Source organism: Pogona vitticeps, chromosome 4 (assembly GCF_051106095.1).
Source record: "Pogona vitticeps strain Pit_001003342236 chromosome 4, PviZW2.1, whole genome shotgun sequence".
Classification (NCBI taxonomy): Eukaryota; Metazoa; Chordata; class Lepidosauria; order Squamata; family Agamidae; genus Pogona; species Pogona vitticeps.
In genome coordinates this window covers 58,716,365-58,860,543 of record NC_135786.1, presented here as the reverse complement: position 1 = coordinate 58,860,543, position 144,179 = coordinate 58,716,365, and the positions used below count along the sequence as shown (strand labels likewise).

At 40.4% G+C, this 144,179-nt stretch overlaps 5 protein-coding genes and 1 long non-coding RNA gene across 9 annotated transcripts; 3 read left to right on the top strand and 3 right to left on the bottom strand.

The window, feature by feature from the left end:
• The first annotated feature begins 692 nt into the window (after window positions 1-692).
• On the top strand, window positions 693-32,062 carry LOC110087983 (adhesion G protein-coupled receptor E3). Of its 4 annotated transcripts, XM_020810004.3 has the most exons (17): window positions 693-1,587; window positions 2,723-2,782; window positions 3,794-3,835; window positions 8,230-8,409; window positions 9,142-9,170; window positions 11,285-11,380; window positions 13,009-13,171; window positions 18,170-18,289; window positions 21,651-21,841; window positions 22,205-22,375; window positions 23,033-23,227; window positions 25,283-25,518; window positions 26,038-26,104; window positions 27,303-27,394; window positions 28,592-28,760; window positions 29,771-29,869; window positions 30,624-32,062. In XM_020810004.3, the coding sequence occupies exons 1-17, from the start codon at window positions 1,491-1,493 to the stop codon at window positions 30,678-30,680; spliced, it is 2,064 nt and encodes a 687-aa protein (XP_020665663.3). In that variant the 5' UTR covers window positions 693-1,490; the 3' UTR covers window positions 30,681-32,062. The 4 variants fall into 4 exon arrangements, with proteins under 4 accessions (XP_020665663.3, XP_020665665.3, XP_020665666.3 ...); XM_020810006.3 differs by lacking the exon at window positions 11,285-11,380; XM_020810007.3 differs by lacking the exon at window positions 23,033-23,227 and having other exon boundaries at window positions 30,624-31,444.
• Window positions 32,063-49,343: 17,281 nt separating this feature from the next.
• Window positions 49,344-61,274, bottom strand: PROK1 (prokineticin 1). Its single transcript, XM_020810012.3, has 3 exons — window positions 59,644-61,274; window positions 51,890-52,015; window positions 49,344-50,972 (listed from the first exon to the last, which is right to left on the bottom strand). Exons 1-3 carry the CDS (start codon window positions 59,713-59,715, stop codon window positions 50,853-50,855), a joined length of 318 nt encoding a protein of 105 aa, XP_020665671.1. The 5' UTR covers window positions 59,716-61,274; the 3' UTR covers window positions 49,344-50,852.
• Window positions 61,274-78,722, top strand: LAMTOR5 (late endosomal/lysosomal adaptor, MAPK and MTOR activator 5). Its single transcript, XM_020810014.3, has 4 exons — window positions 61,274-74,632; window positions 74,764-74,825; window positions 76,757-76,874; window positions 78,402-78,722. The coding sequence occupies exons 1-4, from the start codon at window positions 74,598-74,600 to the stop codon at window positions 78,460-78,462; spliced, it is 276 nt and encodes a 91-aa protein (XP_020665673.1). The 5' UTR covers window positions 61,274-74,597; the 3' UTR covers window positions 78,463-78,722.
• LOC144589020 (uncharacterized) lies at window positions 77,747-89,192 on the bottom strand. Its single transcript, XR_013544857.1, has 2 exons — window positions 89,054-89,192; window positions 77,747-79,019 (listed from the first exon to the last, which is right to left on the bottom strand). It is a non-coding gene; the product is annotated as an uncharacterized LOC144589020 (long non-coding RNA).
• SLC16A4 (solute carrier family 16 member 4) lies at window positions 81,032-100,446 on the top strand. The gene is made up of 8 exons (XM_020809983.3): window positions 81,032-81,662; window positions 85,379-85,511; window positions 86,340-86,483; window positions 87,641-87,802; window positions 89,078-89,638; window positions 92,131-92,342; window positions 93,689-93,782; window positions 98,382-100,446. The coding sequence occupies exons 1-8, from the start codon at window positions 81,540-81,542 to the stop codon at window positions 98,525-98,527; spliced, it is 1,575 nt and encodes a 524-aa protein (XP_020665642.3). The 5' UTR covers window positions 81,032-81,539; the 3' UTR covers window positions 98,528-100,446.
• A 15,842-nt stretch (window positions 100,447-116,288) lies between these two features.
• On the bottom strand, window positions 116,289-123,822 carry RBM15 (RNA binding motif protein 15). Its single transcript, XM_072997492.2, has one exon. The coding sequence runs from the start codon at window positions 123,268-123,270 to the stop codon at window positions 120,421-120,423; it is 2,850 nt and encodes a 949-aa protein (XP_072853593.1). The 5' UTR covers window positions 123,271-123,822; the 3' UTR covers window positions 116,289-120,420.
• Window positions 123,823-144,179: the final 20,357 nt, after the last annotated feature.

Sequence of the window (144,179 nt, the reverse complement as noted above, 5' to 3'; positions counted from 1 at the left end):
TAAGTAAAGCTGGAGATTGATTTTAAATGATCTCCATGAGTGCTTCCAAATGGAGGAATCCAAGTGTTATCAAAGACATTGTATAATTATTCCGACTTTCCCTCCTTAACTTAGTTCTTCACTAAGCAGAAAAAAAGGAGTGGAAAAACATCAGAGGGTTGCAAGTGGGAGCTTTTGTTTTCTGCCTCCCACCCCATAAAGTTCTGTGAATTAGATGATTACACAATAAAAAGTTGGTGTTGCTGCTACGTGTCACCAAATTGCCTTCAAAGATAGTTCAGTCTTGATTTGCATTAGGGCTCACTTGTTCATTTTTCTGGCAGTCCAGGGTATCTCTGATCTCTAACAGAAGCCAGACAGTGTAATATTATTATTAGTTGCCTGCACGCACACATGTATACTGTCGTTCATCCTCTGATCCCAAAATGCATGGCTCTCTTTGCACTACAGTACTTTGTCCTTGTAGCAATCCTGTGAAGTAGGTTAAGTTGTGAAAGTGTGACTGACAATATCACTCAGTGAGCACCATGTCATGGCTAAGTGGATAATTGAATCCAGGCACCCCAAAGTCCTAGTTAAATGCTCTAATCGTTACACTCCACTGGCTCATAAGTTTTCCCTCAACGGTACTATCATTGGGTAGGAGAAACTCACATTTCTCTTCCTGACTATATTCACCTGTCACAACATGGAAGCATTGTGTTGAAGTGTGGCCCAGCTGAAATGGGCCTAAGTGCTGACTTCCACATCCTGATCTGTCTCGCTTGTAGCAGGAAGAGTGACTAAATAAATTGGTCCATGGTATATGTATTGTGAAGTATCAAGCTAGCAGAAGCTGTCTGTCTGGCTTGCCTCTCCCCTGGAAAGCCAAAGATATAGTCCAGAGATTATTATATGATTATTTCACTGGTTTGCCAGGTAACAAACCATCCAGACAATTGACTTTGTGCTTGTTTAGCTACCCCTATTGTAAATAAGCAGTGGGAATGGTTAACTGAATAACCAAGCAGCAGGATCTTGGCTTATTGTGATATCCAGATGTGTCCTGTGTGTTCGGCTGCCTTTCCTTCTCAAAACTGCAGGATAGGTGACATTTGCATCTGAAATGTCAAGGCAGAGAGTTGAGAACGCTACATTGCTTTTTTGTACAGCATATGCTTTGCAAGCACAATAGTGTAATTTTTGTGCCCAGAATATGCTTTGAATGTGTGACCTACGTTCCATGCCTGACATCTTTTGAGGAAGTAATGCGACAGAGCCATTGTCCATGGCTTTGGAAAGCCATTTGTCTTATACAGAGCAGAGCAAGAGTGATCGTAGTCAGAAACAATGCAAGTCATTTCATATTCTTAGAGGCAGTCTGAATAACAAGACTGTAGTCTTCTGGTAAATGTTTCCTCCTTCCTTTATTTTTAGGAAGTACAGCATAAGCAAATTACATGTTCAAAGAAGCTGCTAACAGCACTTTGTAGTTCCTTTATGCTTCAACCATGAATCATCATTATAAAGTGACATGTATACTAGCTCAGTACAAACAGACCATGGAGACTATCATGAGGACTAATATGCTCACTTTCCTTATTCTGGGTGAGTAAGATATGTCTTGAGTAACAAATTAAAGATATATGAGGGATAATAATAGTTCAGTGTAGTGTATATATTGCATCTGGCAGACCTGGGGCTGAATTTTTGGTATCTCTGATTTAAAAAAACTGCCAGCTAACGGGAAAGACATCTGCATCACAACCTGGAAAGTATCTGCTATTCAGAGTAGAATTATATGGGTAGATTGACAAATTATCTGATCCAGTTTAAGATAATTTCCCATCTACCATGGAGTGAGCAACACATGGGAAAGTGCCCCAATCCAAGAGGGTACTATAAGGAGCAATGATGGCAGCACCAAATGATAGACAGTGGTGTACTGTAGTTTAGTGTTTAGCAATCTGCTGGTGAAGATTTGAAGTGGAATAATGCTTCTATGTTTTGAATATGTATGTTCCTACTAGCACTTACCCTGGCATTGAAAATGAATACAATGTTTTATCCACTCTGTGCTTTGAGATGGACAAGACAGGTGCATCATTCTGATATCCAAAAATACCCATACCTTCAGGTACCCTTGCCAGATTCCCAAGGAGTCATAATAGGGGCACTGCATGAATTATTCAGACAGATCTGGCATGTAGGAACCATCAATGCCCTCTGTCTGGAATATTTCCTTTAATTTCCTATGTATATATGAAACTTGTGTGATTTACCTTAATGTAGTATATAAAACCTTTTAGGTCATATTAGATTTTCCTCACTGACAAACTACTCAAAAGATCATGTTGAAACTTAAGCACACCTTCTTTTTAAAGAAGTGGCAGACTCATAATTTTGTAATTAAGATTACAAATATTATGAATAATAATTAAGAAGTAAAAGAAGACAATGGAAGCTCTGTGCCTATGCCAGGACAATCAGATGATCAAGAGTCCTGCAATATCCTCTATATTACAGAAAATGTTTTCAGGGAAAAAAAAGTGGGTCTCTCTGGCATTTTAAAAATTGTGCTTGGTTTTTTTTAAAAGAAGCACCTGCTACTTACGGCACCCTTTTGCTTGACTCGCATGTGCTGTCTCAGCAATATATATTTTAAAAAATAATAATAATAAAAGGATTGGTCTCACAGAAAACAGCTCAGTTTAACATCACTTTATATTCTTATTTATCCTAGGTATAATTAAATCTTGCCTCCCAGCTTCGCCTACTTCTTCCACAGATCGTAGAGGATCAGGTAGGAATTGTTTCTCAGTCTCTTTTAGTGGATGTCTATTTTCCATTGTGCTGTCAGTGTTCCACATTTGTCCATTTGAATTATTCAAAAGAAAGGTGTGTGGAAAGAAAATCAGTTGCATCTGTCCTGCATAGAGCAACCTTCAATTCAGTGAGACCTATGTTCCAGTCTTAATGAGGCAGTCCTTTGAAAGTAATAGGACCTTTCCTTGTAGGAATATGTAGGTCTGTAGCCCTGGACTGCAAGCCTATGCAGTGGCATAGTGTGGGTGGCCAGCACCCGGGGCAGGGCAAATATTGTGGGGCACGAGGCATGTACCAGCTCTGTGAGGCAATGTGGGGCAGGGGGCAGGAGAAGCCCCCAGGATGCTGCCATGAAGCAGTTGCGGAGCTGCTGGAGGTCCACTGTGGTGGCAGTGGTGGGCCTGGCACTCCAGCAGCTCGGACGTGGCCTGCTAGGAGGGGAAAGAGGAGTGCAAGGAGAGGCTGTGGGATCACGCCAGGTAGGCTGGCCCGCATGAACCTAAGAATTTTTTTAGCCTCTGCACAGTACAACAGTACTTTGTACCCCCTTAAAATTTTGACCCCAAGGGAAATGCCCCCGTGCGCCCCCCCAAGCTACACCATTGAGCCTATGCACAGTTACATGTGTCTGTGTATGTTAGTGTTTGGGGCATGCGCAAAACCTATTAAATGGTTTTTTAAATTAAGATTACAAATATTATGAATAATAATTAAGAAATAAAGGAAGGCAATGGAAAATCTGTGCTGTGCCAGGACAATCAGATTATTTAAAGAGTCTCACAATACCCTCTGTATTGGAGGAAATCTTTTTCAGCAAAAGAGAAAGTAGGTCTCTCTGGCATTTTCAAAATTGTGCACTGTCTTTGTAAAGAAGATCCTGCTACCCTTTTGCTTGACTCCCAATAATCTCTTTAATAAAATAATAAAGGAAATTATATCACAGAAAATATTTCCATTTAACATCATTTTATGTTCTTATTTGTTCTAGGTGTACGTATATATTGCCTCCCAACCGTGTCTCCTTCTGCAGGTAGAATTATTTCCCATTCTCTTTTAGTGGATGTCTATTTTTCACTGTGCTGTCACCCTTCCACATTTGTCCGTTTAATTTATTAAAAAGAAAGGTGTATGGAAGGAAAACTAGTTGCATCTGCCCTGCATAGAGCAAATGTCAACTCAATGAGACTAACATTTAAGTCTTAATGATGTTTACTCGGAAGCAGCTCTTTGAGTTTGATAGGACATTTCCTTGTAGGAATATGTAGGTCTGTAGCTCTGGGCTGGAAACCTGTGTGCATTTCAGAGGCAGTGGTGTTAGGGGCAGGAGCAAAACCTAAGATTTACTTTCCAGTAAATAAGCATAGGATTATGCCAAAACAATTCAAACAGGGTGGTGGTGGTTTCAAAGGATGGATGCTTTTGTGCCACACAGCCCTGATTTATTAATGCACTCAGGTGCACTGGCTGACATCCTCTGTACAACTACATGGTAGTAATGCTAATAATGTCATCAGTTCACAAGCTACAACTGGATTGGATTTGAAGCTTCAAAGCTACAATTGGATTGGATTTGAAGCTTCACAGCCCCCATCTCAGAGGCTCCCTAGGGATCCTTTTAGACCTGGGGAGGTCTTTGGGAGCCTTGGTATGGTGGGAAAACCTTTTTGCTAGCAGACTGCCACTGCTGAGATCAGGACATCCATGATGATCTGGCAGCGACATGTGGATATTTAATGCACCCCCCCAATCGGGACCCAAGGCTCCTACAGACTTCCACAGCTCAAAAGGAAGTCTCAGAACCTGGGTAGGCGGGAGTGTGAACCTTTAAATTAGATTTAATCTAAGCGTAGCATTAACAGGCTAATTACATCATCACCATTTACGTATGCCCACATAGTTAAGCAAACAGATTCCAGCCGTTGTGTTGTAGTGGTATGTGCTATTTATGCAACTTTTGCCAACATACCACGATGCAAGTTTGCTTTCCACCAGAAAAAAATTCTGTAGATATTCTGGAATTAAAATACTTTATAATGCTTTAATAACTACAAACAAACAAACAAAACCCTACAAACCAATAGAATGAAAATCAAGCTCTGGTTTCATTAGGACTCAAATGCTCAGTTAAGCTGCCAGGTTTTAACTTGGTGTTGAAATTAGGGGAATGCTAGTCAAGCCTCCCAGGGAAGCACAGCCAGAGGGCTAGAGCTGAGAGAGACCTCCTCCCTGTCTCCACACGGGAGAACTGCTGGCAATTGTGGAACCCACAGAATGTCCCCTGGTGGGTCTTAATGATCAGGGAGAAATGTATAAGCAGAGGCTCTTGTTCTGAGTCCCAAGCTTTCCTTGGGATTTAGACACAAGCTGTTTAGGGCTTTGAAAGTCATCATCAACACTTTGAACTTGAAATGGAAGCACGTTGGCATCCAGTGTCATATGGGTCATGCAGTTTTTTCCTACCAGGTGTCTGTTGTTGTTTCTGTATGCTTTAAATTCACTTTCAAATCAGGGTGATCCTAATAGGGTTTCTGAGGTATGTGAGATATTCAAGGAGTGCAGTAGTTTATCATTGCTACCCCTCCACGAGTTTCTATGGCCTAATGATATTTGAACCCAGCCCTCCTGAGTCCTAATCTGAATCACTGTACCACACTAGGTCTTGACAGTAGCCTAGCTGGTCCATGTTGCACTAGCTATGGCCTTCTTGTCTTCCTTAAGAGGAATCCTAGAATCCTAGAATAATGGAGTCAGGAGGGGTCTATAAAGCTATCAGGTCCTACTCCCTGGTCTATGCAGGAATCCAAAGCCAAATGTATCTGACACATGGTTGTCTAATTTTCTCTTGAATGCCTCCAGCCTTGGAGACCTCACCACCCACCCAAGATAATTGGTTCAGTTGTTGAACTGTTCTTACAGTTTGGATCCCCCCCTTCAACTGAAATCTGGCTTCCTGTAACTTGAGCCCATTATTATATGTATTGCACTCTGGGATGATCAAGAACAAATCCTGCTCCTCCTCTATACGACGATCTTTCAATTACTTGAGGAGTGCTATCATATCTCACACTAGTTTTTCTTTTTCAGGGCTAAACATGCCCAGTTCCATCAATCTCTCCTCATAGGGCTTGGTTTCTAGTCCCCTGATCATCCTTGTTATGCTCTTCTGAACTTGTTCCAGTTTGTCAGCATGCTTCTTATAATACAGTGTCCAGAACTGGACACAATATAGTGGTGCCCCGCATAGCAACAATAATCCGTTCCAGAAAAATTGTCGCTATATGATTCGTCGCTATGCAGGGGAAAAAGCCCATAGGAATGCATTAAAACCCGTTTAATGCACTCCTATGGGCAAAAAACTCACCATTATGTGAAAATCCTCCATACGGCCACCATTTTCGCTACCCGGTAAGCAAGGAATGGGCACGAAAACACAGCGGGCGGCCATTTTTTTACCCGGCAGCCATTTTGGAATCACCGATCAGCTGTTCTAAAAACATCGCTATGCGAAAACCGATAAGCGAAACAGCTTACCGATCATTGCAAAGCGATGTTTTACCATTAAAAACATCGCAATGCGATCGCTTTTGTGATCGCAAAAACGTAATCGCTATGCGGATTCGTCGTTCAACGAGGCGCCCATTAAGTGAGGCACCACTGTATTCAAGATGACGCCTAGCCAGTGCCAAACAGAGAGGAACTAGTACTTCACAGGATTTGGAGGCTGTATTTCTGTTAATGCAGCTAAAATAGTATTTGCCTTTTTTGCAGCTACATCTGTAGGCAGCATTCCAGATACAGTAAAATGAAAGGTACTGGTAGTATGTAGTCAGATTGTCCCTGCCAAAGAATGACAATAACTTCCAGGCCAAGCAATGCTGGCCCCAAATACTTTGAACCAGCAAGTCAATCTGAGCCTCCGGTGACAGAGATGGATCATGAAGTACCTTCAGATATACCCTGTTCCTTTGGTGGAGGACAACCCACCTGGAACAGATTGCCTAACCAATTGTTATATGTTTGAACCCCTGGACCTCTGAGTCTCCATCCTGTCAGGGTCCACTTTCAATTAACTATCCTACCCCATTACAGCCTCTAAACATTAATCCAACACCACCAGAAGACAACAAGAATCCAAAAACTGGTTCTAGATTCTGCTGCAAATTCATATGTCAGCTCTGCCCTCATGTCCATTCTGAAAACACCATTTGAAGACCTGTGACTACCATTCACAACATCAGGGGTTCAATTTACTTGTTCATTTTCCAGTGTGATCTACTATCTTATGTCAGCAGTGTCTTTCTCCAGTCTGCATAGGGCAAACTGATCCATCTCTTTGCAAATGAATACAATAAATGAATACTATCTAACATCAGAAATGTACAGTATTTTTAAAAAACAAGTAGAAGAACACGGTAATCTCCCAAGACATGCTGTCTCTGATTGTAAAGTAGCTGTTGTGGAGCAAAGAAACTTCAGTGAGAGATTAGAAAGACTGCTGAAGAACACTCAGTAAAGTCTTTGTTTCTTGACTTAGGCTGTGCTCAAACCCTGCAAGATTCCTCACCTCTAGAGGTCTCTTCTTTACCTCAGGGTCTCCACAATATGCACAAATGTTTCAGTGCAAAATTCATATCCTTTCCCTGTGAGATGCAATATGCAGATATAGATGAATTGATTGATTAATGAGACAGAGATAATCCAGCCAGTATCTTGCATTCTTAAAAGCCTATAAAAGAAAACAGCAAATACTGTGGAATTCTTTTTTGAGTGGCACTGCACTCAACTGTTATACGTTCGCTTAAAATCCCTCTTACCTCTTTGTGAGACACCACAGCTATGTCTTATTCTTGAATTTCCATGTATGTGGCCGTGTGTTTTGTGTGTTGTTCATATACTCCTATTATTGTAATAAAACTATATTAAAATGTTTTTTTTAAAAAAAAATCAGTGGCACACACTGGTGTGTGGAATGACTCAAGTCATCCATGATTCTGAATGATATAAATGTATCAAGCTGTGTCCCCTTCAACTGCTGCTCATGGGGGTGGGGGGAAAGGAATCACTGCCCCTGTGTCCCACGTCATTAGTCTCTGTCTGTTGTCACTGTTTCTCAAAAGTTATGATGCATTCAGGAGGAATAAAGCCAAGAGTTAAAAACAAAACAAAAACAGGTGGTTTGAAATGTTGCACTGTTGATTCATTTCTGTTCATTTTCCAAAAAGCCTCTGTAGTGTTTAGTATTGATGTGAAACAAAATAAAAGAACACATGTTGTTCAAGTATATTTTTGGGTCACCTATTTCTTTCTAACCCCTCACTTCCTTTACTAAATGGTTTTGGATGAAGATCTTCACAGCAGTACTGTTGTTTAACTTTTCTTGGACTCAATTCTTGTCATGGAAATATTTTTCTAATTTTTTTCTAGGTTTTTCCGACAGTCATCCAAACAGTAATGATAATGGCATTATTAATGGTGTCGGTAATACTGGTATAGACTGTGGACATAATGCTATGCGTTACAATGAATCCACCTGTGTCTGTAAACCAGGATATAAATTAGAATCAGTGGATGTGACCTCAAGAGGCACTCAATGCAATTGTCAGAGTAAGTGTTTTCATTCTCCACTCCTTTAAACTTTCTCTTTTGAACTAAATTATAAACAGTAAAAATGTGATTTTTCAGCCATTCCTAATATTGTGATTAATGCTGACATTCCATGCCTGCTATGATGTGTCATGTGTGAAAAACTGCTTGGTTTTTAGCCATAATCTGCCAAGTCGGTTTTGACTTGGCAACTATTTCCAGGTTTTTCTAGATAGAGAATACTCAGAAGTGGTTTGCCATTCCCTTTTTCTGGAGGGTGGACTGTGTAGCTTTACCCAGGGCCACAGCAACTGACTCTTTTCCTACAAGTCTCAGATGAGAATCAGAGTCCTGACTCCTGGCCATTAGCTCTGGAGCCAAGTACAGTACTCAAATCACTGAGCTATCCAGCCAGAGCAGTAGGACTTACTTCTCAGTAAACCAGCATAGGATTGTGCTACATAACCTCACTCCCCCAGCTTTGAGCTAATAAAGTGATAATGCCCATGATATGGTAAAACCAAAGACCTGTAAGGACAAAGCAACAACACTTATTGATTGTCAGTGTTATCTCCCTGTTCGACTGTATTTGTAGTCCTTACAATAAATTGATTTTCCCAGTAACGTTATGTTACTATGCATTATCCCTGTTTATCTTGAATGGCAAATTACATTTGCAAAGCATCTTCTCTTGTTGAGAATAAAAACTGGTAGAACTGGCACTATAATTTACCATTACATTTTTCTTCACAGATATTTCCCACTCCTGCCCAGAAGAATCAGTAAGTGTGGTGTGCAATGTGTGAAATTAGTGGATTTTTTTAAATCAAGGCGAATATAATGCTGAAGCTTTGAATCAAAGTCTAGGGCATAGAAAAGAGCCGAATAAGGCACAGAAAAGAGCTGATACTGTGTTTCCCTGAAAATAAGACAGAGCCTTATATTAATTTTTGCTCCAAAAAACACATTATGGCTTATTTTCAGGTTTTTTTTTTCATATACAACAACCCAGATTTATTCAAATACAGTCATGTCATCTGCTGGTTGCTGCACAATGGTGGAGGGTGGGGTTTCACTTAACTGGGGATTATTTTGAGAGTAGGGCTTATATTACAAGCACGCTGAAACATTATATTAGGGCTTATTTTCAGTTTAGGTCTTATTTTCAGGAAAACAGGGTATGATACCTGCAACTGGGCTAACTGATAACTTACAGAAACACAGCAATCATTTGAGACCATCAGCAATGCTATTAGATCAAGATTTTCCGTCCTCTTGAATTCATCTAGGTCTAGGACATCCATTATTTTCAGTCCCCTGACTACAGCAATTATGTCTTCTTCCGCTTTTCTTTGTGCTAGGCACGCTTAATATAAGACCCATGCACCAGGCCTCAGAAAGAATGCTGAGTTGTGCATCAACATTGATATGCTGAAAACCCTGGTGCTTGCTAACACTGATTACTACTACACATTCCTCTCACAAAGCAATGGGACTAGGACGGTTTCTTTTTGAACACAATTCATATACAGTGGTGCCTCGCATAACGTTTTTAATTGGTTCCAAAAAAAAAACCTTATGCGAAAAAAACTTTATGCGAAACACCATTTCCCATAGGAATGCATTGGAAACCGGTTAATCCGTTCCAATAGGCACGGATTGGCATCCTTAAGCGAAAAAACCCATAGGAAACATTGTTAAACGATACAATGTTTCCTCCATTGGAATGTATTGAAGCCGACTCAATACATTTCAATGGCTTTGCGAAGTCAATTTTTGCAAATTTAAGTGTGTCATAAAAGGGTCAAAAATGGTTTTAAATGCTTGAATTAGCTTCTGCACCCTCTAAAACAGATGCAAAAGTTAATTTGGCTTTGATCTGACTTTTCGTTAATTTATGGTGAATTTTTTCCCCCCAACTTTTGACAGCTGTCAAAATCTGACAACTCCATTGTTTCCTATGGGGGAGAAAGAAATTCACAAAAAATTAACGAAAAGTCAGATCAACGCCAAATTAAGTATGCACACATTTTAGAAGGTGCACTAATGATTCCAAGCATTTAAAACCGTTTTTCAACATGTTAAGACACTTTTTTAATTGAAAAAATGAACATCGTTAAGTGAAGCAGGGGACCTAAAACCAAAAACGTTAAGCGAAGCATGGTCCCAAAATCGCTATGTGAAAATCGCTCATAGGGAAAAACGTTATACGAAGCACAATCTGACTCTGAAAAAATAAATGTTAAGCGAAAAAAACATTAAACGAAGCAAACGTTATGCGAGGCACCACTGTATTTTAAATGGCAACAGGCAATTCTTTCCACTCATCTCAAAACCCTCAAATGACAATGAAATGATCTGACTACAGTATTGGTTGACTTTCTCTGTTTCTCCTATCATACCAATTTTGAGGAAAAATAGAAACCAAGGGAAAGGGAGGCAAGAGAATTGCTTCACTCAGGCTCCTCTCTGGGTCAGACTAGGTGTTAAGGGAAATGCATATCACCTGCATTTAAAATGTCCCCCCTCCAGCAACAAGGTTTCTTTAGGATACCTGCCTCAGCAGCCAGGCTTGAAAAGTAACCTCACATTTATCTTGCAATGACCTATAGAATAATGGAGTACTGTACGTCTTAAGTGCAAGATTTGTAGAGGTCAAAAAGCATAACAAGCAAGCATCTTTCATGACTCACTGTCAAGTCATAGGGAATGCAAAATTTCCCTCATGTCTCCTTTTATTCTTAGTCTAACACTTTAGCAACTGCATCACCAGTTTACTAGCTCATCCATGTGACATATCAGATTTCCGAGTCACCTATCTGGTGCAACTATTCTTTTTCCTCTTATCAGCTGATATTTCTTAATAACACAAAATTCCTTTCATCTGTTCATTTAGGATATTCGTATTCACAACAGTTCCTGGTGCTTGGCTGTGAAAACCGCCTTGAAACATAGCTGTGAAATGAACAGTTCAACAACAAGTTGTTTAGAGGTGGGGACTTCCTGAGAATTTCAAAGGTTTGACCACAGCTTCTCTTTCCGGACCAGCCACTGTGGTTTCCTAATACCATGCTGTGAAGGGTTTTTTAATTTTTATTTTGAGGTGATGCAGGGGTTGAAATGAAATGAGGGCAGTGATTTTAAGAAGCCATTTACCTATATGAGGTTTCTGAAGCTATTCTGGACTTCAGAGAGAAGTGGGTTATAATGAGTTGTGTTATTTGTTCTTTCTGCCTCAGTATTGTTCAGTTTAATTGGCCAAACCTGTCCAGGGTTTCAGGCAGAGAATTTTGCCATGCCTGATCCTTTAATTGGAAAGGGAGCAGAATGACCCAAGTACTGTCCCCAGAGTAGATGTTCTACCACAGAGCTGTTTCGTTTAGTGTTTACATGCTATAAGGACCTAAGGTGAATAAAACACAATGAGGATAGACAGGCAGGGCAGAGGTAGGAAATGTAACCTTCTTTGGACTACAGTTCTCAGAATACTCTTGTCAATACTCAGTACTGGAGTACTTCGGAGGTTATAGTCTGGGAGGTTATTTGGTGCACTCCACACACACACCCAGTCATGTTTCTCATCTCTGCCAGTAAGTGTATCTTCTTTATGAAAATTAGATAGAATAGTTTTTAAGATGGCTCTGGTGTGATACTTACCAGTACAGGAGTGGAAGGGAAATGCTGTATTTTTCAAAAACCATAAGGAGACTTTATGTATAGATAGTGGGATGAGGAAATGTGCTGAAGTGTCTGTAGGTTATTAAAGAAATATTTTAGCATGTTATTTTATTAGCCTTTTCTTTGCCTTATATATATTTCTGTTCCTTCTGTTAAGTGTAATCACAATCAGAATTAAGTACAGTGGACCCTTGACTTACAGACGGCTTGACTTACAGACTTTTTGAGTTACAGACTTCTCTGGCCGCAAAATTTAGGTTTGACTTGCAGACTGAGATTTGACTTACAGACCAGAAAAAAACCAAAATGGAACAAAAACGGCCTGTTACAGAATTAATCAGTTTTCAATGCACTGTAGGTCAATGGAGACTTGACTTACAGACTTTTTGACTTGAGAACCGCCTTCCAATACGGATTAAGTTCTCAAGTCAAGACCCCACTGTATATGAGAACACAGAAAGGAAATCAAAGACCAAGTAAAACAGAACTAATAAGAAGAATCTGGGAAGAACTAGATTTGCTGGAGTTTATTGAATGATTTGGAAAACTGCTCGATTTTTTTCACAATTTCAAACCAGCCATGCAGTATTCAGGGAAAATAGAATGCTATGAATTGTGTAAAAGAATTCTGATAGAAATGTAAGCAATAAGAAATTATTTATAGTTTTTCTAAGTGGAATTGGAAGTTGATTTCATGACTGTACCTTTTTGTTGGTAGCCTTTTTCGATTGAAATCTAGGCATGTATTTTTCGGAGTTCTGAGGTAAACTATTCATAGCTGTATATACAGAAAGAGGAACATACAACACAGTAATACAGACCAACTTACAGTCTACTTTCTATTTTGTACATACGCTGTGGATTCCATAATTAATGCCTTTACACTTAACAAAAAATCAAGTGAGATCTTAAATTGTTTTTTGCTTTCTTTGCTTGTTGCAGAATACAACAATTGTTTTCAAGAATTTCGTGCAGAATATCACAGCAAAAGAAGACCTTGTATCCAGTGTGACCTTTTTTCTGAAAGAAATCGGCTCCTCTGCAGGAACAAAGGCTCTTGACTTTCCAGAGAAACAGCCTGAGACTGCAATTTCTCCCTTACTAGGTAAAGGAAATATAGGCCTTCAGTCTATCATTTGAGACAGGCAGATCGGCAGACAGAGAGGAAAAAGGTGCCTAGTATATTTCAATTACTTTCCTGCTTTTGTCATACCTATATCTCTTGTGATGGATTTGCATGTGACATATTACACTTCAACAAAAATCTATGTCTGTAAATCTATGGCCTGTAAATTAGATGCAGATAGTCAGGCGCTGTGGGCTAAACTGCAGAAGCCTGTGCTGCAGGGTCAGAAGACCAGCAGTCGTAAGATCGAATCCACACGACGGAGTGAGCTCCCATTGCTTTGTCCCAGCTCCTCGCCAACCTAGCAGTTCGAAAGCATGTAAATGTGAGTAGATAAATAGGTACCATCTCAGTGGGAAGGTAAAACTGCGTTCCCTAGTCATGCTGGCCATGTGACAACGGAAAACTGTCTTCAGACAGGCGCTGTATGGCTTGAAAACCGGGATGAGCACCACCCCCTAGAGTCAGACACGACTGGACTGAAAATGTCAAGGGGAACCTTTACCTTTACCTTTTTAGTCAGAGTTCTCTTGATGCTCTCTTAATGTACATTATACAGGAAAATTTTTGATCTCATCACTCATGCCTCTGCCAAGGCAATAAGGTAGTATTAATTTAGAATGAAGACACCATGGAGAAAGACGGGTGAAGTTGGTTTCCAAAGCACTTTAGGGAAATTATCCCCTGACATTAGATCTTCAAACAGAAGTTTGTTTCAAAAATAGATACTGTACAACAACCTACAATTTAGCCACCTCAACTTTACTGGTTGACTAAGTAGATGGTGAGAGCACAAGTGGCAGAAAGCTCCTATAAAATCTAACTGTCCAGACATTGGAATTTGGAGCAGTCTGCTTTGTCTTTAAGAGGTTCTTATCTTCAGTGTGATCAGTTTCATCTCACACTTGAGCAATCCTTCCGTTCACATGAGAGGTGTTCACATGAGAGGTGTTTATTTTCCCACGAGAAGGGTCCGCATCAGTCTTTGGATTGTTGATTTAGTTGCAAGCAGGTTTACATGGTTTGTATGTGTGTAAATTTACCTGGTTTACCCACAAGTTCAGAGGCAGTAGCAACAGCACTGGAGGACAGTGGTGGTGTGAGGGGAAAACATAGGGGTGGAGGTTGGGGACGTGAAAGGCAGGTAACCCTCCTTCCCCCCCTTTTTTTCCTCCTCAGCTGGGGCTCTGCTTGGGCTCTGCTGCATTGTGGGGGCAGAGCCCTTGGAGTCAATTATTCTCATTCTCCACCTTTTGCCTCTGCGATTGTTCTGCAGTGACTTTCCTCTTTTTTATTTTTATTTGTTTTTGCTAAATAAAATAAGTGGCTTATCAAAAGAGCAATGCATCAATCTAGCATGGTATTAGAATTTTGCTGTTAAGGGGTTTTCTCCATCCTCCTTTCTAACATCACAACCCGCCTAATACATCACAGGGTTGTCACCTCTGATAATACCCACAGCTCCATTTGAGTGCAACTAGTCATCCACACAGGCTACACAACAGGATAATTAGAAGCATGCCAAATTATGCTAAAAAACAAAACCCAGAAGTCCCTAGCCCTGTACCAGAAAGGAGGAGGACAGCTCTTTAAGGAGCAGGGTGGGTTGATCTAAGTAGAAACACATATGGATGCTTTAATTTGGTTCACACCAAACCATACCCAAACAGGTCCTGAGTCTGAGGATGGACAAGAGGCAAAACAAAAGTGTTCTTTTCTTCTGTGCTGTATCTGTTGACATTCTAACAAGAAAATGTATTTCTGGCTATGTAAAGCTTTGTTACCTTGAAGGCTCAGTTAAAGCCAGAATGGTAGGGCATGAATCTGAAATATAAAAGGAAATTCTTTAAAAAAAAAAGAGAGAGAGAATGTCATTTTAGCTGCAGGCCTTTACAACTGAATGCAAGGCACTTTGCAAATAAAATTGCTCCTACCCAATTCTATATTTCTCCTGAAGCTGGATCATTACAGGTCTGTTTTTTGCATAGGTGCAGATGTAGTCATGAAATTCCAGTATCTCCATCTCTCACAAAGAGGAACTTAATTTGCTGTACAACCAGTCAGGCACTCAACCCTCTAATTTAGCTGCAAGACTCTATAATAGGCAAACTGGCTCTCTGAATGCATCTACAAAAGGGACTATATTAATGATGGGTGGCATGATGTATATAGGCAGTGTCTTGTGTCTTCCAAATGTCTCACAAACTGAAAATTCCATCTTCTGTCAGCCTGAGGCAGACTGCAGCTGTCTGCAAGCCTTCTGAGAAAGTGCTGCTAGACTGGAGCAGTGGTGATCAGAGAAAAATATGTTCTCCCATTTACCCTGAGTTAGCTCAATAATGAATTTTAACCTGTGTTCAGCTGAACCTGGCACAAATCTTTGGGTGGAGGGGCACAGATTGTCTCCATGTTCCTTGTTTCCTCTCTTGTTTCATTGCTTCCAGTTCAAGTATATACCAAGGGCTCCCCGGGTTTTTGCTTATGGGAAAGCATAGTCAAGCATGAATTTGTCAATTTCCTGGGTCATTTGTGCATCTCACAGCATAACAAGGGCTTCAACAAGAGCTTTAAGACATAAGATATAAGACATAAGAAATTTATTTGTCATTGCGCTCACAAGTGGGTGCAACGAAATGAGGTGCTCTTCCCCAAGGTAAAACTGGACAACACTACAAAAAAAAGTTAAAATATACACAACTTTCACCATCCAAATATAGATACCCCGTTTTCTCTCAGCAATTAAAATTCCACCAAAAACCTATGGCCCCGCATTTAAACTCAATACTGCGCTTGGGTAAAAACTGTTCTTGAATCTGCTTGTCCTTGCTTTCAATACCCTGAATCTCCTTCCTGATGGTAATAGTTTAAAGAGCTGATATCCCGGATGAGAGGAGTCTTTCAGTATGTTAGATATCTTCCTCTTACATCTGTTCTTATACAATTCTTCCAAAGAGAGGAGTGAACAGCCAATGATGTTTTGGGCCGTCTTAATCACCCTTTGAATTGCCTTTTTCTCTGCCACTGTGCAGCTCGTGAACCATACACAGAGACCGTATAATCAGGAAAATCCTCCAGAACCCTCCATTATCCAGTGGAATCCATTAGTCTCTATTAAGAACCAGGGATGTTAGTAAGTCTTCAAGATCAAATTGTAGTGATCACTAAATGAAAAGGCTAATGGTTTAGGTGATCACCAAACAAAGACAGCAATTAACTTTAGAGAGAAGTCAATGAGGAGTCTACACGAAGATGTCCACCAGCGGAGCCCCAGGATGATGCCTGAGAACTCCCTTTTATTAACCTTAATAAGCTTACAGATTGTTGACGGAATTCAGATAGGGTACTGGTTATCTAGTGGTCACTTAGGATTGGCCAGAGAAAGCCTTTGAAGCTATGCTCTGACTCTAATGGAAAAAGGAAGAATGGGCAGTCGCCTCCTCCTCAGGAGCTGCTGCCTCACGCTAGGAGAGTGTGCTCTCACTATAATAGCAACGAAGCTGGAAACCTTGAAGAGAAGCATTCCCACACAAGTCGAGTGTGAGTTTTCAGGACCAAGTTCCAAATCCAAGAGTGATTTTTGGGGCTTGAGTCCTGAGTCTGAAGTCTGCGTCTTTAGAGTTTTCGGCCCCACCTCCCAGGCTCAGGACTTGGACTGCGCATGCACTACTCAGCTGATAGGCTGGCACATGCACAGAGAATAGGCAAGTCGGAATACCTGCCCTCAGAATACGGCGGGCCAGATTGTCACAATGAAAGGCCCTCAGACTCCCTCCATGTTGGACTGTTCTCCCATTTCAGGGGGCCTGCCTGTGCCCATGGAGTCAGTAGGTCCTTGGCTCCTAGAAGGGAAGCTGGGCCTGCTTGCTTTGAAGATGGTGGCAGCAGTGGCAGGTAGACCAATGTCAGCGGTAGGGGAGGGCTCATAGGGATTCGACAATGCAACTCACACAAATGGGTCTGAGTCATAAGTTGAGTTGTGGGTCCCCCAGAAACCCCCAAGTCGAATACGAGTCAAGTCACTGATGCAACTTGAGCTGGATTTAAGAGGCCCCATTTAAGAGGATTTAAGAGGCCCCAATTGTGACTGCTCATGTACCTTTGCAGAAGGGACAAGTCCTCAAGAGTCTTAAACGTCTATAGGAAGTAATCCAAGCATGATAAGGGGTTAGATGTTAATATCCATCCCACTTTCAGCTCCCCCTCATCTTGCCCAGTCAAAAGACCAGATCTAGCATTTATCTTGCTATATATGTTGGACCAGTGGCATGTTGGGACACTTGTATCATTGTTATAGCAGTCATTTTCTGAGTCCCCAAGAGGTTTTTTTTTCTTATCCACTGGTGTTTGTACAATCTAACACTTCAGTGGAACAACCAGCTGCCACATGCTGTCATTACCTAAAGGATGCCACAATGTGTTCACATTCTTTGGGGAGGCTCCTTCTTTGTCCACCACCAAGATCTGATGATTTGGTATTGAGGATGAGATTGCCTAGAATAATGATCTGGAGAATTCTCAAAACCAGATTGGCTGGGTAATATGTCAACTTACCAGTGTACCTAAAAGAAGATACAGACATTGAGGGTTGGCACTTAATGCCTAGCAAATGACAAAGGGTTTCTATAGCAAGTCCATCTCCACTCAAACTTGGATAATACCAGCCTTGCTCCCTTCTCATTCACAACTAAAACATGATGAACCAAACTGCTACTTGTTAAGGTAATGAGGGTTTCAACTGATATTTTCAGCAAGGATATATAAGAATTGTATCTTCTTGTTAGCTCTGATACAACAGAACATAAAAAGAGAATGTGAATAGCAAATAAACAGAATTTCACAAAGCTCTTATATTTACTGTTTAGGATATAATCTTGGAGATTCTCTCATCATTTGAAATGTAGGGGAAATAAGACACCTCTTGAACAGAAGTGCTGCATGTGCATTCAAGAACTCAAACTCATTCTTTCTTCTTTCTAGCAATCCAGACAAATATAATCAGCCAAAAAATTATTTCACAAAATGAAATATTCAAGCTAGAAGCTCAAGGAGACCAAATGTCCATTTTCCCCAGTGCAGTGGTTGACAGGACAACTAAAGGTACACTTTCTTTATAGTTTGATTCCCCTCCCCCCAAATAAAATGTTATTACATATTCTCAATAAAATATGAGATCCAAGGCTGCCTTCCCCAGAACAGACTGAATTAATTCCTACTGAAGACAGGAACACTTCTCCTATGCCTGCATGTTCAACAGGTGCTGTAGCCTTACTCTGTACTTTTTAAGTTGTCACCTATTACATTTTGTTGAATGTATTTTTTCCTTTTTGTTTTTCCCTGATAAAGTATGTGTTAACTCATGGTACAGTATTTTTGCTCTGCATCTGGTGTTACAGTGTAAACTGTTTTAAATTGTTGTCAGTTATTTTAAATATTTAAAATCTCTTAACATTGTTTAGTGTTTTGAATTGCCTGCTACCCAGCCTGACATCTCTTGGATAGAGCAAGAGGTAACTATTTTAATTAATTAATTGTTAAAAATCCTGATTTGGGATGTCTCATCTATCCCCATTCTACTCCACAGTCCTTTGTAAAACAGTAACTTTGAGAGTGTGATTTAATATTTGGAACTACTCCCCCATTTCTTTTTCTCATGCTATACAATATATCTTTTACTCTTGGCAAATGCCTGCTTTCTGTTAATTTTACATGTGGCATTTATGGAACTGTTTAAGATTTATGGGAACTTCTCACAGCTCTTCTGATTCTTGGCTGTTGGTGCATTAGTTTGAGGCAGGACATTTTATAGCAGTAACCCAGAAGGAGCATCTATGTTCCAGGAAATGTGGTAGAGCAAAGGTCATCTTGAGCATAAGTGGCACCCATTAGATCATAAATGGCACCTGAACCAATCCTGGAACTAAGGGAAACTCATGTTGTGCATAGGATCCCATAGTGGTGAATCTGTACTTCCCAAATTAGCTGATCAATGCTCAGCCATTGCAGTTGTCTACATACCCTTGTCCCTTGCCTTTGGTTAGCAGACCAGCAGTGACCCTTAGAATGTGGATCAGTTTATATGTTATTGTGACATGCATTAAATCCATTCTATCCTATTTGTGCAACAATCTTCACATTTTAGAAAACTATATGAAAATTTGTATTTTGAAAAATTGTTAAAATCTCTGTTCTCTTAAAATGTGCATTAAAATATTTTGAATGAAGTGGAAGAGGCTGTGGAATAAGATTTGGGAAACCTGGGTTCAAATCCCTGCTCAGCCACAAAGCTCAGTGGATATCCTTGGGTCAGTCACAGTTTCAGCCTCATCTGCCTCAAAGGTTTCTTGTGAGGGGAGAGTGGGGGAAAGAGACCTGTGTATGTTCCCTTGAGCTCCCTGGAGGACAGGCAGGATATAAGTGTAACAAACAGCAAAAATTTAGTCCAAGATTGCCTACAGGTGCAAGGAGAGAAGATGATCAATTGTGTAGTTGTAGTTGTAATTGTTGCTATGTGCCATCAAGTCACTTCCGATTTATGGCAATTCTATGAATGAACCATCTCCAAAATGTCCTGTCCTCAACAGCCCTGCTCAGCTCTTGTAAATTCAAGACTGTAGCTTCCTTTAGTGAGTCGATGCCTCTCAAATTTTGTCTTCCACTTTTCCTGCTGCCTTCAACTTTTCCTAGCATTATTGTTTTTCCAGTGAATCCTGCCTTCTCATGATGTACACAAAGTAGGACACCCTCAGTTTCAACATTTTTGCCTCCAGAAAAAGTTCAAGCTGGATTTGACCTAGGACCCGTTCTTTCATCTTTCTGGCAATCCAGGATATCTGCAAAGCTGTCCTTCAGCATCCCCATTTCAAATATAAAGTGATCACTTTGCAAGTTGTTGGAATGTTGTAGACATAATATATCTTGACTTCAGCAAAGTGTTTGACAAAGTATCTCAAGACATTCTTAGGTGAGGGCTGGATAGCATAAGTGTGAGGTAGATACACGGTTATAGGGTTGTGCTCAGAGAGTGCTTATCAATGGCTCCTTCTTAAACTGGGAGGAGGTTACAAGTGGGGTACCTCAAGGTTCAACCCTCCGCCTGGTGCTCTTCAACATTTTTATTAATGACTTGGTTAAGGGAATGCAGGGAAAACTTAATAAATTTGTAGATGACACAAAATTGGATAGAGCAGCTAAAACCTTGGAAGACAGGAACAAATTTCAAAAAGATCATAACAAGCTTGAGCAATGGGCTGAAAACAACAGAACGAAATTTAACAGGAATAAGTGCAAAGTTATACACATAGGAGGAAAAACCAAAGGCACAGTTAAAAGATGGCTCAGTTAAACTATGAGCAGGAAGGATTTTAGAATTGTTGTAGATCACAAACTGAATATGAGCCGCTGCGAAAAAGGCCAGTGCTATTTAAGGCTTCATTAACAGAAATGTAGCCTCCAAATCTTGAGACATTCTAGTCCCCCTCAACACTGGTTAGGTCTCATCTAGAGTATGTGACCAGTTCTGGACACAACACTTCAAGAAAGATGAAGACAAATTGGAAGAAGTTCAGAGGAGGGTAACAAGGATGGTCAGGGGGCTGGAAACTAAGCCCTATGAAGAAAATCTGAAAGAACTGGGCATGTTTAGCCTTTAGAAAAGAAGACTGAGGGGAACTTATGATAGCACTTTTCAAGTACTTGAAAAGCTCTCATACAGAGGAGGGGCAGGATCTGTTCTTGATCATCCCAGAGTGAAGGAAATGTAATAATGGGCTCAACTTACAGGAAGCCATATTTCAGCTGACTCTTAGGAAAAACGTCCTGTTATGGAACCAGATACTTTGAGTAGTGGTGATGATTAAACCAAGTTATACATACTTTTAAACTATTTCAATTTTAAAATTGTCAACATTAAAGCTGTGTCGTTCTTCACTGGTCATGATTTTTGCCTTAATGTTCAGTTGCAGTCCTGCTTTGGTACTTTCTTCTTTCTTTTTAATCAGAAGTTATTCCATTTCATTGCTGTTTTTCTGCCAGTTATGTTGCATCATCTGTGTATCTTAAATTATTGATTTTTCTCCCACCAATTTTCACTTCTCCTTCTTCTGAATCTAGTCTAGCTTTCTATATGATATGTTATGCATGTAGGTTGAATGATAGGGAAATAAAGTGCACCCTTGTTTGACACCTTTGCCTATAGGAAACCATTCTGTCTCTCCATATTCTGTCCTAACAGTAGCTTCGTGGGATCCTGTTATCAGTCATTTATTTATTTCTTTAATTTATATGCCTCCCCCACACTACCCAAAGGTCTCTGGGTGGTTTACAACATACTTTTATGTAAATACTTTTACTGTATTTAAATACAGTAAAAAGATAAAACAATTAAAATTAAATTAAAAACACAGGACTCCTTAGTGTACTTTCCTGGGCCACTCACTGATCTTCTTCTTATCTCTTTCAGGACCTGTTGGTGTGGCTTTTATATCATTTAGTGGGCTGCAATCACTTCAGGGAGGGAGACTTTTGCAGGAATGGATAAACAATGAAACAGTAGAAAGCATCCATGTGAATTCCAGGGTGGTAAGCGCTTCCACCAGCAGCTTGATAAGGAATGTATCCAGTCCTGTCAACCTCACTTTTCAACATCTTAAGGTGTGTAAACGAATTCTATAGAGATTATTTAGGAAATATGTTTTTCATATACATTTTGTGAGTATATATTTAGATGTGACAGAGAATCCAAATGTGAAGGAAAATTAAAAACTTCATTAATGTTCTCAGTAGAATTTCCTGTTTTGATCTGAACGTTGCCTTCTGCCCATCAGAAGCCATAGCAGATGGAGGCTAATGGGAAGTGTAGTTATATACAGACACTGTTTATTTCACTCATCTTACATTAATTTTGAATTAATTTATCATAACTTCACAAAGTAATCCTTATTAGAGATAAACAGACAAAACAGAAACACTAGAACTTTACATTCAATTTCCTTCTTGAATCCTCCTCTCATACAGGATAAAGTTCCCCAGCAAAAATTTGTCTGTGTCCACTGGAACTCTTCAAGCAAGGAACAGCCCTGGTCAACTGAGGGCTGCCAGGAGCTCGGTTCTAATAAAACTCACTCACAGTTTAGTTTTCGGTACTTGCCCAACTTTGCCTTGCTGATGGCCACCACTCCTAAACAGGTATATAAAGTATGTTAGATAATGTATCTGATCCCTCTTGCAGGAAATGGTAAATCACTTACTTCACAACTTTGTCCTGCAATATCCATGCAGTTATAACAGATTGCTGTGCTTTTATTATGATTATGATTATGATTATGATTACTACTACTACTATCTTAACAGAGGTGTTTTCAATTGTTCTTGACATAATTTGGTTAATAATATGACTAATTTGATTACATAGCTAGTATGTGTGATTATAACTTCTGCTTAGTACTCACTGACTTTTGATTTACACTTTCAATTATATTGTAAATATAAATCAAATCAATAAATATAAAATAAAGTAATTCATAATTGAGGTTAGTCATGGAGAAACAGCAAAATGTTTCAGCAAAATGTTCAAAAATTTATTTCCCATCATAGCATTTATTTCCCATCATAGTAGTGATAAAGCCAATGAACTAAATAAAGCCGCCTAGAGTGGTTGAAATGACTAGATAGGCGGGGTATAAATAAATAAATAAATAAATAAATAAATAAATAAATAAATAAATAAATAGATGTAGAGTAGCTAAAGATGTGTTCTTTATATGCAAATCAACTCTGCTAAATAGTAGGTGACACAATCAAAAGGCCTTTTTTGGTTCTGAAAATTGCTGTCCTATGTTACAGGGAGATTCAATCCTCTTTGTGATTTCCAACATCGGATTGAGCATCTCACTGATATGCCTGTTCCTGTCTATCGTCACATTTCTCCTCTGCCGCTCCATCCAGAACCACAGCACATTCATCCACCTACAGCTGTGCCTCTGTCTCTTCTTTGCTGACCTCCTGTTTATAATAGGGATAGACAAAACATACAGCAAGGTAAATAATAAGGTGTATGCTACTTTGCCCATGAGAGAGTTCAGGTCCAATTATGTTTCCTAAATTCAATTTTCTTTAGGATTAGACTTGAGGTACAACTAGAAAGGCTGTTGTCCTTCTGTTTGTGCTGTGCTATTCACTGTCCATTTTGATATACTGATATACTGTATATTTTGTCAACTGCATGATGTCTTTTCCTGTCAGTATCTGGAACATTCAGTATGGTTTTCGTTTTCATTTTGGTAAGGCTTCCATATGCATTTTTTTAGCCTCCTTCTTTGGTGTTGTATGACTGCATATATCAGTGCGTAGAGAGGCGTGGGTGGGTGTGCCTTGAGTACATCAACTGCAACATATACAGTGGGGTGGGCTTTATTCCCTTTCTCCTGCCACTGGCTTATACCCAAAGTGTGACAACCCTTGTGTTTCTAAATTTTAAGTATGTTTCTCCTAGTTTAGAAGTATGTCAGCTCTTCCAGCCTGTTGCATGTAATCTTCTCCTGGCAAGTGGTGCAGCTCTAGCCTCAGAATTTTTCTGGCCTGTGTGTTGTTGTTTTTTCCCTAAAACAAACAAACAAACAAACAAAACAAAACAAACCAGGCAAACTGAATAAAAGTTTGTCAGAAAGGGGAAGTGTGAAGGCTCCTGCTTTTCTTTCTCCCCCCACCCTCCCTATTACAGCATTCTCAAGACATGTGTGTGTGTGGGGGGGGGGTTGATGCAAACAAATAAGAGAGGAACAAAATATTAAAAGGGGAATGAAGATGGTTGCTGGGCTTCAATGCTGCTCCACTCACAGCTGAAGAATGGGTGGAAACAAGCTATAAAGGAGTGAAAGGGGCAGGGAAAAGGGCGGTGATACTGCCAGAGGAGAAGGGGAGCAGGTGAAGCAGAGGAGAAATGTTCCTATCTTCAGCCCTTCTTGTGGAGAATTCCCACGCTGCTTCCTGGAGTAAATAAACATTCCCATTGAACCATGTCAGTGAATATAACAGGTACAAACTATACAGGGACTGTGCATTAACCTAGGACAAATCTACCTGTCTGGTCATGTCTTTGGTCCTTAACTATCATCATACGAGCCCTATTCAGCCATTAAAAGCATGGAGAATACTTGTGTGAAAATGGGAAAGTTCTAGTCCTGAACTTCTAGCCTGTCATCCCTTTCATCCTCCTACACACGGAAGGTAATGAGTCTGAAGAGGAGCAGCCTTTGTTGTCTATTGGGATGTCCCACATGAGGCAGGATAATCATGACAGTCATGATTCTAACTCATATGGGAAGATTTCACAAATAGAAGAGCTATTCCTCTTCAGACGCATCACTCTTCATTCGTGAGAAAGTGAAGATGCTGAAGATGGTGGAAGGCAGGGTTTCAATGCCTCCCTCTCTGTGTATATATGTGATACATTTTTTTTTTGCTACAGATTTTGTCTGGAAGTTCAGGTTTTTGTTTTTTTTCCTTTTTCCCTTTCTTTTCTCTCTTTTTGCCCTTTCACCCTTTTAAATGGGAACAATAGACAACAAGTTAAAGTATCAACAGACCTTGAGGAGAAAAAAAAGACAAAAAGATTGTGGCACCTTGAAAACTAACTGGTACATATTTTAATATGAGATTTTTGTGGGCAAGTCCACTTCCTCAGACATAGGAGTCTTCCTGTATCTGAGGAAACCAACTTTTCCACAAAAGCTCACATTAAAACATAGCAGTTCGTCTTTGAGGTGACACAATGTTTTTGTTTTATTTTTATCTTTCTTTTGGTTTTGCCTCATAAAACAGACTTTGAGCTTTCCAGAGGAATCAGAGCAGAAAAACCTTTAGATTTAGAAACTATGTAAACTGTACTGTAACTCCAAGTAAGTCAGACGCAGTTGCTTCTGCTCTTTCAGTACTTTGGTTAGAAAGTTGAACTGTTCCATGGCACTGCCTTCTGGGAGAGAATATAGCTGCCAATCACAGACTATTTCTGGTTCTTATTTAAAGCCAGCCATGCAAAAATGAGGCAGAGAATCACATATTCACAAAAGGATGACTTTTATTTTTCTGATACAGATCCTGTGCTCCATTATTGCTGGAATGCTACATTATCTCTTTCTCGCCTGTTTTGTGTGGATGTTCTTGGAAGGTGTGAACCTCTACCTCACCATCAGGAATCTGAAAGTTGCACATTACAATGGTGCCAGCAAGTGTACAAAGACATCCATGTACCTTTGTGGCTATGGGGTGCCTGCTGTGATAGTAGCTATTTCTGCAGGAATTGTTCCTGAGGGCTATGGGACTCATATACAGTAAGTACTGGTTTCAGTAGAGGTTTTAAGAAAGAGAGGGAGGGAGAGAACCCCAAACCCTTCAAAGCCTATTGTTTAAACAATCTGGAGCAGAGCTTGGAAATGTTTCTTTTTTATAGCACAGAATGATATGAGAAGCCTAAAATTCAGTCTGCCAGTCCCAAGCTTTCACGTGCTTAAAAAGGACAGCTCATTAGATAACCATAAGCCACTGTCCAACTCTATGGAGTTCTATCAAGGACAAGGAGAGGCCAGAAATATTTTTCTGCTCCAGGCCTAGAATTTGGCCTTTTACCAAGGCATGAATGTCATGGTTCCTTCCCAAAATACATCCATGCTGTGAGATTCTCTTCATCTTTCACTTCAATCCATCCACATTCTGAATTGAGATATGGAAAAATAATCACAGGTCCATGTTAGTGTATATCAATTCATGTGATATACACAGGAAAAACAGGTATGTGCTTCTAGTGTTTGTAGTTCTTCTTGAAGATGTTAATGGTATTTCTTCCTCCCTAGTTGCTGGCTTAATCATGAAGCAGGTTTTGTCTGGAGCTTCATGGGACCTGTTTGTGCCATAATTGTGGTGAGTGAAGTTGTCCTACATTTTGTACAAACAGGAGGGTGCAAAGATTTTATACTTCTTTTCACACACCGTACCCTGGAGTATATATGAATCTTACTAAAATTGTTGGATTACAGTTTTTATACTTGTCTTCTTTCAGATGATGAGTCTTTTCCAATTACTGTGTTAGAGCATTAGAACAACCATTGTAAGAAAGGAAAAAGCAGCCACTTTCTCTCCACAGGAGAAATTCTCAAGCTCCAGCTCCTCCTAGGATCACATTACATGTTGAGAGATATGCAATAACTCATCACAAAACGAAAGAAACCAAGGCTAGTTTGCAACATGAAGAGTGAGGCAACCTTATACTAGGATAAACAGGGATCTTCTACCTTTTAATAGAGCACCACTTCTAATTAGCATGTTAACTATATTATCTAGTTTGAGCTGCTGTGACAAAGGTGAGTGAAATGTAGCACTGCATCTGGATGTGGCCCCAATATGTTTTTTGAAGTAAAAATCCTTCAACAGATCCTCCATTCACTAGCAAAACAAAAGAGAAAATTGCTGCTCCTGGAAGCCAATAATCTCCAGGGTGCCTTGCCCTATTTAACAACAAGTAACATATTTTTGAAAACCAGAAGTGGACTTCTAGCTGGTTTTCTTGGTTTTTAAATACTGTACATATTTGCCTTTTTGATGGTCTCTGTGACTCTTGGGTATCCCTGAGGCAGAGGACTGGCTCACAGACTCATCAACATTGCCCAGTCCTGTATTGTAGGATCAAACTAGACAATACAGTAAGCATATTATTAGGAATTGTTTAGGGATTGGACATCAGAGAGATAAAAACATATTAGATTTGCAAGTCTGGTTCCTCAGGCATGCAGATATGAAGGAATGGCATGCCTGGAGGGAAAACTTTGTAACAGTCAGAGATATACATTTCTTGTACATCTAGCTCAGTACTGTCAACTCTGACTGGCCGCATTTCTCCAAATTTTCAGACAGGTTTCATTCTTAAGCCTGCTTGGAGATCCCTGGTGGTCTCCCTTCCAAGCATTAACAAGCACTGACCTTGCTTAGCTTCTGAAGGCAGATGAAATGGATGTGCTCAAGTTGAATCAAGCTAATGACTAAGGAATCTGAGTCCTCAATTCTCACTGGAACAATTTTTTTACTCTTTCCTCAAATTATGTTTTTTTTTTTTCCTTATCAGGTCAACTCAGTATTATTCTGCCTAATTCTGAAAAATCTGCATACGAAACTTGCATCTCTAAATTCAGAGGTAACAACCATCAGAAATATCAGGTAAAACCAACAATGAAATGGGGTGTGCAAAAATCTGGGTGCCCATTGGTGATTTAACAATGGGGCTTAGTTGGCTGAGACCAATGTGGATGACACTTTAAACCTTCTTCCAATGCTACGACTTAGCTCCAGAAGATATTTGCTGCTGCCTTGCTTTGAAGCCCTTTTTAGACAACTGAGTGATAGTGCTAAAGGCTACAACCCTAATTATCACAGAAATGGCTTTGATGTTTCACACTTAATATATATGGACAAGCTCCCTAAATTGAATAGTCTCTTAAACATTGCATAGTCTTACAGACTATGAACTTTGGTGTTCGTAAATGTGCTATTATCCATATGAAAAGAGGAAGATTCAAAGAGGGAGTAACTGTGAGCTTATTAATGGATAGTTTATTCCATGCTTTAAGGAGCAGAAAATCTACAAGTATCTAGGTATCCACAAAAGCCTTAGTATAAACCACAGGTAATTGAAGTCATCATTCAGGAACAAATACCTTGAACGAGTGGAGGTGGTGCCCAGAACATAATGCAAAAGAAAATAACTGCTGCTATTAACAGCTTGGTAACTCCAATGTTAATATATTCTTTTGGACTTGTGGACTATATGTACTGTGATGTTGAGGATTTAATTAGAAGGACCAGAGTCCTCCTGTAGGAATACTTTTGCCACCATCCAAAGGTGTATACTGAGTGCCTTTATTTGCCACAGAGCATGGGTGGGTGTGGGCTTGTTGACCTTGAGTATCTCTATATGGGGCAAATAGTCAAACTTCAAAATTGCTTCCATTGGAACACAGTTCCACGTCATCAGATGATAAAGTATTATAAAGTATGACAACTTGCAAGTGAGAGACAACCTACATTACTGAAAATCCAACAGGACATGGATGCATGGCTTGAGAAATCATTACATGGATAGCACCCTAGTTGCCTCCTGATGATAATGTTTATAAGCAACAATTAAACCTCCCTTTGCCAGTGTCAAAAGAGTCTATCTGAACCATTCCCCACTAATGTGTGTATCTTTCTTGTATCCTTTCTTTTCTTAAAAAAAACCTTCTGATCTCTTTCCATGAAACATGGGCAACAGCATATAATTTCGAGGACATTCCTTGCAAAGAATAGTCTCATACTGGGCCAGATGTAATCTCCCCAGCATTTCTCTTTCCATGCCATTATGTTTCTTTGTTGTAGGTCACTGCTATTTAAGGCCATAGCCCATGTATTCATCCTGGGTGTGACTTGGTTCATAGGCCTCTTCCAGTTTGGATCACAGGCTAAGGTTATGGCATACCTGTTCACCATCACCAACAGTTTGCAGGGAATCTTCATCTTCCTGGTGCACTGCTTGCTCAACCAAAAGGTAATATATGGAATGGGAGAGGGCAAAACAAAATATTATTATAATGGGGGTTTCTGTTGTGTGTGTTCTGTGCTGTCAAGTCAGAACCAAATATAATGAACCCAATAGAGTTTTCAAGATAAATGAGATATTTAAATAGTGATTTTACCAGGCCCCCCAGCCCAATGAATTTCCATGACCAAGCAAGGATTTGAGCCTAGATCTCTTAAGTCCTACACCATGCTGGATGCCCAATGTTAAATGTTACAAACTAAAATCTAGAGAAGTATACATTTTCAAAGATGGCTTCCCATGTTTTTAGGGATCTGTGATTGAGAAATTCCATGCACTCTCATCCCTCTAATTTTGCTATGCTCTTGCCAACACATCCTGATCATATTTTAATTGTTTTATCTTTTTATTATATTTTAATTGTATTTTAATTGTTATAAGCCACCCAAAGACCTTTGGGTAGAGTGGGCAACTAGATAGATAGATAGATAGATAGATAGATAGATAGATAGATAGATAGATAGATAGATAGATAGATAGATAGATAGATAGATAGATAGATAGATAGATAGATAGATAGATAGATAGATAGATAGATAGATAGATAGATAGATAGATAGATAGATAGATAGATAGATAGATAGATAGATAGATAGATAGATAGATATTGTTGCTTGGACATCTAATTTCACAGACACAAATGACTGCTTCAGTCACCTCTCTACAACATTAACACACTTTCAGCTCTAGTTAGGCACAATCTCTAAAGTCGTCTTCTAGCCCAAGATGAAGAAGGTAATTTTAAGACTGAACAATGGAGAGTAAGGAGAAGAGAAATGGATGGAACCTAGGTCAAAAGCATGTCAAATAATGGAAGGAGGGGCAATATAATGGAGAATAGTTACTCTAACATTATGCTCCTCAGAAGCATCAGGCAAAGAGGGAACTTTGCAAGGGAACAGTTACAGCAGCACAGTGGAGATAGTTCTTACTGGTGGTTTTGTACTTTCGATCTTCAGGTGAGAGAAACATACTGGCAATGGATTTGTTGCAGCAAATATATTAAGCCTCCTGTTTCTGAGATGACTTTGTCTACTCTTCCCATCAGCAGTCCCAAGGTAAGACAGATGCATGATGCAAATATGTTGTCAAATTGGTAACTGCCTGTGCCTGTACCTGGTGCTCATTTTAGGGGTCAAAATTGCTCTTAGAGCACATTTGATCCTCATATGCCATGTGTCTACAAGATGTAGACAAGAGAAGATAGCTGGGCTGTCACATGTTTAACATTTGTGCGGCCAGAAAGAATGATTCTGGTGCACTACATTGTAGCCATATTATTCTTTCTGGTGACTTCTTTCCACCTTTTCAGTTCTGCAATGAAGTACTGAGCCAGGAGTGCAAGAAGCTCCTATAGGAGACAGCACTCAGTATAAAGACACTCAGCTAAATTCCCCCTTTGTGTCATAGATCTTCAAGATACAGTGGGGTCTTGACTTGAGAACTTAATCCTTATTGGAAGGCGGTTCTCAAGTCAAAAATTCTGTAAGTCAAGTCTCCATTGACCTACAGTGCATTGAAAACCGATTAATCCCGTAACAGGCCATTTTTGTTCCATTTTGGTTTTTTTCTGGTCTGTAAATCAAATCTCAGTCTGCAAGTCAAACCTAAATTTTGCGGCCAGAGAAGTCTGTAACTCAAAAAGTCTGTAAGTCAAGCCGTCTGTAAGTCAAGGGTCCACTGTATTTCTTTGCAATTTATTTTTTAAAGGTGGATGAGGCAACAGACTCTTTCACTTTGAATTGTGTACCATGTTGTTTACAAACCTGTATCATGATTTGTTGCAAGCATTATTATTTTTCCTTTTTGCAGGAAAGTGAACAAAGCACTTCTTCAGTACAGCAACAAAAGGTAGCATGGAAAGAATGATGCAGATCTAAAATCTATCTGCATTGATTTGTTTTCTTCCCACCATCTGAAAATGTAGCAGAATGAACTGGAGAGACTTCAGGAATTTTTTTATAAGCTGGCAGATCTTTTTCTAGTTGCCTCTGAAGTAACACTGCTTGGCATCCAATGCTGCAAGTGATGCTGATTTTCAGACATTCCTTATTCCCATCCTAAATGCTCCTCTTTAACTTAAAAACAATGCAGATGAATTCTCCAAAGTTCCCATTGCAGAAAATTGTTCCAGGGAACATCTCTTCAATGCAATGCAAAATGGCACATTCTGTCCTCCTTTTGAACTCCTTCTCTCTGCAATATGAACAGAGATCAAACTATATTGCACCAAAGGGCTGTGTAAATCAGCCCTTAAATGATGATACATTTCACTTTGCACTTGGGAACAGAGGGAGACATACAATTTTCCCATCAGGGAAAGAAAGCATAGCAGGAGGAGTGGGAGTAGTCCTGTTCTCTATTCCTGCCCACTGCTTGGAGCAAATACTAGTTTAGGAGCCTTTTCCAACCTAGTGCCCTCCAGATATAACAGGCTACTAATCCCATCATCCCCATGCAGCATGCTGCTGAGAAAACCAGGCTTATTGTATACCACACTAGTGGGGTGGTGTATACCTTTAAGAAATAAGTAAATACAAATAATTTGTAATACAGTTATATTCTGAAACACTACCCCAGCTTTGCTCAGATAAATAATAAGTTTTTGCATACGAATACTGTATAGGCAAACAGCTTAGCTTTGGGACAGTTTCTTATTCTATCACTTGCATACCAATAAGACCAAAGGCATCGGAATATTGTCTTTCAGGTATTACTTTTAAAGAATATAATCAAAGTTCAGTTATTAGCTCTAAAACATTGCCATGAAACTGAAATGTTGATTAACTAAGGAATACTTGCCATCGGTTCAGAAGCATAATTATTTCAAACCACTTTTGTAGTGCAATCCAACCTGATTGTTTCCCCTGTCAAAAATGCTGTACTTTTCTCTTAGGAACAGATCCTGTAGGATCTACAGGGGTTTAGAGAGGTTTTGGAAGCCACTATGGCAATCTCCTTGTGACACATAAAGACAACAAAAAGGAGAATGATCAAATGTTAATGGCTGTATATTTTATCATCCAAGAGATCTGTTTTCATAAAAACACACAGAGTACCATTCAAACACAAAAAGGTGGAATAGCATTCCCTGAAAAAAGACGCAAAGGGAAAAAAGAATGTAAAAAATCCTAGAAACATCAATAAGGCTAAAAAATAAACCAGCTAGTTTCCCAGAGCTATTGAATATCTCCCAATGTTGCCTCTTTGGCAACAGCTTTCTGGAAGGTGTATTCTTTCTTTTCCCTGTATGCGTTTCCCACAAGCAGACACCAATGAAAATGGAGTGTGTACAGCATTGCCAGTGTAGTGTGGACTTACAGAATGCATTTTCTGATAAGATTCCAATGTAAAGTGTACTGCTTATATACCACCCCATAATGCTTAAAGTATTGTCTGGGCAGTTTACGACTTCATTATTCAGGCTGCATATTACCTCCACCCCCACCAAGCTGGTGCTCAATTTAACAACCTCAGAAGGATGGAAGGCTGAATCAACTTCAAGCTGGCTATCTGAGCCTATCAGGATAAAACTCAGGCCATGAGCAGTACTGTAGCTTACCCACTGTGCCACAAGACTCCTCCTGACACTGTATGCTTTTAGGCATTTGGTTAAAGTTTGGCTGTTAAGTGAAGGCTAGCTTGTGTATTAAGTGTTACAGCTGAGATTTTTTTCTTTTTTGTGTTACATTTGTGTGTTTTTTCTTTTGAACACTGCATGACAAACTGTTCTTGCTATTTAATGAAACTTTAGATTGTTATGCCACTAATGTTGCATTACTGAGATTGTTGGATTGCATGGTTGTGTTGTATAGATTGAAGTATTATTTAATCTGAATTATTTTTGATATGCATTTAAATAAAAAAATACATAAACAAATAAATACTTCACTTAGCCTCAGGCTGTCCTAGAATGGCTAACACTTCTGACAGAGGAGACACAGTGGGCTGTTTCTGGCAGTGTGCCTATGCATTAAGTGTAGGCTTGGTGCAATTGATTTGTTCATGTCATCCTGCCCTTCTCGTTATTGCTACGTATTTGATTAATAAATCCCTTAAATAGATTTTATAGGATTATCAAAAAGTATCACCATGCTTGGGCCATCTCTGACAGAGGTACCTGAATCTGGTGATGCTAAGAAGCTGCTAGTACTGCATATTAGCTTTTATTTGTGCTTTGTGTATTTGACTTTCCTCAGCATTCATGACTATGTTGGGCTGGTATAATACCAGCACAGAACAAATCTGAATGGTGTTGTACTTTTAAAATAGACAATGTACATTAATATTTATGATATTGTTGCATCTGGAATAATTCCCTCTCTTCTTTAGGGCAGAAGTGAAACAGTTGACTCTCCAGATGTTTTGGACCACAGTTATCATTATTTCTCATCATGCATTATGATTGTTTGGACTTCTGGAACTAAAAGTCTAAAACATCTGGAAAGGTTCCCTATCTCTGCCTTAGAGTAAGACTCTGACCTCAAGATTGCATCCACCACCATTCCTTATTAGAGATGGGCATGAACTGGGAAAATGGTAGTTTGTGATGGTTCATGGTTCGTCACTATTCATGAATCATGGACCACAAACTTTCACAAATTCTGATGAAATAAACTGTTTCATGGTTCATGTGATCCAGGACTTCTGGAAGAAGTTGAACAGCCCTTGTGCGAGTTAGAGATGCCCAACTTGCAGTGAGTCTTCAGATGGCTTTCTCTCCCCTCCCCACAAAACATGGTGAATATTGGATTTGGGACCACGGAATTATAGCCTCCCCAAAAGCAGGTCCCCTCAAGAAAGCTTTTTAGCAGCTGGCTTGGGGAAAATTAAGTGATTGGTTCATGGAAGGAAACCTGAGACAGGGTATTGCTCATCATGAGGTGGACTGGGGAGGGAACTAAAAAGGGGGCTGGATGGATGGACTAGCTAGTCAAGCATCCTCTTTGCATGCCAGTTGCTGCAAATATAAAACCAGGAGCCACACCCTCAGCTGAGATGCAGAAGCTCTGGCTCTTATAACCAGCTACTCTCAGAGAGAGGACTTGGAGCTCCATGGTTAGTTGCCTGATCTGACAATCAATCCTACACAAAGTTTTCTCTAGGTCCACCCCAGCATTGCCTACGGAATTGATTGGGTAGTGCCAGATTGTCTGGCTAGGGACAACACACTCAAAGTGTAGGAATCAGCAATGCTGGTAATAGTTTAGTGTTCTGTTTGATTCTGGGCAAGTGTCTTTCCCTGAAGCACCCCAAAACAAAGCCAATTTGTGTGTGGGGTGGTGGTTGCCTTGTGGTTCTTTTGGTGCCCATCTCTGTTCCTTACCATTGGGTATGCTAATTAAGGCTCAGGAAAGAGGCAATCCATTAACATCTTTAGAGCCACATGTTCCTTACCACCTGTATTTGAGCTATATACTAGGTAGTATTTATTTATTTAAAATATTTTTATCCTGCATTTCTCCTGAAAAAGAACCCAAGGTGGCTTAAATAATTAAAAAGACAATATGCAGAATCTAAAAACATTAGGTATACAAATATTTTAAAAGAATTAAACAGGTATTACATTAAAATGGTAATAAAATCAATACTAAAACACATTTAAAACAGTAAGTCTATACTTCATTGTCTTTAAAATGCACTTAAAGGGCTACATTTGAGATATTAGGAGGAGAACACTGGGAGTGAGATTTTGCAGCCCTCTCTATGTTGTGTCACTCTGGAAAAAGGAACTAAAGGGAGAAAAACATTACTGTCTTTCCCCATCTGCTTTCTGTAAAAGAGACCAGGAAACACTTGCAACAATCAACATTTGCATAGATTGGCTGTGGTCCAGATGACACAACGTACCAGAGAACTGTGAGGAATCTGGCTTACCATTACAATCAGTGGGCCATGCTTGTGCGTGCTGTTTTTAGCGCCACTTCCAGCAGGAGGAGCCAAACAAATGTTTTGTCCAACATGTTGTCTGCAAGGGAGTGCAGCTTCCTCTGGTTTGTTTTTCTCCAAGTTCAAAAACACCAGAGAAAGAAATTAAAAGAAATTCAAGAAACTCCCTTCTCTGGTTTTCTTCTAATTGATAATACAAGGTTTCCTTGCTTCTCTGGCCTGTCGTCGACCAAGTCTATCCATAGTTTGCTCTCAGACTGGTGCCCTTCATGACCAGAGCATGGGTGTTTCCCCTTGCTGATCTGTGCCTAAGCAGGACCTTTTTGGTCCAGTGGCTGGGCTACTCTTTTTGGGGGTTGGGCTAGAACTAGTCCTCTGGGGATGAAAAGATTGCTTTAAGGGAGGTTGCTCCCAATGACCCTTTCCAGAGCAGTCAGACACAATCCTTTCTTGTTTCGTGATCACACCCGAAGTACTCAGTCTACATGTATGCCTTCTCAAAGAGAGTTGTTCAGGGGAAAGAACACCTTCAAAATATCAGTAAAACAAGTAAAGTCTCTCTCTCTCTCTCATTCTGAGAATTCTGTGTACATGAAAGAATATTCTGAAAACTCATAGTACACACAGCAGTGCAAGAGACTTGTGCACTGATGGCTCATGACTGGGGCAGGGGGTATCCCACCATGTGGGTCTGAGGCACCCCTCTGTCCTGTTCCATCAGCCACTCACAGACTTGTGGGAAATTCTTACTCCACATTACTACATAAAAACTGTAGGGTTTCTACGTGATATGTTACTGGCTAAGGTCCTGTATGCTAGAGATGAGTCGTTATGCAGACTTTACCAATCTGATGCCTTCCAGGTATTTTAAAGTACCAGTGATGTTTTTGGATTGACCATTGGTCACGTGGGCACTAGAGATGAAGTCCAAAACATTGAACTGAGGAAGGCTACGTGTTATTGATCATTCTGCATAGGATTTCCTGAATGGCAGTTTCACAAGCTGAGAAAAAACTGCCTCAACCACCTCTCTCCAACATTAAGTATGGGCTATCTCTAGCATCTGTTTCTGGTCTATGAGCCAAAAATCTATGAAAATGGACACCATCATCTATTTTGTACCTTCTGCTTTATAGCCCCCTTAGAGCTATTTCCTTCCACATGTGCACCATTGATCCAAACCAAACCTTTCCACTCATTACCACTGTCCTCACTTTCTTTGTACCTAACTTTGAAGCAAGAATGTGCAACAGTAGCCTCCCACCATGCTGATCATCTCTAGCCGGCATTGTCAATAGTGACAGGTTCTGAAGTCCTGTTACTGTAACTCACCTCTGCTTTAAATACTCTCAGCAGTTCTGTCACTCCAGGTTGGCATGCTGTGTTTCTTCATGATTCTGATTATTTGTGCCTATATTCAATATCATGAAGAAACATGATGCTTGTAATTGTACTCCAGGAGGAAGCTGAGATGAAATCTAACCCTAAACATCTGAAATGTGAGCCTCTATTGAAGACTGGAATGTGGTGCATGGGCACCAAGGTAACAAAGTTATTTCTGGACTTTTTCCAGCTACAACAGGAGGACAATGGCAAAAAATGAAGGAGATGTTATCTTACTGTACTGCTGTGGTGTTTCTCATTGCATCTCTCTTCAACCTGAAAATTATTGGCAAATAATTTGGTTTTATTGTACAGTGGGGTCTCTACTTAAGAACGTCCCTACTTAAGAACAATCCAACTTAAGAACAGCTCCATTTGCTAAATTTTGCTTCTACTTGAGAACAGAAATCCAAGATAAGAACAGGAAAAAAACCTTTCCTGCTCTTTTTTTAACCTTAGGTCATCTTAGATTAAAAAAAAAATTCTCCCCCTAGTGGCAGAGTACGTGTGTTTGTGTGTTTAGTCGTTTAGTCGTGTCCGACTCTTCGTGACCCCATGGACCAGAGCACGCCAGGCCCTCCTGTCTTCTACTGCCTCCCGGAATTGTGTCAGGTTCATGTTGGTTGCTTCGCAGACACTGTCCAGCCATCTCATCCTCGGTCGTCCCCTTCTCCTCTTGCCATCACACCTTCCTAACATCAAGGTTTTTTCCAAGGACTCTTTTCTTCTCATGAGATGGCCAAAGTACTGGAGCCTCAGCTTCAGAATCTGTCCTTCAAGTGAGCATTCAGGGTTGATTTCCTTTAGAACTGATAGGTTTGTTCTCCTTGCAGTCCAGGGGATTCTCAAGAGTCTCCTCCAGCACCACAATTCAAAGGCATCAATTCTTCGGCAGTCAGCTTTCTTTATGGTCCAGCTCTCACTTCCATACATCACGACAGGAAAAACCATAGCTTTGACTATTCGGACTTTTGTTGGCAAGGTGATGTCTCTGCTTTTCAAGATGCTGTCAAGATTTGTCATCGCTTTCCTCCCAAGAAGAAGGCGCCTTTTAATTTCAGGGCTGCTGTCTCCATCTGCAGTGATCATGGAGCCCAGGAAGATAAAATTTGACACTGCCTCCATATCTTCCCCTTCTATTTCCCAGGAGGTGATGGGACCAGTGGCCATGATCTTAGTTTTTTTGATGTTGAGTTTCAGACCGTTTTTTGCACTCTCCTCTTTCACTCTCATTACAAGGTTCTTTAATTCCTCCTCACTTTCTGCCATCAGAGTGGTATCATCTGCGTATCGGAGGTTGTTGATATTTCTTCCGGCAATCTTAATTCCGGCTTGGGTTTCTTCCAGTCCAGCCTTCCGCATGATGTATTCTGCATATAAGTTAAACAAGCTGGGGGACAATATACAGCCTTGCCGTACTCCTTTCCCAATTTTGAACCACTCAGTTGTTCCATGACCAGTTCTAACTGTTGCTTCCTGTCCCACATATAGGTTTCTCAGGAGACAGATAAAGTGGTCAGGCACTCCCATTTCTTTAAGAACTTGCCATAGTTTGCTGTGGTCCACACAGTCAAAGGCTTTCGCATAGTCAATGAAGCAGAAGTAGATATTTTTCTGGAACTCTCTGGCTTTCTCCATAATCCAGCGCAAGTTAGCAATTTGGTCTCGAGTTCCTCTGCCTCTTCGGAATCCAGCTTGTACTTCTGGGAGTTCTCGGTCCACATACTGCTGAAGCCTACCTTGTAGGATTTTGAGCATAACCTTGCTAGCGTGCGAAATGAGTGCAATTGTACGGTAGTTGGAGCATTCTTTGGCACTGCCTTTCTTTGGGATTGGGATGTAGACTGATCTTTTCCAATCCTCTGGCCACTGTTGAGTTTTCCAAACTTGCTGGCATATTGAATGTAGCACCTTAACAGCATCATCTTTCAAGATTTTAAATAGTTCAACTGGAATGCCATCACCTCCACTGGCCTTGTTGTTAGCCAGGTTTTCTAAGGCCCACTTGACTTCGCTCTCCAGGATGTCTGGCTCAAGGTCAGCAACTACATTGTCTGGGTTGTCCGGGATATCCAAATCTTTCTGATATAATTCCTCTGTGTATTCTTGCCACCTCTTCTTGACGTCTTCTGCTTCTGTTAGGTCCCTTCCATTTTTGTCTTTTATCATGTTCATCTTTGCGCAAAATGTTCCTCTAATATGTCCAATTTTCCTGAACAGATCTCTGGTCTTTCCTTTTCTGTTATCTTCCTCTATTTCTTTGCATTGTTCATTTAAGAAGGCCCTCTTGTCTCTCCTTGCTATTCTTTGGAAGTCTGCATTCAAGTTTCTGTAACTTTCCCTATCTCCCTTGCATTTTGCTTCCCTTCTGCTCTCTGCTATTTCTAAGGCCTCGTTGGACAGCCACTTTGCTTTCTTGCATTTCCTTTTCTTTGGGATGGTTTTCGTTGCTGCCTCCTGGACAATGTTACGAGCCTCTATCCAAAGTTCTTCAGGCACTCTGTCCACCAAATCTAGTTTCTTAAATCTGTTCTTTACTTCCACTGTGTATTCATAAGGGATTTGGTTTAGATTATACCTGAGTGGCCCAGTGGTTTTTCCTACTCTCTTCAGTCTAAGCTTGAATTTTGCTATGAGAAGCTGATGATCAGAACCGCAGTCAGCTCCAGGTCTTGTTTTTGCTGACTGTATAGAGCTTCTCCATCTTTGGCTGCAGAGAATATAATCAATCTGATTTCGATATTGCCCATCTGGTGATTTCCATGTATAGAGTCGCCTCTTGTGTTGTTGGAAAAGAGTGTTTGTGATGACCAGCTTATTCTCTTGACAAAACTCTATTAGCCTTTGTCCTGCTTCGTTCTGAACTCCAAGGCCAAACTTCCCTGTTGTTCCTTTTATCTCTTGGCTCCCTACTTTAGCATTCCAGTCCCCTAGAATGAGAAGAACATCTTTCTTTGGTGTCAGTTCTAGAAGGTGTTGTAAATCTTCATAGAATTGTTCAATTTCAGTCTCCTCAGCAATGCTGGTTGGTGCATAAACTTGGATTATTGTGATGTTGAATGGTCTGCCTTGGATTTGTATTGACATCATTCTATCATTTTTGAGATTGTATCCCATTACAGCTTTTCCCACTCTTTTGTTGACTATGAGGGCTACTCCATTCCTTCTACGGGATTCTTGCCCACAATAGTAGATATGATAATCATCTGAGCTGAATTCGCCCATTCCTGTCCATTTTAGTTCACTGATGCCCAGGATGTCGATGTTTATTCTTGCCATCTCCTGTTTGACCACCTCCAGCTTCCCAAAGTTCATAGATCTTACATTCCAGGTTCCTATGCAGTATTTTTCTTTGCAGCATTGGATTTTCCTTTCACTTCCAGGCACGTCCACAGCTGAGCGTCCTTTCGGCTTTGGCCCAACCACTTCATTAGCTCTGGAGCTACTTGTACTTGTCCTCCACTCTTCCTCAGTAGCATGTTGGACGCCTTCCGACCTGAGGGGCCCATCTTCCAGCGTCATATCTTTTAGCCTTTTGTTTCTGATCATGGGGCGTTCTTGGCAAAGATACTGGAGTGGCTTGCCATTTCCTACTCCAGGTGGATTGCGTTTAGTCGGAACTCTCCACTATGTCCTGTCCGTCTTGGGTGTCCCTGCACGGCATAGCCCATAGCTTCTCTGAGTTACTCAAGCCCCTTCGCCACGACAAGGCAGCAATCCATGAAGGAGAGTACGTATTAACCAGCGTTGCATTAGTTCCTATGGGAACTAATGCTTCAATGTACGAATGCACCTCTACATAACAAAAAAGCAGCCAGAACGGATTAATTGGTTTTCAGTCCATTCCTATGGGAAATTTTGCTTCAACTTAAGAACACCATTCCAAAACGGATTAAGTTCTTAAGTAGAGGTTCCACTGCATAGCACTCAGCAGCCAAATTCATATAATGTTCACATAACTTGCTGTCAGCTAACTGACATGGTGGCAAGTTGCATCTTGATCACATGACTGAAAATTAAGATTCATCTTTACCACCAAAAGTCATCGTATTACTAGTTGTTCCTCTGTAACATGAATATTCCGCATCCTATTGGCAGGCTATTAATTCAATATAAGTTGAACTGCACAATAAAAAAGAGAGTCTGTCATTTTCCTATGCTCCTATACAGATTTTCCTATTAAAAGATCATTGATAGCATGAGTTTATATCCATATTATTTGTCTGATAATTAATAAAACAAGTACGCTTCCCTTCTGTCAGCCACTCCTGAGAAGGTGTAACATGAAATCCTCCTATCTTTTAAAAATCTCTTTTTAAAAGATTTTTTTGCACTTTAACTTTGATTTTGATGCATATGATAAGATAGATAGATAGCTAGATAGATTGATTGAATGAATGAATGAATGAATGAATGAATGAATGAATGAATGAATGAATGAATGAATTTTCATACCATCCATCTCATAGCAAATTGCTGCTTAATAGGGTTTTTTTCTTTCAAAAAGGTAAACCAACTTCCCCCGCCCTTTCCTTGCATTGCCCTTTCCTTACATTGACTGGAAAGGGAAATGTTCAAATGCATATATAATGAATAAACAACAGAATCTAAAAACCCAGTGCACTAAAAACCAGGATGGCTGAAGATCTTTTGCTGTCTGAGGTAAGGGACAAGTTTGAAGAATGTTCTGATATCAATCACAAAAAAGAACCAACCCAAGGCATCCCGTGGAGTTGGATAATGCCTTCCTGGAGCAGATGGCCACACATTCAAAAGGGAGAGATGCAGTAGTAATCAACTATCCTGATATATGTTGGCAGTCAAACTCTGCCAAGAACATAAGGTCCAGCAAATTCCTCATTTGCTTTGCAGACAATTTCATGGTCCAGAAGGTGGAAGAGGCAACAAGGGGATAAATTATTTTAGATCTGATCTTAACCAACAAGGATGACCTTGTTAATGGGGTTGAATTGGTGGGATCCTTAGGTGGGAATGACCATGCTCTCTTGGAATTTGTTATACAGTGAGAAGAGGAAGCCAAGTACAGCCAGACACACATTCCAGACTTTAAGAAGGCCAATTTCAGTAAACTTGGGGAATTACTGGCTGTAATTCCATGGACAAAGATACTGAAAGAGAAGGGAGTTCAGGATGAATAGGAATTTCTTAAAAGGGAAATACTAAAGGCACAATCTAAAATTGTTTCAATAAGAGGGGGAAATGGAAAATGTCTAAAGAAACCAGAATGAGTGACTAAAGAACTTTCAACTGAACTAAGTATTAAAAAAAATATTCAAGAAATGGAAAAATGGAGAAAACACCAAAGAGGAATACAAGCAAATAGCTAGATATGTGGGGGAAGGTAAGAAAAGCAAAACTGCAGAATGAACTCAGGCTTGCCAGACAGATTAAAAACAATAAAAAGGTTTTTTTTTTCAGTTATGCCTGCAGCAAAAGGAAAAACAAGGAAATGATAGGGTCGCTGCGTGGAGAAGATGGCCAACTACTAACAGAAGACAGGGAAAAAGGCTGAACTTCTCAACACCTTCTTTGCCTCAGTTTTCTCCAAAAAGGAAAATAGTGCTCAACCTGAGGGGCAAAGAGCAGGTGATGTAGTGGGGGGAATGGAGCACAGAATAGGTAGAGAAGTAGTACAGGAATACCTGGCTACTCTAAATGAATTCAAGTCTCCAGAGCCAGATGAATTACATCCAAAGATATTAAAAGAATTGCCAGAAGTAATTTCAGAACCTTGCAGGGGCATGGTTATAGCAGAGCTACATTAAAATTTCCTCCTCTCTCTTTCTGCTGATTCCTTGTTTTCTTTTTAGCTTTGGTCTTCTTGCTACCCTAGTGCTAGATTAGGGAGCCAAGAAAAGGAAGGAAGGAAGTAAATGGAAAGAGGAAGGAGAAGGGGAAGGAGAGATGAGACTAGACCCAGACACCAAATGTGCAGAGAAAAGGACACATTATCTCATCGGTTCTTGTGAGAATAAAAATAGGAAATAGTGCCATATATATTGCCTTGAACCTCTTAAAGGAAAGGTAAGATATAAATGTAACAATCAAGGAATGTAGGTTGCACCAACCACTTGCCTAATTCAACATCCCAAACCATGTTTTTGGAACAATATTGTGATATTTCTTCTGTCTTGCGAAGAGATGCTTTAGACCAGGCCAGAGTGAAATTTCATGCATGAGAAAATAGGCTCTCTGCACCAGTAATTCCCAGTCTTGGTGCCCAGAATGTTCTTGAACTACAGCTCCCAGAATCCTTGGCCAGCACAGCATAGACAGTGGTCCAGACATCAAGGAGCTGTAGTCCAAGGACTTGCTGACTGGTAAGTATGCATTGGATTGGAGCCTTAATCATTGTGAAGTGCAAAGACCATTGAGCAGAAAATAAAATGAAATATGAAATAAGTGACCCACACTCTGCATGCCCTTGGTGTGGTTTGGCCGATACTGTGTTTCCAAAGCCAATATACCATTCTTATCTCCATTCCTTGCCATTTAATCTTTGAGCACAACCACAGAGGAACTTGGAGGGCTTATTTAAATCAATATGCATATTTAATTCTGGAACAATCTCCCCCAAACAGATACATTTGAGGATATGTTGGAGGTAACATTTTCTCATAAAGTTTGTCTTAAAAAGTCCTGGACTGACCTTTGTATGGCATCCTGATTTCTACCCAGGTTGATGCTCTGCTTCACAGGCTTTCAATGACTGAAATTCTGTTGTGCAGCTTCACAAATGGTGTAACTTTTAGACATTAATTGTTCAATATCCGACACATAAACACATAAAGTCTATGGAGATTTCTTAACTTCAATATACAGTACTAAAAGTCACACTGTTAACATAACTGTGCAATAAGATTTCAACTAGCATGTGCAGCAATGCAAACTCAACCCAGTTGTTTTCTGGCTGTAATGGGTTAGGAATAGGAAGAAGTGTTTTTTTGCTGGCAGAATTTATTTTATTCCAGAGGAAATGCTCCTGTTCCAGGAGAACCCTCTTCTGCCAGCTGGACCCAGAGATCTGCCCCCAGTGGTATCTGCCTGAGGAAGAGCCAAAATAGATCTGGAAAAGGAGAGAGTGAAGGATGAGCCAGATTATACAGTCACACTTCTCCAACTCACAGACACTCCCACAATGTTGGTGCAATGTTAACTACCAAGGCCAGCATAGCTTCAGCTGATGTAGTGTCAACTCAGCAGGCCCTCAGCCATCTTGAATAGGTAAGATCGCAATCAATATTAATACTTGATTAACATGGCCTTCAGGATGGTGTAGATGTGGTGGCTGAAATCCTTTACCTAAGCAAGTATAACTTAATTTTATATCTCTGATAAATAACACGAAGGCAGAAGTGCTTTCCACAAAGCACTACTGCTGGCACATTGCACAATGGTCACAGTGAGAAATGTGTAAGTGATTGTGCAATCATATAACACAATACCTCCATGTAATGCCCAGCAAATTTATGCAGGTGTAATTTTACATTATACTTGCACAAATAGGAATTTGGCCAAACAGGAATTTATCAGCCCAGAGTTGTCCCCTACCCACCTACAGTCCATAGTTCTTCTCCACCAGGGAGTCTTCTACTTTTTATAAATACAAATCCTTTCAAACCAGTTCAAGCATGTGATTGCTTCAATCAATGTAGAAAGGGAGGATGAGCTGCATTTTGCATGTGTACACCCACAGGCAAACAATCACAAAGCATTTTCCCCCTCATGTCTTGCCTTATGAGGGAGGAGGAGCACCACACCACCCACACACCCACCCACCCACACACACAAGCCAGCACCAACACGCACTCTCCCCAGCAAATTTTCTTTCCCAGAACTGTTTTTAAAAAGCTCCTCTGGAGCAACACTCCTGTTTATTTTATTTTTTTAATGAGTTAAGAACTGACATCAAAGGTTTACCTTGAGCAGAGTTTTGACTGCAGTACTTCAGTTTAACCACTGTACCACAAAGTTCCTAACTGTATAGTTACAAGTTACAACATCAGTCAGTTTTGTTTGTTTGTTGCTTTTTTTGACATTGAAAATTGCCTACTTCTCCAGTATAATGTATAGAGGGAGGTTCATTCCACAATTCTCTAATTGTTCTCCTAAGTGATTAAGGACTGTGCAGTTTTCATGCAATATTTGTGCCATGTATTTTATGCATACATATCACATTTTCTTCAGTAATGTGTTCCTACAGAAAATGAGATTAGGTGAAAAACAGATTGATTCCCCAGTCAGCACCCTCATTGCTATACGCAATATACAGTATTTGCACAAGCTCCATTAGCCCATATTCAACATTGCTGGTGATGTTTGTTTGTGGTCTTTATATGGGATCTTTGCGTTATTTATATAAGAAGCCCAATGTTCTTTGGGCAGTTTCCAAAGCGTAAAATATTAAAGCATAAAAAAAACCTGACAAATTATAGAGTCAAATTTCTTGCTGGCAAGAGAGAAAATAAAACCAAATTATATAAGACTAGTTTTGAAACAAAAAGATTTAAAATGGTCTTGGGAAGTAGTATAAGTACATCTATCAAATCAGATTTTGACAGGTGCCCCACCCCTTTCAGGCAGGACAAAGTGGAGAGATTAACACTCTTTAAAAGCACTGAAAGGGCCCCCAAAATCACCACTGCGGCGTTTCAGCAACCACTGTATAGTTTCAGTTCCAGGTGGCCTATGGCCACCCCTTTTCTAGCCAGACCCCTTCAACTGCTCCCCATTGGCCTACAGGGCCACAGGGGCGACACATCACTTCAGGAGTCAATCCTCAGGTTGCGCTCTGGTCACGGGGGACCGCAGCATCTATACGTCCCCTCCTATACGTCCACGGTAACCTCACCAACCCCTTATGTCATCCCTAAAGCCTCGCCCACCAGGGGAGGGCCCTGGGTCCATTTTTGACCTTTTGTCCCACCTCAAAGGGGCGTGGCACCTGTCAAAATTTGATTTGATGGATGCTAGGTACTTCTACTACTTTGGGACCATAGTTTAAAAGACTTAGGAGGGTTTTTAAAAGTCTTCATCTCTCACACTAAGAAGGGATGTCCTGTGGGATGTCTGCAGTGAGGATCTATACAGTTTTCTGTTTTGATTCGGTAATTTCATGGCTATTAAAAAATATCATTATTAGCTCCTGTTTGAGGCAGAACCGAAATGAAGTTGAGGCAACTGGAGGTCTGACACATTGTGTGAAAATTCAGAAGGTATACAAAACCCTGTCTGGGCATCTATTTGTCTGTGGATTATCTTGCATTTACAAACTTCACATTTTTCTTATTTTCCAGCAAACTATGTAGCTGGCTGCCACTTTGCAACTGTGACGTTTGCCCCTCCTGGCCCCTGTTTGTCTCCCCAAAACAGAGAGCTCACGAAGGCCAACCAAACACCTTTTCACAGGCTGCCACCAGTTGATCACTAAATCAACATACTTTACTTAGGAAAGACGAAGGTCCATTCATCACTGTCTTTTGAATAAAACAGGTTTATTGATTACAGATGTTTCTATAATAATTCATAAGTATCTTCTTCAGGTTCATCAAGTATCAATAAGAATCTTCTATATTATCTTACAGGTTACTATTCACTCCTCAGACTAATCACTCCTCAGATTCTCTCTCTCTCTCTCTAACTCTGACTGAACTTTACTCTTTCTCCCGCTTCTAACTCTCTGACTCCGCCTTTTAATCTCTCTCTCAGCTCCGCCTCTCCACCACATCAGCATAAAACATGAATAATGCATAACCTATTCAGCCTAATAAGGGTGAACGCCTCAGCAACCCTTTTGGGAATTATGATTCCCAGTCTGGGGAACACTGTCTTATATGGAAGAAGATTCTTCCCTAAACCTATTAGAACGTTGTGTGGCAAGTACTCTCTTTTGCACACATGTGCCAAGCTTAGTGACCTGGCCAAAAACATGGTGAAACTTGGCAAGCATCTGGACCATTTCTTCTGTTTCTCCCTTTTTTGTGCAGCAGAGGAGTTCTCCGCCCCAAAATCAGGACATCACAGATGGTGCTGACAGCAAGGCTGATCAGCATAGTTGCTGCAGTTCGCATCTGGCAAGAATTATGTCAGCCCAGATGGAATCTTTTTCTTCCTCGCAACAGAGAAGCAGCAGGAGGAGGAGCAGATGTGCCAAATGAGGGTGTTACAGAGATGGCAAATGCCAGCTCATAGGCCACCTCTCTGCTATTTGCAGGCAATTAGTCTACACATATTGCAGCACCCTCTTTTGTATTATGGGGTCCAGCCCTTCTCACAGTTCTCTTGCTTGCTTGCTTTTCAAGTTATCTCTTCAGATAGTTCCCCATCACCCAATAATCAAGGTCTTAAGCTTTGGCCTAGAGCACTTCCAGAATTTTCCAGCTGGCACAGCAGTCATTCTGGCTGGACCATTGTGGGCATTGTAGTTCTAAAAGTAATTTTACCAAGCTGAGGTTATGACAGCACCTCTTACTACACCCCTATTCTTTGAGCAGCATAATCCAGAATTTTTTGTTTTCTGAACTCTTTTTGAACTCTCTGTGTCAAGCACACATGCATGCTTGCATGAATGCACAAACATGCTCATGACTAATCACCTATTTCAAGACTCTTTGTAACAGAAACAAGACTATGCATCATTACCGTTCATTCTGGCTTCACTGGATTCTTGCAGCTGGCCTTCCCCGACCCCATGACTTCCTGCCTGTTCAAAGGGCAAGCAAGCATGAAGCCTGTCTCTCTTCATCTCACTATGAAATGACAAGGGAAGCAGAAACAATAGCCTTAATCATCATTCATTTCAAAGAGATCTATCTGAATCACCATTCTGTACATTTATGGGTAGGGAATGGATGACAAACAATGAGCAATTATAAGAAAGAACGAAGATGTCCAAAATGGGCAATATATTAAGAATCTACCTGCCTGCCAACAGATCCTTGGATCAAGACTGCCAAGATATAATCACAGAAAGAAACAAATTTCAGTGTGCTGGAAATGGGAATGTAGGAAACTGTCTCATACCACTGATCCACCTAGTTTACATTGGCTGATGGAAGCTTTCCAGGATTCCAGATAAGACGCTCTTTCAGCCTTTCCTTGAATCTGGGGACTGAACTTGGCACCTTCTGTAGGTGTACTATATGCAGACTCAAGTAAAGTTGGTTACACTGGTATCTCGGACTTGACTCGGGGGGGGGTGTCCAATGACTTGGACTTGACTCAGAACCCACCCACACCTCCCATTTTTTCTGCGGGGAAAAATCTTGTTTTTAATACAGACTTGGGGCTTGGGGCTTTGTATCAAAAACTCAAAGTCAGACTTGAGACTTGGATCCAAAGACTTGCCATCATCCCTGATCAACGTACCCTCTAATTTTCAGCCCCGCTGAGTGGGACTCTGCCTCTTGTGCATGCAACTCCACCTCTGTGTATGTGCGTGACTCTGCCCCCCCCCCGTGCGCTGGATTCCATCACCACCAGAACCTAATGTGATCACTATCTGGAGGAGGAAGACAGCTGCGTGGAGGGAAGCAGAGTTGTGCGCACGCGCAGGCACGTGCCCAGCTTAGCGGGAATCTCGTCCCTGACTTTATGACTGTTCAGAGAGGTTTAACCCTTCACCAGGTTTATGTTAATGGATTGAATCTGGTACCTATATTCTTTGCTTATTCTAAGGGTGATGCTTAGGAATAGGATGTCCTAGAATAGGAGATTCCTATGATATTCCTATATCAAGTGTATTCACACAGATGTTAATAATGTTGTACACTTTACAAGGCCAGTAAGATGTCCCTGAAAGAAAAACAAATTTAGTCATTGATGCCAAGAAATTTTACTTGTAGATAAAGTCTGTCTCTGCATTTGCTACAAGAAAAAACAAATGGAAGGATTATAATGTTGTATCTGACAAGTCAAGGAGGATGGTATATTGGTGCAACTGCAATACTGAAAATAAAGAAAGGTGCATCACACTTGCGTGATTCCCATTTATGTAGGGAGCAACAGAGGTACAGAACACTAGTTAGGTTTTGTTTGAATGCTCCCTCTACCCCACAATATGGTCAATATTCTCGAGTTTGAGTTCAGTTTCTTCAATGTCTTCAATTTTCTCTCAGGGTCAAACTATGTGCTACAGTTGGCACATCGTTAGAAACTGATAACATGTTATCTTTCTAGTGGTGGTATTCTTTCAGCACTTTGTGCCTGATCAAACATAAGGACATAAAGGCTGTGCTTACTTTCCAGAGAAATGAAAGTAAAAGCGTGGTTATACATGGGGGAAACTATATTAAAATTACATTTAGCATGTTTGAAATCAGTTTTTTAAAAGGTGACTACATGATGCACATGGAAGTGTGGATTTATTTGCCTAGAAATCATGTTTGTTATTGTTGTTGTTGTTGTTGTTGGAAAGCAAGGCGTTTTATTTGGCTGCATGAAGGTAATTGATTGTGAAATTAACTCATTTTGAATTGTTTTGGCATATATGAATGCCTCCATTGGTGTAAATTTTGTCTGTGGGATTTTGCACTCACTGGTGTGGCTTCTCTCTCACCACCCAGCTAGCAGTTCCTTGCTCCCTTTCCTTCTCCATCCTCTGCGTGCATCTGTCTTCCTCTTTCACAAGCCTAGAAGTGCTGATCCAGTCAATGTCTTTGGTCAGTTGAAGGCAGCCAGTGTCAGTAGGCAGACGCAGGACAAAGCCTCAAACACGATTCTAAATACCCATGTAGCCCCATTGACTATATATAACAGAGTTTAAAAACAGATTAAAAGTTTTCCCAAGAGGACACACAGAAACCATGTGACTACCACATGACCTTAAACCAATTTCCGAATTCCAGTGCCTCCTTTGATTCATTTTCATAGTGTAACCATGCCCTAACCCTAATTTGCAATGTAAGGAACTGAAGAAAGCTCACATTAGGACAAACAGGCATCTTTTTTTCTTTCAGAGGAGCTCTACTTTAAAAAAACGTTGGCCTCTAGAGGGCACAAAGTGCCTTTTCATTTTTCTAATACTGTACAGTAATATCTATTTTTGTAAGGAAAATGTTCTGGCGGTAGAGATGGTAGAAATGAACCTCTGGTAAAGCAGGATTTTAAAACTATAGAGAAATGGCACAACTCATTAATCAGTGGTAGGTTTAGTATGAGTGTACGTGCCCAGAGACGTTTTCCATCTTTCAGTCATGCCTCTAGCCAAAAACATTTCAATAACAATTACATAAAAAGGTGGAAGTTCCATACATACGTGATTTTATGCTAAAGTACAGAAAAATAATCCATATTACATTTTGACACACACATAACAGTAGAAGACCCATGGCTGCACAATACAAAGGAACATTCCATATTATGGTATAGTATATATTAAGCCCCAATAATATCTGGCTTCTACCCACACTCAAAGCAATGTTCTTGATGCTGTATTATAGATATGTGTATCTGAAGTTGTTAGCTTGCTGTGGATCCACACTTTATCAAAGCTTCCATCTGAAACCGTATCAAGAGGAGCTGTTCTTCTTTCCATCAGGGGCTGGCCAAATAAAATGATGATGAGTTGGCTTTTGGGTCAGCCGCAAAGCCAGTTCTACTTCTCTCCAGTTCTGCTTCTCCCCAGAGAAATGTTAACAAAACTTCAAGCATTTAAAAAAAATTAAAGCACCTACTCTTTTGTTTTAAGATGCAAAACAAACATTTAGACCAGAATCTTATTATGTGACACAATCATGTAACAGCAGTCACGGAAGCAAGAAAAAACAAGCCTAGTCCACTTATCCTGTTCTGCACCAGAGTGGCACTTGGCAACAACATGGGCCGAAGTGTCCCCAGCACAGGCTACCAACGTCACCCTATGCCTGCTCACCTATCTCTCCACACTGTTCCTTGGCTGAGTCACTCGCTATCTGTACAATGCCAAAGCAGTTGCTTCTGCACTTTCACTGCCACCTTGTGACCTTCTACAGTAATGGCACTGGGTCCTCGCATGCAGGCAGGAATGTCCAATATGCCTCAGCAGCAAGCATTTGAGCCACAGCTGGGAAACACCTTGCTCTGGCTAGTGCCATACACTTCATGCTGTGGTTGGGCTTTTCTGATCAAAATTTCACATGTAAAAAGATGCTTCATAATTTCTTCCAGGTAGGAAGAAACAGCTCACACAGGACAGTTTTGTGCATTGGGGATGACCAGGCACCATACTTTCCACTTCTAGTTTCTATACTAGGTTACGTGATCTGCATAAATATACCATGGGAAAACACACTACCCAGTATCCCTTTCAATATATAGCTATGCATGGAGTTCTAACTACCATGGCGATCTGAGAAGCACCTCATCAGATGGCTGTGGCAGCTTCCACAGTTAAACTTTTGCACATATAAACATTGAGCAGGATACTGACAAGTATATTTTATATATTTTAATGTATAAATTATTTTGCATATGTTAGGAAATTGCGGTGGATGGTGCACTTAGGAAGACAGTGTTAGACCAACGTTAACTTCAATGGTGTAACTTTCTGTGGTGAATTGCCATCAGCTAAGCAGCTTCAGCTCTGACCTCTTGCCCTAATTTGTTTGTTCCAGTATATTCTGGCTGTGGCCATTGAACCACATTTAAGTCAATGGACAATGCTTATGTAAATGGATACTGAATTGTCCTTTTAGGACACTGAAGATAACTAATTAATGTATATGGCAGGGATTTTTCAATAAGGACCACCATGAAACACTTTCATTTGCATTAAAAGTCCATGCTCTTGAAGTCTAATGAGCATCTATATCGGCCATCAATGAATCTGGAGCACACATAATTTGGCAAACATGGACAGGTGTGATGTTGTCGCTTTCCAAAGAAGGGGACCTTCAAGACACAAGAGAAAACAGAGAACATGAATAATATGTTATCAGTGGAAACAAAATAAAGAAAAGAGCACAGAAAACTAGCACATACGTTTAAAAGGCCATGTCCTGGCATGAATCATAGAATAATGTCGTTGAAAGATCCAACTCCCTGCTCAATCCAGGAATTGAAGTAGATCTGTCTAATTTTCTCTTGAATGCCTCCAGCATTGGAGCACCTCCCAAGGCAATTGGTTCCATTGCCATACTGTTCTAAAAGTTGGGAAGCTTTTCTTGGTATTCAGTCAAAATCTGGCTCCCTCTAACTTGAGCCCATTATTATATTTCACTGTATAATCCTAGTCAGGCATTCAGTGGATATGCTTGGTAATCAGAGATGCTTCTTTTAAACTTCAACTCCCAATATGCGTCCCATAGGCTGAGATATTTTGAGGAGTGTACAAAGTTGTAACTAGCAATTTTGGTACCTGGGACAAGTCATCCCCAACTCCCACCCACTCTGCCCTGACACACGGAGCCCCACAAGAAAAAGGAGGAACTGGAGGAGAATGTGGTGCTCCCTAAAAAGGAAGATAAAGGTTAAGCTCCACCCCCACCCCAAAGGAAATCTTTTAAATGTTGGTACCTTGGAGCAAAGCCCCCCCTGACTCAACATTAGTTTCTGCCCAGAGATAACGGTCTAAAACAGCTATTTTCCCCATCTCTGCTTGTTGTCTAAAATGCAAGAAATGACAGCAAGGAATGAGCATGATCCTGCCCCTGCCAGTTAATATAATGCAACTTCAGAAATAGTGTTTAACAAAAAAAAAACCCAAACCAAGAACAAAAGCAAAACACCCCAAGAAATCTAGGAGCGGTCCTACTGTTCTGTTATCAGTCCTTAAAGAAATTGGTACCGGTTATTGAGTCATGCAATACCTTATGGCTAATAGGGTGGCATTCATCTCCTTCTTGCCCCAGCGGAGTGCACATTCGGAGCCCACGTAGCCACAAGCTGATGGCGCAACATGTCCCACCTCCACACTGGAGATCCCTTTCACAGGCCTAGAAAAAGATGACATTAACGGGGTGAATTTAGCCATAGGGACAAGGAAGAAAGCAGAGCTCTTGGCAACAAAGAGGCATTAGGTAGGCAGGCAGGCAAGGGAACTGGGGAAATGTAACTCTGCAAACCTCTGGCAAAGAGCTGCTTAGGCTGTGACTGAAAGGTACCAAGAGTTGTGAAAGCAACAGTCATGTTAGTGGGGTGTCCAAGATCACAGTGGCATTCATGAGAAACTAGTTTCTATATAGTCAGTCATCCCATTTTGACAAGAATTGGGCCAAATGTGTGTGTGTGGATCTTCTGGTGAAGGGCCTGCCCATGGACTGTTTCCAGCACTGGTTGTTCCATCCAATAAACATGCTGGTAGTGGTTGCAAATAATAGAAAGGGAAAGACAAGAGATTTGTTGAAGAAAATTGAAGATATTAAAGGAACATTTCGTGCAAAGATGAACACGATAAAGGACAAAAATGTTAGGGACCTAACAGAAGCAGAAGACATCAAGAAGAGGTGGCAAGAATACACAGAGGAATTATACCAGAAAGATCTGGATATCACGGACAACCCAGATAATGTGGTTGCTGACCTTGAGCCAAACATCCTGATGAGTGAAATCCAGTGGGCCTTAGAAAGCATGGCTAACAACAAGGCCAGTGGAGGTGATGGCATTCCAGTCAAACTATTTAAAACCTTAAAAGATGATGCTGTTAAGGTGCTACACTCAATATGCCAGCAAGTTTCGAAAATTCAGCAGTGGCCAGAGGGTTGGAACAGATCAGTCTACATCCCAATCCCAAAGAAGGGCAGTACCAAAGAATGCTCCAACTACCATAGAATTGCAATCATTTCACACACTAGCAAGGTTATGCTCAAAATCCTACAAGGTAGGCTTCAGCAGTATGTGGACTGAGAACTCCCAGAAGTACAAGCTGGATTTTGAAGGGGCAGAGGAACTTGAGACCAAATTGCTAACGTGCTCTGGATTATGGAGAAAGCCAGGGAGTTCCAGAAAAACATCTACTTCTGCTTCATTGACTACGCAAAAGCCTTTGACTGTATGGACCGCAGCAAACTATGGCAAGTTTTTAAAGAAATGGGAGTGCCTGACCACCTGATCTATCTCCTGAGAAATCTATATGTGGGACAGGAAGCAACAGAACTGGATATGGAAAAACTGTTTGGTTCAAAATTGGGAAAGGAGTACAACAAGACTGTATATTGTCCCGCGGCTTATCTAACTTATACCTGTATGCAAAATACATCATACGAAAGGCTGGACTGGAGGAATCCCAAACCGGAATTAAGACTGCCAGAAGAAATGTCAATAACCTCCAATATGCAGATGATACCACTCTGATGGCAGAAAGTGAGGAGGAATTAAAGAACCTCGTAATGAGGGTGAGAGAGGAGAGCTCAAAAAAATGGTCTGAAGCTCAACATCAAAAAAACCAAGATCATGGCCACTGGTCCCATCACCTCCTGGGAAATAGAAGGGGAAGATATGGAGGCAGTGACAGATTTCACTTTCTTGGGTTTCATGAACACTGCAGATGGTGACAGTGGCCACGAAAGTAAAAGACCCCTGCTTCTTGGGAGGAAAGCAATGACAAACCTAGACAGCATCTTAAAAAGCAGAGACATCACCTTGCCGACAAAGATCCGCATAGTCAAAGCTATGGTTTTTCCAGTAGCAGTGTATGCAAGTGAGAGTTGGACCAAAAAGAAGGCTGACCGCCAGAGAATTGATGCTTTTGAATTGTGGTGCTGGAGGAGACTCTTGAGAGTCCCCTGTACTGCAAGGAGAACAAACCTATCAATTCTGGAGGAAATCAACCCTGAGTGCTCATTGGAAAGACAGATCCTGAAGCTGAGGCTCCAATACTCTGGCCATCTCATGACAGGAGAAGAGTCCTTGGAAAAGACCCTGATGTTGGGAAAGTGTGAAGGCAAGAGGAGAATGGGACGGCAGAGGATGAGATGGTGAGACAGTGTCACTGAAGCTACCAACAGGAATTTGACCCAACTCTGGGAGGCAGTGGAAGCCAGGAGGGCCTGGCATGCTCTGGTCCATGGGGTCATGAAAAGTCGGAGAAGACATAACAACTAAACAAAGTGATTGTAAATGCTAACAACACAATCAGCAACAAGTGTCATTGATATTCCCACAACTCTTTAATGTAGCACCCCTAAAGGGCATTAGTATAACTACATGCTGTCAAATCGATTCTGCATTATACTGTAGTGACCCTTTTCAGAATTTTCTAGGTAGAGAGCTACTCAGAAGTGGTTTACCATTTCTTTCCTCTGGAGGCATCCTGGGATTGTGCAGCTTGCCCATGGCTACACAGGCTGGGTCACACACAGGAGGCTCATTTGAGCTTCCAACCTATGGCTCCACAGCCAGATAACTAACTGACTGAGCTATCCAGCCAGCTAAAGTCCATCATGGGATGTCACAATAACAAGTTCCTAACTGCCTGTGTAACACTTTTGAGGTTCTATGGGTCTATTTGTTGCTTGTAGAATTGTGAAATTAAAGTGTCCGTTTGAATTCAAATTCAGATAAAAATCCAAGCTATCTTCCTCAACTGGTTTGGGTATCCATAACACAAAAGGATAAGCTCCTCATGTAGAATCTTCAAAACTTTAGATCAAGTTGGCAAGGACCTTAGTAGTCTAGGTGGTGATAACAGCTCCGGTCTCTTAATGTCTCCCGCTCTTTCTGATTCAAATCTCTTACTCACAGTCCTATTCTTTCTCAGTTCCACCCCTTTGAGCTGAACCAATATTTCATAGGGCTTACATCTACTCTTGCTATAATTCAGTAAGCCTGAGCAGTAGGAGTGAGGGATCCCAGCCCAAGGCAGATATTAGTGGTGATGGACCCTACCTGGGCTGTGAAGCATGCCAAGTGCTACCACCAGTGCTCCATTTAGGTTATTGCAACAAGCTTGTGTCATATGTAAAAAAAGAACACACGTAGGCTATTATGCTGAACCTGTGAGGATAAAAAAAAACCTAAGGCAGATGCTAATTATTCACCTTTGAGTCTTCCAAAAAGATCTGGGGCAATATTTATACACTTTTATAGAGGAGGATTTTTTTCAGTTAAGTGAACCAGGTGTTGCTTTCATAGGAAAGCAGTTGCTTTGACTATGCTGGGGTGAATTCTAGCCATTTGCCAGGAACTGGGTGTCAAGAAAATAGTTAACACAGCAATGTATTAAAATAAATATGTGTCAAAAATTTATGAAGCATATTATCTTCAGGCCAACATGTGTTTCCAAGGATTTGGAACAATAATGATGCTTCATGTCTGAGGAAAACATTAATGGACAACAAGATATTGTAGCTGAGAGAGCGAATGATATTATTTTCGGCCTTCACTTCTCTTCATATGTGCCATCAAGTTGTTTCTCACGGATGGCAACCCTAGAGGTGTTCCACCACTGCTAACTCTAGTGAGCTTCCACAGCTGACCAGGGATCTGAACACTGGTGTCCTGACTAAGTCAAACACTTCTATTCACAGCATCCCATTGGCTCTGCTGGCCCTCTTTCATTTTCTACTTAACTTCAGTCCCACTCCAGATGAAGAAATGTTTACATAGGGACAGTGGCTTGAATCTTAGTACCTCGACCATTAAAAAGCCTCATAGAAAAATATGTTCTTCTCCAGGGATAAAATGGTGTGAACCATTTCATGTTCATGCTAAAAACTGATAAGCGTCTTCACTTGAGGATGGAAGGTCTTTGCCGGATGGATACAGAAGGAAAAGAGGCTGTGTGCTCTCTCTCTCTCTCTCTCTCTCTCTCTCTCTCTCTCTCTCTCTCTCTCTCTTGCTTTTCAGGCAGGCTTTTAAGTGGGGTTGGGGGGGGGTGTCTCAGGAATGCTTTATTTATTAAATGTTGAGATTTTCAAATGTTTTTATAAATGTTTTTAAATTTTGTTTTTAAACACTTGTTTTAATATTGATAATTTTTAATGCAGTTTGTTTAGCCTTTTTAAATTGTTGATCATGGTATAGTTTTTATTATTCTGAGCTGCCCTGGCAAACAAGCAAGCAAGCAAGCAAGCAAGCAAGCAAACAAGAGGTTCCTACCAAACAACTGTGGGAATTATTCTAGGCGGATTCTTAAAATATCCATGTGGAAAACCAGCACACTCACAAAGATAAACTCTTGCAATAGCTGTGGGTATATATATTGGATTCCAACTCCTACAAATCAGTATAACGGGAGTTTCAGCCCATGTTCTATAGTCACCTACATTTCCCTACTGCAGAAAACAGGTTGCAAAATATGTTTTTACTCAGATTAATCTCTGTGCCAACATTTGTGCTTATGAACATTTATTTTGTGTTCCACAGGCACCTTTAGCACAGACATTGGACACTATTGATCTTTCTTTCTTTCTTTCTTTCTTTCTTTCTTTCTTTCTTTCTTTCTTTCTTTCTTTCTTTCTTTCTTTTTTGGAACATTATAGATAGAAGGGATTGGCTTTTTTGGGCAACTCTAGGGAGTGGCTGTAATGGATCTTGCCTTACTGGAATGAGCTCAATGAGATGGCATAAGGTCTCTTTTAATGATATATTTCTATGATTATAAAAACCTATTTCTTAATGCTTCTCAGCTTCAACTTGAAAACCAGTTGATATTTTAAAAATATCTACTTTTCCAGTCATTCAAAAATGGTCTGACTCACTCGTGCACCACAGCTGTGAGAATTTAAATAGATAAAATTCAGGACAAATACATAATAAAGCAATTTCCTGCATCTGTTAAGATTCAAATAATTTTAAATTAAGTAAAAAATGGGGAATATAAGCATCACTCTTATTCAAAGGAATGCTAAACAAATAAAAATCAAATTCTGCTAAGTGTATTCATGAGTTGCCATGCTGAAGCCATCAGAATTATTTTGGGAGCAGGAAGTAATCCATCAAGAATGATCAGCCCCCATTTATTAGAATATAAAATTTGACAGTTCCATCCTTGTTTGATGGTGTTTGCTTGGGAAAGGTCATTGAGTAGATCATTATTCAAATAGGTGTAGTTAATAAAATTAGATTTAGAGTAAATAGTCTACATTCTGTTTTTGCTTTCACTTTGTATGAAATACCTAAACAAGATCTTTATTAAAAGCAGTTTTTGAAAACAGAATAGTTATAAATAACAGTACTTTTAATGAAGATCTTGTTTAGGTATTTCATACAAAGTGAAAGATGAAAAACATTTTTGAAGACTCCTACCTATGTAATACTCACATGAAGGGGGAAAAAAGACAATTTACAAAATAGCATGGAGCACAGAGGGGAAAATGACATAGTTGAGAATTATCAGACGTCTTTCCATTGCAGTCCCACAAGAACACACAAATTCCTCATTTAAATGTCTGTTCAATTTCTAAAATTTAAGGCAGTGGTCATTAATACAAGTCTCAATATGTACTACTGCACTAGGAGGATTTTATCCTTCCATTTGGGAACATAGGCTACCATTCTAAACACACTCAGCAAGGGTGAACCCAAATAAAAACACTAGGGTTTAGTTTCTAGGACACAAGCATAAAGATTACACTATTATAATTCCATTCATCTCTGTGGTTCCATAGTGGATGGGCATTCTGAATGCCATCATCCTTTTTTAAGCTAATATGGTGGCAGGGTACACAATAGCACAATTCCTTGTTTCCAGGAGTAATGACCCATATATTTATACTCATGTAACTCTATGTTACACCAGCATGAACAGGATTCTACCCAATGTTTTCTGTTTTCCCTCACAGTCTGAACAAGGCAACTCCTATCACCTGTTTGAATGTTCTCCCACGTCCAAGTTTTTCTACACTGTGGTAGCTAGAAACAGAAGTGGCCAGAGTTTTTGCTCCTAAACTATTGTGTAGACAAGAACATTTGAGCAGAAGAAAACTACAGCTGTATTTCCGACCTTGGCACAATTTTAAAGCCTTTTCCTCTTCTGCAGGTGAACCCCTTTTCCTTGGTGGTGTGTTTCTGACACTGGAAATTTCCTATCACTGTAACCCATCATGTCTGCTATGGAAATGCAACATTTCCCACCCTTTTCATCTAAGTACAAACATCTGGTTTCCTCATGTGCATGGACACAATTTAGGCCAACCAAGAAGAACAAACAGAATGACATGATAGAAAGTAGCATTTAAATAACTTTGCCATGAATGTAATGCACCTCATGCAGAGACCGTTCCTGAGGTAACACTGATGACCTGCAACTGGTATGATACATGTTAGTTGATGTGTGCACCTCGAAAACTGTAAAGGGGGGGTCGTAAACAGAGGCTGGATGCCCATCTGTCAGGGATATGTTAAGAGTGGATTCCTGCACTGGCAGGCTGTTAGACTAGATGACCTTCGGAGTCACATTCAACTTTACAGTTCTCTGATGTAATTAATACCTGGTTATTGCAGTTTCCTTCTGGAAAAAAAGTGAGTGTAATGTGTGCTGTGGAAACCTGTGGAATATTTCTGGGGCTACTTTTGTCACATGATAAGTTCCAAGATTATCTTTTTTCTGATAAACAACTGTAGTTGCTGCAATCTATAATGCTTACACATACGAAATTTCTTTAAAAGAGCATCTGTTTGTTGCAAACTACTTTAAGCAGAAAGAGGGTGTCATAAAGTATTGTAACAAATGAAATAGCTTCATATATTCTGAAATCATAGATGCAGTCCTCTGTTTGAAATAGCCTAATAACAGAGAGCCATACAAACTGTCAAGGGAAAGTAGTTTTTCTAGTTCATGAATATCTTTATAACTTAAACTGAGAGAAAAGCATCATAGTCAAGCAGGCTGTTTTTGTTATCTAAGTATCGCTAATCAAACTTTCTCTGTTTTTTAAAAGTAATAATTTGGTTTCCTCTTGCATACCCATTTGTGAAGCTTGGCATAAAATTATGGTGTAGTCCTATCCATGTCTACTCAGAGGATGCTGCATTGGCTTTAGGGGGCTTCTAGTTAAGTGTGCATAGGATGGCCACCTCACGTATGCTTTTTTTAAACTCTGTATTAACACATCCTTTGAAATTCACAAACCTTTTGTACTCTGAACTGGTGTTTTTAGGATGAGTTATAAAACAAAACTCCAGAAGCTATAAAAGACAGGCATATCTCCTTAATTAATAGAAGCAACTACTTTAATATTATATTCAAAAAGAAATTCAGTTATTTGTTTCCTATAAGTTTCTTATATCTTGACTCTAAAAACACACTCCTGGCTCATTCCCATTAGCTGGATTCAATGCCACCTTAAACTAAATGGTCAAACCTATGTATTCAAGCCCAAATGTGAATTACCTGTAGGCATTTGTGCCCACTAAAAAGAAAAATAAATAATTCTACATTTTTTCATTGAAAGTACTGCATGGATAAATTTATTAAAATTCTAGCTTTGAAAATACATGTATCCAACTGGTGGGCTTCTACCAACAAGATTTTTCTTCTTCTGGTCAGGTTACCTGTCCCTGCTCCTGCCACCCACCCACTCCCCAATTGTCAAAACCATAGTTTGTCTTCCTAGGAGAGGGAACACATGCTAACTTTCTTTAACAATAAAAATTAAAAAGCAAAGCTTTAAAAAAAACTTACCCCAGTGATCACTGCACATTTGTACAAGGTTATTAAAAGGAAAAAGCACAAGATCTGGGTAATTATTTTCATAATGGCAGAGAAAATGATCAAGTCCTTGTCGTCCCCTTCCTGTCTTCTCACACTCCCTCTTTCTTGGCACAGTGGCACTGTTGCGATGTGACTCCCTTGCTTCTCCCTCCTGCCTTGCTAGATTCTCAAAGAGATCTGATCACATCCCCTCTCTGGCTCTTTATTTAACCCCTTTCAGTCTCTTTTGCTGGTGTGATACTTACTGTGATGATCTCAGATGGTACTGATGAGACCTGAATATATAACAATGTAGAGCAGGAGGAAGGCAGCAGTGTCAAGTCTTTGGGAGATGCCATTCATGTAGATTTATGCATTCAATATAAATTTTTTAAAGCCCTATGTTGGTGGATTTACAAATGAAGCAAGAGTTAGACTTCTACTGCTGAAAGAATTTTTAAAAACAAATAAACCAATGTGCTTTTAGCTTTTGAGCCTTTGGGGAAGCTGGCTTTATTTTAACATCCATTTTCCTTTAGCCCCAACAGGGTTGGACAACTGTGGTTCCCAGACATTATGGATAATAGCCTTATCGGCCCTAGCCAGTATATCCAAAGATGAGGGGTTACAACAACAAGCAAATCAGTCTTACTGATCCATAGTGGCTGAAAGGACACAAGTAGTGTGCATAGCTCCCTTCCATAGCAAAATGACCAAACACAAGAGATGGTGCCTCATCCAGAGGTATACTCCTACATAGAGGTCAGAAAAGGTACTTTTTGGACTATAGTTCCCATTATTCCTCAGCCAGCCAGCATGGGAATCCTAGGAATTATAGCCCAAAATGTAACTGTTTAAAGCACTAGACCCACCATTGCCAAGCAAATTCTGATTTTGATCCTTTACTTTCCCAGTAAAAGCCAATGTGCCAAGTTAGGAAGACAGAATCAAACCACAGGCCCATGAAAGTCCTTGTGTCTCAGACTAGATCATCCGCTCCTCCTCTAGAAGTCACTTTACAGGCTCTGTTATCTGATCCTTTTAGCTGGAGATGCTAGGAATGGAACTTGGGCTGGGATCTTCTGAAAGTAGCATAGGTGCTTTACCATCATTAGCATCTGACATTACGGTATATTGACCCTTAGTGATTCCTAGGATCTTATTGAAGGGAATCAGAGGGGACGATGCTTTGTCCTGGAAATATAGAGTAAACATCTTTTGGTTGCTGGGAAAAACAGTAGAGTCACATTGTATTCAACAAGGCCTGTGGGTCATTCTGAATACTACAATTCCAACTGAAAAATATTTCCTTTAAAATGGGTTGTGGGGACAGAGCAGCCAAATTGTGCTCCTCTGTTTTCATTTCCTTTTCCGATTCCGGCTGCAGAGGTGGGGAAGCTTGGCATGGGAGATCCTGCAGGAACAGCTGTTTTTTTGTGTGAGTATGAGCGAAAACATCCAGGGTATCTCTAAGACCAGCAAAGCAGCAGGATTTTTCATGAAGTCCCCTTCTCATTGCTACAACCCAAAGATGATGTTTTATTCCATAAGGATTCGAATGCCTGCCTGCCTGCCTGCAAAAGTTGTGTGACTTGGCATGAGACATCAAATGTCTATGCTGACTGTGTAATCTATGGTAATTCATAGCTAAAATATATACTGATGGAGTTATGCTGGCATAATTTTTCATTAGGATTTTAGCCAATAGGTAGAGCTTTCCCAGCAAGGGAAGCATCGTGTTGTATCTACCTGCCATATGGGGTTCAAAGACAATGAGTGTCTCAGAAGAAGAAGAAAAAGGTAACAAAGGTGACAATCCTCATCCAGCAATAACACTGTGAAATACACAGGGATTAAAATTTAGAGTTCTCAAGGTTGTGGAATCAGAGCCTTCTGCATGGACAGGTGAATGTGTTTGTTTCCATTTGTCTCACATGAGATTTTAAAAAATTCTTCCCACACTGAATATGAAGATATTTTACAAATTGTTATACCAAATGAGGATTAAAATACTCCATCCTTCTCTACAAGTGGATTCACCTCTTGAAATTGCCTCACAATGTTCCGGACTGTGTGTTCAGTCGTTTAGTCGTGTCCGACTCTTCGTGACCCCATGGACCAGAGCACGCCAGGCCCTCCTATCTTCCACCGCCTCCTGGAGTTGTGTCAAATTCATGTTGGTTGCTTCGATGACACTGTCCAACCATCTCATCCTCGGTCGTCCCCTTCTCCTCTTGCCTTCACACTTTGCCAACATCAAAGTCTTTTCCAAGGAGTCTTCTCTTCTCATGAGATGGCCAAATTACTGGAGCCTCAGCTTCAGGATCTGTCCTTCCAATGAGCACTTGGGGTTGATTTCCTTTAGAATTGATAGGTTTGTTCTCTTTGCAGTCCAGGGAACTCTCAAGAGTCTCCTCCAGCACCACAATTCAAAGGCATCAATTCTTCGGCGGTCAGCTTTCTTTATGGTCCAGCTCTCACTTCCATGCAACACTACAGGAAAAACCATAGCTTTGACTATTCGGACTTTTGTTGGCAAGGTGATGTCTCTGCTTTTTAAGATGCTGTCAAGGTTTGTCATTGCTTTCCTCCCAAAAAGCAGGCGTCTTTTAATTTCGGGGCTGCTGTCTCCATCTGCAGTGATCATGGAGCCCAAGAAAGTAAAATCTGTCACTGCCTCCATATCTTCCCCTTCTATTTCCTAGGAGGTGATGGGACCAGTGGCCATGATCTTAGTTTTTTTGATGTTGAGTTTCAGACCCTTTTTTGCACTCTCGTCTTTCACCCTCATTACAAGGTTCTTTAGTTCCTCCTCACTTTCTGCCATCAGAGTGGTATCATCTGCATATCGGAGGTTGTTGGTATTTCTTCCGGCAATCTTATTTCTGGCTTGGGATTCCTCCAGTCCAGCCTTTTGCATGATGTATTCTGCATATGTTAAATAAGCAGGGAGGCAGTATATAGCCTTGTTGTACTCCTTTACCAATTTTGAACCAATCAGTTGTTCAATATCCAGTTCTAACTGTTGCTTCCTGTCCCATGTATAAATTTCGCAGGAGATAGATAAGGTGGTCAGGCACTCCCATTTCTTTAAGAACTTGCCATAGTTTGCTGCGGTCCATACAGTCAAAGGCTTTTGCGTAGTCAATGAAGCAGAAGTAGACGTTTTTCTGGAACTCCCTGGCTTTCTCCCTAATCCAGAGCATGTTAGCAATTTGGTCTCTAGTTCCTCTGCTCCTTTGAAATCCAGCTTGTACTTCTGGGAGTTGTCAGTCCATATACTGCTGAAGCCTACCTTGTAGGATTTGGAGCATACCTTGCTAGTGTGTGAAATGATTGCAATTTTATGGTAGTTGGAGCATTCTTTGGTACTGCCCTTCTTTGGGATTGGGATGTAGACTGATCTGTTCCAATCCTCTGGCCACTGTTGAGTTTTCCAAACTTGCTGGCATATTGAGTGTAGCACCTTAACAGCATCATCTTTTAAGATTTTAAATAGTTCAACTGGAATGCCATCACCTCCACTGGCCTTGTTGTTAGCCAGGCTTTCTAAGGCCCACTTGACCTCACTCTCCAGGATGTCTGGCTCTAGGTCAGCAACTATATTGTCTGGGTTGTCCGGGATATCCAAAACTTTCTGATATAATTCCTCTGTGTATTCTTGCCACCTCTTCTTGATGTCTTCTGCTTCTGTGAGGTCCCTTCCATTTTTGTCTTTTATCATGTCCATCTTTGCACAAAATCTTCCTCTAATATCTCCAATTTTCCTGAACAGATCTCTGGTTTTTCCTTTTCTGTTATTTTCCTCTATTTCTTTGCATTGTTCATTTAAGAAGGCCCTCTTGTCTCTCCTTGCTATTCTTTGGAAGTATTTCACACACCATGGCCTAACTACCATATGTGCAAGAGTAACCCAAGATGGAATTAGTTAACTGTGGAGAGAATTAACCATGGCTATCCTTAGTTGCATTTCAAAACAGCAAACCCCATATTGGGGATCTTTAGATACTGCATCATGAGAGCTGCTCTTGTCACCGCCCTCCCAATTTCTACCTTTGCCATAATCACCGTGCTGCAATCTGTTATAGGTGTGGAGGTTAAATGGCCATTCAGATGTTAGTAGACTCCAGCTTGCATCAGTCTCAGGCAACATGGTGAGTGGAAACACAGGGACATGGAAAGTTTGTCCAATATTAAGTCTGCTCACTGGTCCAGCCCAGTATCCTCAACACTGGTTGGAATCATGTCAGTATTTGTATAAAGTTTGCATAAATTACTGTAGTTAGTTGCAGTCCAATGACAGCATGCATATTGGTCACATGCCTGGCCAGACATCCAGTTGTGCAACCAAGATATACTTTTATGTCTTCTCAAATTAGCTGCAACAACTTATACAGTCCTTATGCAAACGTATATAGGATTCTGGCCACTGACTGTGAGCAGGTCTCCAAGATTCCAGGCAAGATTCTTTCCTACCTCTTCCCTGATGGTCTCTCATTCAAGGATTAACCAGGCCTGACCCTCCTTAGTTTCCAAAATCAGACAGGACTGGAGATCTTCAGAGTGTTAGGGTGATAGTCAGTTTATGGATGATAAGTTGTAACTTGATAACCTTTATAGGGACACTGGTTTTGATGGAGTTACAACCAGTAATATCTGGAAGGATGCCTCAGCTGTTAGGTGTCGACTGTCTCAAAATTCAGATTCATGTTTTACAACTATGCCTATAGCAAACCTTAATTGTTTTTTATGGTATTTGATCTTTTTTAGTATTTGTACACTCATCTTTAATATTGTCTTTTAATGATGTAAGCCACCTTGGGTCCTTTTGAAAGAGAAAGGTGGGGTATATTTAAATTTAAAAAAATAAATAAATGTACAATTGTTTTGATTTGTCTTTCTCCTTTCCCTCTTTTTCTCTTTTTCTTCACCAATACTATTATATCCTCTTTCCCTCTGGCTACTTTTTCCTTAAAAAAAGAAAAGAAATTATGAGCAAAACAAGACATGGTAGCTTTACTGATATAAAATAACCCACTTTTCAAGATTAGAAGGCAACTTGTTATTTCGTTATGAAACTTTATGAGGGCCAAAATTGCTTTGCTTATAGGACAATCCTATGTATGATGACTCAGAGGTAAGAGCCACTGAGTTTAGGTTGACTTAGCTCAAGAGAAAGGTATGTAGGACTGTAATCTTAGAACGGTTTGCATCTCTTTTTATTGGTGTGGGATGCTTGCATGCGCATGCATGCACATGCTCTCACATGCACACACGCACGCACGCACACGCGCGCGCGCGCACACACACACACACACACACACACACACACATAGACAAACAAGTGTGTTCAGGTATGGCAAACTTCACAGAACATCACCAGACACCAAGGAAGATGGTGTATCACTCAGTTTGCAATTAATAACACTAGAGCTGTTGTTTACTTCAAAGTAATTTAGAAGATGTCACAGTACATTAGAAAAATCCTGAACTAATACTCATATTAAAGCAGATGTTTTCACCTCCTGAGAATGAAGCTGTGCATGATGCAATATGATGCACTCAGTCCAATTCTTTGATGGCCGCTATAGTGAAATGGATGATTTAATGCAAAGGTTTGTTATTCATTGAGCATCTAGAAAAATGGTTCATATATACACCCATCCAAATACAGTATATTTATCATCTGCTATAAATAATGAAAGCAATATGCACAGAATGAAAAGTTACAGTGTAGCTTTGGTTTTGTTTATAGTCTTCCTTTGACCCATGGAAAGTCCAAGCCAGTTCCCAACCTTGGGTCCCCAGATGTTTTTGTAATAAAACTCCCAGAAGCCTTCAACACTAACATTTGTGTAGCTATTCACAAATGAGGTAATGTGTGTATGTATACACACACACACATCTATGGATTCACAGAGGCAAAAGTCTGCAGAATTTGAAAGTAACTAATTACAAATAACAATTACTTTAATTCCTTTTTAAAAGTTACTGTGGCATTATTAGGTATCCTGAACCTCATTTGCCATTTTGTGGCACAAATTGGAAAGAACCTTTAAAACTTTTTGTGTACTCTGATGTACCTGCAAAACTCGCTACTTCACTGCTCACTTCTGGTTATGGAAAATGGGTAGCTGAACTAGCATCAGTCACATGCAGAGGGTCCATTTGCTTGCTTTTCTTTATCATGAGAAATTTCCATACATTTCTATATGCATGTTATAAATCCAAGGCCCAGTCTCTTGAAGACCACTGTATGTTTATTGCATCAATGGCCAGCCTGACTGAAGAATGTTTCAAGAAGGCCAGTGTGACTGAAAACAATAAGGATGAGCAAAACACTTTATGGGAATATCAGAATTATTCAGAGAATATCAGATACTGTATTATGAGAAATATCAGAATATCAGATATTATGAGAGATATCAGAATTTGTCTAGAATTTTTGTCATTTATCTATGTTGATCCCCCTGTTTTTTTTATTTTTGTTTTTACTGAAGCTGGAATAGACAGATTGGTGGCTATGACTTTTGTGTGGTTATAGAAACATTAATGTTGTTCTCTATTTAATGGAAAGATAAAAAGGGAATATATGCAATGAGATCTCTTTGCCAGCAGTGGTATTTGGCACAATGAACTCTCCATTCCTAAAGTTTCTTATCACTGGAAGTCATGCAGGTGTAATATCAGAAGAATCCAGGGTGGAGGAGCAACTGTCAGAGTGCAGTTCTAGGAGGAGCCACTCACTGATGCTGGAGGTAGCCTTTCCTCAAACAGTTGTTATTTTACCAAGGTGGTGGTGGGGAGATTTTTAAGGACATCACAGTCTGAGGAGAAGCATTGGGCATATCAGGTGCAACTGTGACTACCTCTATTTCCCAGTTCTTGGGCCCCTGGTAGAGCTTGGAGACGTTCTGGGGATATTCAGGTGGAGACTGCAGCTGCAGGTATTTCTCCCTAACATATCTCTCTTCAGTGTAGATTGTCTCTACTACCTGTTGCCACCACTGCTGCATGCCGTGTTGCCACCACCCATCCAAGTCCTGGTGAAATTGCTAGGGAGAGTCCATGAGGATGGTGCCAGGAATGGGTACCTGAACTCTCTCAAACCTGCTACCAGAGTTAAAAGAGGCATCTCAGAAGAAAGATTGTGCAGGTAGCATTTTCCAAAATGTGTTTTTCAAAGGTAAAGGTTCCCCTTGATATTTTTACTCCAGCCGTGTCCGACTCTAGGGGACAGTGCTCATCCCGTTTTCAAGCCGTAGAGCCAGCGCTTGTCCGAAGACAGTTTCCGTTGCCACGTAGCCAGTGTGACTAGGGAACGTTGTTTTACCTTCCCACTGAGGTGGTCCCTATTTATCTACTCGCATTTACATGCTAGGTTGGTGAGGAGCTGGGACAAAGCGACAGGCGCTCATTCCGTCATGTGGATTCGATCTTACGACTGCTGATCTTCTGACCCTGCAGCACAGAGGCTTCTGCGGTTTAGTCCACAGCGCCACCATGTCCCTGTGTCTTTCAAAAACATTCCTTAATTCATCCGATCAATAAAATTTTAATTTTCTCATCTGACAAGCTAGGATCTATTGACATCAAATGGGTGAATTTACTGTGGCAAAGAACCTATTTGTATATATATAAGACTCTACAGATTTTCTATCTGGGAATAACAGTCTCACTTACTTCTAGTGACTTTTGAGTGTGTCTTCTGAAAAACTGCTTTGTCCATGGGAAACTGAAAAGTTTACTTCAGAAAGAATGAGTCTACATCTACTCCCAGACATTTAAAACATGTGGCATTAAACAGTTCTCATGGTCCATAATAGCAGGGCTAAATAAAGGAACTTTGGGATGAGAAGCACCACTGAAATAAGGGAAGGTCCTCTTTGGTGATGGTGTTATGGATACAAATGCTAAGCTGCATTTGGAACCTACGCTGATAGTATTTTTGGCATCAAATGGCACTAAACAAGGACCTGTTTATTTCCAGAGACGATCAAATGTAATCAGTACTGTACTTAATTGTTTTTGGCCTTAATTATATTTCAATCTGTTTAAATGGTCCTGGAAATTTGTTTGAGGACTGAAGTGGAAATGCCCATAAATATATTAACACACAAATACATAGCTAACTGTATACAGTACATAACTAAGATCTCTGCTTATACATGTATAAATTTATTCCATTTCACATTCTGTCCTTCAATAAAACTCTTGACTTCAGTGCTACCAACTTTGTGAAAGGAAAAGCAAAAGTACTTCAAAGGCAACATTCTAACAATTGCATATCTGACAGCAGAAAAATTACGTTAATTACTCTACCTGTTGCAGAGAACTTTATGTAATCAACACTTTCAAAGTTCATTACTGATTAATAATGCTATTGTCATTTTGAAAGTGCATTACCTATTTCTGCATTCCATTTCACTTTGTCCCTACCCACATAACTATTTATGAATACAAATCTGTGGCCTAAATATTGCACACCACATATCTGAGGGTGTGGATTGTACTTCATGGTAGTTCACACTGTAACAGACCTGTTAGTCTGAAAAGTGTAATCATATATTTGTTTCAGTTATACATGTTGAAACATAGCTACTTCTATGAAAATAAATAAGACAATTAACCTCTTCAGATCTTCCTGGAATTTGTCCCCCTTCTGAAGACAAGCTCTGCACAGTGAATCCTGATGATATTTCAGTCACTGATGCTTGACTGGCATTCAGCAGTAACAGAACAAGTCTCTCTAGCCACTACTGAAAGAGAACTGTTCACAGAAAAAAACAAGTGACTCCTCCATATACTGGCCAGGTTTTGACCCATAAGCTTAGCATAGTAAGTTGCAACTGGAGTAGGCAACAGGAGGCTCGTGGCACAGTGACCAAACTGCAGTACTGCAGCTCAAACCCTGGGTTCAATATCAGCTAGCCTGCTCAAGGTTCACTCAGCTAGCCATCCTTCAAAGGTTGGTAAAATGAGTACCCAGTTTGTGGGGAGCAGGAAGGCAATGTACAGCTTGCATAATTAAATTGTAAACTACCCAGAGAGTGCCTTAAGTGCTATGGGGTGGTATATAAGCACCATACTTTTTTTTTTTTTTTTGCTTTAGGCCCATTTGAATCAATGGAATGCACAGAGTAGTTGAGTCACCAAATCCCCACTGATTTCAGGATTTCAAACATGGAAATATATTTAATCAAGTAGGTTTTAAATATTTTTTAATCTGTTAAAAACAATGAGCTAACCACTTCTTGCCAATATGATTTAAAACAGTGAAAAGTGATGCAGAAGATCTGATAAAGTGAGGAATTTTCTTTATGAATAGGTTGGGTCTTCATTTAGTTACTTATGTGATGTGCTATAGTTTTTATTGTTTTAAAGCTGTCTAGAGTGGTCGTTTGACCAGATAGGCGGGGCATAAATAAATAAATAAATAAATAAATAAATAAATAAATAAATAAAGCAAGCAAGCAAGCAAGCAAGCAAGCAAGCAAGCAAGCAAGCAAGCAATTTGGGTGCATGTTATATACAAAATTAATTATGTTGTTGGATTATGTTTTAATTATACTCTGGGTGGTGTGTTGTCCTGTTTTAAAAATCATATAACTAAATGATTGATTACATCCTTAGCTAAGTAAGAAAGATTTATTTTGATGATCCAGTACTCTGTTGTCTGTATCACACCCCTTGTCAAATGGAGGCATCATTCCCTGGCAGATGTAAAGTTGTGTCTTATTTTAGTGCAGCATCAACATATTCGAAGCACTTTCTCTCTACTTTAATAATGTGAATTATAGGAAGTGCTCTTAGAGCACAGCCTAGGCTTAGCAGTAGCAGTAAGTCATCTATATTGAATAAGTCAATGAAAATGTATTTGCCCTTACAAATTGATGGTAAGATGAAAAGGCCAGGGTCTACTGTTCACAGAAGAAAATGAATTTTCATAAAAGCAGCCTTCACCCTGTCAAAACTAGATATAACAGCAATTGGCTCTTGAACATGAAGACTTGAGCCAACTGCATACAGAACAGGGGTGGGGGAAGTCAACCATGAGCAGAGCTTGGAAATGTTACTTTTTTGCCATGTTGTTAGAGGATTATGACAGTTTTCCCTCCAAAAATGTATATTTCCTATATTGTATCTGATGAATAACACGGTAAAAGGGTGGAAATGTGGGTATTCCCATGTGAGAGAACAATTCACCTCCTTAGTCTCTTGATTCAGGCATTTTCCTCACACCTGGTGTCACCTCAGATATCCAAGAAAAATGTGCTTAGTTACTGCCTTGGTCAGCTATTTCAGACAGTTGTATTGCCTAGGGAAAAGGCTGCGTGGCTCTTGTATATACTTACCCCAAAGCTGAGGGTGGAAGGACAGTCTCCTTTTCAGGGATTGGATTTTGGATATCAGAGAACAAGGTTTGATGATACCTTTCTTAGATCACTAAAACCTCGCAAACAGAAACTAGTTTTCAAATGCAGTTAGCTTCTCTATCCTGTACGAGTTAATACCCCTTCATCAGATCTGGGGACAGAGCAGAAGAAACATGAAAGTTTCAAAAATCTTTGCTTATAGCAAGTTCCAATGTGAATGCACACTCACATTCTAGATTACATTAATAGATGCAGACTGTTAGCTAGGTTTACTTGGAGAAACTATTATGAAAATCTACTTAGAGAGAAGACTGTTAGTCTCCCAGATTCCTTTTCTGACTCTGTATCAAATGCTAAAACCCTAATGTGAGAACAGGTGTACACTACTAGTGCCTCATAAAATGATGTCTGTTGATTCCTGGGTACATTGTATCCTTTTTAACCTTTGACACAGCCTTCCCCAGTAACATGCAACTTCCGCTTTTATAAGGTGAGTATAAGAACATTATAAGGTGAGTATAAGAACATGTTCTTTTTAGTTAGAGCTGTATCATCCTCAAACAAGATGGTCTTTCTGGTATTGTGTTTTGTTATTTTGCGTCTGGGTCACCTCTGGATTTTCTTACTATAAAATGAAGTGTGATTGTTTAGTCAGTTCTCTGAACTTGCACAACTTTTATTTGGCCATGTTTTGACCATCTGGAACTCATCTGCAATGTAATATTAAATAAGGGGCTTTGTCATTTCACAAAGGAAACTTTGACATCTGACCCTTCAGCCTGGAGGCAGTCGGTGCATCATGGCCTCTCCCAATTTGAAGAGACCCTTGTCCAGCAAGCCGAGGCAAAGAGGCAGTCCTGAAACCAGCAAAATCATGGAGCTGGATAGGGGACAGATTGTATTTGTCTTCAGTGTGGAAGGTATTGTCACTCTCAAATTGGCTTCCTCAGCCACACTAGATGCTGTTCCAAGACCTCTATTCAGAGTGCATTACCATAGACTCCCGAGACTGAAGGATACCTACCTGCCCTCTCACAAGGCAAGGTGAACAATATCTTCTGCACTGGATATGAATTCTTGGATGGAGCTCTCTGTTTGAAAGGAAAGCTCCTGAAACACATTAGTTAAAACCTGAAGTGTCAATGTAGGGATGGCCCTACCAGATTTGGAGCAGTCAGTCTGAATGGCAGGATTAGGGGACAGAGTTTCATCTGTAATGCCCCTGGGGAAATCAGATGTTAATATCATAAAGGGGCAAATCAACTGGGCCAGGTAGTTCAGCACTATATGGCACTTTGGAAACAAGACAATTACAGTTCTATTGTCTGTGTGTACAGTAATTCCTGTGCCAGACTATCCTATGGAATCCATCGTTTTTGCACATTACATTGGCATCCACAAGTCTACAGGCTTTCTCTATGGAATCGTGCAACACTTCACTTGGGAGTGCCCCGACTGACTTCTTTGACAACCTTTCAGATTATTTTGTGTATTGCTCTATTTGTTCTCAGTTCATTTTGAACACTTTTTCTTTTTAGGTTGTTGCAAATGATATAATGGTTGCTTTGATTTAGGATATACAGGCCTTTGGGGAATTTTTACTTAAAAGCTGTGTATCAATATTGTAAATTATATATGTTCAGGAAAGGAGTGAGGAAACAAACAACACTTGCTTTGTATGTTATGTAATGAGAATGTTATATTACATAAGTTGTATATTTTGTTGTGCACTTGTATCTGAATGTCTGGAGCAAATTTTGAACATGTTGTCATGGTCAGCCTAGGACATCTGCTCTCTGAAGTGAAGGACACAATGGTACCCCTACCTGCTCTATGAAGACTTGAATCAATTGCATACAGAATGTAAAAAAGCTAGCAGGACCAGCAGCAGAATTTGACCTCAACACTCCCAATATTAAGAACCTCTACTGCACCTACTTTAGTGAACCAGGACGGTTATACAGCACACTTGTCTCTGTCTCCAGAAGCGGCAACTGGAAAGCTCATGAGAAACAGTCAAGAAGCTCTTGTTGCCACCCACCATCATTTGCTGCCTGAGGTAGTCCTCTCAGTCTGCTTAATAGTAGATCAGTCTTGCATTTTACACACGCAATACATCTGTAAAAGATGTACAATGACAAATATTTCCCCCACTAGAGCTCTGTAGCATTTATGAAGCTTTAGTATTTATTGAGAAACATACATGGAAGCAGTACTATGGAGATGGGGTACTTGGAAATGGTTTGCCCTCATATCCAATGTGCACAGATGCAGTATCTTTGCCATGCATTTTTCCCAAGTGGGCACTCCCTGTTCTGAATAACTGGAAGGAAAAAACAAAAAAAAAACAGGGACCAGCTTCCAACTCCAGCATTTCTAATCCCTGGCTACCTGGAATGATGAAGGAGATTTCCCTCTTTGCCACAGTGCCATGTTCACACAGAATGATAAACTTTTATTTCCCTCCAAGCAATTCAGATAGCTTCCCACTCAGGCCTTATATTGCCATGACAGATGGGCTTATGCATATGTCACGTCCCTGCAGGCGATTGGAAGTACCAAGAGACACATCACTCTTTTTGCTTCTGACTTTCTCATCAGGGCAAGACTGCTGATGCACCAGAATTAATGTGGCACTTGATTTAGTATTTGGCACACAGTACACAATTTCATCATTATAGATACTTTGGGGGGTGTACTGGAACAGGGTAGAATTTGAGTTCTGCACAACACTATCAGATTACAGTAGTTTCTGCACACAGGAGTTCACACATCTGCATGAGAGGTGGGGGAAGGGGGAAGAGCAAAGTTACACATATTTGGTTTTAAATGTGATCATTTGCACAGCACAGAATTCAGAATTTCCGGTTTCAGATAAGAAATCGAGCCAAATACTTTATTTTCAAAAGATCTGCCACCATATTTTCTTTTACATGGTCCACAGAAGGATATGATTTATTGTTATTAAGCACCATTAAGTAGCTTCTGATTTATAGTGATTTCATGAGTTAATGACCTCCAAAAGGTCCTAACAGTAATAGGTCTCCCCAGAACTGCAAAAGAAATATTGTGGTTTCCTTTATTGAGTCCATCAACCTCATGTTAGTTTTTATTATTTTCCCACTGCCTTTGTTTATTGACAACATTAAACTTATGTAACTCTTTTGTATACATTTTAATGTTCTCAATATTCATCTGTAATCTTGCTTCACATTTTCTTCATTTACCTTCCTTAGTAGTAATGTAGTTTAAATATTTTCTGTCCATAAGATAGAATCATCTGGATATCTTAAATAACTGATGTTTCTTTCACCAATTTGAAATGATTTTGTTTCTCCAGTTCTATCCTAAAAAGCAACCATTTGTTCACAGTATAGGTTACACACCAGGACAATGAAATGTTATGGAACACCAATTTATTTGATAATAAAATAATTGTTTATTATGATCCACATAGTCAAAGACTTTATTATAATCTATAAAGCATAGTGATAACCTGAAATTCTAGTTTTGTATCCAACATATGTATATTTAAAATATACAATGCCTCTTCCTTTTCTGACTCTACCTTGAACATCTAGCATTTTCACTCCATATATGGTAAGTCTTTGCTATAAAATATTGAGTGTCACTTTGCTTACATGGAAAATTAATACAGCAGTCCTACAATTCTGGCGTGTGTCCGTGTGTGTGTGTGCATTTTTGCTTTCTAGTTGCTTGAACTAGTTCCTTATTCAAAATATTGTCCAATCTTTCTACCTAATATGGACCTCTAAAGCAATGTCAATTTCATCTGTCCTGCTAGTGGGACCTAGTGTTGGTGGAGGAGACATGGTAGTTCACATTGCCTCAGGAAAAAATGGGATTCATATGAAATGTAGTGTTGGAAGAGAGTTTTAGATGCTACAGAGCACCAGAAACTTAAAAAGTGTGCTTTCTAGAACAGATCAAGATTGAACTCTTATTAGAAACGAATGGTGCCCATTGTAATTTCGACATGCCATGAGAAGACTCGCTGGAGAACACAATAATAATAAGAAAAGTATATGACAATGGGGAAAGAGGCAGACATAAGGTAAGCTGGGCTAATTCAATAAACGAAGGGATACGGAGGGCTGCTCATGTCGAGACTTTTGGAAGGTCATCAATTTATTGGATCACGATAAGCGGGAAAGGAAATGACCGCACGTAACAATGACAGTTTCACAGAGTTGTTGCCAGAACTCCTCAGAATGATTCCGCTTTAGGAACCACTCCGAACACTTGGTGCTTGTTAAAGAAATATTAAATATAATTAGTATTATATATGGCGCTAAAAAGTGAGCTCCAACGCTTTCCGTGACTCCTCCTGCCAAACATAAAACCTCGAACGACACACCGCGGGACGAACCTTTCCCTATTCTCGCCGAAGCCAACTTCCAACGCTTTCCCCCTCCCACAGGGCGGCGCCACGTAACCTCGAGGAATTCTGGCCCTTATGCGCCGCCGTCCGGGGAGAGCTCGCCACGTGACCAAAGGTCAGCTGACAAAGCAAGCGGCAGGCCGCAGGAAGTTGAGAGACGAGGCGAGATGGAAGCGGCTTTGGAGCATCATTTGGAAGACACGTAAGTGGCTTCTGTCGCCCCTCTGCGGGCACCCGTGCGTGCAGTTGTTCTTGTGAAGGGGCTTCGGGAGAATGTGCTCGGCGAGGGGAGGGTGGCTGCGCCCTTCTGATCTCGGCCTTCTCTTTTTCTAGCATGAAGAATCCCTCCATCGCGGGAGTCCTGTGCGCAGATTCCCAGGGCTTAAATCTGGGCTGTAAGTAATGTAGACATTCGGTTAATATAAATGCTGCATACTTGTCAAGCCTTAAGGATTGGTGCGTGTCTTTTAAGGTGTAATGCTTTAGTCTTCCATTTTCTGTCCTCCCCACCCCATTTCGGCTCTGCTCCCTGGAAGATTATTTCTCTCCACCCTCCCTGCCCCGCGCCCTCACAGTAGCTGCTCCTCCTCTCGTCTCCAAGTGTAGACCTTAAATACCTGGTCTGGCCCGTTCAGTGTGAATAGAAAGATAATAGTTGCAAACGGGGACGGGGACAAGGCCACTTTTCTCTTTAAAAAGATAACTATTCTTAACTAAAACCTTGTGGTTAGTTTTAGAAAAAACGTATCTACCTTTAAAACGTCTGGGTGTAGCAGATACGCAGCGTAGCTGAAAAGCAGTAGAAAAGAGACCTATTATAAAGCCCTGTTTCAAGGCCTGCCTCTGCCCAGGTGTTAAGATTGCCAAGAGAGGCCTCTTCTCTGGGTCTCAATCCTTTCACAGGTGCCCTTGGTGGGGAAAGGGAGAGGGCCTCCTCTGTTGCTACCCCCAGACTCTGGAACTCCCTCTCGTGGGAAGCTAGGCTGGCCCCATCTTTGCTGGCCTTTGACAAGCAGGTGAAGATCTTTCAGGTAAGCTTTCCTTTAATGATGGGCTGCCAGAGTGAGGTTTTAAGTGGATGGTTGTGCTTTACTGCTTTGAATATACTTTTGGTGTTGCTTTTGTTTACCATATTTTGGTGTGGCATTTGTTGGGTCCTTTTTAGTAACTTGTATACTTTTTAAAGCTTTAGATATTGTCTTTAAATGATTAGGGTACCTTGGGTCCTTTTTAAGGGGAAAGGTTGGGTAAAAATATTTTAAATATAAATTGAATAATACATATTCCTTGTGTACCTGCACAGTCATCTGAACTATAATTATCAGCAAGTATCAGCTTAAATAAAACTTCTGTCAGCCCTACTCTTAGTGCAAAAAAGCGGTTTTTATAAAAGCATGACACATGGATAATCATGCTATTAACAATAAAGATCAAACCCAAAGAGTAACTGTCATTAATACTGTGCTTAATTATGTGGAAGTGCACTAATTACATGAAGTGGGCAGGCTGATCTGAAATCAAGCAGATTGGATGACAAACAGTAATGAGCATTACTATGGAGCTTTTGTGTCACTTCTGAATGCTGAAAGATGGGGGGCGGGATAAAAATTAGAGCTAGACACTGTTGGCTTCTTTACCAGGAGATCTATGAAAGGAGGAAACAACCTATTAGATTTAATTTTTTTAGAGAGAGGTGGAAAGAGGCAGAACCATTAGAAGTTTATTTTATTTTATTTAAGAATTGTATGGTACAGCCAAAGCCAAATTAGTAATCACGAAGCAGCAAGAGATGAGTGTAACAAGAGGAGCCATGATGGATTGCAGAAGAGGTGCATTGGTTCTAACAGCACTAAGCTAGTTCCCATGTACATGGTCCTCCATTGACATTAGTGGGAAATGAGTCATGTGAGTCTGTTGCAGCAAAAACAAGAGTCTTTTAGTACCAACAGGTTTTTGTGGACTTTGGACAGTTTCTAGAGAAACAACTTTAATTTGCATCTGAACAAGTCTGCAAAAGTTTGTGCCAAACAAAACTTTATAGTGTTTACAGTGCTGTGCTGGTGACAGATTCTTGTCCTTCCATGTATTTTAGCTTTTGGCTTTTACATCTAGTGAAAGAGAATTCCAATTATGTGTTATGTGCAAAAGAACTGAAATTCCAGTGAGGCCTGCTGATCAGTATATGCCTGTTACAGATCTATAGTATGGCACTTGGAATGAGCTACTGTTGTTTCTCCCTTTAATTCAGCTTGACATGAACCAATTTTATTTTAGAATAAAATCCTGTGCATGGTTACATTTGAATGACACACTATTGCCTTTATAGGTCGTGGCACCCTCTCAGATGAACATGCAGGTGTGATATCTGTTCTGGCCCAGCAGGCAGCCAAATTAACTTCTGATCCAACAGATATTCCTGTAGTATGCCTTGAGTCAGATACTGGGTAAGTACATTAATCAAGATCTTTTGCTTATTTCTTTTGTTTAAAATGGCTTCACAGAACCACCACCTAAGTTGCATTCTGACACATGGATGCAGGTAAATAACCGTTTGCTGTTCTCACATTTCAGTGGCTTTTGGTAAGAACTGTTTCAAATGTCTAGTCTTTCTTTCTAGGAATTTGAGGAGTACAGCCCTAAAATAGAACATAAAATGCCTTAAAATCTAGAGAATGTGTCAATGGTTTTGCCTCCTAGCTCTTGTTAGAGCTGAGGGTAGGTAGGCTGTAGGCCAGCGATGGCGAATCTATGGCACACATGCCACAGCTGGCACGCAGAGCCCTCTCTCCGGGCACGCAAACCATATGTCGCCAGATCACTACTTCCCTCCCCCTCCCGCAGGCAAATGTGAGAAGGCAGCTGCAGCCGTGTTTCTGGCACCCCAACAGGCAGTGGGCCAGGATCCAGAGCAGCTGGTGCTGGTGGCAGATCCAGAATAGGGTCTTGGGGCACCTCCGTGCCCGGAATTCCCCCTTCTGCCATGCCTTCTGACACCTCCTGCTGGGTGGTTTTTCATGTTTGTTTTCAGTTTGGGCACTCGGGCCGAAAACGGTTCAGGGTATAGAAGTTATCTAACTTAGATTAGCAAACAGTGGCCAGTATTGTTTCCCCATTTCTACAAGACTCTGTTGCACAACTTATTGTACATCTAAATATGCAACCAATCTTGCAAGCAGTGTGAGATCTGACATGCAGCAGTGAACTTGCTGGAGTGGTTACAGAATTGCCCTTCCATGACCACATAATGCAACAAAGTAGGGCCACTGTTCTCCCACCCCTCATTTATGGCCCACACAACACACAGTTGATCATCCTGGGTATAGATGTTGTATAATTTATTTGTAGAAGGAAAAGTACTAATTTAGTTTGTAGATTTGATAAAAACCCAAATCAAACAATACAACTAGTGCTTCTCATTAATGTTAAAGACATCTCTCAAGTCATGAAACCGTTTTTTTGTAATATTACAAACAAGGCATAAGTATAACCATGATGGACCACATACATTTTTATACAGTGGCCAATTAGATACAGGTGGCTAGGTGACAGTGAACACAATAGTACCTACCACTTATTTTTAATAATAACCAAGGTTCCCTCTGAGGTACATGACTACACGAGCATGTGTAACTCCAGCCTCCTACATGCAGCTTTCCTCCTCCTCTGGACACCCACAGGGATAGTTTCTGGCCCGTTTTGTTTTGGTTGCAATGGAACCACACACAGGTAGTGACTGAAGAGACTTCCTGACATTGGAGGTCATACATAGTCATTGATATGCTCATGTTTGAGGTGCAGGAAACTAGCTTCCGATTCAGGGCCTTTATTTCTCAAATCTTTCTTTGATCTTTTCAGAGTTATTGAGAGGGTAAACACTAGATTCAATAAGCTCATGCTTTAGGAGATAACAAAGGCACATTGAGTTGCAGTTATTTTGGGTAACATTGCGAAAACGGACCTGTCTCTTTCAGCAATATCATGATCCAGAAGCATGACGGCATCACAGTGGCAGTACACAAAATGGCATCCTAACTCTGAACATCCCGAACACTTCCTGCTCTTCAGCAGTTCACCTTTGTGGAACATTCTTGAGCAGATTGCTGTAGACTGGACATTCAGTGTCATGAGACATAAACAAGTTGGACTGGACTACCACCTTTCTCCTTTGTTCAAGTTGTACCTTTTGCATTTCATGCTGTCATATATGTAACTCTTCTGTTTTGGAACTGGAGACACCATTTTGGTAGAAAATACATGTAAGAAATCATTCAATAAAACCAAATATACTGCTAGTTCTGTCTAGGTTGACTAAATGCTTTTGTCTGACCATGCTTGTTAGTGGTAAGAAATTGTTGCTACTGTTTTCCATGGTACACTGAAACTACCTTCTGTGTATAATCAAACAAATATTTAAAAGAGACTTGCTAATAACAGCTACATGATTTTTGTGTGTGTGCTGCTGTGTTCATATGACTTCTGGAGAGCTTGCTATGAACAGCAGGTCTGAGTTATCCATTTATGACTTGAGGATGGTATCTCACTGCAATCTGTAAAGCTCTCTGCCTTCCGAGTTTCTTGCATTGTGCCAGCTGAAGAAAAACAGAAAAGGTTGACACTAAACATGGACATTGCATGTCCTAATTCCTGGGATCTGTAAATCTAATGGTAAAAAGCTTTCCAAATCCCTAAATTTAGAGGGTGACTCAAAATTGTTAATCCCTAGGATCATAATCGCCTGGCAACTAAGCATCAAGCAAATAAGAATACTCTGTTTAGGTGAACTAGAAACAAGTTGGTAAGAAAATGGCTTGAGCCTGAGACAACTGCACATGGGTCTTTTATTTGCTGGTGTTAAAAGAAACATTTGCAGTACCCAGAGTTGAAAGTTTAAGTAGGTTTTGTGTATGTTTTGCATTAAAATGCTGTTATTGCTTTTAAAATAAGTTGCTTTAGGTAGAATTTGTAGGCTGCTGATTTCTGTTTCAAAAAACTATTTTGTTAGGGCTCTGCAATACTAGTTATTTGCTGAGATTTAGTAGGAGCTTGATGTACTCAGTGCCCCAATTTGGGAAATTCTGTCCTTTTCAAACAAAAATGCTGGGAGGTGGGAAATTATAAATCTTCAGACATTGAGAGATAGCTGACGTAATCTGCTTCAATATTTGTAATAAAAATAAAAGCTAAGTGTTGCCCCACTTTAGAGACAAATAGAATTTTATGAGCAACACTAATAATAAAGATGGCACAATACTAATTGTGTTCCATCAGGTTAATTCCAACTTTTGGTGACCCTTTCCAGAGCTTTCTAAGCAGTGAGCAATCAGAAATGGTTTACCATTCTCTTTTTCTGGGGCACCTCAGGATGGTGCTGCTTGCCCAAGGCTACACAGGTTGGCTTTTCTTCCAGGAGGCACAGTGAGGAATTGACGGCATACACCACATTAATGGAAGAAGAAATAAACACCCCATATGTTGTGGGTGACACTGTTAGGACTCATATTGGTGCTGTTCGCACTTCAGAAAATTGTCTGATCAAAACTCTTCAGATGAAGCTGTGCTGCAGATTACTAGATATTAGATTTCTTTGAACCTAATTAAATAGGTATCACTGGAATAGTACAATGTGTGAGAAAGCAGAACACGATGAAAGGACCCATGTGTGAAGTATGGAATATGGATTCTGCTCTCAAAGTGCTGTATCAAGTACTACACATTAATTCCTATGGAAAAGTATCAACTATTAAAATATTCCTTCACTGATGGAGTAACAGGATAGCTCAGTGTTAACCAAACTGGGAGTCAGGACCCCCAAGGGGGTTGCAATGTGTTTGGGGTGGGGTTGCTGGTTGTTTTATATGTGTTTTAGCCTTTCTTAAATATTTTCTTCCTTGACCTTTCAGAACATGTGTGTGTATTGATAAACGGGCCCTTTGGGGTAGAAAGAAGCCTCTATGAGAGGGATTGCCCCATTAAAAATGCCTTTTGATGTAAACATGGTGTAGGGTTGCAGGTTACTTGGCTATGATAAATGGAGGTTGTCACTCAAAAAAGCTTGGAAACTACCATGATAGCTGCTTTTATTGTAACCAGTAAAATAATAGGGAAGACAGTATGATCATTTCAAGAGTTCCCTGCATCTATTTCAACATGCTTTCCACCCTAGTTTGGGAAACAGCTCTGGTAAATAATAAGCATCTGAAAACAGGGTGTCTGTAAGGATGTGACATGATTCTCCCACACACTACAGAAGCAAGTTTACAACAAAGGTATTTGCTTCACATACTTGATTGCATGCCATTGTCAATTGTCAAAAGCACTAATCAGATATCCTAGATATAGCACTTGAGTCCTTCAGCTTCTTATGACCTTCACAGACACAGGTAGAATAAATTATTGCACTTTTTAAAAATAGAACAGAAGTGGGCATTCCCATGACATCCAGGTACTGTGGCCTCTTTACTACTAGTGCTGTTGGGGCTGTGTTGGGCTAGGAGAAAAGGAAAGCAGCAATGGCCAGTATACTGCGTCTCCCTTAGCCCAGAGCTTAGAAAATTATTACTGCTTGGGCTACAACTCTCAATCCCCCAGACACAAAAAAATAAAATAAATCCTGTGACTATCAACACTTCAGCTACATAGCCCAACAAGCCAAGCCAAACTGAGTGGTGAATCTCAAAACAGGTAACAAAAAAATTAAGGGAGTAAAGAGAGGCAGCAAGCAGATTCCAGAAACTCACACAATATGTACCTTCTTGTTGTCTTTAGCAAGCTCTGTTCCTACTGCCTAGTTTTTACAGAACCAGTGGCAAGTAAATGGTTGTGTACACTTAACTCAGGAAGGAATTTCAAAGTCCTTTCCAAAGTTTTAGCACATGGGAACCCTGTCACAGAGTAACCAGATGCAGCAATTAAGAGGCTTATCTTGGCCAACAGAGGCACATCCCAGGCTTTAGAAGTGGTTAATGCTTAAGTTGGAAGTTACAGACCCTGTTAACGCAGCCACTGCTGCCTGTAGTTTGGGAGTTTGTGTCTACTAAGAGCCTCTGTTGTGTGGGTGGAGGAAGGCTTGATCATGCCAACTGTACAGTAGTTCCGAAGTAGAAGTCAAAATGCACAGCAAGAACGAAGAAAAGGGAGCTTCCGCCAATAGCAGTAAAGACAGCAAGCACCCCGATGGCACCCATGCTCCTCCTGGCTGGTGGAAATGGATGATTGTGCTTAACTTTTTTCTGGTAAGTAGAAGACAATGTGGTTTGGGGGCTTCCTGGAAACCCATCACACCACATTGTTCCCTTCATTACTTTCACAGAAAGATACAAGGCTGACAAAACTAGGAGGATTGATTTTTTTAAATGAGACCATTCATATGCAGTTTTCCAGACAGAATCCCCATCTGTCCTCTCTCTGCATGCACAGAGTGGGTTGCTCTCCTTTATGGCTTGCTAGTCAGGCTTGGTTTCCAAGAGTGTGAAATGGCTGATGAGCTTCCAGTTCCTGTAGTGAAGAACAACCTTAAATGCTCAGCTACAAGTCTACCGTATATGGCTGGCAGGGAGAAGCCTGAACTGTGTAGTACTCACTGCTGACTCGTGAGGAAAAGCAATTCACTGCGGAAAAAGAAGTCTGCTTTTCTTTCAGATTCTTTAGCTCTGATCTCTGCTGCCGAAACCATCCACCGGGAACACTGGAAGCTGCTAGAATCTGCCCTTAACATAAACTCACTTTACAACTTGGATGTCAGAAGTTCTAAAAATGTCAAGGACAGATGCCACAAAAACCTATTTGCAAACATATTTTCACATCCATGTATGGGCATGTGGTATATGCTTGGATACAACCATATATTATACAGAGTATATAAATCACATTTTTCCTAGTTAAATAAAGAGCAGAATAGTGAACAGATTCCACATATTCTAGTTAGAGTTACACTTCCTGTGAAAACTGTTTGCAGCTCTGGTGTACCCCTGGATTCAGTTCTAAGCCTGGGCACAAAAGTTTCAGCAGTGGCCAGGAGTGCATTTACACAGCTAAAGGGGTTGTGCCTGTTCCTCAAGATGTCTGATCTGGCTAGGGTTTTACATCCTGAAGCCACATTTGACAAGGATTACTGCATGTGCTTTTTTTAGGCAGCTAAATTTGAAGAAATGTTTGGGAACTTCAGCCAGTTTGAAACACTACAGCTGGCTGACTGACCACCTGTACAGAGAGCATATAACTCCTGTTACAAAAGCTCTATTGGCTACAAGTCTATTTATCTGGCTTAAGCCAAAGTATCGGTTATGACCTATCCAACCTTTATTAGTTTAGGCTGTCTGAACTGCACCTTCAATGGGAGAAATGTTTCAGCAAGTGAACCAAATGTTGAGAAGTGAGATTTTAATCAGGAGTGCTGCACATTTTAGTCTCTTCTGACATGTTTTAAATTGCTGCTCTTTCTCCCTTATTGTACAATGAGCTGCATGTTAATATTATAAAGTACTGTGTTTTTAGTTTTACTTCTCTTCTAGCAGTTTTGTAAGCCATCTTGGATCCTTCCACCGGGAGAACAGTGGAACAGAAATAAAATAGTTTCTTTCAGCACACCACACAAAAAAATAATGTTCTGGGGGAAAGTCTCAGAGAAATCTTTTTCCTTGTCCTCAAATTAGAATCATAGAAAAGTGAAGCTGGAAGGGGCCTACAAGGCCATCAAGTCCAACCCCCTACTCAACACAGAAATACTATCAAAGCATATCTGCCAGGTGATTATCCAAGATTTTCTTGAATGCCTCCAGTTTTGGAGCACTCACCAACTCCCGAGAGAACTGGTTCCATTGTTGTACTGCTCTAACAGTTAGGAAGTTTTTCCTGATATTCTGCCGAGATCTGGTTTCCTTTAACTTGAGCCCATTGTTGCGTGTCCTGCACTCTGGGATGATTGAGAGCAGATCTGGCTCCTTCTCTGTATGACAACCTTTCAAATTTTCGGAAAGCGCTATCATATCATATTTATTTATTTATTTACCTTATATGCTACCCACACTACCCAAAGGTCTCTGGGCGGTTTTGGGTAGTGTAGGTAGTTGGGTAGCCTTCTTTTCTCAAGGCTAAACATGCCCAATTCTTTCAACCTTTCTTCATAAGGCTTGGTTTCCAGCCCCCTGAATATCCTTGTCACCCTCCTCTGAACTTGTTCCAATTTGTTAGCATCCTTCTTGAAGTGCGGTGTCCAGAACTGGACACAAGACTCAAGGTGAGGCCTAACCAGTGCTGAATAGAGAGGGACTAGCACCTTGCGGGATTTGGAAACTATACTTCTATTAATGCAGCCTAAAATAGCATTAGCCTTTTGTGTAGCCACATCACACTGTTGGCTCATATTTAGCTTGTGATCTACGACAATTCCAAGAGCCTTCTCACTCATAGTTTTGCTGAGCCAGGTATCCCCTATCTTGTAACTGTGCAATTGTTTTTTCCCCGAGGTGCAGTGCTTTGCACTTATCCCTGTTGAATTTAATTCTGTCGCTTTCAGCCCAGTGCTCCAGCCTATCGAGGTCATTTTGAATTTTGTTTCTGGCTTCTTGGGTATTTGCTATTCCACCCAATTTGGTATCATCTGCAAATCTGACAAACATTCCGTGCACTCCCTCATCCAAGTCATTAATAAAGATCTTGAAGAGCACCGTGCCCAGGATTGAGCCTTGGGGTACCCCACTCGTTACCTCCTCCCAGTTAGAGAAGGACTTATTGATCATCACCCTCTAAGTACGATTCTGTAGCCCACTATGTATCCACTTGACACTTGATCTATCTAGCCCACACCTAGTTAGCTTGTTAATCAGGATATCATAGGGCACTTAGTCAAAAGCTTTGCTGAAGTCAAGATATACTACATCTACAGCATTCCCTATCTATCAGGGAGGTGACCTGATCAAAAAAATGAGATCAAATTCATTTGGCAGGATTTGTTCTTTACAAATCCATGTTGGCTTCTAGTTATTACTGCATTGTCCTCTAGGTGCTTGCACGACTGCTTTACGATCTGTTCCAGTCAGCCTGATGTCAAGCTCACTGGCCTGTAGTTCCCTGGTTCCTCTTTTCTGCCCTTTATGAAGATAGGGACAACATTAGCCCTCCTCCAATCGTCTGGCACCTTCCCCGTTTCCCATGATTTCAAGAAATTAATGGATAGCAGTTCTTCAGCCAGTTCCTTCAGTACTCTCGGATGTAGTTCATCTGGCCCTGAATCAACCCAAAGATACGGTAAAGGGACATGAGAATTAGATGGAACCAGCTCCATCAGGAAGCCAAGGCAGTACACAGGGGTGTGTGTCATATATTCCATCTGTTCTGGATAGCAAAACACTATTTGTGTTTACTGCCACTCCTGAATCTTCCCAACATTTTCTTCATAGAGAAGCCAAGAGAAGGCAGGAATTTCATGATAGATATGAAACAGTTTCAAAGATAATCAAAAGGAACAAATTTGCTTGCCTCTCACTTTCTGCCAAGGACTGTAACTACCAGAGCGGAGATATGACTGCCACCACATCTGTGGACCCCTGCCACTTTGAAATCTTCTCAGAGGAACTAGACAGTGGTATACTAATAATCATGTGCTGTCAAGTCAGTTCTGACATATGGCAGCCCTTTTCAGGTAGAGAATACTCAGAAATGGTGTATCACTCCCTTCTTCTGAAGGTGCCCTGGGGGCTATACAGCTTGCCCAAGGCCACACAGACTGGCTCTACTTCACAGAAGGTGAACTCCCAACCTCTGGCTCTGCAGCCATGTCTTTATCCAGCCATGATCACCCCTTCCTGTACATGCTGACAAGGCTGCTTTCCCATCTCTGAGTACTGGTCCTACTTGGCTCCACTGGGGCCTCCTACTATCCACACCAACTACATTATTGTATGTTTGACATGAAAAGATCCCTATTTACTGTTATGTTTTGTGGTTCAAGGTCAATATCTTTGTAATGGGAACACTGAAAAACTTTGCAATATTTTTTGTGGCCTTTGAAGATGATGTTGGTGGCTCTTCTGAGCAGATCAGCTGGATTGGTTCTACCATGTCTTCTCTTCGATTCCTAGCAGGTTAGTATACCTATGTTTAAGTACAGCCTGGAGAAACAGCATGGGGTTGGTATGAAGTATTTTGCATTCAAATAATATCAGCTCTCAAATATTTTGTTTGGGCCTGAGAAACTACTGCCATTAACCTATCCATACAGCAGAGAGTAGGCAACCTGTGGCCTTCCAGATGCTGTCAAGACTGCAACTGTCATGATCCATCAATGTAGGCTAAATTACTTCTGGCATAAACTAACCCAGACTATTCTTCTGGAGTTTGTCGTTTAGCATCCAGAACTTTAATGTGGTGTGCATTTGCATGTGTGCGATTTTTAGAATCTCTTCAAATTCTCTCACTGTGGTCCCAATCCAGATTAGGCCCTATATACCTGTTTTTACACTCACAATTCTTTTTTTTTTTTTTTTGTGAATGCATCACATTTTGGCTATCAAAATTTACACCCCCCTCAATTCAGATCAGGACATGGGGGAGAATAACCTCACTCGCCTGCTACACTGATCCAGATTGGGCCCCTTGTACTGATTTTAAAGTATGGTAACAAAAATAGCTGCTGGCCAGAATCTAACTTTATGCCCACCAGCAAAAAATTCAGTGGCAAATCTGTATAGCTATTTAGTGTTACCTATTAGGTGCATAACTTGGTGTACACCAAATGCTTACATCAACTTAACTAGCAGCAATTCACCACTGAAATTTATGCCAATGGACTTAAACTGATGTGATTCTTGAATTGGATTCTGTCGTCTATGTTTTTAAAATATTATCTAGATATTTACTTAAGAGTATACAGTATTGGTCTTGAGCTGGAGACTATCCCCTCTCTATTCCAGCACCATTGGCAGCTATGGCATGTGAAATGCTAGGAGAACGAACAACAGCTTTGATTGGAGCTTGTCTAGTTGGTGCCGGCTGCCTTATCAGCACATTGGCCACAAGCATCTCTTTCCTTTGTGCATCTATGGGATTGTTGCCAGGTGAGTGTACCCTGTCAATGTGTCTAGCCAGTCAGCCACACAAACTCTCCATGTACAGTAGGACCCCTTATCTGTGGGATCAGTATCTGCTGATTTACTTGTCTATTCTGAAAATATTAATGGAAAATTCCTAAAAATATATATTTCTCAAGATGGAGGTACCAGAACTGGCTACTAGAAGGCGCCAGAGACCATGCTATGTATAGTATTGCTAGAGAAATATACTTTCACAGTGTCATTACCATAACGGGCCACTAGAGTGAGACATAACAGTCTCGTCTCGGGCTGCACAAGCCAGTGGTTGCACTCATTGTTTTCAGTGGGGTTACACATACACAAGCAGGCACTGGAAAGCACCACTTCTTGTGTAATAGAGCACTGAGTGTGTGGAATGTGGCAATAGAATACGGGTCTTTAAGAATATTTTCCAAATTGAATTTAAGTATTGGAGATAGAAGGGAAAAATTACAGGAAGAGCTTTTTTAAATCTAGCCATTTGCGGAAAACACTCCACAAATCTAATTTAGGAAGCCAGGTTATACCAGCTCAAGCTGTTCGTCCACTTAGAAGAGCATCACCCACTTGGAGGCATCATCCCTTGGCTTTTCCTCCTATGCACTCCTCCGTACTCCTTTTGAAGAACACAGCAAGGTACCTCCTAAACGTGGCTAATGCTCAGATGAAGCAGAGGATGCTATCCAGCCATGAGCAGTGAACAGAAACTGGACTGCCAATTCACTCTTCTGTAAATGGAATGGGGTATAAGGAGTCCCTTGCTTCAGGAAGCAAAATGTCTTGGGCTAATCCTGTCACTGAGTTGTGATATCTGCCTGTTTCTTACATCAGGGTTGTGCACTTCCATTACAGAACACTAAAAATTAAAGCAGACTAAGATAATCAAACTGTAAGCAAGCCACCCTACTGCCACTGCAGGGAATCCTAGAGTGCAGACTTGTCTGGCAACAATCCCAGTTATTTGGGGCTGAGAGCAACCCAGCAGTGCCATTGTCTTTGTATTTGATCTGTTTCTTTATAGGAGAATAAATCCATGTATTGTTGCTTTTTAAAAAAAAACACTTTTCAACTGAATTCACTTTAGAAAGGCACTTGCACACAAGATTCGGTTCTTGGCCACTGTATTTCTTTCCTCATTTTAGGACTGGGTTTTGCTTGCTTGTACCAGACAGCATCTGTGATTACTGTTAAGTACTTCAAGAAAAGGCTGGCTGTAGCCAATGCGATTGGCCGTTCGGGAATGGGAGTGAGTGTTGTGCTGGCACCCTTTGTTCAGTTCCTGATAGAAAGGTATAGTTGGCAAGGTCAGTAACTGTCACTTTTCATCTCCTTAAGCCCTTGCTAAGTAAAACTGGGCCACAAAATTGTGACTTGCTCTTTTATACTTCTAATGTGTTTTATTTTGCCTGCTTTGTTTGCTCTGAAATGTCTGAACAATGGATGTCAAACATTAAAGGAATGTTCTTCTTTACAAACTGTTAATCAACAGCTACAACTAAGCTGGGTAATCACATTCTCCTTCCTTTTCAGTCATTAAACTTTCCCTGACTGCTATAACTGAATCTACAAATCTGCTCCTCTATGACTAGAATCCTATTTATTAAGAGTGCCGTACATGCAGGAGTATAAATTGCAGCTGTGGATAATAAAACTGATCAACAAGATTCTGGCCTACTAAAAAAGTCATGACATTTAAGGAGAAGGTAGAACTAAAAACTGCCCTGCATTTAAACAGCTAATAATTTAATACACATTTTACTCACTATAACTATATTAATTACACTAGACCAAAGTACTTGGACCAGAATTTTCATCAGTGTAAGGGAAGGATGATTCCTGAAAATTGATATAATCTCCAGGAATTATCCAGAATCTATTAATTGTTTGGTTTGTCCTCTTTGCAGTCCAGGGGACTCTCAAGACTCTTGAGAGTCTTCTGGACTGCAAAGAGAACAAACCTATTCATTTTGAAGGAAATCAACCCTGAGGGCTCATTGGAAGGACAGATCCTGAAGCTGAGGCTCCAATACTTTGGCCATCTCATGAGAAGAGAAGACTCGCTGGAAAAGCCCCTGTTGTTGGGAAAGTGTGAAGGCAAGAGGAGAAGGGGACGACAGAGGACGAGATGGTTGGACAGTGTCATCGAAGCGACCAACATGAATTTGACCAAACTCCGGGAGGGGGTGGAAGACAGGAGGGCCTGGTGTGCTCTGGTCCATGGGGTCACGAAGAATCGGACATGACTTAATGACTAAACAACAACAACAATTAATTGTTTGGAGAAGGAGGAATTTGACATTATTTAAAACTAGGCTCCCAATGGCTACATGTCCTTTTACCATGACTATTTTGGTGCTGCTTCAATCAACAGAAAAGCTACCAATAAAGAAGATGGGAAAATTCAGACACTTCTCAAAAAATCTGGCAGAAATGCCCCATCTTATCAAGCAAACAGTCCCTCCCAAAAGAGGGGGTAGGGAATATTTGCACTGTGCTAATAAATAAGTTTCTTCATTTCGGTTCTTCAACCTTGTAGTTTAAAAAAACAATCATACCTTCATGTCTGTCCTTCCTTTCAGGGGCCCTACTGATATATGGTGGTATAATGTTGAACCTCATCCCTTCGAGTTTGTTGCTACGGCCCATTAAGGAGATGGAAGGTGTAGGTACCAGAAATGATGGCAAACAAACAGCTGCAGTCTGTAAGTTTTCAGAACGTTTGAAAGATGGTTCAGATGGAACGTGCATTACAGAAGGAGCCATTTTCATTTCTATGAGTCAGGAACATGTCAATACAAAAAGAGAAGAGGCGGGTGAAGCACAATTAGCTCCAGCAAACTACAAATATGGAGCACTGGACAAAGACAGCCTCCTGGGCACCCATCTGGATAGGAACGGTTGCCAAACTGGTAGTGGAAGATCAATTCCAAACAAGGAAGGAAATTCTAAGCCACAGACTTTTCTCAACAAACAGTGTCAGTCCAACTTTTCCCAGCTGAAAAACCCCTTCTTCTATATTTTCACATGGTCTTTTCTTTTCAGCCAGCTAGGCTACTTTATACCCACCTTCCACCTTGCAGCAAGAGCCAAGACTTTGGGCATCGACCCAATGGACACTGCTTACATCATTACAGTGGCTGGTAAGAGAATTTTAAGCAACTGTTCTTGAAACTCCTTCCTTAAGATTTCAATATTAATGTATCACCAGTTCTATGCAGGGTTGGAGGGCAGAAAAACATTCAGACAAAGCCTAACAACATAAGGAAGACGACTTGTAGATAAGCGTAAACAATTACTTATAGAGCAAGGCACGACCCCTTGAAGGAATTCCATAATCCTGTTGATTCCGATATCAAAACTTTTACTATAGTTGAGCTGAGCCTGGCCCCCTCCTTCTCTAACTCCAACAGGTTGCTTAAAAATATGTTTTTAAAGAAGCTTTTACTAGAAGCTCTAATGAATCTATCAAATTGGCCTTATTCTTTGACCATTCCTGCCCTTGATGTGCTGCTTATGCTGTTTTAATACTGCTGCTATTTTTATGTGTTGGTTATTACTTTCCTTTTGCTTTATAAGTATATTTGGTTTATTGTTGTCAACAGTGAACAACAGTGCCTCGCACCAATTAGGCAGCATAGAAGTGGAATGCATGAATGACAAAAAGATCCCACCATAATATAGGAACTGTTGAAAAATTGAAGGCACGGCATAAAATAAAAATAATCTCTAATTCTGGATTATCAAACAGCTCCCTTAAACTGCTGACTCTGGTATGAAGCAAAAGTGGCTGAAATCTTATTGCGCAGATATCATCATCAGTGACAAAACATTGCTGATTAAAGGCAATTTCAAAGTGCATGAAAATTGCACACAATACAACAAAGTCATGGGCATGCTAGAATCTCCAAACCAAGTATTTAATCAATTTGCTACTGAAATCATCAGCATTGCACACACAGAGCTATGCACAGGATTTCAGCTAAAGCAATATTGGAATAATAGTAAGAAGTATATGCCCAATTTCATTAAAGTCGCAAAGATTTGTTTATATGTTAACTAGGATGTGTAATCTAATATCAAATGTTTAAAAAAGGTAGAGAAGAACTGAATATTTGCCATATTTCTCTAACTTGAAGTAAAATTGTTCTAATCAAAATCTGCTCTACTTCTTGCCTGATACTTCATTGCAAAATAAGACACAAACTCCGATAATTAAAAAGGACTTTATTAAACAAAATAATTTACTCCTTTTCAAACCAGCTCTTTAAATGTTCACTGAATGAGTCAAGACATTAATGAACAGGGATCTACAAGCGGTGGTCCCAGGACTAACTGCAGTTCCCCACCCATTCATAAGGAATACCTCTGCCTCTCCCCAAAATGCCAGCCTAAAAGCAAGAACAGTGAAGGAAGCAGCACCTGCAGCAGGGGAACTACCCATAGGTAACACAGAGATGGAAAAGAAGATGGGGTCTTGGTTTAAAATCCTAATCGATTTAATAAAGCTTCCCTTCAAGAAACCCTGGTACTGAGTAGGGATATAGAATATAGGAACAGCTCCACAAATTAGAAAATAATAAGAAATGGCCATAATCCTCAAATATGTGTATGGAGATATGCACATGCAGCTAAGAGATTTTTTTCTTGAAATTATCAAAGCAAAAAATACACCCCAAATCCCAACCCACATAATTGAACCACAGCCAATCTACTTTCTTAGGAAACAATATAGCAATACAGAAACAATGCAATATGCCAAGTTAGATCTTTAGTCCACTGAACCCTATATTGTTGGCAATGACTGGCAGTTGCCCTCTGGGATTTCAAACAAAATTCCCTCCTAGCTCTACCTGGAAATCAAGCTTAGGGCTTCCTACATGCTCTAGTCATTTTGCTACGAAAAAGATCAGCAATGTTTTTGGAATCTTTCTTTCTGGTAATGATGAAATAGGAAGTATTTATTGGGGAAGATGACTTACCAGTCAAATGGTAAGGAGACCACCAAATGAGTTCTGGAGAAAAAACAACAATAAAGAGTTATAAGCAACAAATGCATTCATGTCAGGTACCAATGAAGCAATTTCAGAAGTAACATATAAAGGAATTTTGGAAATTACCCAAGTCATTTTATTTTTCCATTTATGGGAGGCCAATTCACATGAATAAAAATAATTTGGTTATCATCAATATACTTACAAGTGTAAAAGGATCCTTCTGACAGTTTACATTCTTATCTGTTATATGAGTATGAAGCCTAGTTTTTCAAAGAATTAGTTTCCAATAGGGAAATATTAAACATTAAAAGAAACGGTTTCTAGAGCAGACAGCTATGGTCCTCCACATACTGCTGGTCTGTCCACAAGCTCTAAGCAGCATAGCCATCGCTAAGGGATGAAGGGGACTGCAATTCAGCCATTTCTGGAGGGCCACAGTTGCTCACTGCTGTTAGAGAGGAAGAGTTCCTAATTCTGCATGTACTGTCATCAGCCTCTAGAGATACATTTTCAGATTTGCTTGGCAGCTCTCAGTTATTTAAAATAGGTGCACAATGTTCTTATTTATCATTTTTTTAAAATTCTAGTATGATTTTGTTTGAACATTAGTGATTTTTTTCCTCTTGACTTCCTTTCAGGAATAATTGAGACAGTTAGTCTATTGCTCTCTGGTTGGATTGCTGATCAGAACTGGATCAAGAAGTATCATTATCATAAGACATACCTCACTCTTTGTGGAATCACTAACCTTCTGGGTCCTTTGGCCACGACTTTCCCACTACTTATGACTTACTCTGTCACTTTTGCCATTTTCAGTGGTGGATACCTGGCACTTCTGCTTCCTGTGCTGGTAAGAGACATTAAAGGCTAGTAGTAAGGCATTGGACAATCTCAAGCACACAGAATTTTCTTGTCCCTTAAAAAAAGCCTGTATAATCTAAGTTTTCATTTCCTTTAATATACAGAAGATTAAATACTGTAACTGGAATATAAAAGCTGCAAAGATGACAAATATCAGTTACTATTCATAAACAGAAATAAGAAAGAGAACTGTACAGAAGGGAAGCTGTATTTTTCTGAATTCCTGAGTTAGTCTTTCTCAGCAACACTGATTAAACACACCTTCTCTATCAATTCAGGAACAAAATGGATTTGACATTCAAACTTCTAAGCATTTTGGAGTTTGATTTTGAGGAAAATGTATTGGCCCTGTCCCAGATGTAGGCCCATCAGTTGTTTTGTCTGCAAAATACTTAATTGCAGCACTGTTATCATGCCATATAATCAAAGTTCCCTGGGTAGATAAAATACTTTTTAAACACTGACATACAATTAAGCATACTGGCTGCAATTCTATTGCTCTTTGTGTAACTTGCAGTGGCTAACTGTGGCTCATTGACAAGGCACCAAGATGTATCTCAGCTGCATAGCCAGGCAAAGAACCAGAGCATAAAAACACAGAACTACATCATAAAAAGTAAGCAGCAGAGAATAAAGTCATTATAGCAAGGTATTCGAGCAAAATAATCAAATGAAGATTTTAGCATTCCAAAATTTCTCCAAAAACCTTTTTAAAGCCTGGAAGAAGAAAAAAGCAGCTATACCTAATACCACAACCACAGAAAATGGATGACAGGCAAACTTTTCATGACAAGCAACTACTACTCAGAATACTCTGGATTGAGTAATACCTTTATTTTATCGGATCTAGTATATTAATGAAATAATAATATTACTATCAATGAATCACACAGTTACTTCAGCCACTCCATATTTCTACTTTCCTCAAAAGCCACTTACTGCATTTCGTATTCAGAGGCAACTGAACATGATTTCAAGATCTGGGCAAGCACTTATGAAAAGGATTGCACGCTGATAACAAACCATTCATGTAACACTGATCCAGACCCTGTTAAGTCTTGTTGCATTATTTTAGACTAACTGAAGTTTTCAGTTGTTGAAATCATCTAAACAGTAGATCATAAGAGGACAGATTACAAAAGCAAAGGCTGTAGTCCTATTTATTTGTTACCTACATGGTTGTTTTAAACATGCTTAAAGGACCTAGCTGCTCCTTTTTTCTCTACTGGCATTTACATGGGAAGGGCAAGTGTGAAGATAAGAAATTCCTCTTATCATTCTTGTTAGCAACATGTAAGACAAAGAACAAGTAACAAATGTTGGTTCTTCCAACAGGTAGATCTCGTAGGTGCTCCCAATTTCCACAGTGCTTTGGGATTTGCTTCATTTGTTGCTGGAATTGGAGTCATTGCTGGACCTCCCATTGCAGGTGACAGAAACTTTCTTCCTTTGAAAAAACAATTCCATCTTGTCAAAAGTAAGCTTAATAGGTACTGTATGCTGGACTACATTCCTGCTTCAAAATTCTGTGCCATGACATTTTATTTATAAAGTTTGGTTCATCTAAGAATAAAGGTTGGCACCAGAAGATCTTTTCTTTAGCCTTAGTAAAGGTGTAGGAAAAATAAAAAATAGGTGTGTTAAGTTTTCAAACTTTTCTCTTGCCTATGCCACCTGCATTGTAGAACTGAAAAACTAGAAAGCAACAGTGCATAAGCACAGAAACTGGTAGGAATATATGCAAGTCTGCAGCATCATCTGTTTAATATTTCAAGAATGGCACACTCTCCCCAAGAGGTAGTGGGATGTATTGGACTAGGACTCGGGAGACATATGTTCAAACCCTCATTTGGCTATGGAAACTCACTGGGGTGTGTGTAAATCATTCCTTGAACATCTCACATACCCTGAAAACCTTATTAGGGTTACTTTAAGAGGAAAACAAAGGCAAAAAGACATTGTGGCTCTTTAAAGACTTAACTGCTATATTTTAATGTAAGCTTTCATGGAACATTATCCACCACTTTAAACATGGGTTAGATTTACATTCTCAATGGGAGCCACATGGCCTTGTGGAGGGCCTTGGCACATGTGAAAGGGGCCACAGACAGGAAACAATTACGCACACACCATCAAATAAGATTTGTTATGTGATTTATACAATTCTGATTTGGTTTATATTTCTTTCATATTGTGTTGATGGCCATGGTCAAAAAAAGGTTGAGAATGGCTGAGTTAGAATACAGAGAAAAAATTCATGCAGAGCTATAACAGATAGTGTTTAGTTGCATTTCATACCTTGTAATGATTTACGACCCCTATTAGGTATTCAGTTCTTTTGAATTTCTGGTTCTGTAAGCAGCAACACAATTAAAGAAACAACAGAGGAACATGTGGTAATATAGGAGATGATAAACTTTACCTTTCAGCTTTGTTCTGAAAAGATGGATCCGGTAGTAGTGACAGAAAATAAGAGTAGATAACAACATAGTTATTGTTATTTGGTAATGACTTAAGAAACCTTGACTGATATTTAATCTACTTATATGGCATTTGCTTTCCTCCGGAAACACCTGAGATAAAATATATACACATAATGGACACCCGTATCAATGGATTTAATATTATTCAAAGTTTCTTAAGCCATTACCAAATTTTAATTATTATATTCCTACAGCTAAATAGCAAGGTGTGAGATAAGAAGCTTTCTACAAAAAATATGGAAATCTTCTTCCATTAAAGACCAAGTAGAACCCCAAACTCTGGCAGTACAGATGTCAATTGATCAGAAGGCAAGCAAACAAACAAAATGGATCTTAGAAGAAATTGCTAAAGGCATAAAAGAAACCATAAACATTTAATTAAACAGATCAACAGGAAAATGCAAGGAGATACATAATACCTTTTGTGTGAAAAGTATAAAAGAAACTCAAGAAAGAGACTGCACAGAGGCTACCTGGAATCTTTGCATCATTTTTCACTGGGGAAGACGTTGGACAGCAATCATAGTTTTGTGGGAGGGCATTTGAGGCACTGTATTAAACAGAGTCAATAAAAGGATGATATGTTAAAGCTGACAAATCACAAACTGACAAATCCCAATAACATTATCAGCAGGTTCTTAAAAGAACTCTAATGTGAAAACGCTGAACGTATATTCTCTATGACAACCAACTCCCACCTTCTATTAGAACTTTCAGAGCAGCATAAATCACAAAAATTATGAAACTATAGTTAAAAGAAGAAATGATGGATTCAAATCAAGTAAAGATTATTAACATTTACAGAGCTCCTAATAATGATCTTCAGGAATGGGCTGGTTCATATGGGAGCACCTGCTTTAGCAGAGAATCTGAAGATGGTCTTGCTTTGAAAAAGAGATACAGTGGGGTCTCGACTTACGAACTTAATCCGTATTGGAAGGCAGTTCTCAGGTCGAAAAGTTCTTAAGTCGAATCTGCATTTCCCATAGGAATGCACTGAAAACCATTTAATCCGTATCTGCTCTTTTCGTCCATAGAAACTAATGGGAAGCTGCTATTCCGCCTTCTGCCACTAGAGGGGGACATTTTTTCTTTTTTCCTTTTAACCTAAGATGACTTAGCTTTAAGAAAAAGGAAAAAAAGAGTTCGTAACTCAAATCTAAATTCGTAAGTCGAGTCCATATATTCCTATGAGAGCTGTTCGTAAGTCGAAATGTTCGTATGTCGAGCCGTTCGTAAGTCGAGACCCCACTGTACAGTAGAGAGTCGAAATAATAGATCTGATTGCCTAGTTTCTATCCAGCTAAACTAAGACAATGCCTTAGTAAAGCTGAAATTCTTTTAATATAAAACAAAATACTTCTGAAATAGGAAAATACCTTCTGATCATCACTTCCCATTTTGATAGGAAGCAATAGTGTGATTGCAGCACTAACCAGAGGTGAAAAATTGTGAGCCCCCCCCAAGAACCACAAATGGTGCTTAATCCCAAATTAAGCCCTTACAGACCTTTTAATATAGGTGAAGAACAACACAAATGTTTATAACATATGCATGATATAGGGCAAGTCATATACAAAAGAAAATTATTTCTTATACAGCAAAATTGTTTTCGTCCCTCAACAAAAATGATCAGTGGTAAATTCCAAATGGAACATCAACAACTACGTATTTCATATAATGATGTAAACTAAAGGAATTCAACAGCACAAGATGTGGGGAAACTCCCTAGCTTAGATGCTTTAAAAAGGGACAAAGATACTGCAAAGCTCAATGAGACCCCTCTGAGCATAGGATGATGCCACTTCAAGTAAACAAGCACAGAATTGTGCTGTTACACTTCTTTGTAAGCTATTCTATCAACAGATATTCATCACAGCTCTGACCATGCTGGCGGGAGGATTCTGGAATACAAAAATGTAACTCTACCAAGTTCTCATCACAATAACTAAGTGGCAGGAGCATAAGAGATGTTAGGGACATGCAATGGGTTCCTACAAACACATGGGTGGCTTGGCTAACATTGTTGCAAGTATAATCCTGGACAAGATGAACCTTTGCTCCAAGCCAGCAGGGCTGTTGATAAACTCTGCTCTATTGTGATCTGAGTCAGAGGAGTAGCACAACTAAAACTCTGAATCACAGAAATAGGTTCTTAGTCAAGAATCCACTTTAAAATATCTTGAAAAGCTGGGATTACCATAAAGGAAAAGTAAGACATGAGCCCTCTGGTGGCATATTTTAAAACAGCTTGGTAACACATGAAACCATTGTGCCGGGGGGGGGCGCACTTCACTAGTCTCTCCCAACAAGGCCACAGAGTTTTATTTCGTCAGATTTGTGAATGTAAATGTGTCAGAAAGCACACAATAAGAGGAAATATTTCATTTCATTGCATGTGTGATCCTAGAACATTTGTTGTTCAGTAAATGCTCGGGTGAGCTCCTGCCGCTTGTCCCAGCTCCTGCCAACCTAGCAGTTCGAAAGCATGCAAATGCAAGCAGATAAATAGGTACCACCTCAGTGGGAAGGTAATGATGTTCTGTGTCTAGTCGCACTGGACACGTGACCACAGAAACTGTCTTTGGACAAACGCTGGCTCTACGGTTAGGAAACGGGGATGAGCACCGCAACCTAGAGTCAGACATGACTGGACAAATTGTCAAGGGGAACCTTTACCTTTACCTAAATGCTGGAGTAGGAATCATATCCATATATGTAGTCTGAACATGAAAAAGCCAAGGAAACATATACGTCTCCTATTCATCCCCCCCACCTCCAGCTGGTATTGGAAAGTCTATATAGCATCATATTAGGACTATCCACTTCAGATACAAGACACAAGAGCATCTTTTTCTGTATCAGGGCTCACTATACAGTATACTCAAAATATTTACATACTAATTTTCATCCTGTCTAGAATTTTAAGGCTGTATAAAATTATGATACATCACAAATACAGTAACATAACAGAAATTAAAAGTTGCAACATATTTAAATGCCTAGATAAATATGAACACTTTTGTTTGGTGCCAAGAAGTTTTTAACACTGGTACATGACAGATTTTTTTTTAAAAGGAAGTGTTTGAGAGGCAGTGAAGGGTAGAAATACCCTCTGTTGTTAATGAACGGATATTTCTCTGACTACAACCCTCTAAAGCAATTAATTGGCAGAAGACCTTAAAATAGAGGCAAACTGGGTTACTTACAAATTAGTGTAAACGATTAAAAATATTGTTTAATAACGTGACGTAAGGAAACACTGAAAGAACCAGATAGGTTTACGTTACAGGAAAATACAAGTCTATCTAACCTAAATAAGGGCCACAGGAACTATAAAGAACAGTTTTTCTTTTGCATCATAGACAGCAGAGCAAGAAAATATAGGTTATGTAAACACAATGCTCTGGGTGTTTTCCTGGGTAACTTCTGCAATAGTGATGCAATGAAAGAGAGGATCATTCAGACCAACCACCTGTATTGTGAATATTTACAAGGTTTTCATCAAATACTTTAATAACTGTACCCTGGTATCCTTTCTGCAGGTTGGCTATATGACTGCACTAGGACATACACCTACTCTTTCATTTTTGCTGGCATTTGTTTTATAATTTCTCCCATTTCTCTATTCTTTGAACCGAGAATCAGGAAAGAATATTCAAGTAAAACACTGCATTTCTACAGCAACTGAAAGAAGCTGTACCAGCTAGTATATATAATTAAGTGCAACCATGTATTCACTCTGTAAGAAATAAAAACAAATTAGAAGACATTCATATTAAAGTTTCTGCATTTTCTGTGCCTAAGTACCCTGTTTCCCCTAAAATAAGACCTAACCTGAAAATAAGCCCTAGTATGATTTTTCAGGATACTTGTAAGTCCTACCCCAAAAAAGCCCCATTTAAGTAAAACCCCACCCTCCACCATTGTGCACCAACCAGAAGATGATGACATGACTGTTTGAATAAATGTATATTGTTGTACATGAAGAAAAAAAAATAAAACATCCCCTGAAAATAAGCCCTAATGTATTTTTGGAGCAAAAATTAACATAAGACCCTGTCTTATTCAGGGGGAAATTGTATCTGGGCACATAATAAATTACACTTTATACAAAAATAAGTCTGGTTCAAAACCCTAGACATACATTCACCTGAGTGTTTGTCACCACTTAGCAACAAAAAAGTTACTGGGCAGGAAATATGCCTTTCTTTTTTCCACACTTCAGATCTAATAATTCTTGCATCCATGACTTCCCAGAGCTATCAGACTATCCTAAGACACAAGAACAGGTAACTTACCTTCAAAGATGCAACTTTTGAGACTTAAAAGATTGACACCACACAAGGCCCAGTCATATACAAAGTCCTGCTGAGTTTAAGGGTGCTTATGTTCAGCCCTAAAAGAGTAAGCACAAGACACTACCAAGGAAGATACAAATTTCACAGATATCCCATTCCCAATGAATATCGGACATGTAGGTATCTGGGCAGAAACTCCACTGTTGGCTCTCATCATAATGCCTCTTGGAAAAGCCCAAACAAAAGATGAATTGAATGGGGGAACACCTTTCAAAATTTCTTTTACCAGCACATTCAGTACATTGACACTTCTCGTTACAGAATATGTGATAGTGCTGGCTTTTTCATTTATGTAAAAAAATATTGGCTGGGGATAAGAACTGTAGCCAAGCATAGCAGAAGACTGCCAGGGTGGGAAATGCTGTTCTTGGTAGATACCAAGAGTCCACATTTTCGAAGTAGCATGGCAATATGAACAGTCAATATGGCCAAGAAGCAAAATGCCAGGAAGCAAAATGATGTGCCAACAAGTAAATTCCAACTTCTGGCAACCGTTTCCAGGCTTTCCTATATACAGAGTACTTGGAGAGATACCCAGCGTGGTATAATGAAGAGCGACAGCCTAGGACTTGAGAGATCTTGGTTCAAATCCCTGCTCAGCCATGGGGATTCATGAGGATGGGAGGGGGAGTAGAGCCATCCCTTAGACAGCTCACTCACGTTGAAAGCCCCATTAGGGTCACTATAACGCGGTTCTGACTCGACAGCACATAACCATGTAGCATGAGGACTCAAAAGTGGTTCTTCTGTGGGCAGCTTGGATTCTGCAGCTTGCCCAAACCTACAAAGCCAGGATCTTTTCCTGGTAGGCACAGTGTGGAATCAACATCCTCACCCCAACTTGGCATTCATGGAACTAGCCCGTGCGTCCTAGGAAGCATCTTGCTATTACTGGTCTTTCAATGGAACACATACCGTTCAATGTAGAGGTTCATGGGGGCAGCAGTTTTTCCAGACTTCCTATACCTAGGGGTGGTGGTTCATTTTTTATGATGTTTGTCAGTTACTGTCAGGGCAATACATACCCCATGGCTGAATAGATTGATTGATTGATTGATTGATTGATTGATTGATTGATTGATTGATTGATTGATTGATTTGATTTGATTTATATCCACCCATCTGGTATATTCTACCACTCTGGGCGGCTTACAGAATATCAAAACAATTAAAAAACAAAAAACATTAGCATACAATAATAACAAATAGTGCAGGAATAAATAAATAATAAATAGCAAAGCAAAAGAAATCAGTAGTTGACGGGAGAGAAGGCCTGGATGCACATCCATGTTTTCAGCTGGCATTTGAAAGTACCCAGCGTAGGGGCCTCGCGAATCTCCAGAGGAAGGCTGTTCCAAAGGCGAGGAGCCACCGCCGAGAAGGCCCGGCTTCAAGTCTTTTCCCTCCGGGCCTCCCTCGGCATCAGGCTCCTCAGCCTCACCTCCTGACTCGTGCGGGTGATCCGAGTAAGTAGATCTTGGTGGGAGCAATTATTATCAATTATCAATTCTCAGTTTTTGCTGGTACAGGGAGAAGAAGAAATAAACTCTAGACTTTGCTTTTCATATGATCTATTGCTAATAATTGCAGGTGGTGTCATCTACACAATAATGTTGCATTACTCTCCCTTTTTTCTCAACTGTATTATGCTTCACATATTGTTGTGTTCTGCACAGAGGTTTATATTTCATGAAAGAGGGACGTGCTAAGAACAGCTATAGTTTCCTTCCTATCCCTCCCCCAATGCATTTTCTTGTGAATTTGAACACTGCAGACCTCATGCTAAGTTGTTTTACAAAAAGTTCACATGCTTCCTAAATGAAAACCAATCATTTCACAATTTTTGCCACAGGCTTTCATGTTCCTTCCTTCTTTTGCTCTATTCCAGTTAACATACAGCAGTCTATTTGAGTACACTTGTAGAAAATCTATGTTAGTCTACCGAATATAAAACAAAGGCCCCAAACTCTACACCTGCAACTTTAGTAAGGAGACTTATATATGGGTTGGAAATGGATGGGGATCTCTGACCTCCACAGAACCGTCAAAAAGCAGCAATTGAGGCAGCAGCAACAGCAGCATCTACACTGTGGGAAGACACACAGAAAATGGAAATTAAATCTAGCAGCTGCAAGAACATCCTGACTAGTACTGTTTCCTGTCTAGTTCCATTTACTACACTGTCTGACTGTACTCCAGGCAATTTGTAAATCACTTGCCAGTTGAGCTCATGCCCACACCTCTGTCACTAGATTATACTCTGCCACCTCCTAATCGTGTCTGATAATTTCATTTGGAAGAATCTTAATTGTTTATAGCTTCACCAATTCACACAATTCTGGCTGAGAAAAACCTCAGATAATACACTAATCTATCAAGCTTTATTCTTTACAACTTTGCATGTAGAAATTAGCCACTGACAATGCTAACCAGATTCCCTTTTAACAAGGGCTTCCAAAGGTGATTCAAACCTTGCTTGAGAATCATGTTATTTTAATCAGTGTCAAAACTGGGGTACATACAGGCCTAAACCGAACACTACACTGATTGATCTTGCCTGTATTTTCAGCAATTGCCAAAAGAGAAGCCTCTAAACACAAATGATTTCTATTTACAAAAGAGGGGTACATGAAAGTTTTGTGTATCTGTTGTGTAATCTTTTGTTACCCTTTCTTTTACACTTTGTCAAACTGATTGAGAAAAAATTCATCCAATAGAGAGGTGTGACCAGCCATCTGGGAAAACTGGGAATTTTGAATCTGAAAAAGGTCCTGGAACCCAGTGAGGGATGTTTTTTTTTAAAGTTGTTCTTGTGTAATTACTGGGTGCTATGCTCTTGGTGCCCTCCATCTTGTATTGCTGCTTGCCTGTTGTGGCTCCATGTTGGCTTCTTTTTCTTTTCTTTTTTCTTTGTATTTTTGTTTTGTACTATTTTTGTTGCTGCGAGGCAGCCTGCCTGTGCCAGAACACTTCCTTGGAATTACTTTTTGGATTTTCCCTCCCCCAATTTTGGTTTTTTTTTTTTTTCACTTTTCCTCTTTGTTTGGCCAGTCGGTCCTTTCCCTTCTTGGATTACTTTTGCTGCTACCTGGCCTGTCTCATACGACTCAACAGGGAAAGCAAAGGCATCAAGTAGGGCAGGGGTCACCCCACCTTCTAGCAATTCTGATTTAGGAGTTTTATTTCTTTTGCTTTTGGGTTAGTCGCTTTCCTTGGTTTTTGACCAAGAGAGCTATGTGCACAATTTTAAATTTTGCTATTTTTCCCCGTGTGTCTGTAAGGAGTACTTCCCTGTTTGACTGATTTTTTTTAAAAAATAAATGTTATTTGGTTAATTTGCTATGTGTTTATTTTGATAAAACAGTATATTTAAGTACAGTAGGTTTTTTGGGGGAAACCGTTTGCCTTCCTGTGGAGGTGTATGGCCCAGCGAGGTGGACGTTGTGACTGTGCCAGAATGGGCACACATGCGACATTTCTTTTACTGTTCTAGAGCAGTGATGGTGAACCTATGGCACATGTGCCACAGCTGGCACACAGAGCCCTCTCTCTGGGCACACGAGCCATAAATTGCCATCGAGAAATATTTACCTGTCCTCCAATCCTGGATTTTGGCACTCCCCTCTGTTGGTGTAGTGGTCCAGCAGAGGGGTGCAATGGCGACCATGACCAGTCTAGCCCAATGGGGGATTGGAGGACCAGTATTTCTTTGTTAATGCTGCCCACAGGGAAAAAAACACAAGCATTTAACCCTTGCAGTGCAGGATCAGTCATTTTTTCTAAGCTAAAACCTCAGCATTTGGGTTTTAATTGCAGTATTGGCACTCTGAAATAAATAAGTTGATTTTGTGTTGCAGTTTGGTCACTCGGGCTCAAAGAGGTTCACTATCACTGTTCTAGGGTGTGGTCTTGGTTGCTATGGTGGGGGGGGTCTCTTTGCATGCTAGGCAACTAGTGCATGACTGGCTAGCTGCTTTCCTGACTTTTTTCTATTGGGGTGCCCAAGCTGAGACGGTCTGTTGTGCTGGATTAATGGCACTAAACCCACACTGTTGTCTTCTCTTTTTCAATTTTGGGATCCTTTATTGTTTTTTTGGGGGGGGGGGATGACTGAGGTATTTTTCACTCTGTGTGTGGAGGATTTTTCTTTCTCATATATCATTGCCTGCTTTTGAAGTAGACTGATTATCCGCTGCCTTATTCTTCTTTTTTGGGGGGGTGAGGGGGAAGTAGGTTCTTTAGGGCTTTTGTAACGTTACAAAACATGAATGGGGAAATATGAATAGGAAACTGAAGTGAGGCTTTCCCTTTCAAAACAAATGGACCACTGCACAAAAAATATAAAAAAGAAAAAGGCACTTCCTGAAATAACCTGAAACAAAATAAGAAATTTTTCACCTTGGATATAAACAGAACTTTGATCTCCTCCCTTCCCTGTTGTAGATCTCAGAGATGCACCCAAACTGGCTCCAGTGGGGCTCTTAGCCCTCTGGTGCAAATTTTAGTTGTGTATAAAAGTGAAATGGCCAAGAGCTCGCCCTCTGCTGTCTCTACTGATCCCATTCTTGTACTATAGGATATCTCATGATGAGTTCCACTCTTTCCCCTTAAGCCCAGCTAGCACTCTTGAATGGTGTGTAAAGGAAATTGCAGCAGAAACAGGAAAGTAGTTTTGGTTGGCAAGTTTGGAATTTCTGTACCTTGTCCTATCCTTTTTTGAAGTTAATAGAGAAATTGATAAAGACCCAAATGGATTGTAAAATCAGTATTACGGAACCTAGGGCCACATATCTCAAAGCAATGTAACACAACCCTATCATGAAATAACAAGTGAGAAGGAAATAAAACACTTAACGATAGCTAATGAAATATGTGGAGAGGCACATAAAAATAATAACTACAGCTTATCTTGCTTTAAGGGAAAAATACACAAAAGCACAAGTAGGTTCCTAATAATCATCACTGTCATTGTTGTCATCATCTTAGAACTGGAGAGCTGGAAGGGACTGTATGGATATTTTAAAACAATTGACAAGACAGTCAGAATCATATATGTCAAATATATAAAAAGGGAAAGCTGAGTTAACACCAATACTCAAGTACAACGGTTATTTGGGAGTTAAGAGTTTGTACTCAAGTACAAGGGTTATTTAAGAGTTAAAAGAGTTTTTTTAAAAAATCATCAAAGACCCAGTGGTAATCCTAGTGGAACTGGAACTTTCTTACTGTTCCACTACAATCCTTTTCGTCCCCCCCCCCCCAAAAAAACTTTCCAAGAATGTTTTCCATTTATCTGAAGTAGGTTTTCAGGGTGAATGGAGGAAGGGGAGATTACATTGTGGAAGACCCTGAAGGAACCAATGAAAGAACTGCACATCTGAATAGGGCAGGATTGTAAAACTTTCTTCTCATTCAACAGCACAAGCATGCTTAAAAGTTTTGTGTAATAGGAAATACTATGCAGCCCTAAAAACCCTGAGAAAAGTATATATGCATAGGCTTACATAATGAATTTTGAGCTAGCAGTTGTTTACACTAAAGCAACTAAGGATCAATCTTCTTTGGTATGAGTTTTTGAACAGTTAAGAATATTGTACTGCATTCTCAAAGGCTTAATATAAAGAATATCGTATTCTCGAAAGTTAAGAATATTGTTCATGGGGTTTGATGGTTTATAACTAACTATTCTATGGTTTTGTATATTGTATCTTATTAAATTTTATTATTAAGAAAAAATAATATTGCCTGAAATTTATGAGGCACTAAATAATTATTAACAATGAAGTAGTATCATAGTACAGAAATAGTATCTAGTTATGTGAGTGTATCAGATTATTTAACATCTAGACGTTCACCAAGTCTGCAAATCTGTATATGTATGAAAACAAGCTAACAAATTGAGATATCTAGATCAAAGCAATATTTTCCTATTCCTTCTTTTATTTTTTTATTGAAAGATGGGCTTTGATAGATGCTTCGAACAGTTAGTGAAAATTGCTTTCCATTCTGCTTATTTAGCTTACTCTAAACAAATGTACTGGCTTATTTTTTGCTTTATGTATCACTCTTCTGCTTTTCAATGGTGTCTTCAATTTATATGAATATAGCTGTTTCTCTTTGTTCTTTATATTTAGTACATGTTCTTGAATCAATTATTCTTGTTGTGTTATTGAGTAGAATACAGAGTATTGAATTTAACTAGTGGCATTTTACAATCTAGTGTTGTTAATAACATTTCTGTAGTCAAATGGCTTAGCTGAAAATATATTTTTCCTCTCCATCTCAAAAAAAAAAAAAAAAAAGGAAGAGGGGGAGGAGAAAAGGAAAAGAGAACAAAACAAACAAGACTATTTTCTGACTAAGCCTGGGCAACTTCTCAAGGGCCAAAATGGACTCACAACTTAGGTTTGTATCAGCCCCAATCTAGCAGCAACTGGCAACATACCTGAAGCCTCTGCAGTTGTTGTTGAAGATTCATGGCTACTGCAGCATCTTTCTATGGTGCAACAGAGAACCAGAGTGCCATCTCACACTACCCCATAGCACCTCCTTTCCTTCTAGAAGGGAAGACCTCTTTAAAGGCCAGCGAGTTATTTCAGGAGTGCCAAATTTTGACCATGCTATTCTTTGGGCAGTGCCAGAAGTCAAGATGGATAAAAATCAATTATTCTTTTTTTAAAAAACCCATCAAATTAAATCATGATTTCATCTTTTTAAAAAAAGTTTTTCTATTTAAATAATCAAAATTCTGATTTTTTAAAAATTTTAAATCATGTTTTAAATTTGTTTGATTTAAATAAAATCCACCCCTGCTGGCAGTGCACAGAAAAAGAGCCAGGAGATGACATGTAGCCAAGGGACTGTATGTTGATCACCTGTTCTAGAGAAAGACTGGATGTCTGGATCTTCAGGGAATGGTTTCCTTAGTTTGTCACAGCAAAAACAACAAAGATTCTAGTGGCTCTTATTGCAGGGTTCATACATGTCCATACAGATATGGTATACACACATTGAAGTATCATCTACAGTTCTAGCTAATTTATGGGGAAAGGGGTATAATAAACCTGGAAAAAGTTGTACTGAAGAAACAATGAATGAGTTGATGCCTCCTTCTCCAGAAAGGATGAGCAAAGCACTTGTTGCTTTATCATTCAGAAAAACATATACAAAGCAAGAGACTAAACATGAGGGAGAAAATAAAACAATTATGTTGAAAGATCATTTTAGGGTGGACCAAGCAAGTATTGTGAGCTGTCCCTCATTTTGTATTCGCGAAGGCTTTCACGGCCGGGATCTAATGGTTGTTGTGGGTTTTTCAGGCTCTTTGGCCCTGTTCTAAAGGTTTTTCTTCCTGACGTTTCACCAGTCTCTGTGCTCTGAAGATGGCGGCCACAGAGACTGGCGAAACGTTAGGAAGAACAACCTTCAATAACACCGCCAAAGAGCCCAAAAAACCCACAACAACTATTGTCCCTCTTTTTTCTTGTTACTATACATCAGGGGTCTCAAACTCAATTTGCCTGGGGGTCGCTGGAGACAGAGTCTGGGTGAGGCTGGGCCGCATCAGTTTTTCCGCCAAGCGGAGCAAGAGCCAGAGGAAGCTGCCCAGGAGTTTCCTTAGCCCAGCTGGAGCTCCGAGAATGAGGAGGAGGAGGAGGAGGAAGGGCGCACGAGCCCTCATCATCAGCCACAACCTCCTCCGGCTCCTTCTTCACTACCACCACTAGCAGCAGCAGCAGGATGAAGAAGCAGAGAAGGGAGGGAGCACCAGTGACCACCTAGTGGGGGGGAGGAGGGCACTTGCCGGCTCTCCCCCAAGATAGCGCCTCTTGCACCCTCCATCAGGAACTGCAGACTGCCAGCTGGCAGACAGGCAGGCTGGCTGGCAGGCTGCAGTTCCGGATGGAGGGTGCAAGAGGTGCTGCCTTGGGAGAGAGCCGGCGAGTGAAGCGAGGCTTTTTTTGACTCTTGACAGCAGAGGACGCATGGGTGCTTCGGGGGGGCAGGCAAGGCGGGGGCCACAAGCTATCATCCGGCAGGCCGCAAATGGCCCCCGGGCCGCATGTTTGAGACCCCTGCTATGCATGGTGCTGAGCAAATGAAGGAGATTCAGGACAGGAATAAGGTAGCATTTTTACATAATGTATGTTCAACACTCTACAATGGACTCATATACAGTACTAAAATAGCTACTTTGTTTAAAGCAGGCTTGTCCAACCTGCGGCCCGTGGGCCGCATGCGGCCCAGTGCAATTTTTTTTTAAAAAAGAAATTCCAAAGTTTCAAGTTACACTGCCGGCGCTTGCAGATGGAATGCAGCCGGGGCACGTCACAACGGGGGGGGGGAGTGAAGGAGCGGGAGGGGAGGGGACAGGGGGGCTGCGTGACTGCATTGCACCATCCCCATCAATAGATGGACCCCCTCCCGGCCCCATAAAGCCGCTGGAGTTGAAGCTAGCAGCCTCTGCTGTCTGAGATCGCAGCTGCCGGTAAGCGCGCCTGGAGTGGGGCTGCGGAGGACGGCAAGGGCTGCCCCCTCAAGCAGCCCAAGCCAAATTTATGTGCGGCCTAAACCAAATTTTCATCTTCTAATGTGACCCAGGGAAGGTGAAAGGTTGGACAACCCTGGTTTAAAGTCTGGTTTTCTCTTCTCTGGAACACTGAATGTTCTGGTGATTTTTCACTGTACATTGAACAAACTTTATTGCAGATAATCATATGTAAACCAAAGGCAACTGACTTCAAGAATAAGTTATTATGTTGCTGTCCCAATCTACAAAAACTAACTGCTTTTTTTGTTTGTTCACTTCACCAACATAAACTGCTGGGTGTTCAATGCATGTACCTAGCTGCGTTGCTCCAACTCAAGAACATGCTCCAGCCAATGCAACATTGAATGATTTTTATCATACTCTTTTGGTTTTCTGTTCTAAATTTCTTGACTACTTAAGTCCTCCCTAACCAGAGGGATATCAAGAAGGAATATCTAGATTGGATTACCTTGGTGCCAATAAAATAGTTCTGTGCCATCAAGTCAATTCTGACATTGTAAGGGCTTTCCAGATAGAGCAGAAATGGTTCAACATTTCCCTTCATCTAGGGGCATCTTGGGACTGTGGAGGCTGGCAGTTCTGGGACGCAGAGTGGGCAACGGAACTGCCAACATCTGGCTGTACAGCTAGATACCTATTCCACTATCCAGCCAACTGTGGCATTATACAGCAAACTGATATTTCAATCTACGAACTGAACAAAGCACCAGGAAGAAGGAACCCGAAGGTTTGTCTAGGAAAAGGTCCAAGCAGATGATAAGCAGCTAGTCATTGCTGAAGACCTCCCTGGCTGGAAGCCAGTTTCTTATCAGCTGTCCTGACAGCCTGGAGAGGTATGAGTCAACTCGAAGAAAGTTCCCACATATCTTCAAGGAAACTAGAGAAGAGTGAAATTTCAGCATTGTGAACTTCAATTCTGCCAAGCTAAACAAGAGGTCTCATTTCTTCTATACAATATTTGTTTCATTTCTAGGTCATCTTTCTCCTGATGAGGGGACAATATCATAGAGTTTATAGGATGGCTCACTTTGGGGGTGAGCATTGTTTAGATTCACATCTGGGCACCTTCCTGCCAGATTACACTTCATGGACATCAACAGAGGCCTGCTTGGCCCCTTCATTGCATCTGCGGTTTAGCCTCATCCCAGCATTTGCGCTCCTCCTAAATACTCATCCAAAACCTTGAGAAGCCAGACACACTGGTACAGCAATCAAGAACCACCATTAATAACATGCTGAAAACCCTGGTTTTCTATGCAATGTAACTGGTGAGATATTCTCCTCCGGTTCTGGAAACTTAGCAGCTCCTGAAAATCTTCAGGGAGGAATGAAACTAATACACCTGTTACTCACTGTATAGAATGAATAGTTCGTAAATGTCTCAGTAGTTACGTAAGAACGTTGTTCTCCCACTACCTAAAAGGAAAGTGTTCATTTTCATCATGGTATGAAATTCAGGTTCCTAACATGTGTGCTACTATATTCTGTGGGCTGTACAGCTAGGAAAGAAATATCCTCTATCCAGAATCCTACTGATGTTTGTGCCAGGTACGTATGCGTAACTACCAAGGTGCCAGGGCATGTTTTCGTAACATGCCTTGTATTACGTACAACTGTGCAACAAATATGCACCTCAGCACTAAAAAAAAGTTGCAAAAAGCTGTGGAAAGTTATGCAAACCTTAAGCAAACAATAGTAGGCTAAATCAGAAAACTTTGTTAGGTGGTGAAGACCCAATCTTGAGTCCCTATATGTTCTTGGAATAAAATTCCCAGAAGCCTTCCCCACTAGCTGTGCTAGCTGAGATCTCTGGGGGCTGTAGTCCAAGAATATCTGGGGACCCAAGGTTGGGACTCACTGCAATATAAAATATAAACATAATTTCTAATCTAGCCATACTTCGTATACAGACATTCCATGCTTGACATATACTGTAGTTTTATTTCTGGCTATGTCTAGCCTGATGTTATATAGACTGCCAGGCTACCACATGAGCAAACTTTGCCCTTTACACAGCCAGGTCTTATAATTAAAAATCATTTGTTATTTTGATTGCAACTGAAAACACACACACATCGCCAACAGCATTAGCATGCATAACTTAAAAGTGCTTTCTCTCCCCTCTGCTGTACGTTCTACTCCACCAGCCTTTACTAGCTACTAATCTCACTCTTCCATAGCCATGTGATCTCCTAATCAAGAAATTATCATACATTCAATGGGATTACACAGTTTTATTGGCTTGGTGTTATACAGATATACCGTAGGGAAGATTGGGGTTTGAAGCTGCTAAAGAAATACCTGGCCCTCATAATCAGCCTTCTCTTCTCCACCCCTTGCCATTCTACACTCTTGTACAATTAAACTGATCACAGATGAACCATGTCACTCTGTTTCCTTGGCATGTTGAGCCTGAAAAAGCTGAACACTCCTATCTTCATTCTTTAATTGATTACAAAATGGGATGCCACTAAATTCTTGGTGGTAAGAAAACGGAAGAGAAATTCAATATTGTATAAGCAAAATATATTCGGGGCATCATAAACTACAGAAAATGCATGTGAGTACTAGATCCTAAACTATTAAAAACAAAATAGAAATTTGTCTGTAAAGCAGCGGCATGGCGTACATGGCCATTTATATATAGTTAGACTTCTATCAGTCTCGGCTAGAAAAATGCATAGGGAAGGCCAATAGTAACTGCTTTAACAAATTCTCCATCCCTCCCATAATGGGAACTTTGTCAGACATGACACTAAACAGCTTTTACCGCAAGATCAAGTTGATATGGTATGGGGATGAAGCAGAGGGTGGGGGGATTTCTCATTTTATTCTGTAAACTGCCCAGAGTAGTGGATGTTCTCTAATGGGGGCAAGGGGGATATCAACTAATCAAATAAATAAGGCTTGTTGGTGGAAAGCACAGCTAAGCTATGGCTAGAATCCCATCTAGTATAATCTCTGATGTCACACTAGCTAATTTTCCAGACTAGTTAGTGCAACCCCAAAGGTTACAGCAAATGAGATGCTGTCTGTGGTTAAACTGTGTAATCTAACAAATATTTCACACATACCAAGAGTAAGATACAGAATAAGCCCCAATCAGATTGCTTCTAACAGTTCTAATAAATATTCAGAATCCATTCTCCTTTAAACCCTATTTCCTCCTGCAAATAGGATGTGTTCTCTTCGACTGATCCCATGTGCCACGATTGCCCGTTTGTAAAATTCTGACACACTAGTAGGAACTTTCCCCTAACACCCTACAGACTAAATTATGGCTAGCTTCAAAAGAAGGATTCCAGATACTCTATGCTAAAATCAGAACTGTATGCCAAAGATATCTAAATTTAGCTAACTGCTTAAGTTATGATAAATTTTTATTTTATATATTTCTATACTTTATTCTCGTTCAACTGTTCCAAGGAGTAATATATTACCCAGGGCATCAAAATTCCGTCTCTAACCGATGGAAGTTCTATTCTTGCTTCTCACCCCTCTAGCCACTGAATTTGTAGAAGACAAAAGAACATACTTTCAATACCACAACACGCAGAAGGCTTTTTTACAAAAATTCTGCATATGTGCAGGAATATTTGCAGCCTGTAAGATTCAGAACATTATGTGTAGCAAAACATATGTAATGTAGGGATGCAAGACATTATGTGTAACAAAACTGCAGTGGAAGCTGTAAGTAGATGCAATTTGTAACTGGAGAGTCCTGAAATTAAATAATATAAGCTTTCTAACTAATTTCACTGCATTTTTCTGCAATCGAGTTTGATTTCTCATCAAACGCTTCTCCATTATTTGGGAAAACACTCTTGATTACACTACCACCCATTATTACTTTGTGCTCCTCATGTTTGTTATACTTTTAGAGCAGGAAACCTAGTACCCATTCTGACTACCTCCAAAGGTCAACTAATGAAATCATTGTTCTGCTTCTTCAGAATCAAGATGGACTAAAAAGAAAGTCCTTATATTGTCAGCCTGTCTAAAACAGGATCATCAAATCACGAACAACCTACAGTGGTTCATACATAACAATGAAATCATCAATGAGGGCTACAATTGATTTCTTGTACGTACTCTGTTGATTATGGAGTCCATATAAAAATCAAGTATTTAAGTTCGGGTTAGTCTGTCTTTAATCTTATATGGTCTAAATTTCTAAAACAAAGAACTAAGATCTCCATGGACTTCCTTTATGTTTGATAAACGTAAAAAGTAGGGGGTAAACTCAAGCTATTTTAATCTGATCACCAAAGGCAGAACTAATCTGCATTACAACAACCACCAGTGGTTTAAGAAAAAGCAACATGCCTTTGCAGATTAGGCCAAAGTCAGCCTAGTTCTAGCTCTTTTACAAGAATCCCAACAACCACGAGGTTATAGGTGGCCCACTGACATGTTATTCTCTCTTCTGTTAGAAATAATCTGGAAGCACGACTGGAGTGGTAAACAAGGGCAAAGTACAGTACATGAAAAACCATGATACAGATGAAGTTCAGCGAGTCTTGGGTATATGCATTCCCCTCATTCTAAACAGCTGGCACATCTTTGTTAGAGTTCACTTGGAATTTTAGTTAACCACACATTCCTGTTTCATCCAATTTGAGAACTGTGGTCTAACGGTTACAGACAGTGGTGGCTGCAAAAACATTCTCAAGACAGCTGCACTTCACCCAACCTGGCTGAACACTAACTATGGTCGATTTCAAAACAAACCAACTTAAAAACATGGTTAAGAACGTGACTGGTTTACAAAACTGATTTGTTTAAACTATAATTAGTGTAGACCACAGTCCTTGGAGGAAACAAAAAAGGAAGCAATGGTGAATTAAAAGGTGAGGCAGAGGTGTTCAAAGTCACTCTTCTGACCATTCAGCAAGAAGGGAATGCACAAGTCTGAGGCTTGCTGCAGTTAGAACATATCATAATAAATCATGGCTTATAGTAACATGCAAGCATAGTTGTCAGATGGGTTTCTATGCCACTTGCTTTCGCAGTAATAGAAAATCTAAAGCCATAAGCCAAAGTGTAAGTTCTAGAGCAATGATCTTGGGTCCACAAATGTTTTTGAACTAAAACTCCCAGAAACCTTCACCGCTGGCTATGCTGGCCAGGATTTCTGGGTGTTGTAATCCAAGAAAATTGGAAAGCATTGTTCTAGAGGCATCTAATTATGTACACATGAATACATCTTTCAAAGTTCTTCAAGTGACACTATACTTACTAAGGTATACCCATGAGAAGAAGCATAACAATGGATATTTGGCAAATATTCAGAGGCAGCAGAATGAAAAAGTCACAATTTTTGGGCAAAATTGCAAATAACCTCTTACTGATGTATGTATTAGTGTTTTACTTTGACTGATGCATTATTTTATGAAATGCTGGTTTGAAGACTCAAAATTTTGAATTACAAGTGTTAGGCCAAAATCTGCTATCAGCTGCATGAGTTATTGGTTTTAATTCTTAAATGTTTTCCTTGCAAAATGACCTAAACTTAAATACTTCAGTTATGAAAAGTTAACCACATTAGTTCCACCAATTTCTCCTTCTCCCACCACAACTGAAATCACCAAGGCCTGAAAACTTTGACGAAATATGTTTTCAGTAACATACTAAACAGCAACATTGTGCTATTCAGCATTAGCCTTTTTCAAAAAAGAATCTTACCACATAAGGCATAATTCTAATGATTCATGAGCTGGGTCTGTCTGGTACAGTGGACCCTTGACTTACAGACGGCTTGACTTACAGACTTTTTGAGTTACAGACTTCTCTGGCCGCAAAATTTAGGTTTGACTTGCAGACTGAGATTTGACTTACAGACCAGAAAAAAACCAAAATGGAACAAAAACGGCCTGTTACGGGATTAATCTGTTTTCAATGCACTGTAGGTCAATGGAGACTTGACTTACAGACTTTTTGACTTGAGAACCGCCTTCCAATACGGATTAAGTTCTCAAGTCAAGACCCCACTGTATGCTTAAGAGTTGAATATGTAGTTGCTATTTTTGGATGCAGCATAGCCCTAGCCAATTTAAGCAGCAACATTTTAGCATTAAGGAAAATGTACAGTTACCTTTCAGACAAAGATGTCCCTCTAATTAATCCAGAGGGGCTGAGTAATCCTGTGAAGAAATAACTTACTATTATGGAACAGCCACCAGAGCACCCCCAGCACCACATATGAACCACATTTATAATACTGGGGTAAATCATAAAAGGAAAAATATAACCAGCTGTCCAGTTTTGACTGAAAATGAATTAACTATTGCCTCAGTTCACCTGGAGAATTCACTAAAAAGTAGGCACCAAATGTTGCACATGTTGCAGACTGGAATTTTGAAGGTGAACTTTCTCAACTGGTAAAATCAGTTGTAACAGCTTCTCAATTACAAAAAAACCCCAAACCTAAAACTATTCAAGTTTGCCACCCAATACAAGCTCTGCCGGGAGTAAATCCTACTGAACTCAAATTAGATTTACTTTTCAGTAGACATATATAGTACTATGCTGTTACATATTTTAATTATTTGCAGAATATACTTATGTTTCATCTGCTGATACTTGTGTTTCATTTGCTGATCAACTGGCTTCTACAATGCCAAAAGACACCTCATGATAAATTTCATTTACTTGCCAAATCCAAAACATTGGTGAGGAAATTTACAACTATATCTATTTGCATCAACTAGCTTTGTACTACTATAATTTGCTCCACTACACCACAAGTAGATTTACTATATCATGAGCCAGCTATCAAAATAGTAATTAAAAAAGCTCTGAATCATTTACGTACTATTTTAAAGATATCTAATGACCTCTTCACATACAATTACTTTCCAACATACATTCCCTACAATAAAAGCCAAAATGTGAAGTAAAATTTATTTTGTTATGTATGCACAAAATAACACTGTTTTCCTATAAAGAAAATGATGTCCTGGACCATGCAGGAAGCCATGTGAAGCAGTCTTTTTAGCCAGCACTCTAATTCACCCAAGAGAAATTTCAGCATTGATTAAGATCAATCTATTAGCCTCATAACTATCTGCATTAACAGAGCTTCAGGGAAGGGATCAACGGAAAAAATTAAATGTCCCAGTATCTAAAATGACAAATTCAAATTAGTACTCAACTGTGCTCAAAGTCAATGCATTTGGTATAAAAGTGAGTTAGTAAGAGGCAACCTTAGGTCTCAGGTCATGAGAAAAACCTAAAAGCAATTAACTCAGCTCTCTAAAATTACAGTTTAGTTTGCCCTCTTAAAATCCCCTTACCTGTTTTATATGGTTTTATACAGCAGTTTGTCATGGGAACCCAAAATTTGCAGAACACAATCGTTGCATCCTTTGTTGAAAAGCACCTGCTGCCTAGCAATCATCCTGCGTGGATACAGGACAATGCTAGTGTTCTTTATCCACCACTGGTTAAAACATTTCAAGGCAACCAGAACAAGCTTGTATTCAAGGTGTCTTCCATCTGCATGTCAAATGGCAACTAGTTAATTCTAAAAGACTGGCAAACAAATGCAGTTTCTGCAGCCACGGTGCAGGTGCAGCACTGTTCGCTTCCTCTTGAGCTCTGGTGGTGTGTCATCAGCTGTGCCCCGAAGTCTCCTGCAGCAAAGAGTTGTACTCCTGCACAGTGGGAACAGCTTTCCAAAGCTCAACATCCCCAATTGCAGGAATTATAGCACATTTTTTTCAAAGTGTCACCACTTTTTCCTCCTGTCATCATCTGTACTACAAACTACAAGTTTGCAGTGGTACCTATGAAACGATCAAGGTTGCATGCACATCCAAGGTGTGTAGAACATTTGCTTCAAAACTGGTCAAGTGCACCAATACCAATGGCACAGGTTTTAAATGACAGCATTCTAGCTCTCAGGAACTCTTCATCCATTCAGAACTACACCCAGGACTGCATAACTCTGGTGAAAAGCCCCTGGAGTTGGAGGAGCTCTTCAAGTATGTCTGGAAACGTGCTACCAACTTAATTTTATGAGTTACTTTTTTCTCTTTTTTTCAATTTGGTGAAACGTTATGCACAAGATGCAAAGCAATTTCAAACTTTCTTCAAACTAAAATCAGAACTAAGGCCAAACAAGTTAGATGAAAAAAAACAAATCAAGAACTTAAAATTCAGGATCTCCAGCTCTTCAAATCAACAGTCCCAGATTTGTACACTGTTCTGAGACTCAAGATGCTTTCCCTGCTTCTTGCATGCCAGCAACAGCACCATTTCCTCGTAAAGATGAGGAGATAGCAGCCATTGATCCCCATTCACAGTAAACAAGGGGACACAGCAATACAACAGACTAGATTTTCTTCAGATCTGATACAACAGGATGGTCAATATCAAAGCGTAGGTCTCCCTGCTTCTTGTCTCAGACCCACAACTAGCAGATCGAGGAGGAGATGGAGCAGATGGAGCAGGAGCAGCAGCAGCAGCAAAGTACCCCCACAGCTGCAAACAAAGGGGTCAAAGGTTTGTCGTCAATTCATTTCCAGGCAGAAAAACCATTTTCCTCAAAAGAAACCATTTATTTAGAATGAAACAAAATCAGCTCGACTGTGAGCGCATGTTTTGAGTGACAGCTACTTTAAGCTGTGTGAGCCATAAAAAGGTTTTTTCCTTTACTTTTGCAGAAATCTTGTGTACACAGCACAAAGCAAAGAGGTCAATTTTCCACTTAAAAACACGGGCATTGGCATCACAATAGCAGATACACAACTTTTTAAGCTGCCATTTTAGTAAAATGCACAAATACTAAACAGATAAGCTTTCTTCCACGAGGCCCATGTAAATTCCACACAAGCCAAAGCTTTTCTTCGCAAAGGTCCATGAAAGTTTGGGAAACCCTTGACATCTTCGGCAGTTCACCAGCCTTGCTTTCAGGAGAAAAAAGAGGTTATTCAGTACAAATGTTTACAATAGATTTATCCTTCCCCTACATTTACAGATAATTTACAGAACTACGGGGCTTTTATTCAGTATTCTCAGTAAAGTCTGAAAGCATCAATCACCCTTCACTGGCACAAAACGTTTGAAATGAATTAACATCTATCTATAGATGCACAATAAGCCATTTAGGAGTTTGAATGTTACAAATTGAAAATATTCAACTAAACTGGTAAAAAAAGATAAAAACCCATGAGAAAAATCAACTGAATTTTCTTTACAATTCATACAATTTCTCTCACTTCCAAAAAAGGAACTCAAACAAGAACATAAAATTTAGTGTTCTGTTTGTATGTATTTTCCATTTCATTGTTTACTTCCAGCAGCAGGCTCACCTTATACTGGAGGGAAAAAAACCAGTAACATTCATCTTCATTTTTGCAGACCCTGCCCCCATAATACAGTTTGAAAAATATGATCCGATGTATCTATCCTCATTTTTACCAGAAAATAAATGAAACCCATGGAAATTAACACATGGTTGATTTACAATTTCTTCACTTTCAGTTAGTTTTCAAATTAACCATTAACCTTCTACAAGCAGTAGAAGTACTATTCTTCTGTAGATTTTTATGGCAACCCTGAACATTTGTATTAATCATCTAAAACAGCAAGATACTTCTGATATTTCCCTATACACCTTATTCTGTTTCTTTAGTCATAATCCATCTCCTAGCTTAAAGAACCAAAGAAAGTTTCTTCCTTTCCCCTTTTATGCCCAGAGAAGGGTTATATACTAAAGATTGCTTTACAAATGCTAATCTTGTCTCCACTTCTAGCATTCTCATTTAGACTTCCCAAAATAGGAAGTTATTGTACAGAATATAGATGTGGATCTTACAGTAATTGGGTAGCCTTAAACTCATGCCATGCTACCAGCCAACAGCAGACTGTCAAGCGTGCACAGCCACTGACCAAAAGCCAGTTCACTGCTTCAAATTGCAAGAATTTAAGTTCTAATGAAAATATGCCACTTGAGGCTTCATCCTGAGACACGAAAGTGGCTTTTAAGTGATGTTTCACATAAAGATGCATTTGTCATTCTAAACCCGTACACCATAATGTGGAAAGAGACCTGTGAATACATGCAACATTCAAATACCCATTTTTCCTTCTAGAGCTCCACAATGCCACAAAGGTAGAAGTATCCTTCTTTGCTTTTATATAAAAGTGGCATTAAAATCAACTTCTGTTAATGCTGAACTCTTACCTGGGTGGCTCAAACAGATTATCACAAATTTCAGAATTTATGACAGTTGTGCCTAAGTGCTGACCCAATCCTGGTGATGGCTGGAATAGTACAAATGTATAAATTTTGGAGGTGAATTGTCTCTAGTTAAGAAATAACAGTAGATATTAAAATTTTCATACTGAGTTCTAACACTCACCATGCAAACTGGTAATGTCTATAGTGATTTCTTAACTTGGGACAATCTGCCTCCAAAGGTTATGCCATTTGCGTAGTTACACAAGGGGATTCTAGCCCCTGTGTCATACAATTTTGCTTGTGAATAGTTTTAGCCGATAAATTACTTCTAAAATTCTTTTACCTATGACAGTTATAAATGGGATAGCCTTTTTTAACAACCAAAAAAGGAGGGCAGATTGAAATCCCTGCAATTGGCCATTTCCTGTAACCATTACATACATCATGAAAATAAGCAATGAACATAATTTGTTCTGATTTTCCAAGGTGCCAGTTGCTAGCAAGTTTCTAGTAAATATGCTGTCTTCAGACATTTTACCTTGATTTTGGTATTTGTAGGATTTTTAACAAGAGAATTCAGCAGATTAATGCTACCATGCCTTAATCTGAACAAGCTTAAATGTTCTGAAGGGCTACTAGAGTGATCATCTTTAAATGGCCCATCAGTCCAACAATTCTGTCTCCAAATATGGTAAGAGATCTCAGTGCATATGCCATCAAATACCTGGCACATGCAATGACACGGATAACCCAGTACTACTCATGTCATGCATTAAGAGGCAATGTGTTCTACTGATTTACATGGAAGCAGGAAATATATGAAATACCTGCTTTAGGTCATGTCAACAATTTTATAATACGCGTTTTAGAATGACACTTCCCATTAATAGTGGCTGGCTTTTCTATCCATAGTTCAAATATGTCCTCCATTATTACAGAAAAGGTAATATTTTCAATTTGAATTTTTATTACTCAACCCTATAATTATTCTTTGTGGAATTTAGGCTGCTAAAGCCATGTTTTTAAAATTGAAAGAACTTGTTCCAAAAAATTAGGTATCACTCTAAAATGCACCTTTAAAACAGTTCATGCTTCTGGTATAACACACCAAGAAGGATTCTGTTGTAACTAAGCCAGATTTCAAAACACTATCATGCCTTTTAACTGGCAGAACTGTTTTATACCAAGTGAAAAATAAAATTCTTTCTTATTCTGAGACTAATACCATACCATAGCTTAAAGGACTAACAGAATTTTTGGACCAAAAAAGAGATTTGGCAATTGAAGCCGCACATTACAACTCTTTTTTCTAACTATCAAAATAGTTGAAATTCCTTCTTGGGTTTTTGTTTCTGTTTTTTTCTTAAAAGACCCATTTTTGAAACAAATTATGTTCTTTGAGAAAATTAACTGCTCCCCCAACATTTAGAAATACAAGATTATGAAAAAATGTCAAGATTAAAACAATACAATCCAGATCATAAAACCTTGCATAATGCCCATTTTACCTGAAAAATACTTGGCAGGTAGCATTTATTTCAATTTTCATGGGGATGAAGCAATACTGAAATAGCTCTCTGGCAGACCTTCTCATAAAAATTAAGCTCCCTCTCTGAGAATTGCGTTTCCAACTTGGAATTCACTGTGCCTACCCCAATGAGCAAGGGAAAAAAGCATTCACATTTGTCTTAAAAAGCATCTGCTTCTTGCATACTAAAGCACAAAATGATTGTGAATTGTAAAGAAGTTGTCTGCTCTTTATCATGTATCACAACAACCTCAAATGCATGAGGTTCAAATGAACAGAATAGACCTGCTAGAAGCTTTTGTTGTGGGCATGCATCTCTAACGTGACCAAAAAAAATTGCCAGTGAAAAGCATATCTCACAGGGCTTAAGTATCAGCTGCCTCTGGGCATATGACCTGTTAGTTAACTGAATTCAAATTTTAATTTTAGATTCTTGATGCAGGAATAATATTGATTTCAGGCTTTCAAGTGCAAGGCCTTCACTGAACACTTAAAGGGCTCAGAATGGGAATTTACTTTTCTTTCTTAGCATATGCTTCCACATAAACCACACATGCTTTAAATCCGGCACATTAGATTTCTAAGTGTAGGGTAGTTTTTTCTTTTTTTGCCTACTGTAAAGTTATGAAATGAAAAAGGACAAGAAATTAAAAGCTAAAAAAGAAAAAAGAGAGACAGTATTCTTCTGGATTCCATATTTTCGTTAAAGCAGACCTTTCTTTCCTGCTACCTGCACATCAGGAAGATAGTCAAAGGTAGCCTAACTCTACTAATGAACAGCTAACATGTCTGCCTTCTAAACTGTGTAGAGAAAATTACAGAAAGAATATTAGCTACACATCTAATTAAAAATTATACTTGGGTAACTGGCTAAGGCTTCTCGCATAGCACCTGGCAGACACTGAAAGGGAGACGGGCTTGTGAAGCAACAGGATAGAGCACAGAAAGCATTAGGGCTTTAAGATGCACCACGGACAATGATCATGACCAAATAGTCATCCTCTGATTTAGCCAGGGCCTTGGCTGTAGTATCCAGAAACTGCTGAGAAAAATCACAGGGTGGGAAAGCATGCAAGACGCCACTGTTTTCTTTGTCTTTGTTGCCTCCTACTGGGAGGCTTATCACTCCAGCTGCCTGTTTTTGTTTAAGATAGGACACCAGGTTTCTGAGTGGCCGCTGTGTGGAGGTGGTGTTAGCTTCACCAGCCCCAGATGAGGCACGGTTGTCTGTGGTACCAGGCACAGCTAGAAGTATAGCATATCCATTAGGCCCGGCCACTTTGATACGACGAGTGACTTCATCCAATTTGGGCTGGTCCAAACGGAGACGCTGAGTGATCTTTAGCTGGGCTACTTTGCCACCAGTTGCTCCTTCTACCAAGAGACTGCTGGCCACACTCAGATCCCCCTGAAGGAGGTGCATGTTGGATGGGAAGTTGCTGTTCTTCAACAGAAGCATTCCTTGCCAGGCCAAGCACAATTTAGAGGATGACACAGACTTTGTGGTTCCATCCTGTTGCTGCTGCTTTTGGGGTGGAGGCTTCAGCCGAGATCCCCCACTACTGCTTCCTTCAGTAGTGTGATCATCCTTTTTAGCTGGGCTCTTGCATTCTTGGGTAGCAGCTAATGTGAGCGTGCGATGTTTTCTTTCCCTTTCTACTGAACTCTTGTGCTCACGCTTATCACTCTGGCTCCTCTCCAAACTACCCCTACGTGGCTCTCTGATGGGCGAAGGGCGATCCAACAGAAGCAGACGGGAAGATGGCCGCTCTGTATCACTACTGTAGCGGTCTCTGCCTATACCTGGTTCAGGACTTCGGTCTTGTGGAGAGGCTGCAGCAGGGCAGTGTCGCTTTCGGGATGAAGATGATCGTTCACTATCTGGTGAACGGTCCAAATGTCTTCCTCCATCCTCCACTATCCTTCGCTTTCGAGGTGGGTCCCTGGTGCTACTGCCTAGCTCCCTTTCCCCACGAGTTCTTTCCAAAGACCAACCATCTCGTCGGCGCTCCAGACTTTCAAGTGCATCATAAACAGTTGCTCTATTGGTTCTGTCTCGAACTGGAGGTGGGGGAGGCACCCATTCTGTCTCAGAATATAAATCTCTGTCACGCTCATACAGCAGTGGTGAGGTCCTATCCCGAGCACCTCGGAGTGGATCTGGTGGAGCTCGATGTGCCCCAAAGGCAGATGTCTCTGCAACTAACTCATAGTGGGTAGGGGGTGGAAGGGGTAATGGCTGCAAATAGGGCTGCTGATAGCGATGCTCCGTGTCAGCGAAGTCCACCCGCAAACGACGGTCTGGCCCACCCAAAGGAAAGCCACGCATGTGGGTGCAAGCAGCTTGTGCAGCATCCAAGCTCTCATACTGGATATAGGCCCATGAATCACCTTTACGGTAATCAATGGTGCGAATAGTGCCAAAACGGTCAAACTCCCTGGCAAGAGCAGCCAATGGCACCCAAGGTCCCAGACCACCCACCCAAAGCCGTGTTGTAGGGGTGGCCTTACCATAGCCAATTTTGATGAGATTACGCAGCAGCACTTTACCAGACATGGCTAATTTAGCCCGATGGGCCATATCCAAGTTTTCAAATTTGAGAAATCCGTAAGTGCTAGTCTGACCTCGGGTTGGCCTCTTGATATCCACTTCAGTTATAACTCCAAAGCGGTCAAACGCCCGCCGGAGGTCTGATTCGGTCACTGATATATCGAGATTGCCCAAAAATAGTGTGCGGTTGGCTCTCTGGTCATCTTCAGGACTTATCTCTTCCTCGCTGGCTGTTCCTGTGCCACCCACTCCGCGAAAGGCAGCTGCTGCCACCCCGGCAACTCGATCGAGGCTGTAGGCAGGCCTCACCCGGTCATAGAAGCCCCCATAGTCCCGTTCTCTTTCCAACTCCCGAGGCAGAGGTGGCGGGGGCAGGCGGCCCAAGGCAAGCTGCTGCAGCCTGAAGTCTCGGTACCCTAAGCCTGCTCCTCCGCCAGCAGGGGAGAGCGCCCGCTGCGTAGCTCCCGTCGGGGGATGCCGGAGAGTAGCTGCCGCACCTGCCGGAACACCCACCGCGGCGGCTCCATAGGGCTCCTTGTCTAAAATGGCCGGGGATCGGCTGGTGCGGCGCCGGCCGCTTCCCCCGCCGCTACTGGCCCCCACATAGACAGCTTCGATTTTCAGCGGCCGGTCGTAGAGAACCAGGCGGCCGCGAGCATGTTTGGCGGCGCGGGCGTCCTCCGGGCGGCGGAAGTTGACGAAGGCCACCCGCTCGTCGCCAGTGCCCGTCCCGGGCGGGAGGCGGCTGATCTTGACACTGACGTCTCCGAAGCGCTTGAACTCGTGGAACAGGCCGTCCTCGATCGCCTCGTCGCTCAGCGCCGAGCCCAACTCGCTGATCTTGAGCGTCTTGTACTCACTGCTGCTGCCGGAGTCGGAGGGGGGCGCCCGGGAATCGCCGCCGCCGCGGCTGCTGCTGCCACGCGAAGAGGAGGACTCGGCGTTCTTGCTGCTGCTGCTGTTGCTGCCGCCGCCACTGTATCCATGACGGCTGCTGCTCCCGCCACCACCACCGGAGCTGCCCACCGTGCCGGACTCATACTCGCGGCTGCTGGCCCGGCTCGCCTTCTCCAGGTGGAGGCTCCGCCGACTGCTGCTACTGGTGCCGCCGCCGCCGCCCTCCCCAGAGCCTCCGCCCGTCGATTTCCCGCCGCCGTTGCTTGGTTTTTTACTGCTCCGCTCGCCCCGCGCCGAGGAAGAATCCTCGCCGCCCCGGGACCGTTTGGCCTTGGCAGGGGAACGCTCCTTGCCCTTCATGGCGGCGAGCGCCAGCGAAAGAGAACCGCGCGCGGAAAATCGCGCCTCACGCAGCCCCCGCCATCTTGGAACCTCCTGCAAATTCCAGCTCCACCCACTTGGCGTCCATTGGATGGTTTAATCGCACCCCGCCGTTCTCATTGCACGAAAGGTCTGTCACTACAAGGGAGGCTGGAACTGCAGCTTAGAGCACCGGAAGCGGAAAACCCGCCTTCCTTAACCGTTTTGCTTATCTGATTCGACGGTGAACTCGTCATTCCTAGCTTTCAGGAGGCCCGAACGACAGGAAGGGGAAGTTTGCCAGCCTTGAGGTCTGTGACTGGCGGTATTAAAAGTCGGAGCTCAGAGTGGGTTGGATAAGACTTCTGTCATTCATAACTAGTCTCTGCGTCGTAACTCGAACGGTCATTGGCCATGTTCTTTAAATGGTTGGTTCCACCTCTCCCGGGTCGTTTTAGTTGGGGAGCAGGAGGGGATTAGCGAGGCATCTTGGATTGGATTGGATGAAAACAACGCTTATCGCCACCGTCGGGACTGGCGGCCATGAACTCATTGGCCAAGCGAAGAATCTTGCGGAGGGGTGGGCGAGGCCTTCGTCGTTCGTTTGGCTGAGGCGCGAAGGAAGCAGTGAGGAGGCCTAGTCCCTGCCCTCTTTCGGCGCCCGCTTGGCAGGCGCGCCCGCAGCCGAATGGGGAGAGCTACGCGACCCAACGACGCATTTCAGTGTCTCCCACCCCGTTCGTAGGGTCAGATTTACTACTGAATTTCACCCAGTAAATCTTAACTACAGTATTTCTGCAAGCTTTCGTGGCTTAAACGCGTAGCAGAGCCGATAACTCCCGCCCGAAAGGTTACGAAGCCTCGCTGTAGTAGGACTCCCGTATCCGCAGATCGGTTCTAAGCCCCCGCGGATGCTGGAAAACACGGATTGTAGCAAACACTATTATAACGTTAGTATATAATATTTCGTGTGTATTATGTAAATATTATATAGCTATAAAATATAATTTTAAAAAAACTTCAGAACGTGGATAAGAGAATCAATGGATACGGATTCTGTGGATACAGGTGTCCTACTATATTTAAGATTTAGTGGCTGAAATTCAGTAGTAAATCTCAATCTGAGGCTGATGAAATCTCTGAGGATTAGGTCAGTGACCTCCTTTGACAGTTCCATTGATTCAACCGGCCTACTGCAGTTGTGATTTACTACAGGGTTTCATCTTTATATATATTATTTGATTTGTATCCCGCCCATCTGATCTGAGCTGCTTGCTGTTCATTATTGGCTTTAATAGCAGTGTAAAGCAGACTGAAACACCAAATTAAATAAATATGAAGTTGTTATTTTCAAACAAATGCCCAGTGTGGTGTAGTGAGTAGAGTAAGGGGAGTCATGAAATAGGTGTTAGAATTGCTTTGAAAACTGTAGGTGGATCAGATAAAATCACTCACCTTGAAAGCTATTTATTCTTTGGTGATCTGCCATCCAATTACTGATCAGGCCTGTTGCTCTTAAGATTCCAAAATCAGAAAAGATTGGTCTGATATGTTATACACACTAGTTGTTAAAAACTAATATTTTAAACAAAAGTTATCCAAAACAATCCTCTTCTTTCACTTAGGCTGGAGACTTGTCTTGGCCAGGCTGGTACAACACTTGCTACATCCAGTGTGTGCTCAAACACATGGGAGAGGGGATGCACACAACCAGCAAATGCAGAAATATCAGACATGCCCCATTGTCCCTGGAAACATGGCCAATGCTCAGCTGTCACTAATTGTGCTACTGATAATGCCCAGTTGCTCTGCATACAGAACAACTAATAAATGCATGATAGTAGAGGAATTGTCCTTGTGTATCCTCTGTCTTGTCACGCACATATATCATCACCATACAAGATGATGACACTTCAGTACCTCCACACCATCAGCCCTATTCATCTGGAGTAACATGTGAATGTGGGTTTAAATTTTTAAAAATCATTTTTACCTTTTTTTTTTTACTGTCTGAGAACACAGAGTTCTGACTCCTGTCCTCTGAAGATGCTGGCCACAGAGACATTAGGAAGAAAAACCTCAAGAACACAGCCAGATAGCCCGAAAAACCTACAACAACCATTTAAAAAAAATTGAATCATGATTTAAATTGATTTTTTTTAATCATTGATTTTAATCTATGCTGCTTCTATGTGAATATTAATACAATCCCGTATGTTGCAAGAGTGTGAAACAAATAAATAAAATGAGATGGCCAACAATGACACTCACCCCCAATTTCCAGTCCCCTTATGCTTCTCATAACCATAAACCTCTCTGGAAAGAATATGTGAAGAAATATAGTACCAGAGCAGTGGCTGGCTATACTAGTACCAATTATGGATTTGCGGTACTGTGGCAACATTTTGTGTTGTATGTAGTGTGATGCTGTGGTGTGTATTTGTTAATATGTTGCATTCATTGGCTTTTTCCCTGATTCATGTGGCAGTGGTTTGGGGGGAACCTGTCACATTAAGCTCACTTACTATAACATTAATAGTATTGCACCACACCACCCTTTCAGGCATAGAAGACATTGGCCTGCCGATGTACAGTACTGTACAACTGAAGTACAGGACTGCTGCTCAATTAAGCAATACAGTATGTATATTTGAGAACACTCCACTTGTTTTCATTGCCACTGACCAGCAGAGGGCAGAAATTGTGTAGGAATTTGCCCACTGCTTTTCTAAATGCACAGGTCCGTTGGTTCTTATTCACCTGGTATTAGATGGTGACAGTAATAACTGTATGTGAAATTTGAACTGTGAAAATTCTCATCTCCCCGGAGCAATTCACTGCCATTGCACCAGTCTCATCTATTTATTTCAGTTAAATGGCTACTGGTGGTTGCCTTCAAGTCAATTCTTACTGTATAGTGACCTTTTTCAAGGTTTTCTAGGTAGAGAATACTCAGAAGAGATTTACCATTCCTTTTTTCTGGAGGCATCCTGGAACTCTATAGCTTGCCCGAAGCCACACAGGCTGGCTTTTTTGGGAATGCACAGTGAGGAATTTAACTCCCAACCTCTGGCTCCACAGCCAGATATCTAAATCACTACACTATCCAGCCAGTTTTAATACTTTTTTTAAATTAAAGAATGAATCAATGTTGATACACATTAATAGAGTAACTGATTACTTCCTTCTAGCATTGTAATATTTATAAGGGACTGCTAGCTGAAACACCAAGAATTGTTCTGCTCTAGGCTACAGTTGACTAAACAATTGAATATTTACACATCTAGCACTTCTTTTGGTATGTGTAACCTGCTATATCCTGTCTTCATGGTGGGCATACTTCAGCTATGTGAGCAATGTTGTCCAGTCCCCTTTCTCCACCCTCTCGATGGTTCCCACACACCCCCTTCTTCCAATATTTCAAGGCACAACAAAGGATGGGAATTCACAACACGGTTTCCCTCTTCCCCAAGGCAGTTTCTTTCTGGGTATCTATCACAGAGGTGTATTTTCCTGTCCATACTGTCAAAGGAACAGTGCTGTTAGTTTATTCTTTGTTTCTTAGATGTATTTTTTGTGGTTTGAAAAAAGAGGGAGGAAGGAGAAGGAGAAGAAGAGATAGGAAAGTATGTCAGGATTACAACAGGATAATGATGGCACCAGCATCTGGGACCTCCATAAATTTGCATTGGCATGGCAATTGTTCATAGCAAGCCTCATTTGGAAACCAACCAGCCAACCAACTGGCTCTTCTGGATGGAAAACTTGCCCTCCTCTTTTCTTTGTTTCTTTTTGCTGCTCAGTGCCAGAAGAGTGTTCGATTTACTGGGATTCATGTACAAACAGACCTACTTCTCTTCTTAAGAAAGACATTTCTTTATAAGAGATTTCTATGAAATATTTTTAAGAAAGTGAAAAAAGTTCTGTGATGGGACTTCTTTGCTATTGCTTGTTCACTTGCACACTCTCTTTCTCTGTGGCCTATATCCTATTGCTAGTCATATTACTAGAGCAGATCCATTGAATCAGTTGTTGAAGGGTGAATCAATATTTACATAAGCACCATTGATTCAATAGAACTACTCCAGTGGGGACCATCAACAGGACTCTCTGGCCATATAGTTATTGTTGCTAACATGAAGTAAAAAGCACCATAGTGGTAAACTCTGGCCCCCACCAGAAAAAAGCAAGACTAAAAATAAGCCTTGCTTTCTAGGTCGCTGAGAAAGCACAGAAAGACAGGAGGAGCGTTGCTGAATTATGGGGAAAATACAAGTAAAGTAAATGCAGATCCAAGTACATTGAACAGAACAAATGATCAGTCTGGAAAAGCCCAGAGTCAAGGATTCTGCATTTCTGCTCCTAAAACAGAAGAAACAGCATGACAAACTGTCTTGGAATTTAGACAGAAACAAGGCATTGTGGCATAATGCTGCATTAATATGGACTGCAAAGAGAACAAACCTATCCATTTTGAAAGAAATCAACCCAGATCCTGAAGCTGAGGCTCCAATACTTTGGCCATCTCATGAGAAGAGAAGACTCCCTGGAAAAGACCCTGATGTTGGGAAAGTGTGAAGGCAAGAGGAGAAGGGGAGGACAGAAGACGAGATGGCTGGACAGTGTCATCAAAGCTACCAACATGAATTTGACCAAACTCCGGGAGGCAGTGGAAGACAGGAGGGCCTGTCGTGCTCTGGTCCATGGGGTCACGAAGAGTCGGACACAACAACTAAACAACAAGAATGCACTTCTGATCCATCTCAAAATTTCTTGCAATACAGACAGTTGTAGGTCACTTTTGGGGCCCAATACAAATTGAAAACTGATTAACTGATCTCTTGCTCAGATTTCAGTGCTCTCAGATTCTGACTCCCAAAGCCCTAATGTCATAGTAACATTGCTTTTGTGCCAAGTCTTATAACTTGGAGGATTAGGTAATTGCACTTTTGTTCTTCTTGTTGTTGATTATGTAGATACTAGTGTGAGAGAGTGCGGTTTTTCTCTTCATTGTGGCAGGAAAATCTGAGCACTCTGTGAACTTGAATTGGGAAGACTGTAAATATCCAAACTGCATTTGTTTTAACAATGCCAGTTAGGCTTAAGCTCGAAGTATTAATTTAATTTCATAACTGAATGGTTATTTTAAAATTCCTGAATGATGACATAAAAGTTGCAGTGTAATTTTTCTGGCAGGACCTCAGTTCAAATTTAGTGTAATAATTGCCTTAAATGGGCAGTTTTCTGTACAGAAGGCGCAGTTTCCTACCATTTCTTTTCTGTAGGGTAGAATAACATAAGCTATATATTGATCTCTGACCAGAATTCATCTATGCTGCAGAAGACTTTTTTCTATTAATATGGTAGAATACTTCTGTTAGAGATCACCTGGAAGATCACTGAACATCAATCACTGCTTAATTTAATTTTGATTGTGTTTAATCAGACTGTTATACCCAGTGTCACATTTAAATAGTGAAAAATTAGGATTCTGAAAGGCCATGCAACTCATGTAAATTTACACTATTGTTTGAAAGAAAAGTTCTATGGCTAGAATCCAACAGGGCTCTACCATAATGGAATTTCTTTCACTAGCAGAACTGAGGGTGGGCAGTCTCCCCTTACAACCCCATCTGTCCTCCAAACCAGCTCTGGATAGCTGACAGGATTTTGGGCAGAATAGAGAACTAGAAGGGGAAAGGGGGATTGAGGGAAGAAATTCTCATTGTACTAGTGGATGAGTAGTAATGTGATGTTAAATATAGAACATGCATTGTAGGTAAGGAGCATGATATGTATTCAATAGTGACTTCCATTTTCTATTTGTACCCCACTTACAGAGATTAATGGGGAGGGGATTTTGAATTAGATGGCACAACTTTCAACCTGGATTATGCCTATTTGGGTTCCAGTATAGTGAGACAGCATACAGCAAAGATATAACTGCACCACACTAATTTTTTTTCCGTATTCTTCTGCAATGTCAAACCTCATGCCATATGCAGAACCTCTGTGACAGGCTCCAGCCACAGGCAGTATGCCTAGGTTGCTAGGAAACAATGGTGTAGATGCTCAACCTAGCTCCGAAGTTATCTCCACACTGCTGTTTGAGAAGGTGATATCATGACTAACATGCTGCTGATCGTCTCACCAGAAGAAGGTTTTGGGAAACACAGCAAACACTGTGGGAGGTATGGACCATTTCTGTGTACTATTGGCTTTGCATCTTCTTTGGTCTTCTCACAGCTGCTCATGGTACTTGCTGGTCTCTTGCCAGCCTTGCTGGGTGCCACATGCACTTTGCTTCAGATAACCTGCCTGTTTCAGTTACAGGTCTTTGGTTGACAGCTCAACAGAGAGAAGAAGATGGATGGCTGAACATTTACAATAAAAGAAGTGAGGTTCACCTGCATATGTTGGAATAAGGTCTAGGTTACATAGCACTTCTTTCAAATGTTTTCTAGGACAGGGATCGGGGGGGGGGGAGTTGCAGCTCTTGTTGCACCACAGCTCTCATCCATCCTAGGCAGCATAGCCAATGGTAAGTGCTGTTGGGAGGTACAAACCCACAACAGCTGGAAGGCCACAAAGTCTACACTCTTGTCTTGGCGTGAGAAGTGCCAATAAAACCTCTCTCTCATAGAGTTCTCAATAATGCCATCTGGGAGCAATTAGAGTCCCGTGAGTCATGTGCATGCTGTGGACCTGGCACAATGAAGGTGCTTGGCCAGTGCTACTGGAGGAGATTAACCAAATTCAGAAGATGAAGAATGTGTTTGTTATAGGTGCACACCTCCTCCTTTAGAAGAGAAATAACACTTTCTTCCACTTTGATATTTTAGTCGTTTGTCAAGAAAACGACCGCCAAGATCTTGTTAGCATGTGCATCAAAAACTTATGGAGCTGAAATGCCGCCACCATCTCTTATTTCAGATGGTAAATGTGAAGAAGAACACAGCAGGTTTCTAAGAGCTGTTTCTTAAAGTGCAAACATTTGAGCCAAAATGTTTGTTCCCCACATTTGCAACTACCTCTTGAAGAAACAGATTGAGAGATAGGTCTTTGTATTCTAGGAACACTCCAATCCATTGGAGTTTTAAGGCACCAGAGCTAGGAAAATGACTCAGTAAGAGAGGCATATGGGAAGCAGGATAATACTTATTGTCACTGGGAGAAGTTAGTAAGGCTAGTCAAAGAAGTTAGTAAGGTTAGTCAAGACAACAGGCAAATAAAGCAAGCAATGTATGAAAGCAGGAAAAAGACTAAGGGTATGATCAGATGAATGCTTAGCCTGCCGTTTGGATTGCTGCAGGGATGGGCTGGTGCATTTTAAAATATGCTATCCTGACCAGTACTTAGGTGAGCTGTCCGTCTTCCATTCTGAGTTGTTGCCCTCCATTTTGCATTGCTAAAGCTGCTCCAATATTCCCATGATTCAGAGATGGACAAAGCTGTATTAATTGTCATTTGGGAATGTGAAAGGAGCAGGAGGCCAATGTTGCTTAACAAGCTTATTTACTTCAGCTGTGCATACCTGAGCTTATCATGGCAGGATACTGATATAGGAATAGTTCACATGCCAGTATCACTTTTCAAAGCATAATGTAGAAATGATGCATTACACAGCTGCAACTTATTAGTGTAAACAGCCAAATATATATAAAGACTGTTTGCTTTACTTAACGGGTGCTTGGATGTCTTGCTCTGGCTCCTGAGCCATGCTGTCATCTGTTCTAGTTCATTGGGTACACCTGTGTGTTGTAAACTATCCAATAAACTTGTTTATTTGTAAGTATGTCTGGAGCTTGTCTGTAATTTTCTGAGGATTGTCTCAAATTGGGGAGTGTTACAGATGTTGATCAGATGATATATTTGAAGGAGCAAGTTAGTCCACCCCCACAGCATTCCTACCTGCAACGTTCTGGCCCCTACTTTTCTGGTGCAGGTAGGATCACTCAACTTTGGTTCACCTCCAGAACAAGTAATGGCTGGGAAAGGACCAAAGTAAGCCTTTCTTTTTCAATTTGTCAATACCATAATGTGATTTAAGAAAAAAAGAGATACTTCATGATACAGGCAAAGGAAACACTTTCTCAGCTGTATGGAAGTGTTTACTGTCCAAAGGCAGAGCAAGGAGGCTGGCTTTGGAAAGCTGAATCAATCCTCCTGTGCTCGTGCAGATGGGCGGGCCTGTGCCCATGAGTGGCTTGGCTTGGCTTGGCTTGGCTTTTTAAAAAGGGGCAAGCAGAGCAGCAGCTGTGGCAGTAGGATACAGGAGGAGGATTTCCAAAGGTGGCATGGGGAGGCTGCCTTTGGAAAGCTACACCTTCTTGTCCATGCACATGTGCCTCGGGGGGGGGGGGGGGCTTGGCTTGGTCAAGCAGTAGAGGTGGAAGGAGGAGACAAGGGGGGTGGGATTTTCTTTTTCTGTCTCTTTTTGCTTCTGACAGCAGTCTGGTGGGGACCAAATAGGGCTGCTTCAGGCTGGACTTCCCAATGACCCTATTTAGCCCACTCCAGCTGGCTCCAAAAGCAGCATGTAGAGAAGCCCACAGAGTTAAACTTCAGAATCAGATTTTGGTTCTTTTCACCTCTTCAGCAGAGCAGTCATCTGGACTTGGGTTTTAGATAGGGTAGCTGAGGGTCAGTTCATACAATACATAATGTTAGCTTGGTCTCTCATTACCAGCTTATTTTTGACACTTTGCATGTGCTTTCAAATAGATGTTGTTTTTTCTGTCTTGCCTCATTTGTATCTCTAAGATATCAGCTGATGCCACAGGCAGGAAGTGATAAAAGGGCATGGAGATCTGTCTCACAGTATGTTTGCAATGCACCAGCTGGTTCTTGTGTGTGCTGTGTGCCAGAAACAACCCTCAGTCATATGGAAATGTATGCACCTAATTCTGTGTCCTGTTTGAGTAATCAATTTCCATCAGGAATTTTAGCACAAATGTCAATATAAGATAGGTGCTTTCCTTATCTATAGACTTGCCTCATGTGAGCAAAATGCCTTTGACCTCAACCACTATCACAGCTTTTGCAAACTATCTGTACTGGAGCTTCTTCGTATCTTCTTTGCACATGTCTTGTCAATGCATCAGAATTCAGCTATAGCTGTAAGCTTTATCCTGTTTTGTTTTCTTCAGCCTGGCATGTACACAACACATCATTTATTTATTTATTTTTGCCTACTGCAACAATTCTTTTTATATTTATAGGAACATCACATTGTTTATACACAAATTTAGAATTAAAAGAAGTAATAGACTGATTACGGCATAGGCTTCCATGGAGTATATAGCCAAGCCCACTTTGTCAGATGCTTGAAATGCTCCAATTGCCATTCTACATGCTATATATATTGGATAACATGCCATGTATGTGATCAAGTGGGCTATTATCCATGAAAGTTTCTGCCATATTCTGCATGCTTGCGGTTACTCTTGTGTGCCACATGACTCAGTTGGTTTTGCAGCAACAGACTAACATGCGCCCCTTTTGGAACTGTGTCATCCCTGCTGTTCTCCCCGCCATTTTAATGATAGATTGTAACTACAAATGCTGTTTTTACCTGCCATAAAGGTTGCTACTCATACAGTGCAATGTTGATGTCTGTTCTTGTGACTGCAGTACCCCCAAGAGTAAATTTTCAGAAATCAGATGACTCCTGTAAGGATTTTGTTGAAAAAAAAGTGTAACTCACAATGGTAATAAGAAGCAAGTTGCATACATGAGCTGTTTTTATTACTTGTGCCCCATCTCTTGGGCAGATGCCTTATACTGTACCGAAATACCTTCCTGAATGAATTATCCCTTAACCTTGTCTCATTGTATTAGCTTTTACAAGGTCATAGAACCAAGATGGTTCTGCCTGTAACAGATTAAACCAAATTTCATCCAAGAAATGCTATCAAGTGCTTCGATCCCGATATGATTTCCCAGTACTCTTGAGATAGCATTTTTATATTCTTCATGCATCCATCACCTTGGTTATTAATGGATACGCATTTCTTGTGCTGGGAAAGAAACCATTATAGATAATCTCTGAGGATAATATAAACCATGTTAGCTTTCACAGCAAATGCTCTTTCGATGTCAGTATCTATTGCAATGCTATCACTCCCATCCACATCTAAGAGTACAGTATCTTTAATTAGATGAAAACAGCCTTTTAGATCCCCTCCCCCATTGATCTTTTTCTTTTGTAATGTCATGCTTGCACATTGTGTGAGATTGCACTTCCTTCTTTTGGAAAGAAGCAGTGAACTTATGAATGCTCACAGGTGTGATTCCAAATGTGTCTTTAGAAGTTTTTCTGATCCTGCTCTTGAAATGTTTTCTTTGTACAGTGAAATGTTTCAAAGCTATCTAGTCAAATATTTTTTTAATGGTGTCTGCCTTGTCACCTCTGCTTAGAATGAAGGACTTTAATGTTTGAGTTCCGTTTTGTTACAGCTGTGGGTATCTAAAGTGAATACTGTACTCCCTATTCTTTCGGAATAGAGAAACTAAATTTAACTTATGGCAGAGATAACATAAACTACAGAACTAGGAAATGGAAACAAGGAACAACAAAAATCCAAAAAGCTTCGCTTTCTTTAACCACAGGAGAATGCAACATTTCAAATCCTCCAAATTTCTTTCTTTAAAAAAATGATTTCTTAATTTTCATATAGTAAAGCATGTATAATATCCTTGCCTGGTATTATTATAAGTGAATAATGTATTTCTGCTTCTACCTCATTCAAGGCAGACAGGCTGGCAGGTGTTGGTTGGTTGGTTGGTTCCGTCCTTCGATTACTCCTGAAAATTGATATCTTGGATGAACTGCTGGATAGTTCAATGGCATAGGCATCTGTGGTTGGGAATTTGGTTCCCCTTTGTTCCTCCTTGACAGGGGTTGGACTATAAGGTCTCTTTCAGCTATGCAATTCTATTACTGTATTACTGATACCATTAATAAAGATGCTCAAGTTTTTTATACATTAATCAAGGCTGGCATGAATATGCAAAGTCATTTCTGAATATTTGAATACCCATGTTTTCCTTTCAAACAGATGTGTGTAAAACACTTCTAGATTATGATTTTAGGAGTAAGAATGCACATGTCTTAATTTAATTGATTGGCAAGAAGGAAGTAGGGCAGACCATTACCCTGTCTGCTTTGTTAGATAACATGGCCACATTTGCAGGTAGAATGTGGGAGTGCGTCGCTCCAGCCAACTTTCTCCAGCTCACTAGTGAAGAAGATGCAAGAAAGAGGCCTGAAGAAGGGAAAGGCAGTGATCTTTTACAGCAGTGATCCCCAACCTTACGCCTCCAGATGTTTTTGAACTACAACTCCCAGAAGCCTTCACCACCACCTCTGCTGGCCAGGATTTCTGGGAATTGAAGTCCAAGAACATCTGGAGGCCCAAGGTTGGAGACCACTGTTTTACAGTATCTCATAAACTTCCTCCGTGCATAGCTCAAGTCAATAGAAACATTAGCATGAACGCCACACATCAAAGTGTTGTTACAAATACCTAAAAAGGTTTAGTAAGTTGGAGATTAGTATATTACAGTGTAGCCATAGCTGAGCATTTATGGACTGGGCTGACAACATGCATAACTTTCTCTGATCTGAGTGTGAACAGAAAAAGCTGAGTCACAGATGACTGTTCTGCAGGTAAGAATCTTTGCAGCAACCAAAACTTATGTGTCCACAAAGATTCCTGTGTAAATTTCCTGATGCAAATCTGGGCTGCTTTTTTCCCCTAAGAATTTTTTGGCTACAGAACTGTCTTTGTTTTTTATTGGGTTTTTGTTGTAGTTGTTGTTCAGGACTGTGATTTCTAGGGAACTAGGTGGATTTACTCACTCTAAAGTTAAGTAATGAGCAGGTGCCACTACATGATTTTTAAAATCATTTTCAAAAATCTTCTGCTTGTTTCAATAATAACATAAATTATTTCAAAATATATTCTTTCTATACGTTCACTTTCTCACTCATTTTTATCAGTAATCATTTATCTTTTGGGGTTATATTTGCCTTAAACTTTTTTTGGTGAAGTTTCATATTCAGTATTAAGCTTCTGCAATAGTTTAACTTCTCGAAGAACTTCATGGAAAATATTGCTTTGGGTTTGTTTAATTGCTTTTCCATTGAATTGATAATGGCAATCCTTCAGTTCTGTTTCTTGGCTTTGCAAGTCCTCATTTGCACATTCTAAAATCTCAAGAACTTTCTCATGAGCACTAAGAAAAACAGAAGTCACGTTTTTTCGTGACAGCCAGTAACTCTTAATTTGCAGCATTATCCTCTTCAGTAAACTTCCAAGCTTTCATCTTTTCAAATAACATCAGTGAAGTTTTTGCAATTAGCACAAACAATGCTGATAATTTCCGAATAACTACAATGTCCTAAAAAGCAACACACGTTTTGATCGTCTATAACTTTTAAACTTTTTCCATGCTCAAAAAATGTTTGAGGTACTTGGTTGAAAACAGTGTTTGAAATATTTTATATGCAGATGGTAATTATTACAAGGGACATATGGGATTTCTCTTTGAGGTTTCTTTTGAGTTAGGACTTGCATTCCTCCTATTTGCCACTCAAAACACTCCCACAATCTACTTTGGCTTAAGAACTTGAATTGATCCAGATTGTTTCCTTCAAATATTTTCAATGTCAGCCCTGTAAAGAATGAAGCCTCAAAAGTGGTGATGTTTGTTATATAAACCCTGCAATTTTTCAGATACAGATTTTCCAAAGCAATATTTTCATATTTTACTTTTATTTAGAAAAATACCCTGGAAGCATATAGCATAAGACATCTGAAGTATTTATATTCAGTGGTAGATCTTCTTGAACACATTGTATCATGATTTCATCCTGCCTTTCTGGAGACTAATAACTTTGTGGTTGTTAAGGTTTGAGGTGCCTAGGCAGGCCTCCTCAACCACATGCTCCATGGATTCCAGACTCTTGTTGCTGCCAAATCCTGCCCTCATTAGAGTAAGAGAATGGGCTATACTGATAGATTGCGTGCCTTGTACTTCCTGCCTCAACAGTCCATAGGGAAGCTTAGTAGCCTTCACTAGTCCCCTGTTGCTTACTGTTCTTATTCTACTTACTGGGTCACCAAGGTCACCGGTCTGACCACAGCCAACTCATTTTAGGAAGAGCTAGTAGTCCTGAGCAAATGAAGGTTCCTGTGTCTTAGCAGTTCCTTCTGCTCCCAGAGGATCTACTGCAGCCACTGACTGTACCTCTTCCTCAATCAATACATTTTCTGAGTGGTAGTGAGCTCAGCCAGGCACCTGTGCTGCCATTGTGGGGGCCTTGGTGGGGCAACAACTGTCCTTTACCTAAGGGGAAGCTTACACACCCACGTGTCCTGGAGCAGCAGCAGCAGCAGCAATTCTTTGTTTGAGTGCACAAAAGATAGGAAAGGGCTCCTCAGAGACCTCTGTCCAGTTGTCTGATTCAAAGTCCATTGAGTGTGATAACCCTTCTTCCTTGTCATCCTCCTCTCCATTACAGCCTGGGTCCTTCCATCAGCACTACCTGCCAAGTGTATATCATCTCCCTCTGGACTCATTCCTGGGGCCCTACTTATGTCCGTGTCCTCAGGCCTCCCTGCCACTGAGATTTCTAGGTGTGTGGGTCTGAGTCATGCAGTCCACGGGAGACAGCCAGAACTTCCCCTCGCAAACTTGCATTTCCTCAAATGTAGTTTCTCATTCCTGCCAGTTTTTCATATTTTATTTACTGCTTGTTTTCTTCAATAGAGTATGTTCTCTACATAGCTAACTCATTAATGATTGAAAATTCATCACCAAGCATTGATTTTAAATAGCATTTATTGCTCTCACGAACTGTTCATAAAAGTGGCCACATAGCTTGTAGCTTAGTTTTACTGTATTTTTGACTACATATTCATGGCTGAAATATGGACAACTGGGTATAGCATGTTAGTGAAACATACTTGATTTTCCATGTGCTTTCAGCCAGTACTTGAAACATCTTAAAATAAAGACATCTTGTTTGCCATAGTTGGTTGGAAATTTAGGAAGCATAGCAGGAAACTATATAACCTGATGGAGAATACTCTAATGACTCTTAATTTTGGAACCATTACAGTCAGAAATCCTGGCCTTCATTGTTCTTTGAGTATGAATGCATTTAATCTTTGTCTCGCCCTTTTTTTGAGAAAGAGAGAGATCTGCAACAATATCAGACTCAAAAATGTGACTTTGCCTATAGCTATATGCCTTTTCTGTCTGTGGTCTGTCTCATGTTCTGATTCTTCAGTTTTAGACTACTTTTAAGCCAGTTAGTGGATCTTAGTTGTGGCCTGAGTGGACCTCAGTTTGGTAAATACCACAAGCCTAAATTCTCTCCATGTCTGCATGGGTAGACTTCAAGTTTGTGGAATCTAAGTTGCCTTTTACTACATAGAACCCTGAAATCAACTAGTGGAAGCCAGCTGCAAAATGGTAGGTATCTTGAATATCAGAGCAGAGACAGTTATTTGCTATACTTTGTCAGCCATGTGCTGCGGTGGAATCCTCTACAACTACAAATAGACCTAGGTTACTACAAATCAAGGATTCTAACACCTTTAATGGGGAGACTTTTCCCCACTCTTTTGTTTGGGGAGTGGTTATAAATGCCTGCAAATTTACCACAATTCATCCAACGGTCTACTAGAAAATCTCAGATTGCCTTCATATTAACTGTGCTTACTGCTTTGATGTATTTCCATCTGACATGAGGTTGTGCAACTATTGGTGATTATCAGAAAGCAACTAGCTATTTTCCCTTAGAGAGAAGAAAACGATGAATGTGATCTCTTTTTAAATCATCACTCTCATATGCATGTGTGTACTCACAGAAGGCAATTAATTAATTTCTGTCAAGATGCTGAGGGATGGTGTTAAAGTTCTCATTTGGATATTTATACAGGAGCTTTAATTATTTTTTTTCTTGACACATTTCTTTTCAGTAATGTATGTTTTTCAAACCAAAATCTTATAAGTGATACCAGATGATAAGTATCAAAACAGGTCACATACTGAAATGCTGTCTTCTGGAGGGAATGTCTGAAACTCCAAAGGGTTGCCATTAATATTATAAAAAGACTCATTTTTGCATACAGGCAGCAGCTAGAGAAAAAGATATGGGATGTGTTAGAAAAATTGGTGCCGGCTGCTTTTACTCATAAGGAATCCTCTGGAACTCTTGCTTTGATCAGAACATTTCCAAGTGTCCATTTTTCAAACAGAAACAAGGAAATAAAATAAAAAGTGAGAAGCCACTATCTCTAAGTATGGTGGGAGAAAATCCCTGTTTGAAATATTGGAGAACAGCTGTGCTTCAGTACATAAAATATTGAACTAGACAGGTCAAGCATTTGACATAGCATAAGGCTAGCTTTCAGGTGTGCTGTTTGCTCTGCAAAACAAAAGGAACTGGTACATCCGCAGAAATCCAGATTATAAATGAGAGATGAAGTCTCAGGATGTAGAAAATAGAATCAAGCTCTTTATTCTGTATTTCTTTAAATGAGTCATTAAAAAGCTCTGGCTCAATGCGTTTCAGCGAAGCCTTCTTCAGGACCGAGCTTCTTTATACTCTCTGCACCTTTCTTTGGTCTATATCAGCTCCAAAACTAATTGAAAGTGTTCAAACACTTCCCCGAAATGCATTGAGCCAGAGCTTTTTAATGACTCATTTAAAGAAATACAGAATAAAGAGCCTGATCCTATTTTCTACATCTTGAGACTTTGTCTCTCATTTATAAACTGTGCTTTTTGCTCTGTTATATGGAGACATCATGTGTTGCTGCCTTTCTATAGCGAAGGAGGAAGAAGAAAGAGAATTTGATGTCAGAGGAGAAGGAAAGAAGAAATCCTGAAAATAACAATCTACATATAGATTCAGAAAAGAATAGGTGGAAACATCCAGACCTGTCACTCTTCCCCATCCCCAGTGGAGCACAAGAGCCGATACTAGTGTTCATGCTCTATTCCTCCATTAATACTGGTGACCATTACTTCAAATATTGTTATGTTCAGCCTCTGGTCAGAAGAGTGGTTTGCATTATACTACTGATCCTTTTTCATTTTCTGTTATTCTAACTATGAAACCATTGACCATTATCAAATCTTACCACTTCTACATGCTTCTGACAAAGAGCATCTCTATACTACAAAGTTATAGCAATTTTTATGTCAATTTTTCATGACTCCATCCTACTGAATTATGAAATCTGTAGTTTGTTAAGGTACTTAGAGTTCAATTAGATGGCCAAATTATCCCAGCCTATATCAGTCTTGATTGTGATAAACAGGGTCACTCTGAGGCGCAGTGCGTCTTTTGAGGCGATCCTTGCATCCACGTGCAAGGATTGGCCACACTGCAACTCAAGTGACTCTGTTTAGCACAATTAAGAGCAATCTTCAGGCTGTCTGTCTCTTTGGTGGATCCACTTAATAATCTTAAGAAATAGAGAGCTTCCTTTCGGCTTTCCTTTGGAAGGAAAGGCAGCCAAAGCTTTACATTTCTTTTTAAGTGTTGCCAGCCCACACAGTGCATCAGTGATGCTTTGACAGAGTTTTTTTTTTAAAAAAAATAACTCCCTATCAAAGCGTTGCTGATATGTAAGCAACAATAAAAATAAATGCAAAATTTCCTCTCCCTTGCCCATCAAAGGCCAAGGGAAAGGAAGCTTTCCATTTCTCAAGATCATTAAGCAGCTTCACCAAATGGACAGTCAACCAGCAGCTATGGTTTGATCGCATATGCTGGAACTCAAAATGGAGTGATTCTACTCACACCAAAAAACCAAACAAAACAGTGGCCCTGACAGGGACCCAAAAAAGGTGTGGGTAGGCATTGATCAGGGGTGGGCTGGTTTGTGCATGTCATGTGGTCACTAGAAAAAAGGGGCAAACCAGCCTATTCCCCAACCCAGATCAAACCATAGAACATACGCCCATCTAATTGCACCCTTAGATGTCTTTGCTCTGCAGCTTTAATGCTCTCCTTTGAACTACAGCATAGAATTCTAAGTACCTGACCAAATTCAGGGATTCTTTAAAATGATGCTGTGGAAGTTAAAGTGGTATCAAGCTGCTATTAACTGCATACCCTAGATACTTATAACTCTTACATACCTACCAAGGAAGTTGTTGACACCCTCTTTAGAATGTCTTTTGCTTTGGAAAACTAAAAATAAAATATGAGCTATCTAGTTAAAAAGGAATAAAAGATAAGCAATATTTTTTTTAAACCAGGAATGTTGTATCGAGAAGCCTTATTTTTGTTTAGCTTTTGTCTCTGAGAGGGGGTTTATTAAAGATGTTTGCTTTGTAAGAATGAACACATGACAATCTCTAAGCTGCTTAGGTTTCTGTTGGGCCATCTTTCTACCTGTGTAGCTACTTTCTGACAGGAAGTTATGTTGCCCTGGAGCTGTGTCTCCATGGTAACACTTGCTTTTCAGACACTCAGTAGAAATGCTGGTATGGAGAAAGATGCTAGAATACTGATTTGGCCAAAGAGTCTGTAACATAGACTGAATTTTAATATCATTCACCTACCCTTTGGCTAAAAATACACACCAATTCCTTTCCAAAACTTTAGTCAGGACCTTAAAGTGACTCTGCTTTTCTTGTAGCTTCTGCTGGAGCTGAGAATTTCTTTGACTCAGCTGACTGAACAGTTAAGCCTGGTTGAAGAATGAAAACATCCCCCCCCCCAAAAGCCACCATAGATTTAATGAGGGAACTGCAATTGCTCAGACCACAAAGAAACAAGAAGCTCCTTTCCTTGAAAAATTCAGGACATGAGTGAGTTTCCATTAAGCCACTTGTATATAGCATAGCCTGTGGTTTAATCTAGTGGCCAGTCTTGGTAATACCCATTGGGAAAGTGTATTCATGCGTTATTTTATTTTATTTTATTCTGGTAGTGGATAAGTTAACCTGCAGATACGGATCCTGTGAATACATCGGTCTTACTATACTGGGGAGTCACAGGGAGTGGCCAGTAAGTAAAGGGAGCTGCAAATCAAAAAAGTTTGAGAACTACTGCAACAGATACATCAGTGTTTTTGAATGTGGAGTTTGTGATCCCAAGGGGATCATGGGTCACCTTATATGTGTTGTAGACTTTCATTCATAATTTCTTCCTTAACCTGAGACAGGATGACTTTACTCCATTTTAAATGCTTTTTTATGCAAATGTGGGGGGTGATTGCAGGTTACTTGGCTATTAAAAGGGGTCCTTACTTGAAAAAGTTTGGGAACCACTGAGATTGGAAGTGCTCCAAAATAAAAAAATATTAAAAGTGATAATTTTGCAGTCTTGCACTATGCACTCTTATTGTTTAGAATGTGACCTTTTGAGCCTATTGCTACCACAAAAGCCTAAAGGGTTTATACATGAAAGACTTGATCCATTTCCCCATGCCTAAATAACTGTCTTTCACTACCTAAAACACATATACTGTATTTCAGCATTGTCAGGATAAATGTCCTCTCTGTATTATTCAATAGATCAAGGAACTCTGTCAACATTTGAGCATGTGGCATGTCATTATCAATCTGAAGGATGTATCTCCCTATGTGAGCCTTCTCGGCATTATTTAGTTGTATTTTAATTAGTATATAGCTTAATTGTTTCTTAATGTTCAACTTATTATGTTTTAATTCTGTTCTTTTTAATATTGTGAGTTGCTTTGGGTCCCCTTATCGGGAGGAAGGCAATCTATAAATAAATAAATAAATAAATAAACAAACAAACAAACAAACAAACAAACAAACAAACCTCATGTTAATTTATGCTTAGCCATTTCACCAACTTTGCTTCAAATGCATAAATGCCCCCCGTAGTATTTCTTGTTTTGTTTATATCTGTACATCCTTCTGAGTCGTGTTTTAATGCTTCTTTTTTCCTTTTATTCTTTTAAATATATTCTCGGACAATTAAAAAACAAAATCAACAATACATATATCATTCCATTTCACTTTCCCATCCACTTTTCCTGCAACAGTCAGTATTTAATGGTTTCTAACTTTGTTGCCAGCCCTCATTGGAATATTTTCGGGTCCTCCTCTCCAATGTTTTCTTTCTTTTCTTTATTTAATGCAGTTTTGCACAGCTTGTGGTTTCTTCATGACTGCTGATAGTTCCTTCTTATGTGAGAATGGTGTGTCATGCCTGAATGTTCAAAGCAGAGAGAATTATATATAATTTCGAATGCATTTGTATGTGTGTATGCTTTTCTTTAAAGTATAATCTTCTCACAAAGGTACATGTGCATTTTATAGCAGCAATTTCCTAGTCTGCATGATACCTGAACAAAATTGACTCATACTTATAAGCTGTTTTCCCAATCTCAGCACTATATTGTCAGGGCTTTAATTTGTAATGACTCGGTCCCAATGAAAACAATGACTTTTTAAAAGTTGAAACTAACTTTAGCTGAACGGCTTCCAGTTACATAATCACCAGCAACGTTACTTAGCCTGCCATCCACTCCGCCAGTGGTCCAATTTCTCGTTTCCATTTCCATGTGCCCAACCACCACAAAGATGCCTGAAATGAAGCAGTGGCTTTTCACTTGATCTTTTAAAGGCACTTAAAGGAAAGGAAAACTTTGAGGAGGTAGCAGTGTTAGCCATAGCAACAACCTGATGAAATTTTTGTGAGCCATTTCACAGGTTTTTGGAAGTCATGTCCTTTTTTTCTTTTTACCAGTCTCTAATATGGGAGGAATTAACCTTAGCTTGTGATAAACCCGTATAATGAATTCAAACATCTTTCCAGGAGTGGATAGGCATACAAAACCCCAGTACTGTATTAAGTTTTCAAAAAGAGGCTACCTTCCACTGTTCTAGTCTGTTCCCATGGTCAGTGCAAGAAATCTAGAACCAAAGCATCTACAACAAATGGCTAGCTAGCTACCCTTCGCCTGAAGATGTCTAAGTTAAGAATATTTTCCACCACTGTTTTACTCTTCTTGTATGTGTGCTGTCAAGTTGGAACTTAAAAGGGCTTTCAAGGTAAGTGAGATACAGTATTTAAGAAGTGGTTTTACCACCCTGCTCCAACCCAGGTCCCCTTAGTCCTAGTCCTAGTCCACCACTGCACCATACTGGGAATAGCAATATTTATTTCTTCTCATATCCACCCTACTGTTCAGAAATACATTTTTCAGGTCAAAACTGAACTTATAATCTGTCTGGGCTCATCACAAAAACGTAGTAAAGCAGCAAAGATAAATTGAAACCGGAACCTATCTTGTTCCTTAATTCACATTACCATATAGGAATACCAGAATAGCAGAACTCGTCTTACCATCAAGATATTTCTCTGCATGTGAAGCTGATATCTGCACTCCTCTGACTGCTAGATCTAGGTCACCTCTTTAGGGCAGCTAGAATAGTCATTTGCACACCACAAGTGACCACCTTTGCTGCCCTAAAGTTGTGATGCGTCTTTGCATATGCATCATTAAAAAGACAACAAAGGATAATCTTGATTTGCATAAAATTGCAACTGCTAATACTGGTAAAAATTAGAAATTGTTTTTGTATTTTAAGCAGAATACAATTTATCTTAAATGGAGAAAACAATGACCAGGTAACTTATGTCTGGGCAGCTTATGGGCAACTCGGAGGTTCGTGATCGCTCCCATTTCAGTTCTTTATTTTTACATAAGACTTGGACTGGACAGCCCTTTAACTGGAGGACACTTTCAAACGGTGGATGGTCCTCCTGGCAGCCTTTAAAATGGAGAACTTTTCTGCCTAAAAGGGGACACATAGCCACCCTAGGGATAGCATAGAAGAACTGCTTGCCTTGTACTCGATGCAAATTCTTCAGGTATTTACAAAGTTCTACTACTTGGCTT

Excerpts from the sequence above, each read along its gene's own strand:
- PROK1 (XM_020810012.3), bottom strand. The coding sequence starts at position 59,715 with ATGAAAATAATTACCCAGATCTTGTGCTTTTTCCTTTTAATAACCTTG. Across the intron at positions 52,016-59,643 it reads AATGTGCAGTGATCACTGGG|GCCTGTGAAAGGGATCTCCA; the intron begins GTAAGTTTTTTT and ends ATCTTTTTCTAG. Across the intron at positions 50,973-51,889 it reads GCCACCCTATTAGCCATAAG|GTCCCCTTCTTTGGAAAGCG; the intron begins GTATTGCATGAC and ends TGTGTCTTGAAG.
- RBM15 (XM_072997492.2), bottom strand. The coding sequence starts at position 123,270 with ATGAAGGGCAAGGAGCGTTCCCCTGCCAAGGCCAAACGGTCCCGGGGC.
- SLC16A4 (XM_020809983.3), top strand. The coding sequence starts at position 81,540 with ATGCACAGCAAGAACGAAGAAAAGGGAGCTTCCGCCAATAGCAGTAAA. Across the intron at positions 87,803-89,077 it reads AGAAAGGTATAGTTGGCAAG|GGGCCCTACTGATATATGGT; the intron begins GTCAGTAACTGT and ends CCTTCCTTTCAG. Across the intron at positions 93,783-98,381 it reads TGCTGGACCTCCCATTGCAG|GTTGGCTATATGACTGCACT; the intron begins GTGACAGAAACT and ends TCCTTTCTGCAG.
- LOC110087983 (XM_020810004.3), top strand. The coding sequence starts at position 1,491 with ATGAATCATCATTATAAAGTGACATGTATACTAGCTCAGTACAAACAG. Across the intron at positions 3,836-8,229 it reads AACCGTGTCTCCTTCTGCAG|GTTTTTCCGACAGTCATCCA; the intron begins GTAGAATTATTT and ends ATTTTTTTCTAG. Across the intron at positions 13,172-18,169 it reads TGCAATTTCTCCCTTACTAG|CAATCCAGACAAATATAATC; the intron begins GTAAAGGAAATA and ends TCTTCTTTCTAG.
- LAMTOR5 (XM_020810014.3), top strand. The coding sequence starts at position 74,598 with ATGGAAGCGGCTTTGGAGCATCATTTGGAAGACAC. Across the intron at positions 74,633-74,763 it reads GAGCATCATTTGGAAGACAC|CATGAAGAATCCCTCCATCG; the intron begins GTAAGTGGCTTC and ends CTCTTTTTCTAG. Across the intron at positions 74,826-76,756 it reads CCAGGGCTTAAATCTGGGCT|GTCGTGGCACCCTCTCAGAT; the intron begins GTAAGTAATGTA and ends TTGCCTTTATAG.